Source organism: Solea senegalensis, linkage group LG5, assembly GCF_019176455.1.
Source record: "Solea senegalensis isolate Sse05_10M linkage group LG5, IFAPA_SoseM_1, whole genome shotgun sequence".
Classification (NCBI taxonomy): Eukaryota; Metazoa; Chordata; class Actinopteri; order Pleuronectiformes; family Soleidae; genus Solea; species Solea senegalensis.
The window spans coordinates 1366293-1490035 of record NC_058025.1 but is presented as its reverse complement, the minus strand read 5'-3'; the positions used below and the strand labels follow the sequence as shown (position 1 = coordinate 1490035).

General features: G+C 42.1%; 5 protein-coding genes across 6 annotated transcripts; 3 read left to right on the top strand and 2 right to left on the bottom strand.

Moving 5' to 3' along the window:
* Positions 1–2778: 2778 nt before the first annotated feature.
* Positions 2779–26021, bottom strand: slc15a4 (solute carrier family 15 member 4). Its single transcript, XM_044026671.1, has 9 exons — positions 25833–26021; positions 25018–25643; positions 21846–22138; positions 21110–21251; positions 20932–21012; positions 18640–18820; positions 15372–15530; positions 11909–12067; positions 2779–4363 (listed from the first exon to the last, which is right to left on the bottom strand). The coding sequence occupies exons 2-9, from the start codon at positions 25597–25599 to the stop codon at positions 4212–4214; spliced, it is 1749 nt and encodes a 582-aa protein (XP_043882606.1). The 5' UTR covers positions 25600–25643; positions 25833–26021; the 3' UTR covers positions 2779–4211.
* A 125-nt stretch (positions 26022–26146) lies between these two features.
* glt1d1 (glycosyltransferase 1 domain containing 1) lies at positions 26147–43921 on the top strand. Of its 2 annotated transcripts, none has more exons than XM_044026672.1 (12): positions 26147–26432; positions 28119–28270; positions 28981–29086; positions 30569–30620; positions 31403–31439; positions 32700–32756; positions 37651–37749; positions 38431–38480; positions 41037–41080; positions 41474–41594; positions 42071–42169; positions 43479–43921. In XM_044026672.1, exons 1-12 carry the CDS (start codon positions 26335–26337, stop codon positions 43623–43625), a joined length of 1062 nt encoding a protein of 353 aa, XP_043882607.1. In that variant the 5' UTR covers positions 26147–26334; the 3' UTR covers positions 43626–43921. The 2 variants fall into 2 exon arrangements, with proteins under 2 accessions (XP_043882607.1, XP_043882608.1); XM_044026673.1 differs by having other exon boundaries at positions 26365–26613.
* A 540-nt stretch (positions 43922–44461) lies between these two features.
* LOC122769817 (transmembrane protein 132D) lies at positions 44462–68891 on the bottom strand. Its single transcript, XM_044026670.1, has 9 exons — positions 68428–68891; positions 63621–64497; positions 55882–56019; positions 52846–53038; positions 50027–50170; positions 47430–47635; positions 46886–47150; positions 46050–46241; positions 44462–45960 (listed from the first exon to the last, which is right to left on the bottom strand). The coding sequence occupies exons 1-9, from the start codon at positions 68498–68500 to the stop codon at positions 44743–44745; spliced, it is 3306 nt and encodes a 1101-aa protein (XP_043882605.1). The 5' UTR covers positions 68501–68891; the 3' UTR covers positions 44462–44742.
* Positions 68892–95859: 26968 nt separating this feature from the next.
* fzd10 (frizzled class receptor 10) lies at positions 95860–99030 on the top strand. Its single transcript, XM_044025282.1, has one exon. The coding sequence runs from the start codon at positions 96564–96566 to the stop codon at positions 98376–98378; it is 1815 nt and encodes a 604-aa protein (XP_043881217.1). The 5' UTR covers positions 95860–96563; the 3' UTR covers positions 98379–99030.
* An 11610-nt stretch (positions 99031–110640) lies between these two features.
* Positions 110641–121898, top strand: piwil1 (piwi-like RNA-mediated gene silencing 1). The gene is made up of 21 exons (XM_044027068.1): positions 110641–111158; positions 111684–111776; positions 112827–112929; positions 113683–113811; positions 113918–114132; positions 114287–114408; positions 114585–114665; positions 115447–115644; positions 115794–115902; positions 116830–116959; positions 118140–118257; positions 118524–118638; positions 118752–118939; positions 119052–119124; positions 119283–119483; positions 119572–119675; positions 119794–119864; positions 119947–120100; positions 120245–120370; positions 120451–120598; positions 121444–121898. Exons 2-21 carry the CDS (start codon positions 111708–111710, stop codon positions 121558–121560), a joined length of 2571 nt encoding a protein of 856 aa, XP_043883003.1. The 5' UTR covers positions 110641–111158; positions 111684–111707; the 3' UTR covers positions 121561–121898.
* The last annotated feature ends 1845 nt before the right edge of the window (positions 121899–123743 follow it).

The following is a 123743-nucleotide window of genomic DNA, read 5'->3' as shown; positions in this document are numbered from 1 at the left end:
ATGAATCCCGTTGTTTTTTGTGATGGAATGGATTCTGCAACTCTGCATTATGAGACAAATATTTAGAAGATGACACTTTCCCAGAGAAGGATCGTAGCACCATATGGGTCAGGGGTTTCTATTGAGCCATGTAAGCCCCAGTCTCTCAGCTGAAGTCAGGCATGTAGTAAGTCGAGCCAGCCATATGTGCACAGGACAACAGGAGGTGCAGAGGACATGAAACAGGGTTGTCAACAAACAATTCTAAACAGGCACAGCAAGCCCCAAGGTTCTCTAGGCAGAAGGCATTTCCTTGCTTAATCATCACCTTCTGATTTTTTGCATCTTGCAGAAACATCAACGAAATCGTCCGGACACTAACTTGTTTTTTTAAACCTGTGTTCTGGGAGAAAAAATACATGTTATGGTAGTTTGGTTAGAAAGGTTTAGCTTGTGCAGCATAGATACCCCCTTACATGTGTCAGGTGTAATTGCTGTGCACTATGTGGTCTGTGTATGTTATTCTGAGGGGGGGGGCAATCTGACTCTAGCATCCATAATTTATACAAACTGTCATTCAGTAAATAGCTCGAGGTGGAGGTCGAGGATGGAACTGACGTCTCAAGGAAAACTGACAGATGCAATGTGAATTCCTGCACACACATAAGCAATTAAACTGTCTGTATATATTCAAACACTTGAAAAGTGGCTAGGTTGCACATGTATGATAGCTTAACAAACTATAAATACAGCCATGCAGCAACAAATAATTCCTCCTCCCAATATGAGGTCAAAAGTGATATTTTTGGGTGTTACTCCAGAAGTGAGAAAATTAGGATATTTTACAGACGGACTAGCAATTTTCATATTTTGCTGTTTGTTACCCACACATTAAAACATGATTAATTGGTCACTGGTCACAACAGTGACCCAGGGTGGAGAACAGAATGATTTCAGGCGCTGCTGCTTCTCATCACGTGTAAAATATGTCATTGTAACCGCGACATTAAGCATTTTCTATCAGTAACCACGTCATCTGCAGATGTTGTGTGAGCTAACTAGATCTTGATTAATAGAAGGCGATGTCGTATCAGTAACGGCAGCACGGTGGCTTAACCTGTGGGGCTCTATTCTAGCTGTCACCGAAAGCACTTGGGCTGAAGCATGACGTAGGAAGAAAATAGTAGGAAAATCTAGTCGGAAAATTCAATCAAACATAGATGAATTGCCTTCTGCAAGATCGCACAGAAACAACTCATTCTGCTGTGCCTTCTGTTTAAACAGGAGCAGAGTATTTGTATGGGTGCTAGACTTGTCCATGTCACGGATTATAAAGACCATAAGAAACAGATTTATAACAGTCAGTCAGTAGTCGGTAGTCTTAGCAAAACATCCACTTGCATTCTGAACAAGTGAATCCATGTCATCATCACTATAACCACAATGATGCTGATTGTGCTGCAATCTCTTCCCCGTACACTCCCCTCCCCTCCCCTCCCTTATACCCATGAGTGTTTTGGGGCATTACATCTGGCTGTGATCATGACGAAGCTCTTTGGACATGTGAGTGAGCCAATGACAACGGCATCTTTGTCCTGTTTGAATTCGATTAATAGCAGCAGTATATCACCACTTGGCACACTGGCGACGCCTCCTACAGCAGTCCTCGAACGTCATTAGAAATCACACTGTGCAACGTGGATCTAACAACCTTGGCCGAGACATCAAGTGTGACGCATGCAGATGGGACGGTGCTGACACCCACTGAATTGTAGGCTGTGTGATCAGCTACGTCATAAAGCTACATCACGTCAACAGCTGTGATGCAAGTTGGCACATTTATTAGCATTCGCCGCTCGTGAACAGCAGAGGATGAGTCATTGTGATCATCTGTGCAGAGACAAATCCAAAGAATCCCACATAGTATCACAAATACTTTATTAATGTCTGTGTCAAGCTGATTATGTATTGATGTGGCATTCCACTACACAGTTCTAGCGCGATTGGCTCGGCTCTGCACGGCCCAACTCTAGCTTATTTTGCTTTTCCATTAGCGATAGTATCTGGTACCTGGTGCTTTTTGTGTACCACTGATTGGCAGAGAGTCGTCACCGACGCAGGAATTAAAGCAAACAATGCCGAATGGCAGATCAGTTAAAAAGACTTAAAGAAAATGTGTTAATCTCCAACACATAGGAAATACATGTCTAAACTCTCAATATTTAGCTGTATTTTAGTTCAGTGACTGTGTCAGGCATGGAGGAAGTACTGATCTAACATTTTCAATTATCCCATTCTAATGATTCAGTTACACCGAAAATAACTACTTTGCTCATCACTAGTTTGTGTGTATGTAAGAATTTATGTATAAATATCTGGGCCTGAAATGAGCTTCCTCTACTAAAAAAGCGCCAATAGATTGTAGTGACACGCACACTGTGGGATGGTCATCCTGTATGTCAGAAAAATATCACACGTTCATAAATTTATATCATAAATTTACTTGCAAGACCGTGACAATGGACTTTTTTTTTTCAACCTTTCTCACACTATGATATAGGACCGCTGTTAAGGAGGAAAGAAAGAAATACTAACCTATGACATTTTTGTCACATTTTGGACGACATACTAAACTTTGACATTTTTATTCACATTTTGGACGATATACTAACCTATGACATTTTTTTTAATTTTTGGACGACACACTAACCTATGACATTTTTGTCAAAATTTCACGACATACTAACCTATGTAATTTTTAGTTGAGAAGTCAAATATTTGCACATTGTAAGGCAGTTCTCAATTTAATATACTTTATTAGCGACAAATGGAAACACAAAACATTGTTCCAGCATCATTTAACAGAATGTCATTTCAAAATAAACATAAAATTCATTTTAAGATGAGAAAGCAAATATAAAATATGCAATAAAACAAGAAATATTCAACTGTCTAATCAATTAAAGAACGTTAAAGGTATTTACTGTCAATAAGCATCTTCTTTTAATGTGCTGTGTTGCAAATGTAACATTATTGACACCACAGGCTAAACACCCAACTCCCAAAGCCAGTTTTCATTTTCCTGGAGAATATTGTCACTTGTATTTTACCCTGAAACCCTGAGAGAAAATTCAGTATCCTGTGCTCTACTTATTCTGACGTTTGCATTAACCCTAAAAGTACAAAGCTATTACAAATCCATCACAACATTTCTGTGGTAAAGCCACTGAAACACTGTGAAAAAGTTCCTGAAAGGAAAATACTGTGAAGGTTGTGATTTGTTTTTCTGTGGCAAAAACACTAAAAATAGCCACTGTGTCACTGTGAATGGGATTTTTTTTTCCTTTTTTCTCCACACATTTTGTGCCACAGAAACACGACCTCCACTCAAGATCGCCTGGTAACGTGGAGGTTATTTTCTAGCAATTAGTTTTGTTGTCATGCTGGGTTTTACTAAAGTATTTTGAACACCAAGAGTTCTCATTCCTCATGTGTGCTCTTTGAGGACAGATTTAAAGGATAGGTTTTTGTAAACCTGATGGATGTAACTGCAGTTTTAGAGTGAAACAAAAAACATAATTGTGATCAAGTAGAAACAGAATCTGTTTGGCCTCAACATTGACAGCAATCATCAGTGGAAATCTGCAACAACACTGAAACATTTTAGCCAGTGCATTAAACATTTCAAATGTGTTGTTACTATGTATGTTACTGCATACATTACACTGATATCCAGGTAGATATTAATGCACATTTTACTGTATTAAGAAACCACCAATGGTCACTTTTTGGAAGGAGTTGGTAAAATGGCTCAAATTCAATCCAACAATAAGATTTTGTTAGAAAACAGAACGTAAAAGTATCAATAAAAACAACTGTGCTTGCTCATGATGAGAAAATATATCACATTTTCCATGGAAACACTTTTCAAGTCAAGTGCAAAATGGTCAAAGGCAAAGCAGACTGAAGTCTATACGGTCAGTGGTACCTGTGCATTCACCCAGTGATGTCAAACCATTCAGAGGAAAAAAAAACATAAAAGCAAAAACAAAGATAAATAAAGAACACATAGATATCGGCGGGACAGAATCACATGTGGGGGTAAACCTCAGCTTTTGCAGGATGAGATTAGTACGTACCCATTAAACAGGGACTTTAGGCAATGAGTGGCATGACAGGAGAAGGCAAGTCTGGCGAGTGGGTGGGTGAGTGGGATACGGAGGTGCATGAGGTCAAGAGGAGATGTGTCTCTGCCTTTGGCTTCCTGCTCTGCCCCTCTGCTTGTCGTACTTGACAGAGACGATAAGGAAGACCAGCAAGGTTAAGCCCTGGATTCCCGCGAGGAGGAAGAAGTAGTAGTGCAGAGAGCAGTCGTTGATGTTACCTATAGAAGAGAGGAAACAAGGACATCATTATTTTATATAACACAATGTGGAGATTTTGGGATTAGGCAAAACCCTGCGGACAATATATTGATCATCGGTGTGAGTGTGGATGGTTGTTTGACTCTATGTGGCCCTGTGATGGACTGGAGACCTGTGAATTATGGTTTACCAAAACTCGGCAAGACTGGATCCAGTGACAAAAATGACAATTTTTTGGGAAATGTGGAGAATAAATAAATGAGTCATGTTATTCAGAGGCGGGCAGCGGCGCCACTTGTTACTTCTCGTGTCAATGAGACAATATCACGGAGCAGATTTCCATGGAAACACTCAGAGATTCAACTTGGAGAAAAGAAAATGAGCAAAAATGTTTGGCCCAGTGAGATTTTATCTGTGTTTGTAGAAATGTTTGTGTCCTCATGGGATGGAATACAAATTAAAAGAAGGAGAATGCATCACACAAACATGTTGCTTAAATGATGGGCATCACTGTGTCTCTTATCGTTGGCTGCACTACTCCTGAGATAAATGTTAAATTTGGTTACCCAGCACCTATGACGGGATGTTTGCACGTGTGATTTGATTGGCCGATGCTCGAGCTTGGACACTTGGAGACGTGAGCAAAGCAGAGGCGCACATCCACGATAATGCGGCGCGACGACACTTAAAGCTGCAGGAGTTTGAGTTGACGCCTCTGCCATGCTTGTGTGAATCCAGCGCGAGAACTAAGCAGATACTGCACAGCAAGTTTAGAGAGACTCAAATAATATAATTATTATCTCTATTTTTTTTTGGGTCAGAGAGATTAAGCACTATAATTGTATTAACATTTGTTGCACAGTTGACTTAAGTGGTTGTCATTCTCGCTCGGCTCAAAACTCAAGAGGGGAAAACAAATCCTGTTTTGGCCTTGCTGGGGTTTTACATGAAGGGCAAAGCTCACGACAATACAGTTGTGGAGTGGCGGTGACAATCGGATTGGCATTAGAGCAGCTTTTGTCCTCTTCATTATGTTAGACAGGCCTTTGTAGCCAGCATGAGATGAGGCCATTGACTCCATTTCCAGAGAAGGAGAACGTCTTTGGGAGGAGCTGGGGGCAATTTTACTTTTATTCTGCTACAGCGCCGTTACGAATGCGTCTTGGTTTATGGAACAGATGTCATGTAAGGCAATGAGATACCTATAGCTTATGTGTTATTGTCACACGAGTAAATGTGACGCCCCCAAGGCGATCTAGCGCCTTCTCATGAGCTTCTCCATATAGAACTGTCACTGTGAATAAATAGGCAGAGACAGAGAAGCACGCGTGATTTCAATTAGATATGCTTCAGTCATGTTCTGCCTGTTCCAATGCCACAGTGTGAGTGTACAGCTAATTCCTCGTCTGCTCCCTGGGTCAAGACGCTGCTCAAGTATTTGGATTTCTTTGTCGTCTGACATTTTTTATTTGCCTCAATCGTTTTTGAAATGTGTGACATTCACAGCTTAACGAATCAAAAATAATCACATCGTCGCAAAGGATGACACAGAGCACAGCGACTCGAGGACGACGCGCAATAAATCCGCAGCCAGTGGCAGATGGCGTGGTTTTTTTATGACTTCTTAAGTACGGGGAGAGTAGAAATAAATGGATGAAACAATAAAACACAAACAGTATTTTTTCCTGTCGCTGTCTGTGAGAATAATGAGCGCAGGTAATGTGACGTCTCAAGCCTGAAGAAGAGAACAGGAGATATGCGACAGAGTTATAATTGGCCTGTCCCATGTGTATAGCAGTGTGCGGGTAACTTCCATGGCAGCCTCGTGTCATTTGGAACTGATTTAATTACGGTTAACATCGCAGGTGACCACGTGTAATGTCGGCGCGCTGTGATGCGGCGCTTTACAAACTGAGAGAGCGGCGTTATCGACGATGCTGCAGGGATTTGACAAGCTGGAGGTGTAAAGCAGCTGTGCACAGCGGACAGCTGACCCGGCTCCGGATGTAAATATAAAAAGACTCATTCTGGGGTAATGAAAAACAATCAGACCATTGTTGTCTCTGCCTCTGCCACTACAAGGATGTTAGTTAAAAAAGAGACAATGACATAAAGTGAATAAATAAACCTAAAGTCTATGACGCCTTAAAAGCGATTTTAGACAGACTTATCCAACCAACACCAGAGGCCATAGAGAAAATCAGCGATTTTAGCTCACAGGGACACAGGAGCTGCTGGTCTGCTGCTGCCTCGTGTGGCCACTTTGTGTCACTGAGGTCCATCTGAACAAAGGTTTTCAAATGCCGAATTTTACAAAATAGGAAATTTGAGGATACTGATGGAGGCAGCAGTGGATCGACAACTCCTGTGTACTGTGATGTTAAAATCACTGATTTTCTCTATGGACTTTGGTGTGGGAGAGCGAGCGGTTTACAAACTTCAGTTTCCTGTTGGAAAAGTCTGTCTCACAGTGAAATAAAGACATCAACGACATGTCGTCGACTTAAACTGACATCAATTTTATTAGATGAGTCTTTAACTTTCCATGAGGCACCCTGGAAAATAAAGGTTTGCAAACCGTGTGCTCAATTAATCGCTAATTATTAATCAAGTGGTTGTTGTTGCTCTATTACTGCTCCTAATACTGTCTGCAAAATGCAAAATTCTACAAATGTCAACATGTGTGATTACATCGCCTTGGTCAGCTCCACTGTGTTGTTCATGCTTTCAACACAGTGTCATCTGCTACTAATCAAAGAGCAGGATTCACTCGTTTGAAACAAGTCATCCACAGTGCTTTGCATGATCACACCCCGTAATGTCTCCATGCGTGTCGTGCCTATAGATCATTTCTCCCCCTCCGTCTCTCAGCCGTGTGCACGCTTCTGTGGATAATTAGAAATCGAGGGGAATAAAGAAACAGCGCGATGATAGGGTGCATCAGACAGGAGAGATCCTTTGTCAATGCCGTGCGCGCTGGGCCATCACTGCAGCGAGAAAACCTTTGATCTAGGAAGAGAGAGCCGAGTGCAGACTGTGAAGTTCTGCCAGAGCGTTAAGTGAATGAGTGGCAAAGGAAAACCTGACAAACACTTGGACCCCCCCCCCCTCGCGGTTCTAATTTATTTCGTCGTCATCTTAATCTGGTCTCAGGTTTTCAATTGTGACAGATCAAAACCAAAGCAGCGTTTGAATAATTCATGGCGTGCGCGCACAACGACGTGCTTGACAGGAAAAGCAGCGTGCGTTCGTGGTAAGGGTGCTTGTGTTTCCAATCGATAATTCCCTCGAACAGATACTACGCCGAGACATTGTTGCTGCAGTCTTAATTAACAAAGCAGCGTCGCTTTTCGAAATGCAGGGCATACACCGAACACACATGTTTATATATGCTGGATTATAAAAACAGTATGTAAACAGTATTGTGTAGAATGCACAGAATCCTATTCAACACTATCCGAGTGCTGCACTCCATGTCAACGTGACAACGTTACAAATTCTGATTTTAAGGTTGTTTATTTGTTTTTTTTTACCCCTTTATAGCAAAAAAATGTTCCAGTGAAATTCTTTCTGACGTATGACTGGAACTCCACCTTTGTTCCAGATTTCCAGAAGATTTCCAGAAGTCACACTTAAGGAATGAAATGAAACATCTAATTATCGGAATTGGCCTTAAAAAAAAAAAGAAAAAAAAGTGCAAGGTTTCAGTTTCTGTGCGGGTTCTTACTCTAATTGCTTTAAACATTAAGTTTAAGGCTCTACCTCTTCCTTCTCCTCTCTGCCTCTGCCTCTGCCCCCCCAGGGATAACTTAGCTGTTAAGCATGTTCAAAAAAGTACGGAAGGGCTAATTACAGCAGCGAGGCGACTCGGCAAGGTCTGGCTGTAATAAATAAATAAATAAGACCATAAATATTTGACAAGAATTCTGAAATGAGAGACCAAATAGAGCAAACAAAAACGGCAAGTTGTGTAAAAAGGTTTTACATTAGATTCCTCATAGAAGAAGACCTTAAATATGTGAGTGATATAAAGACAGGCTGTGAGAATGTCAATATCAGTTTTAACACACCTTCTCTCCAACATCTGAATGCTTGAGTGCGTTCAGTGCCCTCTTCTGGCTCACAATGAAATCAAATGGAAACAATGCATGTTTGTTACAGCTACAGACTCATAGTCTTCATAAAAACACAATGATTGACGCTGTTTTGATTTTGTCACAACTCGCCGCGTTCATGCGCCCCCAGATGTTTCTGCCTGGCAAAAAAATTAATCCTTTTTTAAACAGTTCCCTTTCAGAGAGAATGAACCTGACATTTCATTGTGATGGAACACTTCACGAGCAGGATGTGTGAATGTCATCTTACTCACAACGTCTGGACACGTCCCAGACATCTGATATGAGACCAGTCAGGACTCAAACGCTGATCAAAGACAAAAGGCCATTTCCTGTCACGTGACTATAGCGGCTCACAATAACTTCTCCTTTCTCCGAGTGAATGGTCTCCCACACAAAAGGTGGAACAAATTAAAAGGAACGAGAGACACTTTCTGAAAACAAAAGCCTCCTCCTGTGGTAATGGTAGTGAAGAAAGCCCAGGTTGGTATTTGACAGAAAAGGATGAGATGGTGTTAGAGCAGCTTTATAGAAGATACCAAATAAAAAAAAAAGAGTGTGATGATGAATGACTTCACCAGATGTAACCACGGGGGGAAAAAAAGGATGTGCCGTGCAGAGACTTGAAAGATCGATAATTTCAACATCTCAGCTCACTTTGTGTTTGAAAACAAGTTTGAAAACAGATGCGGCTGAAACGCCACATATAACACGTTTCACTACAGTCTTTTTTACCAATAACCAAATCTGCTGATTATGTCTTCATTATTATTGTAAATAAAATTACATTTAACAAAGAAACATTTAAGATAGCAGACCTAGAGGACTCTCCCGTTTCTGTGGAGCCACAGAAACATCACTGCAGGTGAGTGGAGCGAGTACACATATGCAAATATTCTGGGTTCTGGAGTTTGTTATTCTCCGCTTAGTGTCGGACTGATGATAAAAACGACGACAGTTATACGTAGCACTTTTTGTGTCTGATACGTGATACCAATATCACAACCTTGACTTTCTATCTATACTGATGTCACTCTGGTAGACTTTTATCTCTTTTAAACAACGTAGACAATTTAAGACAACCAACCTGACACATTCAAAAACATAATCCTCACAATAACCTCATCACAGTGGTGGCACACATAGATTTTATTTTGTATTTTTCCTCAGACTGATCCAATGATTTTTGGCCAGTATAAGACCACTACTGGGTATTGTATCGACTCTTCCTTTCATGACTTATTCCCTTCTATATTAGCATTGTTTAAAGTGTCATTTAAATATAATTTCATGCTTTTTTGTCGAATTTTCAGGACTAAATGCACACCGGCATAAAGAATGTAATAAAAGTACACACAAACTAACATGACATACTAAAATGCACAAGTCTAAACCAAAAGAAAATAAACATTTGAGGATACGGAACGAGAATTATTATGTCAGCACACGAGTAAAGTCACATGATATCTCAACACATATGTCAAAAATGACATCCCCATGAATTGCTTTTTCTTTCTTTTTTTTGCCTTGAAGAATTCAAAACTTAAAAGTGACCAAGTTCCAGAGGAGCTGCTAAAACTCAAACACAGATCCTTCATGTGACACTTGAGTGATGCTAAATAACCTTATTTTATGCAGAGTGAGGGAAGACGGGGCTACAGTAAGACAGCAGAGTGCAGAACATCCGCCAGCGCGATGCCAGACCAGCAGTAACAACTCCATGCAATGCTGCAGGGACAGCTTTACTTAAGAGGAGCAGGGCTATGTAATCAGACCCCCAGCCTGTGATTAATGCTGCTCATCTGTCTTCAGGCCTGCACAGCACATTACAACTCTGCACAGCTCGCCCAGGATGCTGTTTACTGCACACCCTTTTGCCCGCAGTGATGGAAATAAGTTCAATCCCTTCCACCTAGACAGTCATGGGATGTGGAAGAACATCCAACAAATCTGAGAGAAACAGCCACAAAAACAAACTGCGTGATTCCTGACTATGCTTAATGCCCGAGCTGTGTGCCATGTGTCTTTTATCAGTGGCCAGAAGGATGTTATTTTTTTTTTCTTTCCCCACTTCCACAGCTCACCTTTTAAATGACTTGTTTTCAGAAAGAAGTCTTACAGGCAATTCAGCTCTAGCTTAACTGTCCCTCAAGTAAAGCAAGGCTGAGCAGAGGATGGATTTCTGAAGCTTGCCAAGCATCTTTCAGCGCTTACTTCACGGAAAGCAACCCCCCCCTTTACCTGTCTGCACACATTAATTAGCTATTAGGCATTCGTGGGTAAACAATTTACAGTGTTGGCTTATTTACTGAGTGCTCAGGGAAAAGTGCATCTGGGTTGGGAGCCTCTTCTTGCCAGGGAGCCCATCCATCTGCTGCCACCAACACACAATTCATTCTACGTCTTGGACAGATTTACACAAACCTTTGTGTTGTTAGTGCGACATGTGTATTTATTACGGGAAAACCTTTAAGCTATGAACGTTCTCAGGGGATGTCCCTGGAAAATAGATTTCTGTTTTCTGAATCAATACAAACAATTCTATTACAAGTCCATACGCACGGTCAGTGTGCTAGGTCAATAGTGCACTCCACAATACACATAGGGTAGCTAATAGCAGGCTTGATGGACTGTAATGCTAAATTCAGGAGGGAGTCAATGATGAGAGAGCATCGAGATTATCTAAATTTAAACCCAGATACTGTAATCCTAGTGAAGGACTACCCAACTGTTTCATTACTTTAAGGAACCACAATTAATAAAAACCCTTGTCCATTCAAAAATCGCTAATGTTTACATATCTTTAAATTAGTTACTGATAAAATAAGTAAAATTGACTTCAAGAGAGCAGTGAGGCTGAGCAAATAAGTTAAAGAGTGTTGAATCAGGAGCACACTATCGATAATTGTAGATTCACAAGTCACAGGTTTTGGGGAAAAAAACCCAAACATCATTATACAGAACAAACAAAAATGAGTGCTCTGGGTAGTAATATTGTATAATTTACTTTGGTCATGTAAAGTGAGAGCATGAGCAGAGCAACATGGGTGCAGTAGGTTATATGGTTGCAGGCCAACAACCATTGAATCAGAGACAAATCAATGATTTGTATGAATGTTTTGAAATTCTGAATTAAAGTTTCTGAAATAGCCTATTGCCCCTTTTCCACCTATGGTCCTGCCTCGCCTCGCCACAGCACGGCACGTTAGGCCTTAACGATTGCAATTTGTTTCGCGATAGAAGAGGGAACGGTCATTTTTACGTCATAATTCTTCATTTGAAAAACACATTTAAAATGATTACTGCGGGATATATGTGCAGAAACAAATCTGTGAAGCTGCAGCTTTAGGTCATCATAATTCTCTACGGGTTCATCGCTATGACCAAGTTTCACGTCTTATGGCAAGAACTGCAGCTCGTGTTGATTGTTTAAGTTGCAGTATGTCTTACCGAAGTCTCTGTGGGACGACATCCAGCCGATCTCCTTGAGTGAGACAAGAGCCAACAAGCCGTAGCCCACAAAGGAGCCAATCCCAGAGAAAAAGAAGAAGAGCCCCATGATGGCACTCTGCATGGACTTGGGGGCTGCAGAATAAGCAAACTCCAGACCTGGGATAAAAAGAGTACATGCACAGATACTTATGAGTTGTTGTGGCATGTGCTGGTTATTCAAAAAATACATGAAAAACTGTTTACAAGGCATCACTTGCAGCAAATGAAAGCAAAGGTCTAATATGCTACAGCCAGTGACAGTGTAATGTAGCTTGCACCGCCATGGGATTTAGCTTTAAGCTTTACCCAAACTGTCATGTCTTTGATCGTGGAGCAAATGAGGCATGTGTGCATGTAACGTGATGATTTTCGCTGACAGTGACTATATTTCTTCTCGGATATTATGTGTAAGACTAAAAGAAATCTTCTTCAGTAGCTGCATTGCGAGGTGGTGTGGTCTGTGGTGCCATGATTCACACGCAGTGAAAACAAGAGGCCACAGTATCACACTCATCAGGCAAAAGACCAGGAGAAGGACAGTGGAAGAGTGAATATATGTCTGCCTGAAATCCCACATTGATAATTTCATGGAACCTCAAACATGTGATGTTTCAAATGAGGCCCTTTGGCTACAACTGTCAGGAGAGATTAGGGAGCTGCAGTTAAATACATTCCACTTTTAAGTCTTCAGAAAGGGATATTGCACCAAATTATTGTGGTAAACAGTATGCCTGCTATTCACTATGATTAACTGGGGCGTGTGTGCAAAAACAAACTCATTCTAATTCTAAAAACAGAGCTCAAAATCAAGGCAAAAAACAGAAGAAGTCATTACTCAGTGGAAAAGTTGACCTTTCCAGAAGTTCACAAAGATACATGTGTTTGTATCCTGAGCTAACCTTTCAATGGCAACACATACTGGTCAATAGCTACGCATATCATCAGGGACGGCAAAGGTTGATGAGGGGGTTTGTGGATTCGGCTCGACGCAAAATGCACAGACTTAAAATGTAACATTATGTTAAATCCAGCTCCTGCTCGTCTGGGAGAGCAGTAAGTTTAGATGCAATCAGCGGCGTCTCCGTCTTTCATCACACACACAACAAACAGCTTGACCTTTCTCGACAAAAAGGTGCTATAACAGACAAAAACAAAACAAAACAAAGAATAAAGTATAATTATTATTATTCTTTCGTCTTATGGGTCATTACAAGATTGATTTTTATGTCTCAGAGAACAAATTTAGCCTGAAAATATTTTTTAAAAACTGCAATTTAGAATTGTGGGGAAGCATTTTTTTTTTGTTCCTTACGCAGAGGTAAAAGTGCAAAAAAAATATGCCATCGTCTTTTGAGATTGGGAATTGCGGCAAGGAAGTTTGATGGGACCTGTGGGGGTTAAACAAATTTATTCAAACAGAAGACTAAGGGGAAATATTCCTCTTTACTAGACGTACAGTATGTCACAATTCTGTCAGCCAATATTCCTTGAAGTAAACCCAGTGGGATAGTGTGCAGGGAGAGAAGAGAACAAGTTTATTTTAAGGATCCCTATAGCTTTGTTATGTCTGAATCTGACTTTCATAGGGACCCTGAAATTCCAGCATTATATAGAAGCTGAATGGAATTCTGTTTAAGGGCTTTTTTAAATTAAATTAAATTAAATTAAATTAAATTAAATTTTAAATGTTCATTCTTGCAAAAACAAAGCAGTAACTGAATTGACCAGATAATGCTCCCACAATGGAGAGGGAAAAAAAGTCTCAAGTATTAATGGTGCAATTTTCAATCTTATTACAGAAATAAAGTGAGGGCTACATGGAAGAGCCAACAACAACATGATCTGTAGTAATAGGAAAAGACTCCATCATGGCCTGAGGCTCTAACAAAGTCAGATCACTGCGATAATTGAGGCCTGAAGTTATGATCGTGACAGTCGGGGGAAAAAACATTTAGACAGATAGATGGACTACAATTAGACGTATAAACACAAGCGATGGCAGATTTCAGTATATTATAGGATAAATGGTAAACAGCAGATAAAAGCTACGCTTTTTTCATTTTGCTGTCAATTGATTTCTTTACGTTGTTGCATGAATGCATTACCTACTTTGCACAGTTTTTAATAAAATAGAGAGATCTTGTCCAATCAGATCTTTTTGGATGATTGTGCCAGGCTTTTGAGATATTTACCCCACTGGAGATTAATCTGTTTTTGTTCTAACTCTATACTGAGAGATGTGATAACCAGCAGAACTATTCTATACATTTGGTACCATGGAAACAATAGATGTATTTATATTAGGCCATTGTGGGCAATGCTGCATGAGTATTATAATAGATTTGCTTTAATGTGATGCTCCTTTGTGAAATTAGCCAAAAGCAGACATTGACAACAACAAGACCATGTACAGTATGGCAATTGAAATCCAATGAAGGATTTTTTGCTATAAACCCACCATAGAGCCAGGGATTGTCCCTGTGTCCTTAAAGTCTGCAGTCCAATTCTTCTAAAATTGGGACCTCAGGTGTGCCAGTCACATTAGGATGCTTACGACTCAGTTTCTGCCTCTTTGGTCCACATGCAAATCTAACTGTCATCCTTAAACTACTTGAATAGTGATGAAGCATATCTCTATTTTCCGTGCACTGAAGTGTATTATGTCCTCAAGAAGAGTGTGACAGCCGAGTAAGGATCTTAATTGGATAATTGAGCCTTGAACTTGAACAACACCACTAATGCAAATGCAATTAATAAATTACCTTTCATTACCTCTCTTCGAGGGGTATAGACTGAGATGCAATATTCCATATGCGGGGATATTTTTAAGGTGATAAATGTCCAGCACACGCTGGCTGAGTGAAAATGGGGGTGAAAAGTTTATGCTGTGATGTAAAATTTGTTGCAATTTCAGGTACACCCACAGGGATACATGGTACAGCATTAAGGAGATATATGTGTATTTATTCATCTTATTATCCACTCTATCTATTTGGACAACAAGCAGAGGAATAGGGCTAATGTGAGGCTACTCACAGGCAGGCAAAGGCAAAGCAAATGCACAGCTTCATCATCATTTCAGCTGTGAGGCTACTTTGTCCGCACCTTATTTATAAAAATGTCCATTTCCTGGACGATTTTTCTTGCAGTGGGATGTAAAAGAAAATCAATTTTTGATCAACATCTTGAGCTATTTACTCAATACAGCCCACAAACACATTAACCCAGAAACATAAGAAGATGCTGCAGTCTGGCAATGAATCGGACACATTGTTCAAAAAGGGGTTTATGCATTTTTTCTGTCCACACAGTGCATTCAGAGTGGTAGATCAGTGGATGGATGTGCATTGTATTTTGCTGCTAATCTAAGTCAGAGCATCTACGAGCTACAAATTCCACAGGAAATGTCAAACAACTGTACCTGCAATGCTGGCAAAGATTTCGCTGATTCCTATCAGCACATACTGAGGCACTTGCCACCATATGGGCAAATCTGCCGCGTAGTAGATAACGTTGCCGAGCACCTGGTCAATGGTACCGTTTGATTTGACGATCTCCAGGCGCTTGGTCTCCAAAATACCTGAAGGGACAAACGCAGAAAACAAAGCGTGCAAAAAGTTTGTTGAGTTTTAGAAAGAAAAACAAAATCGAGAGAAAGTGAAGTGATGCATGTAATTTGTCATGCTACAACAAACTCTGGATAATAAAGAAATGCAAACAGGGATTTGGGTAAATCTTGTATTTTCCAGTCAGGATAAAAAAAATGTTTGTTTAAGTATTTATAAGCATGTGAAGCCAACAAACAGCCAAACACAGTCAGAGTTAGAGGAAGCAGTGACAGTCCATTAAGGATTTTAAGGCTACACCACCACTGCATTAAGATCACATCTGCTCGCTTCCATATTATGACAGTTAGCAATGGAACAGTGCAGACAGTTCAATAATAAGAGCAAAGCAGTTGTCATAAACCCCTACTGCCTCCTAAGAGCTTCATTCGAAAGCTATTATCATATAACCAGCAGCTATTCCCAGATAAGTCCAAGAAACAGTCTCCTATCAAAACTGCACTTAATGCTGTACTTGAGAGGAGTTCTAGCCTTGTAATCCAACTAGTCTACAATACCAACCGTCCATCTCAAGCACCGAGGGCCACTGGGCTGCCGAGAGCAAGTCTCACACTACAAAACACATATTTCTGCTTTTATTTCCCACACTAAACATTACACATCAGACAAGCCAATGTAATTCATCAAACTACTGCTCCTGCTTTTATTAAAAGTAAAAAAAAAGATGCTTTTTACACATCTACAGGCCACTGAAAGAAGCACCATGAAGTCGATCGATTAAACATGCTGAACAAAAAAACACATTTCTTCAAATAGAAGACAGTGTGTCTTTGAAGACTGGGACACAAAAGAAAAGAGGATCAGACTTAGTCTACTCTCCCCTTGACAGAATATCTTCATCTGTCCCTTTGCACTGACAGGGAGGTCCAGTTGTCCTTGTGCCATGTGTGTCAGGCAGCGCATACGATGAAATCCGATGAAATATCACCACACGAGTTTTATCATCCTTGCACATTTCTTGCACGGGGTGATGAAAGTGATTTGAGCGCTGAAAAGCAGCGACATGACCAATGTCCTGGACACAGAGAGGCGACCTGACCATGCAACTTGATTAACTCGAGGTTCCGTGAGCGGAAGACGCCACACTTGTTCATTCTCCACCGTCAACTAGTGGACAGACGCAGATAAGCATTGGGAAGCCAGCAGAGAAAAATACAGTTCAAAACATATTAACAGCAGATGCCAGCAGTCAGTGTGTGTGTGTGTGTGTGTGTATGTGTGTGTGTGTGTGTCAGAATGAATATAAAGCAAGGCAATCCTGGGGATAAACAGCACACAGGCTCAGGAAATTATTTTTGGATGAATAATTGTGACAATAAGATGCAGACAGAATTTCATTAACACTGTATCTCAATAACTCACAAAGTGCATAACTGTACAGACTGGATCCAGCTGTCTGATTCGATTCTTAAAATCAAGGTCAGCGCCGTGTTGCACACTAGTTGTGTATTCACCTACTGATCTGTGACCAATGACCACACCGTGGCACCGTTGTAAACCCTTTCTCATCCCTTCCAGGGCTCAAAATTGCTTTTCGCAATATGCAGAATTTATTTAGCCTGAATTCAAATGCAAGGACTGCACTTTCTTTCAAGAGGCCAAATGGAAAAGTAAATACCTGAATGGCTTTTGAACATCTGCAATCAACAAGTTAGAGCACCTTGCTGTCTAAGATTGCTAATGTCCTCTGAAAAGAAAATATTACTTTCAGCAGAAAAGTAGACATCTCCAATTTGTTTAATAGCCCTACTACTACATCTCGCTGATTGAAAAGGATGTTTTTGATGGGCCGAGTCAGGCTTCACTAACTCAGTCTGGACTTCCTGAAAGCTCCTTCACCTCATGTCTCTTTCACCAAAACTATATTAAATATGAACATGTACTGCTTATTTAATGTAATATCTACAGTTTATATAGTGTTTTGTATGTATTATGCTGAGTTTTTTGCATTTATCTAGCTGTGCTAATTAAGACAAAAACACTGAGTATCTTTGTTATGCAGATTTATAGGGTCCAAATATTATTTTTTTAAATTAATTAAATTTATTACTGCTGTTACTCTATCAGTATATATTTACATACATGTTGATCATGTTTTATGCCCCAAATAAGATTTGTCTGGTTGGGTTTGTCAATCTTTCAACACCAAAATCACATCTTAAAACAATGAAAAGAACTGGCATGACCTCTGTTGGGTACACTAGGAATTGACTAAAAACAATGACGGAATAATACATCGCATCAAAGTGTTTCCTGTATCTATTACGTTGACCTTTTGTGCATTTGTTCATTCTTAATTTAATTTGTTCTAACAAACTTTTGATTCAGTGCATGTTCAATAGTCAACTGGCACGAGCCAACATCTAATAGGTCACTAATGACAGTACACGTTCATAATCTATGTGGCAGATGCATTGTATCTCTAAGAGAGGAGAAATGGCAGTAGTTGTTGGAAATAGAATATGATTGTTCCAGGGAGTGTTAAAGTTATTTGCTTTCTTCCTGCTTGCAGGCTCTATCAGAACATTTTTGGCCTGGGCGTATCGAACACAGCAGCGACTGGGTCTGGATATGACTTAATTCTCAAAATAATCCACAGGGTGAAGGAAATTAGGACGGAGCAGTGCTGCCACATGTGAGTGCAGTAATTCAGGACCGAAAAGTAAGATGCAACAGCTCCCCCTGTGTTCTACAGTGTGATGGAGAAAGGCAAAAACTGTGGGTGGGTGAGTGAGTGGTCTCTATATGCACGGTGAAAAGTGATGTTTTGAATCAGGAACAAATAACGCAGATGGAAAAGATCACTTCCTGAATCCCATAAAAACAGCAAAGTTAAAAAACAACATTCACCAAATTGCTGTTCATCAAAATGCTGCTGTTGGTGAGGTGTTTCTTCTAATTATTTAAAGTTTTAACTAAGATTATGTGGATCAGACACTGCAGTTTCATTGCTTAGTGCCTTTTAAGCATTGATTACATGTGGCATTTATCAAAGCAAACGCACACTAACTTTGTTGTGTCCTTGGTGTTTTTCTGGCTTATTTGTGTGATTTCTGTTCTCACCCGCTGCCACGGCCGACCACATGACAAAGAACATCCCCACTGCAATCCTCTTCAGAGACGAGGGCAGCAGGCCACGACGCTTCAAGATGGGGTCCACCACTTTGTCTTTCAGGGGGATCAGCAGAAGGATGAGCAAGGCATCAAACATGGTGAGCCAGGCAGTCGGGAAGCGGAACGTCATCTGGGGAGGAGGGATGAGGTAAAACTGAATAAAAAGGCAACAAAGCATGAAAAAGAAAACTGCAGCGGGTACCTATGCACTCCAACACAGTTCAGCTCCTGTGTCAGTGAGCGTGTGTGTGTTATCTACTACGTGTGCTTTGGCCTTGATATTACTTTGGCACCCCCATGTGGTCAAAACTTAAAATAATGAGAAGAAAAAAAACATTTATTCAATTCAAAGTCATAATGAATGTATTATTAATGAACAAATGTCAGATTTGTTGATATTATTACTGTTAAAATAGTCATTATCATTAAAATGTGTCAGCACAATTCTAGATGTATTACCATGAGAGTAATCTATGACAGGAATAATTACACTGAGCAAACAAGACTGGATGACATGTTAATCAGGGGAAAGAAAAAAAAATCCACAGCGAGAATAAAGAGTGTCTACATCTTCAGGCATTATCTCACAGAGAGAGCACGTAGAGAATGAAAACTGCCGGATATGTTTATTTGCAATTCAAATTTCAAGAGCCATCTCAGCTCCTTATGTGTCTCTGGTTTACCACTTCTGATACCATCGTTTATTCTCAAATTGAATTCCCATTTCGGTAAGTTACCGCTGGCGGTCTATGCGCAGCTCCTTAGAGAGTCTTATTCTCCCTTGTTTGCATATTATCTTATTCAAAATTATATAAAACGCGAGGTGACTTTTTTCCTTTGCCTAAGGAAAGCCTACAGTGAATAACAGACGGGCGCACAGGCGAGTCCCGTTCTGTGGTAGGGCAGGTGCATTTTCCACTTCCCAGAATATAGTCACATATGCACTGCATGTATGCATACCCAATCCACATCATTTTACCCAGGGTGGCGTCCAAAAAAGATAATAAACAAGTAAAGAAATAAGAAAATGATTGTAAACTTTGTGTTTTACATCTTCTGTGATGAGCTGACTTTGCTTATACTGTACATGCCACTAAAATGAAGTCAGGGATCATTAGTTACAACACATTCACTCACTCCATTCATAGATTTTATTATTGTCATAATTATAATTATTCTTATTAGTAGTAGTAGTAGTAGTAGTAGTAGTAGTAGTATGGAACGTGTCCTTGAACAGGATGTATTTTTTTAGCTCGGCCACTGAAAGTAGTCAGGTGAGATGAGGGAGCAAAACACAGAGGCATCTAATCTCACTTCCCTTTTAAGTGTTAAGGCCAGTAAAAGAAAGGTTTAGTTTTGTTTTTAGTCGATACAGGATATGTGGGAAGGAAAGAAAAGCTAATATTTTTCTTAAACTTAATGCCAGACTATTTAAACAATGTTACAAGTCTCAATGAATATTACGGTAAATTGTCATATACTGTATATGGGACAGTTATATAACACTAATACAGGTTGTGTGGTTTACCAGTGTGTTTCACTTCGTATTTCCATGAAGTCAGTACAACGTACCATCTCCTATGGCGTGTCTATTGTAAAAGCAGACCACATGAGCTGTTCATACACGTCCTAGTCTAATCACCCTAAAAATATATGATTTTTGATTTTAAGTAGCAGGGAGAATGAAGTGGAGGCGCTGCATCTGATAAATGCTACCGCAGCCAGGTTGCTAATCTGCAAGGTATTAGTTTGTGAAGTCAGTTCTGATTTAATCCCCGAGGCATTACCAACCTTTACAGCTGCCTCCAGCTGTTGTCTACCATTGTTTCAGTGACCCACTGACTAGTTTAAATCGACTTAATAATTCTATTTGTAGAGCCTAACCTGCCTACAGTTTAGAGCTCTACAAATAGAATTATGTGCGACTAACAAATCACAGATATCACTGTAGGAGCGAGAGCTGAGTTCATTCAATTTAGGGTTAGTTGATTAATGATTAATACAGGATTACTTGTTACAGTGTGATTTGTGACGGCTATGAGAGATTGGGAGCTATGTACTGGAAAATATTTAGCAGTCTGTGGGTGGATGTGTCCATCAGAAGCTGTTCTAGGTTTGGTGTAATAAGGTTTTTTTTCACGTCACATCACGTCTTACTGTTTGAATCAATAGACACACCAGATATTTTTAGGTAACCAAGAATCAGGTACACAGAGTTAGTGTCTCTCCACTTCCGCTTACCTGGTGGGAATCCACAGTTCTGTTCGAGGAAGCATCAGGAATCTTCAGGTGGAGGCTCTGCAGGACATATGTTGTCTGCATCTGCAACACAATAAGATTGAAGTCTCAGTATGAAACAGTTCTCCACTTTAAGAGTCCATCATAAACTTTGATTTAACTAAAAATAGGTTGATCTTACCTGGAAATAAACAGTCCAATATGGGATGAGGGCAAAGAAAACTGGGAGGATTTTCACCAGGGCTTTCACTTCCTCTACTTTCTCTTCAGGAAATTTTCCTCCATAGGTCACTTTGGCACTATCTAGTAGTGTTGGTTTGTTGCTTCACATGGATAAAAAAGATCAAAAAATATTCTTAAAATAATATTTACAACTAAAATGTTACTTTATAGTCTTGAATAAATGTAGAAGGTTTAAGAATAATTTGTAAACGGAAACTAAATCAGCCGTCTTTTCGAACATCTCACAGCTTCTAGGGACAGGAAACAAATGTTATTCTAAAGCCTATAATCCCCATCTCAGGAGAGACTGCCTTGGGCCAATTTAGAATATTTAAGGCCAGTTTTTTCTTAACAGATTATGATACCTTGGCACTCTAGGTACTTCAGAATAACTTTTCACTGCAGTTAATGAAGACGAATGCCTAGACCAGTGGAAAAACATCTACCAACAACACCTGACTTTATATCACTGGATTGGTCATATACCACTAAACGCTACCATAAAAACTAACATCGACACTGCTGAAAAGAGCTTTACCACTGAGACTGATGGAAGCTAATTATTGTGTGTTGTATTTAAGGCATTTTTGCTACTTTCACTGCATAATAATATGGTTTTATTCTATCCAAAATCTGTACTGTAAGTGTATAAGCTGTCTTATAGTGGCACACATATTTTGATATGCTGTTCTCACCGCAGCAAGTTTGGTTCCTTGGGTTTTGGGGAGCAGCAGGCAACGCTCAGGATCTTGAACATGTCTGTGAAGGCACTGCCATCAGCAGGTTTGGTGATGAAGACAGTGCGGCCCAAGAGAAACACCGCAAAAGAGACGCCAAGGCACACTGATGGAATGATGTAGCCAAGCTCGAAACTGAAATTTTGCTGGATGTAGGCCACGCCCCCCAGAGACACGATGGCTCCTAAGTTGATGCACCAGTAGAACCAGTTGAAAAATCTGCGCGTTGCCTCTGGTCCTCTGTCTTTCACCTGTGATTACATATGGAGCACAATGACAAAAAATATTCTTGTGGCATTCAAGGGTATTATTTTAAAGCTGTAAATGAATCTTTATAACGTGCAAGCCATTGTGAAATGAGTTCATACAATGCTGATTAAGCCTATCAGCTGCACACAACTTCCACTATATGTAATTGTGTGTCTGTGGCCATGTTCCAGTGCTCCACACAGAGTCATGCATTTCACATCCTGACTAATGGAGGGAAGGTGGAAGCATAACAGCTACACTAACACAGCAAGATGGCTGCTAACAGTTGGAATGTGGACCTAGAATCAGTAAGCTCTGCAGGCTCAACCTACTGTAGGAGTGGGGACAGTCTGATGTCACTGCCCACCTCTTTGGTTGAAAATGCCTAGAAACAGCCACAAAAAGTTACCTCCCAATCGTCAGAGTCTTGCCTCGTGCAAGCAGCCTCTGCCTCGCTGCAGTGGGAGAAGGCATGTCTTCTTCACAGCAGTATTTCTGCCACTCACTACAGAAACTCAGCCTGTTTTGACTTGCAGCTGCTTTTTTTTTTTTTAGCTTTAGAGTGTTACTATATGGAGAAACTATCATAAATAAACCTGCAGTGTTTTTGACTCGGCCCAAGAGAAACACGGTGCAGTGTTTTGACTAAAGAAATTACACACTGGAGCGTAAAAAGAAAACAATCTAGCCATCTCTGAGAAAAGATCCTAAACTCCAAACAGTGCTACATCTGTGTCATTAGCTTTGAATATCTATAAAAGAAGACTGTTATCAGCAATTCAATAGGAAATAGCAAATACATCACTATATATAGGCTAGCTTGAGAAAAAAAAACATGATAAGAGAAAAAGAAAGGCAACCTGCAGTGAAAAAGAGGAACCACGATCATAGGCTGAAACTGACAAAGATGTCAAGTGAAAGTAAATAAATGGATAAAATGACAGCAAATGATAATTAAAAGTGAAATATTTCTGCTGACTATGGCTATATGGCACTGGTTTTTAATTTTTTAGTAATAAATTATTAACTATATGTTACTAATCAATTTTCTGTTCATTCTCTATCTTCCCACTGTGGCTTTGAGTATTTTTTTTTACAGAATCTGCTTTGATAGCCTGTGCTGGTAGCTTACCAAAACAGAAATAAATTTAGTTATATGTCTATGCAAGGGCATAATATTATCATCATAATGGCGCCGAGCCATTCCACATTAAGTGATCCCTGTAGAGGAAAAGATGTTATCAGCGTGTGATGAAGTAGATATGTCTTTTATAGTATATGAGCACAAAAGACGCAGCAATAAAGCTACAATTAACTGTTGAGGAGATAATGCCACAACATTCACATACACAGAGCAATGGTGAGCATAATTTCCTATCTGAAGTTGTGCAGTGACAGTTACAATGTCACGTGATGCCCTGAGTTTCCAACAGCTGCACTGTTTTAAAATGATACACATGTATTGTATGTTTGCTTTTTCTGCTCCAGAATTTACTTCTGACACAAGATCAATTAGAGAAAGTGCCCCCTCAGGGCTTTTCTTGTTGTGTCAGTGTTGACCCTCCTTCAAAAACAGAATACACTGGCTCAATTTAACACTGATCATGGCCAGGGGGTGTAGCCCCAGCAAAACCATAACAATATTGTTATTATGATGTTTACCCTGCATATTACTATTGAAGATGCACATTGAACAGTGCAAGATTCGCCCAGCACGGTTGCAATTATTCCCCAAACATAATTAAAATAACAAAAGTAACGTTATATTTGAAAATGCCCAGTTTTCCACAAACAGAGCCAATCATCAGTGCGTTCAGGAAATACATTTGTGGGAACAATCAAATACTTCACCTTCAGCACCTGGGAAAAGTTTTATCAAATGAATTGCATGTTTCTGTAATTATTTTTACGCTCTCTGGCACTGAGCAAACATATTCTATACTGCTGTTTTATGTTGTGTGCTGCTGTGCAATGCTGTTTATTTCTGTGTTCCGCTGCTGTTTTACTCCAATATATAGATTTTTTCTTGATGTTGTAGTTGTACTGTATATATGTTGTGTTTTTGAATATGATCAAAAGAGGCACTGGGAGAAAACCTTATAATGAGCACAGTTGGCTCATGCACTAAGCGTATTCACTCTTCCAATCTGCTTTGAAAGGTTTTACATACTCCTGATACAACTGTTGTGAGAAACAATGATCCCATTGATGGGTGTTCTCATTACTCAACCTTCCAATTAGGTTCTTCTAATTAGGTTCTCTGGATATTCTGACATTATTTTGTCACCAAACTGTTGAATGTGTTGTTTCACTTATAGTTGTTGCATTGCTGCCTTTTTGTTTGCGAACGTATGAGTGACAGAGAACTGCTGGGTTGTCCCTGACCAAATGTTGATGTCCACAGTGTTTGGCCGTGATGATCCAGAGCACGCATGTCTAAGTAAGCATTCATAATGCATGCAACAGAAATCCAATCACATGTTTGTCACTCCTTATGTCACACTGACTGCATTCCCGATCTTACACAGGCCTCATCCAAAAAAAATGTTATTGAGAGCTCTTTATGCTTATGATAAACCCCAAGTATTTTGCTATTTCAGCATTATCTATTAATTCCACAAAGGAGGCTATGCTTTTGGCTATGTTTTGTCTGTGTCTTTGTTTGTCTGTCCGTCTGTATAGTGAACAGCACAAATTTAAAAGGTAAAGGGTGGATTATGGCCAACAAAATAAATGACTACATTTCCAGATTCTTGTTGAGTTGTGACATGGGGGGGAGGGGTGTGTATTTACACTGCGAGAAACTGAGCAGCCTTGGCAAAGGTTTGCACTCTCTAAATGAATACTTTGAGATATAAAAGTAATACTCTTCATACTCTACCTGATCTGCCCCAAATGGAGTGATGTTGGACTTCACAGAACCCACACCTAAAGCAATTAAGAAGAGTCCACTGTAGACCACAGGCCCACAGTATGCAGCACGTACGGGGCAGGTTATGTTGCTCGAAGGAGTACTGTTGGTGCTCAGACACTCAGCAGGTTGCACAGGAAATGCCAGCTCGTCCCCACATAGGTGTATCCTGGTGTCCTCATTTGAAATGAAAGGAAAAAACAACAAACCTGCAAAATATAGGATCAGACTTGCAGCAATTGTCCAGAACTTCCCAAGGTATGCGTCGGCCAACCAGCCTCCAAATGGTGAAATCAGGTAAGTGATTCCCATGAACACCAGAGGTGCCTGACTCGCCTGTGTGCCCTCCCAATAAAAAGGACTGCTATTGAGAAAAAGCACCAGGTTGGATGTGATGCCGTAGAAAGCAATCCTCTCCAATGACTCGGCCAGAAGAATGGCTGCACATGCTAGTCGTCTGCCCTGGAAAACTGATGGCGGTGGAGGTCTGTTCCCGGAAGATTCCAGGAGAGGGGTGCTCTCACTGATATCCCTGTTGTTGGCCATGGTCATCCAACTCAGGCTTGGGTCACTATCAGATTAGTAAGAGCTCGAACCTTAAAACAAAACACAACAGAAAGGGTTGAACAGAAAACGTTGTCAACAGTGTCTTCACACAGTAAACATACATCTGTGGCTCATTCTCAACAGCAATCTCCTCCTCACCCTATCAATTACACGCATTTTTGCGACGTTAACCTAGCCTTCGCCTAGCATAGCTTATTCAAAGTTTGGTTTTACGTTACCTTTAACTATTAAAACACGTCCCAGGGAGAGCGGTTGTCTCCATGAACACAGATGCTAGGTAGCGTTCAAGTATTTACTTTGTCCCGTCTTAAACAACTCTTAACCAAAGGAGAACTGGAAGTCATTATGAAAAAAAATAACAGTCACAGTACTACCGCGTGACACACAGTCAACAAACTGTCACGCTCGCGTTTCCCGGAAGAAGACGTATAAATGTAAGGTGCGCTACGTGCACTGCACTACGAGGCTGCAACCATCCCATCCATATAGTTTAGAAATTTGTTCCGTCCGCGCAGGACACATGAGGACACGATTGTGCCGTTTTTTTATTTCGAATTTTGTTGATAGAGTTTTGTGGAAGTATCCTGTTCTTTATTTTCGACTCTAAAATGGTGGTCTCGAATAAAATAAATAGTGCCCTTGCGGTACGCGTGTTACAGCCACGTGTTTTCAGGGGACGGGTGGACTGTAAACACTGTAGAGCGTGGTGTTTTGACACTAATGTTTTGCAATGATGTAGTTCGCTGCTGGCTTTGCGCTACGTGGTGTAACCATAGACATGGGTGTAGCCATTGCCCGGAATGGGTCCAGGAAGTGTGGTAAGCCGGTTTGGTCAATCGGGGCTCGGCTTGCAGCCTTCTTCTTTCTGGTTTCAGCTAAAGATGCGCATTTCTTAACCGGTTAGCTCGACAGCCCATTATTTGACGGAGATATGAAACTACTATTTCTGGCATGTCTCAGTCCAAACACTGGGAACAACACCACAGCTGAGAGAATCAGGTAATCCACAGTGGAGCTACCAGATCTGTAGCAACACCACTAAAATAGATGTAGTTAAGAATTAAGTGAGGTTATGTAAACTGCTCCAGTTGGCTGTAGCAAATGAGGTGAAGCGTGGCTGAATGGGATATAGGCAGCAAGGCGGGGGAGTAAGAAAGACCACCAAATATACGAAATTATTCATGTCGATTAAAAAATAATCGGTCGTAATGTTGATTAGAAAAAACAAACCGTTAACAGTCGCAATGGGGCTTTCTGTAAGAGGAACGCTTTTCCTGAAAGCTCTTTCCGGCCGGAAGAATGAGGAAGGTGCACCCTTCGAGCCGGTTTGTTTTGCTTTACCCGTGCAGGTTGGTTCCCAGTTTCATGTTGTGAGAGTTGCGGAGCCTCCGTCAGTGTGTAGTGTTCTCTGTTGTGCTTCACTGAGGGTTCTCGGCTATTTTTCATTTGTTGTCAAGTGACACAGGCAGCCACGAACAGAATGGCTGCTCCTCACACTGCACTGCCTTCCTCTGTACATCACATCTCTTAATTTTAGTTCACTCCTTTCCTCTACAGTAAAATAATCTGCTTTTTCCAGATTACCCAGAAACTTTGATACCCTCTAATTTTGCTGAGCATATATAACTCTTGTCCCCCCCAGTCTCAGTGGCAGTTTAATAAGCTATGTCACTGGCTCTGCTAGATGGACAAGCTGTTGATTAGTTTTTCTGCAGCTGATACTCCAGATCATGTTTCCTCCACTGATTCCCTGAGTCTCATTGAATTGGAAGGCTGAGATGACATATTTGGCTCTAGGTCTTCTCAGCCACCTGGTTATGACCCACTGCTTTAAAAAATCTCAATGTTGTTCAACATTTCTGCTCAGCCAGCTTTGCATAAGAATGCAAGAGTCATTGTTAGAGTATTCTCACGCCCTGTGTCCCTAATGGAGCGGACTGTAAAGTCAGATGAACAAGCTCAAATTAAATCTAAAAGAGGCTAATGCATGACCCATTTTATGAGGGTGTCAGAGATCAGAGCATGAGATGAGATTAAGGGAGGAAGTTAATTTAAACCCTCACCAGACAGTTTGAGATGTATGAAGGGAGGCAGTTCAGTGGACCGGTTAGTGTGAAGGGCAGTCATTTTTAAGGAAACGGATGATCACTCTTCACCTCTGTCCACTGAAGACCAGGTACAGTCTGTCAGTGGACAGCAAATCAAGTTGTCCTGAGCTGAAAGCCCCCCCCCCCACCACCACCGGAGCTCAACAGAACCAGGTAGACACACTAATGAAAGCTCTGCAACACACAAAACACAAGGCTAGAACCCAAACTACACAGGTAAAAAATGAGGTGTGCACCATAGCTTTGTGACCTGTGATCCTATACAAGTATATGACCAATTGTTGCACCTTCCATTTTACATTGTGTTGCCCATTACATTAATGTAGTTTGAGTGTTTGCAGCGTAGCTATTTGTTATTCACAGTCAAATGTTTGATTTTTTTTTTCCTGCATCTAGGTCCTACATTGAAGCTGCAGGACACACTTGTGAGCTCAGAGACGCAGCGGAGTTTCAGTCCCCTGCTGAGGTGGCAGATCTAGTGTCTCGGTATCCTCCATTTGATGGTGCACTGGCCATTCATCTGTTTAAAGCAGGCAGACTTCTCTTGGGTAAAACACAAATGCACTGTATGAATCAGGGTCGCTCCAGATATAGAAATTCTCCTTATGCATAGATCCAGAGCATCTTGACGTCTCATTAGTGGACTTAAGATATGGCACATTACATATTCAGTCATGCAAATCAAAGTGTGTGTGTGTGTGTGTGTGTGTAGTCAACAACTGCCTGAAATGAAATATTATTTGTCAGTTTTCACATTAACCTGAAGAAATTATAAATAAGTACTGTAATAAAAAAAATGTCAAGTCAAAATAAAGTATGCCCACATAACAGAAATAGTTCAACTAAAATGACACATTTGAGGAAGAAGATGTGTTAATGAAGTATCTTTTTTCATTTTGGTTACTAAAAAGTCTGTCTTTGTTAAATCTTTGGCTGACAGAACACACCTGAGATTACTTTTTAATGCCGTGATTCTTTAGCCTGTCCTTCTCCCCTCATCTCTTCTTGTGTGTCTCACTCACTGACGTCTGTCTAAATGCTTATTGAAATTCACTGATGCGGCTGAGTGTTGACATGTGAGTTGTAATTTATTGGAATTGCTCTTAATTTCTAGCGCCATAAAGGCTAGAGGAGCTGTACAAGTCAAAATACAAACTATGTCTGCGCCATTTGCTTTTATCAATATAACGCAATGCTTTGACCACTACCTGTTTTACCAATGTTACAACTTCTGTTTCTCATGTGACCTTCACACCAGACGTCCATGTGCCCTTTGGCGTCATCTTTGGAGGAACAGACATAAACGAAGATGTGAAAGTCAAACAGAAGTGTGTGGTTATGGACCAGGTGCTGCTGAAAGCCAGGTGATGCTGCTGCTTAGTTACAAACAGCTCCAGTATGATGATGTTGTTTAATTCTACACCTCATGACTGTATATGAATGGGGATATTGACAGTTTAATAGGCTGTTAGACCTTGTATTTTACTGAAGACAAACAGCATTACAAATAACGTTAATTATGGATATGTCTGTGCACTGGTTGGCTTGACTTTTTGTTGTTTTTGTAAGACAATCCTCATTTTGTTGGTTACTGCTGTCCTCATCCTGCTGTGACAAGGTAACAAACACTAATCAACCCCAAAATTAAAACTAATAACTGGCTCTGTGGTGTATTTGTAAATATCTGAGACCTGCTTTGAAAGACAATTTTAAACCATAATGATACACAGACCTGTTACTGGTTTTAATGCTGTGACTCATGGGTGTATATTTCCCTTTATCATCTTGAACATGTGTCCTAAAGTTGGCAGTGCGGTTCTCCTATTTTATATAAACACTTAATCAGATGTAATATTATTGATGTCCTAAAGTGCTTACAAGATGTTTATGTGTTGTTATTTGTACTGGTTTTATCTACATCATGTTAGACATCCTTTGATTTGGTTCATCGTGTGATTTAGTCGACTCTTACGTGCATATTTTTTCAGTTTACACCTCAAAATTATGTTTAATAGGCGTGAAATGCATACAGTATGTGGCCTATTTACTGTAAACACTGGGGTAGCATTTACTAGTATGTGAATACATACTTATACATATATAATCTCTAAGAATGACTTGACAATTGAAGTTATTATGACATCTTTTCTTCCCTACTTGATCTGTTGCGACGCCTCTGAATCACAATAGCTCGGATATCTGCCTGCATAAAAAAGACTGGATCCTTGATGCTGAACACATGCAAGCTAACCCCAGCTGTGCAGGCTGTGTGTTCTCTCCTCCCCTAGTTAAACGCCGTTGCGTTAGTATGCAGATGGACTCGTCGTCCCGGGCCCGGACGTCACATGCCCGCGTCTCTGTTATCATCGTGATGAAATGTGGCGGTAAAGCATCAATCTAGTGAATCTAAAGGGGATGATTGTCTTCTGGGAGAATGAGGGATATCAAGACTTCAAACATTCTGAATCCATGCACCTCCCGCTGTTCGTGTCGCCTCTCACAAACCTTAATCATTAGATTCAGTCACTACTCTGAGCCCATTGGCCCATTTATGAATGCACACTTACACAGAGTGCAGTGCAAATTAACATTTCCCCACTGTTCTTTGCTCCACTTTACCTTTGTTTTACTCTCTGTGTTTTGTATTCATCCTTAAGTCCTTTGTCTTCAATCCACATGCAGATTGCATATTCAGTTTTGAGAATTGTGCGTGTATTTGATGATTTTTTTTCCCCCTACGATTGTTGACAAAACTGTCACCTGTCACCTCCTGCCAGTGATGATAATTCCTACTTTTCGAAAGTACCCTTTTCCGTGACTGAAAATAGTGTTTTTGTGTTCGTCAGGTTCGCTGTGGCATTTACCAACACTCTGAAAGAAGAGGCAGAGTTATACTTGGTAGGATTCTTCTCTTTTGTATTGCAATACACCAACTTATATTGTTTATGCGCTGTGCTTGTATGTGAAAAGGTGTGTCCCGTGTTTCAAATGGGTTTGACGTCCTGCAGTGCTGCACCCCCTCCTACTAATTAACTGACTGTCTCAAATAACATTTTAATAGATGTAAAACTTTGAACTATTTACTACAAGTATGAAAAAAACGTGAGAGTGAGAGCAAAAGTTTTATTTGCGTTTTTTATGGCACATTAACAAACAGCAGGGGGCCGACAGCGTCAATAAATACAACAGAAGGATTGTTACTATACAAACACAATATCTAGCCTTGTTTTTAATAGACGGGCATTAAAACAATATTACTGTGCCTTATTTTCTGATTAGATTCCAGCCGTAGGCGCTAGATTGAGGCAAGTGGCACACTTTATCTCTGCCATTTAGTGCTGACAGCAGGCAGACAAGACTGGCACTGAGAGGCATCGCTATGCTTTTTTATTGTGACAGAAAATACACATGGGGATGGATCTAGTCTGATAACAGCCAGTAAATTTCCTCTCCGTCCGCCAGCGATTTGTTTTGCATCATCGTCTTCGTAACCGCTGTTCCTGACTCTTTCAGAGTTTGGTTTTTAAAATGTTTGCAGCACAAGGAGAAAGACACAGCAAGATATAATCAAGTGTAATTTATACAGAAGTGCTGCCAGTAATTACTGATTGATTTAAAACACTTACTTCTATTCTAGTCTGAAATTACCAATGTGTGTGTGTTTTTTTTTCCCTTTGAAGCTGTCCCAGAGCAGTAAAATCTATGTCCAACCCCAAGGTAAGCCCTGCAGGATGAATATCCTCACCTGATATTGTGCATCCCTGACTCACTATTGAAGTGTTACATTAATCAGCTTTGACATGTTTTTTGCTCTGTGATCACACGGTCTACAGCGCTGAGTTGCATTTGCACTTGTCGCTGGCTGTTGCTCCATGCAGAATGATCCAAATCACTCTTCCATGTTTGTTTTCCCACCACTAGCCTTGGCTGGGGAAAAAAGTTGTCCCTTCATACATTAGAGGAGAGACCTGAGCTCAGGTCTCTCAGGACACTGAATGCTTGTTTTTTTTTTTATATATGCCTGTCACTCGATAATGACCACACAAAATTATATGTACTTCCAGTGGTGTGCACAGACTTTTTGAAGGGCAGGGGCGAAAAGGGGCGCACATGCCATGCAGAAGGCAGTTTTTACATGTTTTAACCAGCCATGGGGGCAGTTTAGTGTGTTTTGCCAACCAAGAAGGCACTTTAGCACATGTTTTGTCTCCAAAGAAGGCACTTTAATATGCGTTTTGCCACCCAAGAGGGCAGTTTAACATGTTTTAACCAGCCATGGGGGCAGTTTAGTGTGTTTTGCCAACCAAGAGGGCACTTAAGCAGCTTTTTGCCACCCAAGAGGGCACTTTAGCACGTGTTTTCACTTTAGCATGTGTTTTGCCAACCAAGAAGAGCACTTTTGCCTCCCAAGAGGCAGTTTTACATGTTTTGTCTCCAAAGAAGCGCGGATTTTTCATGTTTTAACCAGTCATGGGGGCAGTTTAGTGTGTTTTGCCAACCAAGAAGGCACTTTAGCACATGTTTTGTCTCCAAATAAGGCACTTTAGCATGCGTTTTGCCACCCAAGAGGGCAGTTTAACATGTTTTAACCAGCCATGGGGGCAGTTTAGTGTGTTTTGCCAACCAAGAGGGCACTTAAGCACGCTTTTTGCCACCCAAGAGGGCACTTTAGCACATGTTTTGTCTCCAAAGAAGGCACTTTAGCACATGTTTTGCCACCAAGAGGGCACTTTGCACATTTTTACCAAGAGGGCAGTTGTATTTTACTAACCTGGAGGGCACTTTAGCACGTGTTTTGCCAACCAAGAAGGAACTTTAGCACGCTTTTTGGCTCCCAAGAGGGCACTTAGCACACCCCGTGCACACCACTGTGTACATCTATATTGTATGTACCTAATATCCAAAAAATATATCTTTGATGTATAAGTTTAATAGCTTATTGAGCACTTTTTATATTTGTCTGCATTTGTTCTAAAGGTATCCAGACAAAAGTGGCTGAAAAATTCTGCTGGACTGAATTCTTGAAGAGCTCAGGTACTGCTACTCTTTAATGGTTGTCCTTTCAGTGGTTGTCTAGACAACGTGTGACTTGATATTTACCAGACCTTACCATGGCAGTTTTCAGGTTAATTTATTTAGTAGAAAAATGTGTCCTGAGGATGCAGAGTAAACGAAACTGATTCTTTCAATCCTTTTTTTTTTTGTTGGCTTACCGTCCCTTGAATAGCAAGACTGATTGTTATTATTGTCTTTTTTATGATATGTGGGACATATTCTACTTTAGCTTGGAAAAAGCATGTTTGGTGCAAGGAACATTTATAAACTTGACACAGCTTATTATTAAGACTATGTCTCAAACACAAAACCTAACCCAGGGACATGTGCTGGACTGTATGCTTGTGCAATAAAATGCAGACGTTTGCACAGTGAAAATAAATATCCTTGTAAAATCGGGTTTCTGGTTTAGATGAGACTCCATTGGTACCTGTTTGCTACACTGCACCTGTTTGCAATATTAGCATAAAAGCCTTCAACCATATTCTAGGCTGCACACTTCCTATCGGGTCCTTATCTTCTCTCCATCTTCTCCACCCCAGAAAAGTACCAAACAGTGCATACATTTAATCTTCAGCGGTGGCTGCATCAGTGTGTTGATGAGGGAGTTTTCATCATTTTTCCCTTCCCCCCTGCAGTTTTCAACTTTGCGTATAGCTCAGTAAATAATATGCAAAGTTCCTCTGAGCCAACGCTTCACAACAACCTGGACTTCAAAATGTAAATGTCCAGCTGAGGTTTATTAGTAGACACGCAGCGCAGTGTTGGCTTCAGAGAGGAAAAGGTGATTAATAGCCCTCCAGCCCGGGACCATTTGTCACAACCAGTGTGAGAAATACTAATTGCCCACACTCACATTTTCCACTTTTTACATGTGAAATAGGAATGACTTGTATTGTGTTTTTGATCCGACTGAATCAGAGAGCTCCAGACATTGTTCCACCTTCTGCATGCATCCTGTTTAAAGTGATCCTTTGCTGTAAATGTGAATTAGATGCATTGTTAAGAAAAACCTCCACTCATTTTACCACTGCAGAGGTTTAGAGGGCACATTTGTTGGCTGTTGGATGTGTTTGGACTGTGTACTTGCTGTATAAAGGACAAGTTAATGTCGCCTCAAGCCAGAGAACTATAACTTGATGATGCTGGCTCTCTGCTTTCTAAAAGATCAGACTTTTTCTTTTTTTTTACCCCCACAACTTTGCTTTTTCACCCTCGGCAGTCAATCTCAGTATCATTATATTAAAGTTGTCCTCAAGCAAAACATCATAGTCTGACAGAAGTGACTACCACAGCAACCTGTATTCTCCCCCCCACCACCACCACCTCTCATCCTACTTTTATCTTCACACACGCTCCCAGCACAGCAGGGGGCACTGTCCCATGTGTGTGCTCCCTCCTCCTTTTTATCTTGTGTGACATTAATTAATCACTAAATAATTAAATGTATGGTAGAGTATGAGTTAGACACACAAGGCAATAGATCATCCAACAGCAAACATTGCAGAAGCAGAGCAACCCCCCACCTGATTGAAGATACATGCCTTATACTGTGTTTGTGTCATTATCCTTTGGGTGTCATCATGCTCTGGCATCCAGAGGCTGTCGGTCCATGAAAGGCAGTAAGTGTTTGTTGTGTGTGACTCCTGCTGACCGACCTGCTGCCCTGTGAGGAGCTGTTCATGAAATACACGATATAAAGTTCAGCAATGCTTTGAATTGCTGGAATATTGGGTTGGAAATAGCGGGCGTGGGGGTTTAAATTGAATAAATGACACAAAAAACGAGTTAAAATCACTTATTAATGAGCAAATGTTGGGAAAAGGTGAAAAATAAAATACCACTTACCAGCTCATAGTCATACTTGAACACTACCATGTGCGCCTTAGTCATTATATCACCACAATGAGGTTTTAGACTTTAGAATTTTCAAAAACAAAACTTTTTGTTGTTGTTGTTGTTGTTATTCAGCCTGTTTGAGTTTTGTGAACAGAAACAATGTAACAATATTTGCATGCTGCATCTCTCATCTGAAAACAGGCTCTGTCAAGCAATACTATCAGACCTGACCGAGGGAGCGTTTGTGTGTATACAGCGGCGGTAGAATTAACTTCTGAAACCTTTCGTGGGCGTTTCTGTGTGTTTTCAGTCCCGCCTGTTTCTTGCCATCTCCTTTTTACTAGAGCAATGTTGCTGTTGCCTCCATCTGTTGTGACGTGAATCAGAATGTGACATGAGAGCTAATCGCCGCTATACTACGAAAGAGAGTCGATCAGCATCGTGTGAACCCATTTGACAATTGTTTGAATGTGTCAGGCATTTGTTTATGTTTAAAAGTGAACGCACTACAGCTTTAAATCTGTCAATCACTTTATTGGAACATGTTCAAAAACATATAAAATTCTTCCTCTACAGGTTAAAGTGTCACATATTTAGTGTGACGTACCCTCACACTCGAAGCACGATCCTGACTCTCTTAAACCGGGAGTGGAACCATAATTAATGTTATGGGTAAAACATGTGTTTGTCCTGATTTTGGTGCATTTTGAATTAAACATGTTAAAAATGTAACACAATGAAAAGTACATATGCACTTTTTGGAGGTGGAGATAATGAAACCGTATCGTGCACAAACTACCCTCTATCGAGTCTCGCTTGTGTAATTGAGTTAGTGAGCGTGCTAGTTTCTTAGTTGAGGTCTTTGTCTCATGTTGTTGTGACTGTTTTGTCAACAACCTGCAGCCACACAACAGATTAAAAGGAGTCGTTGCAGTAGATACATGTCCCCCCCCATCCACGCACACATGCAATGCTGATTAAAGCATTTGTGGATTTTCTTTGAATGTACTTCTCAACTCAAAGGCAAATGAACAAAGATGTGTTAACGCACTCACACAATAGCACCGAGAGATAGAGAGAGAAAAGACACCACTGTTGATTTGTACAATTAATTCTTCTCCCATGAGAGAAGATGAATTGCGAATCGGATCCAAAGCCTTTGCTTCTTTGAATTTCTTGTTTATTTTGACAGGTCTGCGCTCTTGTATGTTTCCTGTCATGCCGCATTTTGTTCCGCGGTATTAACGGGTGTTTACCTCAGCTGGTGCGATTTCCCGTCCTGCAAATCAGTGCGAGGAAGTTTGATGCGTCGCAGTCAGCTCCTGGATCAGTGTCAGAGCCCAGACTCCATGTTGTCATTTTAAGATTCACTTAAATAGCACGGATAGAGCTGCTTCAGCCCTCTGATCTGGACTTATCAAGCCGCAGGGGCAAGCATGTGTTAGTGTTCATAATTTTATAGTTTAAAATACAATGATATTATTGTCACAATGGTTTGATTCTTCTTTATTTTGAAACCTAATCTTACCCGGATATACTGTCTTTTGTAATTTATCCCTTTAGCTCAATGACAAGCATATATGTCAGAGATCACAAATGTTTTACTCTTTAATGTTAAGATATCTTATACTTGTTGCATTAAATAAACGTCTCTGTGTGACATTTACACCAAAGTCACTTAAAATCACATCAAAGAGTTGTAAAAAATATGTTAATTTATGCTGTAAATGGTATTTTTAGTCACATTTTGTCCACTTGTAAATCATTTTGGAATATGTGTGTTATCTTAACTGTTTGCGATGGCAGTCCCCAGATCTTAACAAGTCTGTGATGGATTGCCATGAAATTGTTTTGCAGAAATTCAGCTCCAAGCACCACTGTGCCCGAGTATAAGCTCACAGTGCTGATTGCATGACTATTAATCTCCACGTTGGTGCAGGTTTACATTGCGGTTACCCGTGTTGAGGGTAAAAATGCTCCGCTCCATTAGGCAGTTACAAACACAACTCAGTCCACTGCTCTTTCACACTGATCATCCATACATTCAAAACAAATGATCTGATATAATATTGAGGCTGTGCTTATCCATACTTGTATACGTTCAACTGTTGGGTAGCGAGTGGGCAAAGTACAACACAATATTCCATCATGATATCAAAATAAAGATATATGTGATGATATTTCACATATTTCAAAGTAAAAGTCTTTGTACTGATATGGAATGATGCATACGTCGCAATAAAAACGTGAGTGAGGATGCAAATGAAGTGAAATGATGCTCAGTGTCTGTAGAGCGTTCCCTCAATTAACTGCAAACGCAGACCAACTATCTCAGTTCCCGCTGCTGCATCGTCACATTAAGAGCTTTTAACTATTCAAACACGGTGTGGACTCTCCTACATGTATGTTTATAAAGTATGGTACAGCGTTTGTTTTCCTGTACGTATGTTGTCATTGGGATTTTTAAAAAAGTGTATTTCTATAAATAAATTAAATGACTTAAGTCGGAGATTGACACTCACAGTGTGTGCTAGTGCAGGGTATTTTTGTTAAGTAAGGTGCGGTACCAGTGGGCAGAGACCTCGGTTGTGTCGCAGCCAGCGTCAGACTAATCTGCAGATTGATTCTGAAAGTTGGACGGTCTGCGAAAAGAGACGTCGAGTGTCCCTGCCTCTCAAATCATGTGAAGTTCTCCCAAAATGTTTGACGTTGTAAGCATGATGCTGCGCCATCTCATTTTAATCTGGGGCCACTGGGCGAGCCGATGCTCTGGCTCTGTAGTTATGATGCTGTATTACACATTATTACTGATTAGGAGGCAACCTTCCAATGTTTTCTGCAGTCTATTGCCCTCTTGAGTGTTACAACTCTGATCAGAGAATTGTGGGCGCACATTACTCACCGCTGTCTTGTTTTCCCCGTGACCTTGGGTGATGTATTGCTTTCATTATATGCTGATGTACTTGGAATGTTCATTATGCAGTGTTTTGATATTGTGGCACTGTCTTTCTGTGTCTGGCTGGCTTCTCTCCAGGTGTAAGTAGTGAGCATGTCGACGAGCTGCGCGTCTTCTTGTTGGTCTGTGGCCTCAGAAGAGTCAAGGATCCCCTTTATTTGGTGAAGGTATTTTCAGGTATGCCATCTACTTTACATACCGTGTAAAGTACCGTCTACATGTACATGTATATGTATATATATATATACACACACATGTGTATATATGTATGTGTGTATATATATATATATATGTATATATACATATATACACACACATATTTGTATATATGTATGTGTGTGTATATATATATATATGTATATGTATATATGGTTTTGGTTTGGATAGATTTTTTCTCTCAATAAATGAAATCATTATTTATTATAAAACTGCATTTATGTATTTACTCAGGTTATCTGTCTAAGGCAAAAACAGAACACATCTGTAAGGGTGCAAGCAGAGCAGCCCAAAAAAAGGAAGTGGTGTTTCTGCAGTGGCTCCTCATGGTAGAGGCGGGGGCGATGTCTTTATGACTTAGGAATGAAGTTAGATCTCTGTGGTTGAGTTTCAGCGAATTGAAAATGCATGTGAAAGACCAATGAGATTCTTCTGAGGGCTCATATTGGTGCTACAGACATTCTATCTCATTTCTATATGGTGTTTCTTCTTATAATGGCCACTGTAACATGACAGACTTGTACTTTACTGCACACCAATGTCAGATGGTTATGGTTAAAAAGTATAACATGGTCGGATGTGCAAGTGTAAGCTGTAGACTGCTTTGTAAAGAAAAAATCCTTTTCTTTTTGTGTTTTTTAGAGTTGCATTATGAGAATCCACAGAATGTGCTGGTCATTATTGGACCAAAGGTACGTACACACACAGTCTTTCCCTTGCCACGCATCTCTCTTTGTGTAATGACTCGGTGAACCCGCTGAAATTACCTAGAAACCTCCCGTGAGAATGCAGACGGCCTCTAATTGGATGTAGCGCAGACACTGGCTTTAGCTGTTTAGCTGGAATTAACAGCCGTTGCTGGAAGGAAATGGAAATCTTCTGCAAACAGGGCACGGGGCAGCAGCAGAAGTAGAGTTTTGTCTTACTGACTGACTTGCTGACTGACTTGCTGATTAGCACACATTTGACCAGTGACCTGTATAGAGCTACCTCGTTTGTCACACATGGATGGGCGTACATCTGTGCTTGTGTGAAGCAAACCGTCACGTGTGTGTCACATACAAGCTACTTCAGTCAAATAAAACCAAGTGAAATCTGCTTTAATTTCTGATATCCATGACTCAACCTTAAAGGAATACTTCACCGATTAGCATTTAGCTTTGTATTACTAGAATAGGGGTAGTATTTTTGAAAAAGTGTGCTTCCCAACCTCAGTTTCCCCTGAGTCGAGAAATATCTTAATTCTTTTCTTTGTTACGTGCTCACTAGTGACACTCGGTCCTGTTAGCGTAACTGTTAGCAAAGATGGCGGACACTGTTTACATTCTGGGAACGAGGTCCCATCTTTGCTAACAGTTACGCTAACAGGATTGTGCTTCCCAACCTCAGTTTTCCCTGAGTCGAGAAATATCTTAATTCTTTTCTTTGTTACGTGCTCACTAGTGACACTCAGTCCTGTTAGCGTAACTGTTAGCAAAGATGGCGGACACTGTTTACATTCTGGGAACGAGGTCCCATCTTTGCTAAAAGTTACGCTAACAGGATTGTGCTTCCCAACCTCAGTTTGCCCTGAGTCGAGAAATATCTTCCTTATTTTTTTTTGTTATGTGCCCACCAGTGACACTTGGTCCTGCTAGCGTACAGGACCAAGGGAAACTGAGGTTGGGAAGCACAATCTTGTTAGCGTAACTGTTAGCAAAGATGGCGGACACTGTTTACATTCTGGGAACGAGGTCCCGTCCCTCTAAAAAGTGCAGAATTAGCTTTGCAGATTCAGGGATCGGATCGAGTGTCACTGGTGGGCACGTAACAAAGAAAAGTCAGGGGGGAACTGAGGTTGGGAAGCACAATTTCTCAAAAATACTAGCCCTATTCCAGTAATACAAAGTGAAGTAATCCTCTAACATTTGCTGCAGCTGTAACTGAATGCTCTTGTACGCTGTTCTGCAGAAGAAAGTCATTCCGTCCAACAGCAGCCACGTCCCCGCTCTTATTACCTCCCGTTCTTTTTCCCCTCGATTTCATTACCAATGCCCCGTTCGCTGATTTCTCTCTGTATTCGTCTTCTCTTGCCCTCGACTTTGATGTGACATCAATGTACAGTACTTTAGTGTAACTTCAAACAGCGGCGTCAGACAAAAGGTATGTTCTGCTTTAATTTTGTTCAAAAACAACTCAATTAGTCGTGGCCGGGGGCTTGTACGCTGTCTTACTGCCGCCGCCGTACTTTGTTGTCGTTTGAATGAAATGGTTCAGTGGGAGCAGAGACGTGCGCTTCATCTTGACGCCCCTGAATCACGGTGCGAGCGTGTTTGTTTGTTTTTTGCTGGGAAAATAAAAAAAGCAATTTAATAATAAACATGTATTATTTCTATGTTTCGATAAAATGTAAAAATACAAACGGATGTTGGAAGATTGGAAGACGCATTGGGCTTTGTTGAGGTTGTTATGTTATAAGAAACAGTCTAGTGGGACTGTATCTGCCATTAGGCAGAAAAATCCGGTCAGGTTTCGAGCGGTACTCTCACTACTGTCTAACTGGGCTTTATCAAGAACCGCTAGTGTATTTTCTATACACATAACATAACCAGAACCTTTAAGAGCTTATTGTGGAAGTGTGGTGATGGATCTGTAGCAGGTACATTTGCATGACACAACAAAATCAAAACAGGATTTGGAAGTGCCATTATGGAAAGATATGACAGACTTATTGTGACAAACCAAACCACTGGTGTAAGTTCCACCTTCCTCTTATGATTAAAAGTTCTACCTATCAGTTTGCTGTTGACTCATCCAGGGACAGTGCAGAAACTGTGCTTAAATCATGTCTGTCTGTTCATGCAGCTTTTATCATGATCTATCCCACGTCTGTTAAATCTCAGATTACACCTCGAGTTGAGATTCTTTGATTTAACTCAGATTCAATTTAGAAATTCCATGAGCTATAAAATGACAGAGGAAAAAAACAACAACATAAGAAGCCTGCTTGGCGGCGTCTTTGACCTAAATTGCTATGCTTTGACTTTTCCGTGGGCAGGCTAATGCCAAACGCAAATCCCACACTGCAATTAATCAGATTGGCCACCCACCACACGCTGACCCCAATCTCTGAAAATACAGGATTTCCAAAGAATATAAATTATTAATTTTGCATTATTGTTTTATTTTATCCTTAGAAAAAAAGAGAGCATTCAGCTAAGGGGTATCTCTTGTTTTGTTTGTTTGTTTTAAAACTTCACCTCTTTCAGATGGATCCTGCATTTACTGTTGAAGTGGAAGCTGTAGTTAAAAGGTAAAGCCTTTGTTTTTGTTCTCTTTAATTGTCTTAATCTCTACCATGTTGCATAAAAACAAAAGTAAGGTCCAATTACTGAGGTCCTGCTCTTTGTAGTTATCCTGTGAGGTAGAAGGAACATAAGGTGAGCAGAATACAAATCTGAGAAGAGCATCAAGATCCTTTTTCTCTCTAGTCCCGGCCGATCTTTCTGTTTTTTCACTTAAACTAAGACCTTGCAGCGAGGATGTGCCCCCTCCACTCAGGACGCTACCTGGACACTGTGTCCCTGCTCCACAGGCACATGTGGTCATGTTTTCTGACCTGAGCTTGTCACTTCTGCTCGCCATTATTCATGCCTCTGTGAAGCCCTGAGTCATGCCCAACTGAGCCCTGTCACTGCCTCTGCAGCACAGCAGGGGTCTTCTTGGCCCGGGAGAGGAGCCAACAGGAGCTCCATGCTGCCATGAAAAGGTGCTTCGCGATTGTCAACAGCTCTGCGTCAGAGGGCATGTCAGCGACCATCTTAGAGGTGAATATATGCAGTAATCCAACCGCTTGTTGCTCCTTCGTTGTTGTACACGATACTATTCCGTGCACTTCATATGTGAATATTTGCAGGAGCCCTTATCTCAGTTTTCTGCTTAGCTACAATGTTATCTGACCGACGACTTCAGGAACAATTACCCAAATTAATTACTCGACTCGAAGCTTCTCAGAAACCCGCAAAATCCACTTAATCTCGTCTAAACACTGACGATTAAGACGATTCACAGTAGGCTTAAAGTCTGATTAGGATGTTAACGTGTTTGTCTCGGCAACCTGCTGAAGTGGATACAGATTGTTAATTCTTAAAGGGAACTCAAGCCCTGGGGAGCATAATAGTCAGGCTGTATGATTTCCAAGCTGCTTAAATGCTTCTCTTTTTTGGATACAGATTTAAGGCGTATGTCACTTTTCTCTGGCTTAATAACTCTCAGTCTGCTTCAACGTGGTCTGCTCCAATAGGCCATGGATCTTGAGGTGCCTGTCCTGGCCAGGGATATTCCGGGGAATTCAGCGGTGGTGCAGCACGAGTTCAATGGCCTGCTGTTCTCTTCACCTCAGGTATGGAGGGACAGTCGCTGACCAGGTCGCCATATGGTATAAGCCCTGTTAAGCTGTGTTAATGGACTGCACAGAGAATGTAGTGCATATACACTGTGGGCAAAGTCTACTTTGTTTTTCCTCTGCCTTTATTTCGATTTCGATTTTGCTGCAACATTTTAAGAAAGGAAACTTATATTGTTGTGTTATTCCATAAGTAGATAAAATATCACAGCTGTTTGGTTTGTAGATTACAATCAGGGAAGCAGGGAGTAAGAGACGGGGGCCCCTATGGGATGTCTTCATTCGGATATGTAATGAGGTTTCATGCAAAGAGAGGATAACACTGGGATCAGGCCAGCTGACATCTGAGAGCTTGAGCGTGGTGTTGTCATCTCACCGTGATGTTGCTGTAACAGTGGAGATAAATCCTCTTCTCTGGGGGTGTGTGTGTGTGTGTGGGGCGCGAGACGTCACATGCACTCAGCTGATCTGCCAGGAAGAAGCTTTCACAGATGGTTACAGCAACTTGGGCTGGATAAACCATGACCTCAGCCAGGACTGTTGGGCAACTGGCACTAGTCTTTCAGCCCAAAAAATTCATTTCTTTTTTGCATGTTTTAAGTGGATGTCTTATTTGTGATGGCTAGTATTTCCAACGTTTGAGTTGTGGTTGTAATTGCATGAGGATACATATAAACATACAAGAGGAATGGCCTTAAAAAGAAATCAGAGTAAAGAAATGAGAAACAGGATTAAGATTTTCATAAATTGATTAATCTTTCGATTATTTTCTCGATTAATCGTAAAATATCAGAAAACCTTAAAAGAAATGTTGAAATGATGATGTTCTCAAATGTCTTGTTTTGTCCACAAACCAAAATTTTGTTGTTAACCAGAGCAAAGAAATGAAGAAAATACTCACGGAAATCTTGTTTTAATCATGAAAAAAAGCTTCAAACTGATTAATTGATTATCAAAATAGTAATCGATTGATTTTTTTCAGCAAATTCTGCATGCAGTAGTTGTTTTTATTATATATTCTTTTTTATATTTTTTTTCCTTCAGAAGCAAATGAAAGGTAGCAGCTATGAGATAGACTATAATGTCAACTGGACGGTCGTATCTGAATCTGGACGAAGAAAAAGGTTCTTCTTTTGGCCACTGAAGTATTTACTCATCAGTGTTCTGGCTTTCAATGGAGTTTTGTTGCCTTGAATTATCTTTTATGATTTAAAAAAATCCCAACACGTTTAGGCAACTTCAGTGAAAAGCTTCAAACGGCATCTGGCAGTATAACACGACTCATTTTTGCTCTGATTCTGGGCAGGAATTTGTCCGTCAGTCTCAGAGGCTTTGGTCAGACCTTGAGCTGAGGGAGAAAGTGGTCCGCAATGGAAAACGTTACGTGGAAGAACATCACAGCGTGAAGCGGGAGAGAGAAACCTATCAGCGACTGGTGGACATTCTGCTCTGAGGTGACCACATTCAGCTTCTCTCTACTCTCTCAGGAACTTTAGTGAAAGGGAAACATGCACGCAGTTTAAATGTATAACCACAATTCAGGCTAACAAAAGTAATCCTATTTTTCTACACTGTGCTGCAACAAAAACACTTTGAGCCAAAGACCCAGAATAGTAATGGTTGTTTGTATTGTTAATATATTTTATTTACTCCATTTGAAATTGATAATGCACTGTTATTTATGGTGTAGTATAAATGTCGGACATTTTTTCCCGATTTCTTTTTAATAAAAGTGTCTTAACAACTCCACGGGTTGTTTTTAACTGGTTGGTGATGTGAAAATACATCCTTGTTATTAAATTATTATCCCGTTTAAACAAAAATGACATTTGTGATCCTGTAGTACTTTTGAATCTTGATCTTTTCTTGGCTAATTTACTCCAATGTTGCCTGTTCCTCCAGTCTCTGCTATGACATTCATCATTTATAATGTTCAATGTTTCAATTTGCTCCTATAATTTGACTATAGGTTGATTTTTGATCGCTTTCATGGGCTGGTTGGAAAAAAAGTGAACGTTTACCGACATATTTTGCACTCTTTTTGTCACAATGTTGAAGCGTTATGAACTGCACATCATAAACAGAGGTCAAATGCCTCAATCAACCGAAAGACGACGTTTAAAATCCTTGTTTTAATGAAAAAATGTCAAAGGAAAATTATCAACTCAAATTTACATAGAAAATGGTTATTGTAAAATAGAAAACACCAATTTCAGCGAGCATTATGTTTTAATTAAAGCCACATTTTTGGTGAAATCTATAACTGTTGACTGAGTTTTTGTATTGTAATTTGTTAATCCGTTTATTGTGTCGGTAATTCAGGATATCCACATGCAGTCTTAAAAATTTGGTGGCTTTTAACATTGTGTAAATGATGTGTAGCGTCAGAATTATTACCCCACACATCCACTCTCCAGTATTAACAATAATATACAGTACATGTACATGTAAAAGGCCTTGACGGGTAATGAAATGTAGACGAGGACATATTCCAAGATCACAAGTTCTTCACAGTTGCTGGAAATGACAAAGGCATTGAGGTGATCAAAGCCACATTTTCTGTACATGTATTATAACTGGTCCCCAGGTTGTGTGACGGGCACTTGGGGATCCTCCTCAAAGCTGTCTTCTTTCCCGACCCAGTGGATTCCATGGCCGTTCTCCCTGGGCAGGGAGTGCGGCGAATGCTGGCGTTCCAGTGTGGAGAAGGTGGTGAACTGTACTCTCTTCCTCTTGCTGGTGGGCGAGTGGAGGGACTCGCTGTGCATAGGTTTGCTCCTGTGGGAGCCCACACAACCGATCGGAGAGTCTGTGACCGAGGCCAAGCAACTTGGCCTCCTGGGCAAAGTGGTGATCCTATCGGGCCCTATGTCTATCACGGTGGTCGTAGTGTGGGTGTCCTGCTGCACGGGGCTGCCTGGCACGCTCATCACCAGCTCGGCATCCGTGCCAAGCCATACCCAGTCGTGTCTGTGACCTGTGGGCTCGTGGCCGTGAGTGGGAGGCTTCTTATGACTGAACTTGACAACATGAGATATACAGTTTACCAGAAACACCAGGATTGCCAGGCAAAAGACACCCAAGAGAGCATACATGCCAATCTCCAGGTCTGTGAGAGGCCTGTTGGCTAACATTTCTTCACCGCCAATTTCGACCTCTGTTGTTTCCTGCCCGGGTTCCTGCACCTTGGTGGGGAAGTTGTAGTTCACCAGATTCCCAGGTGCCTTTACAGTGCTTGTGAAGCTAACGCTGCTCATGTCTTCCACTATCATGTTGTCTGAACCATATACTTTGCTGTTGTCCCGGCTCAGTATGCTGACGTTGACTACGGTGGCGGGACTGCCGGGGTTTCCTGAACTGCTGGTCCTGCCCACTCCTCCAAGGCTGCCACTGGTTATGAACGTCCGCTCAATAGATTTGATGGTAGTTGTGATCTTTTGCATGGTTTTCTCTTTTCCTGAGGCAGCATTGTCCTTTCTGCTAACAGAGCTACCGTCAAAGCCCGGCCGCCCACTATTCACCTGAAATTTGATCTTGAGGGTGCCGTTGCCCACAGCCACGGTGCTTTTGCGTTTGGATTTCTGGCAAACTTCACAAATGGACATCTCTAGTCTCACCAGAACGCCCTCCCCCTCGCCCTCTGCCACCACCACCGGAGGTGGACCCTGCACCGACACCACCCCCTGGTCTAGAGATGTCACCGTCACTCTGTAAGAAGCAGGATCATACGTATCTAGAGGCGTCTGGCTGCCGTCACTGAACTGTACCCAGGCACTGACCAAAGCTTCCTGTGAGAGCAGAAATGTGCAGAAATTGTAGCAGTGCTTTGACTCTGATCTAAATGACCTTTCAATCGTAAATGGATGAAGACCGTTACCTGCTTGGGGCTCTGTAGAACCTCTTGTGTGGTCGTGGTAGCCAAGATGGCCCTGCCGCTTGCAGGACTGAGCTGTAGCGTCATGGAGAGGCCTGTAACCAGCTGGACCCCTAACTCCGTGATGGTCACTTTGTCATCCACGACTTTGATGGTTGTCTTGGCCAAAATGGCATCAGACAGTGGAGAAAACACCTGGGAATGCAACACACAGTATGTCATTAAGTCGTAGCTGTCACATACGGTGTAGTGTACAAATTTGGTTGAACGGGGTTAAGGTCAGGAGTCGTCGAAACATGTCTTTATAGTCCGTGCTTTGTGCACTGGGCCAATCACGGCCTCCGTGAGATTGTGTACAGTTTCATAATGTGTTATTTATGGCCAAGGGACAAAGTGAGACAGAAAATTGTCCCCATTGGCTCAGCTGCTAAGGAGTTTCACAACCAAGCCGCGACAGACAGATTCATGCATTCATTTCCTAATATGTTATCACATAATCTGACTCCAGATGTGAAAGAAAGGCAGAACTAAATGAAATTATTATAAAACAGTGCATTTCTATGTAACTTTAACTGTTGAAAAAAAGGTCTGACGGGACCATTGGCCCCCTGGGAATCTTCACATTATCAAATTTGGTCCTCCTTAAAAAAAAAAAGGAGTAAAAAAAACTAGTACCACCCCTGGTACTAGTGTATACCTTCATTTTGGCTTGTAAAATGTGGTAATATAAAATTAGTCTCGTCAGTTCACTGGCCAGGGCTTGAGTAGCTTCCTTATCATGACGTTAGTCACAATCTGCTGGGGCCAAGGTTAATCCAATCACTAATTCAGTTCATTACCTGGATGGTGGTGGTCCCAAGGTCCCGTCCTGACAGCACTCTCCCTGCCTGCAGCCTTGCCACTCGAGGGTCCTCCACCTTCATGAAGTATCGAACCAACCTTGTAACATCCACCTGCCAATCAGAGCCCAGGAAATAGGCCTTAGGGTCCCGGGGGTCCGTCTGCTCAGCCACAAAGTGAGTGAGCACTCGGACCAGCGCGTGCTGATACTGCAGCATGCAGCCCTTCCCTTTCCTGTCGTCTTCCTCGCTGTTCCAACCAGCTCTGGGACATAAGCACAAAAACAATCATGCGGGTCACACCTGTCACACAGCAAATTATTTGCTTTGCTGAACTCCAATCTCTCAGTCCTGTCTCTTTGCTTGATTGGATCACATTTTTTTTTACAATAGATTGTGTAATGGAATCAAAACCTAAACCCTTGGTGAATTAGGATTTATGTGGGCTAAAGGACATATTTAGAAATGCCATCCACTAGGAAAAAAAAACAGTTTCGATGTAAAACAAGTGTTCATTTGCGCGTGTGTGCATGTTCAGTGTCACCTTTTAGAGGTTAGTATGGGTATCCTCCAGCTTTTGATCTGGCTCAATTCTGTGTCTGACACTTCAATGAGTAGGGGCAGTTGGGGCATCCACACACTCAATTCCAGCTGAGCACTCAGGTAGCTGTAGTTGAAGTTCACCGCCATCTTTACTTTGCCCTTTGTCTCTTTGCCATTCACGAAAACGTAGTCGCACCTGTCTGACACCTGTGCAGAGAGAGGATGCAATTTCAATTTCATATCAACAGTTTTTGTGTACATTTGTGCAAACGATCTATACCAAAGTCAGACTGTCAATGAAAAAGATGTTCGTCATCCAACCAATAACAGCGAATAACCAGATATTCTCATAAAAGTCACAGTTATAACAAATATGTCGCCATCCTCGCAACAACAAATGGCCTTGGGGCGATTTTGTGCCGCATGTGTTACCATAGCAATGGCAGCAGGCCGTAATAAACCGCTGGGATGATCACCCAGTCTGAAGCTTTAGGAAGAAACAGTATTGCAATTTTATGTAAATCCAAATAGCATGTGGTGCAGTGCTGCGTATCAGTCCTTCACAGCCACGTGCGCACACTGCACTGTAATTTCAAGGGTGACCTTGGCAAGTTTTGGGCAACTCCTGGAGGAATGTGACACGCGAGTCATGAGATTGTCATTGGTCCTTAAACAGAGTGAATAATTGACGCGGCATTCAACTACCTGTGGAAGTGCACAGGTAACAGAGGGGGAAAATGTTGCGGTTGACAGAATAGAAATAGAAAATAGACACTCGGGTTGTGTTTAAATACTATTCTGAAGCATCGGTTAAAAGGGAATAATATTTTAATGTATCATCCGCCGTTCACGCTGGTCAGCTAAGACGGTCCTTCATTATTTAGTTATCCAATTCCAATTTGTTGAAACCTGGAAATGAGTTTCATCTCTGGGAGAGAAACTTGAAATTATAAAGATGCCGAAATTGATGCTTCACTGACGCAGCTGCTGCAAATAAATGAGTGAGCAGAATTAGTATCATATAGGTACTATCCCAGAGAGCAGTTTCTCTTGTGACCCAGATCCTGACACTCGCATCTGGCCCACATACCACATGGTATGATGGCACTTGGGCACTCCGCTCCTGTTTTGCCACATCTGGGCCACAAGCTGCCCCGTCAGCGATTGTGCCACATCTTTACCAAAAGGTGGCCCACATTTGTCTAAAGATATTTGGGCCGTATTTATTATTCACGACATGGCCCCAATTTATGGTGACCTCCAGATTATTGCCAAGTACTCTGCATATTTGCCCAACACAAAAATAAATAAATAAAAGGCCTACAGTTGTTAAAGGATATTTGGGCCACATTTCACATGTGAGCCCACATGCGCTCTGTCTGGGCCAGATGAAATCCGGCAGTGCCGCATCATTGCCAGGAGTGGTAGGATTACAGAGGGGCAAATTAAGGTCAGGCAGACGAATAGGTCTCCATCGTGATGACACGATGACAAAATATATGGTAACACTTTATTTTAAAGTGCACATATTCACCGTAGCATGTAGCATACTAGCCCTTTATTAGTAATTATTAAGCACGTATTAACACCTTATTCTACCTCTATTACAACATGAATTAAGACCGGCTATTAAAACACCAAACAACAATGCATTACTTTACACTCAATAAATGATAATTAGGAGTTAACTGCAGGAAAAATCTTAATCCTGGTTAATGGTGAATATGTGTACCTTGATATAAAGTGTTACCAGATATATAATATTTCTTTCCACTGTTGATTGACCTCAGAAATTGCTCCTCATTATCTTGTTATTAAGGTGATTATATGTGTGTGTGTGTTGGAATCCACTGCATTTCTTCATTCCCTGTTTACACCTTGCGCCACTTGAGCCTCTTGTGTAATACAGTCACAGCCACAGACCTCAGAGGCCTCACTTTCAATTTCATCGGCAAACAGCGGCAGCGTTTTGGCCGTCGGCCGCGCTCAGGTTCACGGGATAAAAAGGACAAGTCGCAGGATGGGAGCACAGTGGCAGACCGGAGGGTCATTTGTGGTCAGCAGTTTAAAATAGTAGCTGTTCATCGTCTAGAAAATGGATGTTGTCGGAGCCTTACTAATATTTCTTTTTTTTTTTTACTGTTTGGAAAAGAGATTGGGGTCAGAGGTGACTTTGTTGCAGCGTATCGGCCGTCGTGTGACACACGAGGCTCACCCTGTCCCTATGGAGCTCTTTTTTAACATCCACTCCAAACTGCTGTCCACCTATTAAGCATCAGAGAGGACAGTATTTCTCATTCTTCTGCTCTTTGCCGCTAAAACCACTTGTGTTCCCAGGTAGCCATATACTCCAACATTGATCATTTTTCTTTTCTTTTTAACAACATAATACGGCATAGAATAAAAATGTGTGAAATCTTCTGCAGTAATTTCACCTCTTACCTTGCCACTGTCCTTTTTATGAAAAGACTTCAGCTATTTCAGCTTCATAATAACAACTGCGCTGGAAGTATTTGGAATTGAAGAGATAAAGAATCAGAGAGAGCTATTCACCGTGCAGTATCCACTGCTATGTATGGGGGGGGCAAGGAATCTCACCTTGAGAACATCTTCATCAGTGGAGCTGCAGTCTGTGTAGTCTGATACATCCGTGACTACACCGCCCTCCTCCACAGCGACTATCCTCACAGGCATCGCCACCTTCTTTCCAGTCAGGACAGCGGTGTTCAGAATCTCTGTGTCCTATAATATAGTATATATATATATATATATCCAGTGATTTTTATACATTTATACACTTTTTAAGTGGTAGAACTGTACCGGACAACTACAGGGATTTGAAATCATACCAAGTATATATAGATATATAGGAATGTATGGGAGAAGAGGGCAAAGTGCAGCTCAGTTACTCCACAGTCCTGCACCCTCCAAAGGCTTCACCTGCAGTACTGTGGAATGTCAACAGGGTGAAGACAAGGTCACCACATGAAAGTGACAGCTGATTTGGTGTCTTGTGCACTGGCGTTTCCCCTCAGAGGGAACTCGTATCAGTTCAAACACGGCCAAATAACAGGAGACAAAGACCCCGGATTATTTTCTGCACATACACAGCACTGCCTGTTTTGTATTGCTCGATGAATTATTAAATGGGGCAGCTGTGGCAGGTGAAGCCGCCAGGGCAAAGCAGAGGGGGATGTTCACTTATTACAGGACTGTCTGCTTGATGCTTAGCTTCCGGGTCCACACGGATGTCAACTTTCCTTCAGCAAGACACTGAAGTACAATTGTTCCTGATGGCGAGACCAGCACTTTGTAAGTGGCTTCTGTTCTTATGCATGTATTTACATCCATTTACCACAGAGCGGGTATTGTACACTAAGCTGTACAAACACAGTTGAAGTAGAAGCAGAAATGATTTGTGTGCACGTGTGTGCAGATTGACCAGTAGTCTGGTCAATCTCTGTGAGGGATCAGTTAAATCAAATTTAAAGAGACACTTGGCCGCTCAGACCAGGGAAACGAAGCAGATGGAGACGTGTCCCTCGACTGTCCCTCAGTGCGGTGAGGGTTTCACAATTTTAAAGAAGAAAAAGTTATGAGTTCATGGAGTGAGGACAAGGCCGACGAGTCAGCGCTAATGTTCCCTCGAATTGAATCTCCCAGGTTTGGTCCTCAGCCTGAGGTCAGCTTCTAATCCACAAGGAGGTGGACCCACATCAGATTCACAAGTCAGGGTACTGTAGTGTATCCTCATAACCTTAAACTCTCAGTATGAAGCGACTGTCCAAACATACAAGCTAAAGTACAATCATTTTGTATAAATTACAAAATTCATTGTGATCTTTGTTGGGGAATTATGTCATTCGGTACATTTGCATGACTTTAGAGGAAGAAAAAAATAATAATTGTGTTAGTCCGAGTAAATATGGAATTTTAAAATACATGTAAACATGTTAGTCCCACTGAAATTGTACTAATCAAATTTCTCAACGTCAGGCGGACACACCCACAGAGCGCGATTGGGAGTGAAACTACTATATGTATGTATGCATGCAGATGGACTGAAGCTGGCCTGACGAGTCTGTGCATGCTCCCATCTCCTGGACATAAAAGAAGACGCTGGTACACGGAAGAAGAAGAAGACGACAGCAAGAAAAGCACGGTGAAATACACACACGCATGCTTGTGGACTAACGAAGAGACAGATTTTATGCTGTCAGCTAAAATAATGAAATATTTACAATGGCGCTCGACTAACTGCCAGCCACAGATGTTCTTTGTAACATAATAGGTCAAACAGAAACGCTGAATACTATCAAACTAAATGGAAGCATATTGCCACCTAATTTAACAAATCAGTTCCCTGTTCCCATGACTTGAAGGAATACTTTAGCATTTAGCTTTGTATTACTAGATTAGGGGTAGTATTTTTGAAAAATTGTGCTTGCAACCTCAGTTTCCCCTAAATCGAGAAATATCTTCATTCTTTTTATTGTTACGTGCCCACCAGTGACACTCGGTCCGAGGCTTGAAACTGCAACGCTAATTCCGCACTTTTTAGACCCCCTCGTAGGGGGACGGGACCTCGTTCCCAGAATGTAAACAGTGTCCGCCATCTTTGCTAACAATTATGCTATCAGGATTGTGCTTCCCAACCTCAGTTTCCCCTGATTTGTGAAATATCTTTCTCCTTTTTTTTGTGTTTGTACCCACTAGTGACACTTGGTCCTGTTAGCGTAACTGTTAGCAAAGATGGTGGACACTGTTTACATTACATTCCCCAAATGTAAACAGTGTCCACCATCTTTGCTAACAGTTACGCTAACAGGACCAAGTGTCACTGGTGGGCACGTTACAAAGAAAAGAATGAAAATATTTCTCAACTCGGGGGAAACTGAGGTTGGGAAGCACCATTTTTCAAAAATACTACCCCTATTCTAGTAATACAAAACTACATGCAAACCAGTGAAGTATTCCTTTAACTGTGCATGTAAATTGTAATTCAGAGTGATGTAAACTTGGATGGTTCCGTATTTAGCGGTGGGGATTATAGTGTGAATTAATTATCGAGGTAGCATGAGAACGAGGCCTGTGGCACCAAAATAGAACCACGTGAAGCAGCTGTTTGCAGGAGATGACCACATATCGCACGCTAGAACAGAGCAGAACAACACAGGAGGGAGACATCAGCTTGCTGACAGTCGGCAACACAAGGTCGCACTCTGCTCAAAATAGAACCCATTTGCTAAACAATCCAAAGCATATCTAGCCGTCTGCATATGCAAACCAGACAGGAGCGGATCAAAGCAAAGTGCATTTTATGATATTTCCATGCACCGATGCTCAAAGGATGCAACCTAAGCATTATTGGAACATAAAATGACTCGATGTGACATGGAAACAGTGAGTTAGCTCACCGTTACAAGAGGTGCCAGGCCAACAAAGTCTCTCTGAGTGGTGTAGATCCTCATGGCTCCTTCGGCCTTGGTTACATTATTGGATGCGGAAGGGAACTCGAGTTTCCATACGATCACCTGGCTGTCGAGGGGAATGCTTAACTCTTCAACCTCAAAATCCATCTGGAGCACCTCCAGTAGACTGCCGTCAAGCCTGGGACGGAAGCAACAAGCGGCGTTAATAATAAACACATACAAACATGTATGCATATACTGTCTATATAAAGTATACATTGAATACAAATGATGATGTATAACATATGGTGATGTTAATGCAGCGTTGCACCATCACTGCCTATCTCTGTGCCACCAGTATGTTTGCGACACTATTACTTTAGAGCTCACATTAAGCAGCAGAAAGACAAAAATCCATCACAGAGCCTGATACTTAATATAATTACTTCACCAGTGGAGCCTCATCCCTCTCTTTCAGGTCCTGTTGAGATAATTATGTCTGAATAGAGGCACACTGTATCCCTGACTTCAGACTCTGCGTATCTTGGAGAGCAGTCTTTTTAAGATTCCAACGAGGACACACTTTGCATTATAGGATGTAAGACATTTCAATTTGATAAATGCCATAAAGTGCTACGACTGAGACCGAGGGTTTTTCTAGCTCAAAACTCACTCAGTGTGATGTTGTGAACTGGGTCCCTTAGGTAATGAGTGTAGAGATTTTTTGGAGAGTTGCGACAACACCCAATCCCTCTTTTTATGTTGTGGAGGAACTTGCATCTCTAGGCACTTTCACTAACCAAATAAGTAAACAAACACAAAAGGCTGATTTAAATGTCTCTCCGTTGACCCCGTGCAGAAGTTGCAGTTAAGTTTAAGAAGAATAAAAGTTTTTTTTCTGAGGAAAGTTGCACCCTGCATGAGCAAAAACAAGTATACGCCTCTGTAACTTATAATGGCCTCTCAACAATGCCAGGTAGAACAGAGTGCCCTAACCATAGATTCAATATTCTCTCATGGCCCAGGCTAGTATCCTTGGTTTTATTTCCTGGCATTGTTTTGAACAATAGAGGAGAAATGCAGGTATACGGAACACGGTGAGAATGCACAATCAGTTCCCACATGGACATTATCAGATCTACTTTGTGTACATGTTATAAATATTTGTCAGTGTATATATATATATATATATATATATATATATATATGTATATATATATATATATACACTCAGTAAGGTCTGAACACGGCATGGAAATGAGCACTGTAATGCTGCTAATGTACTGCATTAAAGCATCAACAGCAGGAGATATTGCAAATCATCTTTTGCTAATCCTAAATTCTAAATAAAGCATAAATAATAGACCTCAGATTAAGAAATAATAACGATGGCATTGGGGTCAAGTGATAAAACAAGATTTGCTTGACTCACATAATCGTACCTTCAATACACACTATAACACGAATATAATATAGGTTGTTTAAGCCCTCAGTCATTCCTGTGACACTTCCAGGGAATGTCACTTCACCGGCGTCTTGTTCACGGCCGACTGTCTGTCTGTGAGTGACAGTGCTTTAATATTAATGTCCAGAACATGGATAAAAAAAAGCTTGACTCTATGGCAACAACTCAGACTGTCAGTGCTCGCTAAAAACCAAGCAGGCAACAAGTCAGAGAGAGGGATTCTGCAGGGATTCTGACATTTGAGTGAGGATGGAAATGATGATAAACAACGTCACAGTCCACAGATGACCACAGATGAGGTGAGTGTTGTTTCTACTGTGTCTGTGTTAGCGAAGTGTATTCCCATTGCAGTGAGTATATCAAAGCAAAGTTTTATTTTTATTATTTTATTTATTCATTTTTGCAAAAAAGGAGTATCTTACCATGACGTTGGTAAAAGTTAAAGTCACCTTTTAGAATATTACTGAAGTAAAAGTTTTAAAGTATCTGACATTAATTGCACTTGAAAAAAAAGTAATTTTATGATATAAAATGTACTATATTAGAAGTAAAAGTATTTAAACAAAGTGAGTAAATACTATTTTGACTATGACATTTATTAACAATAAAAGCATAATAGGTACAGGCGAACAACATTAAAATTAACCTTCTGTCATGAATGGTGACAAATTCTCTCTCTCTCTCTCTCTTTCAAGCTCCCGGTTTGCTTTATATTTTTCAAAGTTTTGCAGTTTGTGGTGTTTGTGGAGCTTCAAGACAAACTGTGTTTTAATTAAACTCAGAGACGAAATCTGCGGTTTACCTGCGCGAGCGCGCTAGCTCACCGGTTAGCTGCTCAGCTAACAGCTGAGAGCTAAAACCCGAAACCCGGCGTTCGGAGTGCACAACAGAAACCCGGAGACAGGAGACCAGAGCCTCGGCGTCTGACACGGTAAATAGCGAGCCCCTGGTGTGTTTTAAATCCACTTGGAGCCGTAATCTGCGGCTAACAGCTGATGCCGCTAAAAACTAGCGACAACAAACAGGCATTACGTCACCAATTCAACTTTTATTTTGTAGTAATGACGATGGTTAAGGGAAATGTAGTGGAGTAAAAGTTGTCAGAAATATAAATGATTAAGTAAAGTATGGATATGTGAAAATTCTACTTAAGTATAGTAACGGAGTATTTGTACTTTGTTACATTACAACACTGCCCATTTCACAAGGTTAGTGTTAAATGGCAATACTTTTAGAAGCCCAAAGATGTAAATGTAAGTGGATAAATAAACCTGCAGTTGTTCCCTGCATGGTAGGAATGCATGGAGCCTAACAAAGAGGATAAAGTAGAAATAAACAAAAGCAAGGCTCTCTTTAGAAGAGGTTAGTTTATGGAAGCACCTGCAGCCAATCTGTGTTTAAGTCCTTATGAGACACAGATACACAGAGGCTTGTGTCTTCCATGCCACAGATACTGATTTTTGTTACCTAACTTATTTATTTCTGCATTCATTACAGCAGAAGTTGAAATCTTTGCACAATCAATGCCCAAGTAAAAACAAAGATGGAACACAGTGACATATGAGAGACACACTTGCCTTTTTCCAGGTATGGGAGCTTTTCTCTGACAAATAACAGAGATGGTTCCATCTGCGCCCGTATCCAGAGTGATGTCCCACAGTACAGAGTTACTGGGCGTCGCGGTTTGAAAGGTCACCCCTCTCTTAACGGTGGCTCTGTGAAAAGTAAAAAAAAAAAAAAGGACGTAATGAATGTAAAAATGTCTCAAAATGGAAGAATTCCTTTTTTTTCAAGGTTCATAATGTCTATATGATATGAATTAATTTATTAAAAGAACAATATAAAGACAGGTCATCAATAAAACGAATATCCTGCTCAGAAAGAGCAGGATAGTACACCAGAAAATGTCACCAGTCATTGATTTACGGCCACACATATACCCACACTCACCTAATCCCCCTCAACACCTCGGCATTTGAACAGCCGAACATTCTTTCTGTTCACTGTGATTCCTGCTCATTATTTTAACTTTACTAATTGATCATTAGTTTCCTCGCTATCTACTTTGTAAATAGTAAACATGGTGCATATGGACGAAGACCTTCCCACTGGGCTTTCCCGGCGTACGCAGCTTGCTGTAGGTCAAGTGTTAATGAGATGTTGTGGTAGAAGAATTAAAAATCAACTCAGGCCACCAAAGGTACCGGTTTGTAGAAATGCCAACAGGTTTGAATCTTCTCACACAGTAGCCCTCGTTATCCATATGTCGTGTGTATTGTCTCGTCTCTTATATACTCAACGCTCAGGAAAGACTCTCGTGTAAATCTTAGGTTTTCATCTGCATGCAAAGCCCTGCGCTTTATCTCTAAATCTTTGTGATAAAAAACAAAAGTGCCTTACGAGTCTCTGAGGAGGTGTAATCTACGATAGGAGCAACAGCAATCTGACAATATACAATTGTTCCCCGAGTTGAAGTTTGGGTGAGAGAAGAAAAACACACACAAAACCTCGGATGAGTGTAAACCCTCATGTGTGACAACATGAAAACATCCAATATATAATCTCAAAGAAAAGTCTCATGTGGTCACAGATGTTGGCACAGATGTGTTGGATGTAAAAGTCACGAACCCAGCGCCTTAACTGCATGACTTATTCCCCCCTCTTTTTACAAAAGCGATGGATTTGTCTGTGACGCCTTTAAGTCAAAGACCACATTTGAAAAGTACAATGGAGTATTAGGGCCACATTGTGAAAAAAAGTCTTAATTTACGAGAATGAAGTTGTAAATTTACGAGAATACAGTTGTAAATTTACGAGAATAAAGTTTTAACATTCTAACCTGTTGTTTTAGGAGAGGAGAGTTGTTGTGAGGGCTGTGGAGCATTTCGTGGAATTGTACTTCAGAATAGGTTTCACAAACAAGGAGATACTTCATCTTTTGGCACCCATTGTCATAAGTATCAAGAGTTTAAAAAGTATAGGCAAGAAACTGCATCTTTTCCACAGAAAGAACCAGTAACAATCCGACTGATAATTAAGATGTTGGATTCAGAAGGAGTATCGTGTACACCTGCAGAGGCCCCAACGCCTTATGGCATATGGATTCATATGATAAACTCGAGAAACCACAAAACCCCTCTGAATGAATCGATGCTGATCCACCGATAACCCCGCAGTCGACCACTGCCAGCTATTTTCCCCTCCACAAAAGCAGCAAATTCCTCCAAGTCCGCAACTCTCCTCTTCTAAAACACCAGGTTAGAATATTCCGACTTTAATCTCGTAAATGTACGACTTTATTCTCGAGGTCTGGGAATTTCTTTTTTCCTCAATGTGGCTCTAATACTCGCAGAAAGGTGATGACTGAGCTTTTTAAAGACAGTGGTTTTAATCCACCATGACCCGTCCTGGCAGACTGTTGGTGTCCATTCCACCACAGATGCAGGTTTATGGGATTAACTCAGGTTAAGCCAGGAAGAGAGGTACAATGTGATGATGTCATGTGGTGACATTTGGCAAAAATGGAATATATTACTCATAACTCATTGTTTTAAAATAGAAATTGTTATCACAGCTTTAGAATAAGACTTTTTTTGTTTTTTGTTTTGCTTTATAGAGGATGCCATTGTGTGCTGCCATCATGTTTCTACAACAGCAAACCAGCCAGAGGATGCATTAAAGTTCCGGTGAGTAACAGCCACTGTAGCTCCCTAACACACATGGGAACGGGAGACTTACTACAACCTACAGTCTCATCATTAGATGTCCCTAATTTTTATACAACGGGGCGTATTTAATGGGCATATTGTTGACCATAAGGTAGTGTTGTTATGGGCACTCACTGACATTTAAGGGACATGAGAGTCGTACAAATTCTCACTTCTAGCCCTGGAAAAGGAGCCAACGCACTGCAGAAGCTGCGTGTAACTTCCGAGTGTTATGAGTCAAAGGTTTCCCAGAAGGGAGAGGAGCCAACAACAACAACACATGGGGACAAACATTCATTCTGGGCTAAATTAGCAACTTTCAGACTGGGATGAAAGGTGAGCTGAGACCTAAGAAGAGAGAAAAGAAAAGATGCTGCACCCTTGTTAGGCCATTAATGGAAATACAATGGAGGCAATATGTCAAGGAACACGTACTTGTGCCTTGACATTTGCTTTGAAAATCTACATCTAGAAACCACATGACACAGTGTAATAGAGATGCGTTAGAAAGCCCAAATACTGATCTATCAAAGATAACTGTATATGTTTTAAATACACATTGACAACTTAGATTTAACCTTTATTTAAAAAGTCAATAATCATCATGTTCTATGATGCAGAGGACGAACAAAGACACCGGAAATAAACAAATGAAACAAGAGAGGGACGTTTTAGATATGATATGATTTTCATACGTCAGTCCATCCAATGCATTTCCCATTTTTGTGAAATTCATTCCCTCACTCTCTCTCACACACACACGTGAACCCTCGCTCTTGGCCATTGTCACTCACTTTCCATTCTTTATTTGTGCAATGGCGTTTCCTTTAAAGTCTTTAGGAGATCGCAGAGCTATGGCTAATAATGGAAAGTATATAACTATCCATCACAGAGAAGGACGTTTTAGATGTGATGATGTGATTTTCAGTTCATCCAATATTGCATTTCTAATTTTTGTGATAAATGGCAGACGTCTAGGTTCAGTAAATCCAGCATAATCGGTGAGGTAAGCGGGATGACATGCTCCAAACATTAATGAGCCAAACCTGGAGGACCGTACTGATGATGGCTTCTGCTCCCTGCTGTGATGAATCCCCTCTGTGTATTGAGCAGAGTGGAGAAAGGTTTAGCTAATAAAAATTGACACTAACAAGAAGACTTTTTTTTTTCCATTCTATCGTGCCCCTGGTGTAAAAAAAAAATCCCCTGTGACTGAAGAAGCTTTTTTTCCTTGTGAGCAGTTGGGAGCAAGAACTGGTGTCCATGGCCTTGGTTAGCAGGCCCTGAGGAGGCGGCAGGCAGGGGGGAGGCACCAGGCCAGAGAAGATGGATGGCAGTGGAGACTGAAACTGACAGTGTGTGAGAACAGCAGCTCTCAGGTGCTGCACCTGCCATCCATCTCACTTCTGACCACGCAAGGCATAAGTGGCACTGTTGTTTCACCTTTTACATACTCTTCATTCTCTCTCACACACGCACACGCGTAGGTTAAAAAGCCACCACGTATGCCAACAGACAAAGAGTAGGCACACACACACAAGAGAACCCTCGCTCTTGGACTTTGTCACTTTCCATTCTTTGTTTGTGGAACGGTCTTCTGGCGATTGCAGAGCAAAGGAAAGTAAAACGAGGAGACAAATGAAGAAATAAAACAATTAAACACAGGCTGAGTCTGATCTAAGAGAGTTTGAAGATCACCAAAACTCTACATGGAGTTTGTAATTACTTCCCTAATATACGTAGGTTGTGCTCCCATGGTTGGCTTTGTGGATGAAGCACTGGGGGGCTGCGGTGCCACAAGTGAACTCAGGTGCAATGGGAAACAGATGCAGCTGTTAATTATGCAGTCAAATGTCCAGCGTTTAGCCAGCCTGATGGCCAGCCATCGGCAATGCGCTTATCCTACTTATGGAGCTGTTTGGAGAGTCTGAGCGATGCTCATGCAGCACCGGTGCCAAATGGCAGCCACCACAGCACTAACGGTGGATGTAAACGTCCTGTTTGTCATGCAGATGAATGATCAGGCTCCCTGGCTAAAGCGCTCCCTGACATGCTGTCCTGTTGATACGGAGGTTCGGGTTTATTTATTGCAGCGATGCAGCCTCTAAATAAGACTCACTGAACAAGACAAACTGCCACTGGGCCAAGAAATGAAAAGGAGAAAAGCGAGAAACGGTGAGATCTTAGCTGCTTGTTGCCGGTGAAATGCTAAAGGGGTAATGTAACTGCTCTTCACGTGCGTTGTGTGATGACAGTAATTCAATATGACCTTTAAATGACAGCCCCATTCTGCTGGAGCGGACAGGTGTGGCATGTTTTTTTCCTCAGTCGACCTCAAATTTGTAGGTCCCTTGACTCCAGGTTTAGACATCAATAACGGGTTTATCATGCTGATGAGAGCATTACGCAAAGCTTAATCGGACATTCAGACAGTGATGAAGCACACGGGCAGCTGTTGAAGCGGGGAATGCATCGCGTTTGTTAATGTGCTAATTAACTGACTGTGTGCATTAGACAGCAGTGAATGTACTCTGTTTTTATAGGACGCAAACAATAAAAGGGCATTTCCATTCACCCACCACTCGACAAATACAACTGCCCACTGCATTCGGTTAAGTAAAGCTAAAGTTTGCCAACCGAGAGACAGCGACTATGAGGGGGAAAGTCGAGGAACAATGAGGACAGGAGAGGAAATTAAATAAAAAAAGATGAAAAAGAGGGGAAGAAAGAGGAGACGTGAATCAGAAACATGCTTGACTGAGTAAATGAATCAAAGTAGCAATGATTAAAAGCGACAGAATGAAGAGGGGTCATCAGGCTTTCTTTTCCAGATTCATTACCCCCGCTAAACTCAAAAGACAGAAATAAAATGAATAAAATGAAACCAGCTAATAAATTCAAATATATGATCCAACCCTTGAAAAACACCCGGATGCAATTTAATGATTCTCAAATGGAATGTTGGAGAGAAAAAAAAAACACAACTCCAGCCCCACGTCTCTTTTTACACCTGAAAGGAATTAAACATCTAAATGTAAATTCTGACAAAATACTTGTCAGGAAGAAGACAAGAGCGTCCATGCACAACTGTCCACTCGATATGTTCCCATTCCTGCAGTGGAGACTGTCTAAATGAATGAATGAATGCGGGATCACCTGTTCACCTCCGCTGAAGCATGAAAAATAAATATCTGAAGCATGAACCATAAAGTCCACTATGGTTCATGCTTCAGATATTTATTCCTCATAAAGTATTGATTGTCCATCTTCATTCTGTGTTTTTCAATCTACGAGGACAGAAGGTGACTGTTGTTCAGGAACACGTGGATCAGCTGCCTTCGAGGACTTTCAATTCTATTCAGTTTCACTTTATTTCTACGGTACAGTACATGGACCACATCAAACTCCCTTTTAACAGAACATCTGCCTCGACCGGTTGGGGTGAAAGGAAAAATGGGGGACAGAGGAGAGGTGGGGGAGATAAAGTGAAAGAGGGAGGTGAGGTAGAGATAGAAGAGGGAGACCAGGAGCAGATATACAACAAGTTATATGAATGTTAATATTAATAGTAGCCTGGAAACTGGATCTGGATCCTGCAGCCTGCAAGATGAGGATACAGCATAGCAAAGTTAAGCTCTCACGGCGGCAGTCCCACAGTTAAACCCAATAAGCGATTTGTTTTATGTCAAGAAGACAGGTGCAGGCAACAGTAGCATGTGCTAGTAAAGTGAGGCAGTTGCAAACAGGTTGGCGTACGACTGGTAACACAAAGACGTGGCCATGAAAAGTTACAATAGTGAATTCTACTGCTAAAAAAGAACCCCAGGAGAAACACTCGATCTGATGAAGGACACAGCATACACATAATGTTCCACCATTACTGTTCATGAAGACAAAACAGAGGCAGAATAATAACGCCACAAAGAGCAACAAAAAAATCAAATCACCAAACGTTATGCACTGTAGCGGTGGAAGTGGTTACTTTACTATATTTTTAATTTCTCTTCTTTTTTTTTAAGCTATTCATCTGGTTCATCTATTCTAAATAAAATGAGGTGTCGCAGAAATGGCATGTTCATAATAAACAAAGTCATTTGCTCACAATTTATATCGTGGACTCGTCCCCAAATAAGAAGTCTGGTAAACACTGACGTATACCATTTATTGTTTGAGGGACAAATCTGTTAGAAAAACAAATTTGAAGCCTCAATTATTCACTGGCTGGCAGTAACGCAGATAGCATCAGGAATAGAAAAAATGAAATAAGTCAGCCTTAAGTCAAGCTTGTGTACATCTGTACTTGTCCGCTCTGTCAGCCAACAAAGACACATCCAGCGACATGCTTCTTTTTGATCTCCCTCTGGATGATGATGATGGCAGGATAGTAAAGCTGTAGAGGATCATGGAAAGCCATCTGTGAAACTGTGAGCGGGAGCCTGAGACATTTATTTCTTATGCAGTTTTTTAAAGTGCCAATCTCTCATGTTGCATCTGTTCACCTTGAATAGAGAAGTGACAAACTCGCATCTCAAGTGAAAACCCTTGAGAATGGAAGTCATTTATCTTCCCCTCAGTATTTCTAGGCATACGGGAGATAACAGCACGCGTTGTTGAGGTATTCGTTTTTAAGAAATCAAATTGTATAGGAACATATTTGTTTTAAAAAACAAACCTTCATATGAGATGTGTTGCTACTGTCACAGAGGCTTCCAAAATAAATATTACTCGTCGGTAACTGTCCCAGACATTTTGACTTTTTAAATGAGTTAGGTAAATATGATACAGTTATTGAGTGAAATGTAGATTTAAAACATTCTGCATTGTCTAATGTTGTTGCAAGGTGACAGACTTCCTGTCTGGGGCACATACTGTAAATCTTTGGCCATAAACTCTCATTATAAAGTGTCGTTCATGTGTCATTTGCATCTTTCAGCGCAAGAGAACAAAAGGAGGCTGAAGAAAGAAAACTTGGACCAGAACGAACGAGCTTGGACCAGACCAGAGGGATATCAATCATCTGCAGCTTAAATGTGAGTTTTTGCAGTCTTAAATTGTCATAGAGACAGGGACCCACGTATGAGTTGCAGGAGATATCACGGGTCGCCAAACAACCTTGCTGAATTTTTCGAGCCTTTTACTCAAAGTGTATTGAATAATATGCATAAAAAATCATGTTTTATGCACAAGAACAAGGAGCGCTGCAGCGCGTCTCTGTGTATTTAACAAAAGTGTACATGCATGGTGAACCCACCTATGTCGGCACGTCATGTGCCAATTTAAGTGTCGACATAGCGATGCGTTTGTTTTAACACCAGCAAACCCACGAGCGCTCTGACGAGCACAAGTGTGTTTGGTGCTTACAGAAGGTGGGCACTGGGTGTGAAAAACGGCACCGGTTGGAAACTAACAATGACAATTGCACTGTGGTGTGTGCTGCTTTGTGCAAGATAGAGCCCAGGGAGTGTTATTGAACATTTCCCTATATTTAATTCATACTGACTAATTAACTCTGACTGTACTGTGAAACTGCAGAGCCCACTTAAGTGATGACAGTGTTTCACTTCTGCTATGGCAATGCATCTTGACAAGGGAGTGGAGTGCAGTCTTACCTGAGCGTGAAGTTGGTCAGCTGAGCCGAAGTGGCCATGAGTATGTAGAACGTGGCGATGTCGGTCATCTTCAGCGGTTTGGAGGAAGTCCGTATGACAATAGCGTTGCCAAGTTTGAGTCGAGAAAGGGTTGCCATCCCTTTAGGCACCTGCAGAAGACGCACGCTGCCAATCTTCTGCATGGATGTGACAGGAACATACTCTGCCTGCTGCTCTGAGCTACTCCAGCGGTTTCCATCCAAGGATGTACATTTCCCCTTAACTTTAGGCTGAGCCTGATAGTAGAGCTCCACAGGGTTTCCGGCCGATGGGTCCTGCCTCTCCCTGCTGGTGCCCTCTGACCCTGCGGCAAACCAGCTGGGCGCGGGAGCCACCTCAGCGATACAGGTTCCCCTTTCACCTCCCATGGCACAGGAGGCCCTGACCTCCTGGGTCTGCCAGAAACCGTACACTGTCACACACGGTAGCTCATCCGCAGCTCCTTCCCCCCTGCCCCAGTCCCTCCCTGCAACATAGAAAAGCACCCGCACTTTAGGCTTGGAGGAGAAAACCCGCGGTGTGAGCACAAAGGTGTGGATTTTCCAGTTAAACGTGAAGACCTCCGAAGCGTTGAAGAGCTGCACAGACTGGACCAGACCTAGAGGCACGAGCTGCTCTGTGGACATCGTGCCATAACTGGCGTTGACAGCTGGCTGGCGGCTGGCTCTTAAGATAACAAAGGGTTGCGTGTGACTTCGCATACTGGAGTTCCTCATGAAGTCCTGTCCAGCCTCTTTGAGGAAAAAGTAGTCAGCATCTCGCACGTCGTAGCTGACCGGCAAGAAAACGGGGAATGGCGCTGGGCTCTTCCTCTCGATCAGCTCTTTACTGCTCAGACCTGTAAGGTAAAAGAAGACGATTACGTCGCGCTGCTTAAAAATCACCACAAAGTTGGAACATTTGAGAAGAGTATATTCTTTCAGGAACTCAGACTTGGGGTCTAAGTCATATCAGGTGAAACTTAGGAGTGCTTTGATTTTGGAGGCCTGTGTATGGACGAGTACAACTTTAACTCATATGTAAATAACATTTCTCAATAAAACATTTGAGCCACCAATGCATACACATAATAATAAAAAAACACAACATTAAGAGACAAAATAAACTGTAACTAAAGCCTTAAACTACTTTTAATATGAACATGATCATCTAGTAATATTATTTGTTGACCCCGGTGCAAATCTTTACAGTTAAAGTATTGAAATTATACAATGTTGTGATAAAGATCAGCCTCTCTGGTCAACACCAGCTACTGCATGCAAATTTTGCCACCGGCAAAAAGTGCCACTTAGTCCAAACTCTCATCACCCTCGTGTCTAATTAGTGCGAAGCTCGCTGCCTCATTTCTTAAAACGCCAGAGGTGTTGCTTTGCGCGCCTTTCTCTCTCCGATTCTTGGAGCGTTGGTGTGTGAGATCGTTCTCACCGAGCACCTGCTGCAACTGGTTTCTAATTCACTACCAGGCCACGCCCCCTACACTGATCCCACTCTCCCCGCCTCCTCCTCTATCTCTCTCAGCCCACTTCTCAATATGAGGCATTGGGCAGAGTTCGCTTCAGAGGAGGGGGTTTAGTTACCCTTTAAAGAACATGCTGTATTTGAGAGCCCCCCCCACACACACACACAACACACACATTGTCAGCCATGTTGTTCTCCTCTACTGTCCCAGTTTCATCTCTCAAAACGATAGATAGATAGATAAATAGAATAAAATAGGAAATAGGATGTTAAAGCACATGGATCTGCTGCAACAGGGGGGCCGTCTTTAATAAGTGATTGCACTTAAACGTAATCACGTTGCATTGCTTGTACAATATTATCAAGGATTAAAGGCTCGCTGTTAAATACTGATCACAAGTGCATGGAATGACCTTTTACATGAGCGGGTAAAAACAAACCAATGCCATAAATAATCTCTGATCTGATTTAAAAGCTTGTTTTGCCCAGACGAAATAAGCGGAGGCAGTGGTCATTTGGCTGTCATGTGTTCTAATTAGCCATCCATTTTTGATATAATAATTGTGTGCAGTGTTTATATGGTGGCTAATAGCCCTGCTTTTTGAACGGAGAGCATCGCCATATATCTCCAGTCTCTCGTGCTCTTCATGGCTGCTGGACTTTGACAAGTCCATCATTTATCTTGGTTTTGGCCTCCTTCTCATGTTCACTTAACCACCTGTGCAAAGAGCCAGAGCCATTACGCTCCGACAGTTTACGCCGCAGCGTCTCTACTGTAAGTGTCACGACTGTAACCCCAACGGCCCGCGGAGGAAGCATCAATCTTCCCGTTTCATCCAGTCACCTGCAGAAAAGACTATCAGTTGTTTCTCTGAGAGGACGACACACCACACGAGGCTGGAGCTGGAGCTGGGGGCCGAGCTTATGCCGGTCCGTAGTGACAGATGTGCCATTTAATATAAGAGCAACAGTTCAGCAGCAGCTCTGGCCGGAGTGAATATAAACTGTCTCAGTGACTCCATGAGGGAGAAAAAAAGTACACGCTCTCCCTCCTACACAGTAGTTGGGTTTGATGGGTCGTCTGTGCTCCTCTTATTTCACATAATAAGAGGAGACATTACAAACAGAGCTTACATTATACAGCCTGCTGTATTTGTCCATGTGGTACCAGATGATTTTGTTCATGATTCATTGCAGTGTAAGGAGTGTGTGCCATTTGTCTTTGCAGGTATAAACTCCACTCTCATCATGTTGAGAGACTTCCCTTACTTCCCTTAGAACACCAGCTGTTCCAGCCTCTTGTACCAGTCGTTTTAAAGAGCCTGGGCTTCTCGTCCTCCGTGGCTCAGCCTGAAAGCATCATTGTTGTCGTGCATATGTCTTAACTGCCTTTAAAAGCCACTTATTTAACGACTGCTCTCCTGCAGACTGATATGTTCGCCGTCTTGCTTTGTTGCCTTATTTCTGTGTCTCTGCAGTATGTGGGGTAAGTGCATTCTCGGAGGCAAGAGAACACTAATCCATTTGATGCTTTGCTCACCCCTCTCTGGATGAAAATGCGCCTTATTTGTATCAGATCAGATTGTACAGTTGTTTAATGCATTTGAATGATACTGGTAACTTTTCCAACTAAGCTTTCCTCTGTGTAACTTACTACAGGTTTATTTAAGACCTAAGTCTCACATCTTCATTTCAAAATAAGGATCTCCATCACCTATTTTAATAAAAAAAATTAGGTTTCTCTAGCAAGACTATTAAGGCTCCTGTCAGCTAACCTTTACAGCGTGTGTTTGTCTTTTCCCTTATCCGTAATCGATCATTGTATTATTCTATTAAAATGCACAAAGCCCGAGCAACCACTGTGAATTCTAATGTGCAGTAATGACTTCGACCATATGTGCAAAACAGATGCAGTGACTCAACCTCCAACATCATCTCAGACGACAACAATGGCTGCTTGCGTTTTAATCTGTAATTGAACAATTACAGGACGTGCCGGTGTCTCGGAGTGTTTCTCTGATGCCGTCTTTTGAATTTGTGTTAAATGTTTACACTGATATAATGCAAAATGTCTGTGTTGTCAGTGGATGTTTGCAAAGGAGGGAGGAAAACCTTGTTTTGAGGAAAAGAATTTATAAGTGTTGTGATAGAGATCTTGGAGAAACTCTGATTTAAAAAGTTCTGGAAGACGTATCTGTTAGAAATTCAAAGTATCATGGTCCCCAGTTATCTTAGAAAAGGACACAAATATCTTAGTCTAATTTCTGTATCCATAACTATTCTCAACTTGTCCAATTTTGCATTTAACCAAAAATTTGCATTCAAAACTCTGAAAGGGTTTTGTGTTCTGTGCTCATGAATCTGAATTAGGTATTGCCAGTTATGTCCTCCTTCTGCACAAAGTAGCTGACTACACTTATCAGTAAAATCTCACTCTCTATGCTCGAGGTGGTGTTTTAAACAAACATAGGAGAGATGATGTAGTGCAGATCATATAGCATGTAATGTGCTGTGGGGCTGTGCAGTGAGAGGATGGAGGATAAGGAGGGAGAGGGGAGGGAGAGATTTGAGGGAGGCTTAAGCTTGTGCAGTGATTGCTAGGGATTGCTGGGTCCAATGAGACTCTTAAAGCTGCTTTTAAAAAATCTGTTTCATTACAATTTCCCAATTTTTGTCATCTTATCATCGTAAATCAGCTCGCATGCATTTCCCTGGAAATAGCCATCTATGATGCCGATATCGGATTTACAGGAAATGCCAGTGTGATGTGCTTTTTTGTCCCCCCTCTTTTCCTATTATGAAAGTTGGATATGTAGATTGTGCGCCTCTTGTCTCACTGCATGTGAAAATTGGGGTCCCCTGGCTTTCGTGAGGGCACGGGATACATTCACAGAGAGAAATAAAAGTACTGAGCAACAATAGAGAGGCTCGAGTTGTAATGAGCACCCATCAAGTCTTTTACTGCTCACCAATTTCATCCTAAACGCTTAATAGCCCACTCACCACACACACTTTGCAGCAAGTAGTCACACTGGAAGACTGTATCACAGTGGAGTAACATCAACTTGGGGACATGCATATATTATTTACATGGAAGGCTGTTTTACTGTTGGCATGGCATTAATATGCTCCCCTCAGGAATATATGTACAACATAGACTGCGCATTGGTATTCAACTGTTGTCATAAAACAATGCAGACACAATGGTGCGTGCTAAAACACTGATTTGACACGAACTGCTTGTAAACGTCCCTCTTGTGTATTTTAGATTATGAAAAAACAAACGACCGATTACTCGTGGGTCGCATACCTTGTGTGAGAGCGGCTGAGATGGTTGCAAAGACTATTGGTAAGATCCCCCAGCTCTGGCAGTAAACGCTCATTTTGGCACCCGGCGCGCGGCTCGCTGTTCCAGGCAACTTCCCAGGTTTGCTCCGTCAGGTTTGCTCCAGTTTCAGCGGCGCGTGTTAGCGGCTCGTCTCATCCACCTCTGTGAACTCGCACACTTCGCATAATCACTCCCGTGAGAGTAAGCGGCTCGTGTTCAAAGTGGCACACAACCCTCGGCTGTGCGTAAAAGTTGTGCGCAACTGTGTCTCCTGAAGTGTCCGCGCCGAAGGTGTGGAGATTCCCGGTCTGAAGCTGCGATGCGAAGACCGTCCGTGTCCGTGGGTATTACCTTTCCATGAAAATAATCCCTGCAACTCCAGACCCAGTCTCCCACGTCGGCCGCCGCGTCGGGGACTCTGCGGTGCTAAACGGCTGTTAGCAGCGTCACTGATCACTGTTGTGTGCGCGCAATCCTCGCGGCACTTAGCTCGTCATCTGTCCATCCGCTCAGGAAGCCACGTCCACGCAGCTGGTATAGGATTAACGCTGAACTCTTGGATGTATAATGTCACACAGGAAAGTTCAAAAGCGACACGGATTTAATCCGTCATTCCTCGGCTCCCTTAATCAGTTAATGTAGGGGGTCAGTTCGTGTTCACTGTGTCAACTTCATGTCGATTTAAACCGAACTCTGATCACGTTTAAGCTCAATATTCCCACATGTTCTCATCAGACATGAAATCACGTCTCCACGACCCAGAGTTTCAACATAGTAGAAATAAACTGGCGCAAAAAAAAACCACAATAAAGTCATTTCCACTTTTTCTTGTTTTGTGAATTCAAGAAAGTAAACAAATAATGGAAATCGTGATATTTAGGACGTGATTGCATCCCTGTTTTTTTTTTATAATGACTGTAGAGATTTCAAAAATGTTGTTATATCAAAAATATCCTCCACCTTATGCCTAGTTTTATGTTGATTGAAATGGTCCCTGACTGGTTGAGAGCATCAGGTGGATTATCAGTGCCCTCTGATGGATAAGTGTGTGAATCATGTGCAGTAACACTCACTGTCTTCTCTTGCACGTTCTTGGAACAAGGAGCAGAAACAGACCACGGGTATCAATTAAACCCCCATCTGTGGTACTTATTTGCAGATGTGTAGCAGTAAACGTAGCCTAATAGGGATTTTCTTTTTTTCTCCCCCTTTTTTAAGAGGATTGTGACCAGACCTTACAGTAACTGAAGACAGCAGGAAGTTGCCACAATCATGTGCTGTGAGCTTATTTGAGCTCCTCCCTGGCACTGCAGCACTGTGATAAGCAGCAGCAGCAGCAGCAGCAGCAGAATCTGTGTGTTGGGGTTGTTCCAGTGTGCTGTAGAACTGCCGTAGGATCATTTAGATCCTTTCCTTTTTACCTGCTGCTCCACACACACAGGAAAAGTTCAGTATGTATTGCAAAAAGGCAAATGGAGATGAAATAAGAATATTAAAAGTTTTAATGCTATAAAGAGGTACAGTGTGTAGAATTTTGCAACGTCTATAGATGAAGTGGAATGACATAGGGCGATTGGCGGGGTCATACCCTGGACAGTTTGCCAGTCCATCGCAGGGACACATATAGAGACAAACCATTCGCTCTCACACTTACAGAGTCTCCAATTGACCTAATCCCCTTATTCCCGTTTTTGGACCGGGGGAGGAAGTTGGAGAACCTGTGGAAAACCCACGCACACGGGGTGAACATGCAAATGGAGGCTGGAACCCGGGTCTTCTTGCTGCAAAGGCACGAGTGCTAACCACTACACCAAATACATTCCAAACTTAACACACTGGACCTTTATAATAGCAGAGTTTTAGAAACTGTCTTCTTCTGGGAGAAATCCCAATTGTGTGCATCAATTTGTGGCGCGTCCAGAACAGGCGCAGGGGAAACATATGGAGTCAAGAGTACGCGATGAACTCTAAAAAGACACGCACAACACAAGGCTGCCAAAGTTGGAAAGCTGACAGAGATGGATGTCACAGCAGAGATGTGCAAGAGTGGGGAGACTGGTCATAAAACGGTGATCGATGTGAGCGCTACAAGCAAGGGAATGTGCTTTCAATGTACATCGTCCTTCTGTTTGACAGATGGACTTATAGCTGTTCTCAATTCTCATGTTCACTGCTAAATTAAGAAAGGCGGGGCACTAAAAATGTCTTTAAAGAAGAGAATTTGCATAGTTAATACTACTACGGGCCAGTAGCCATCAGAACCATGCGCTTCAGACTTTCTTCAGATGTAAACGCTTAACAGATCCATCGTAAAGAAGAGAATAGGACAGATAGATAGATAGATAGATAATAAATAATTGATGAGTGAAAGGAAAAACCAGGACTAGAACAGGACCATGCAAGTGCAAACAATCTACAATTTACTTATAAATGAGTGACTTGACTGACTCGCAATGCTGCGCCAGTGTTGCTTTGTGGAGCAGGTCTGATCTTGTTAATGAATCAGAAATCTATTTCCAGCCAAACAGTCTGGAAGGTTGTGTTCGCAGCAGCTTCTACTTTGTTGACGGGCTTCAAATTATTTGTGTTGCTGTTCCTCAGCACATGAATCAACACATCTGGGGAGCAGCCTCATTGTCTTGATCCACTGAAGGTGTTTAATTACTGTAACTCGCACAACCCATGGTATCATGTTGCCTTTCAACACGTACTAATTATAAGACTTTGCACATTTGTTGAAGGGGTAAAAATAAAACTCCACGCTTTATCATGTGTCTAATGGAGTTGGCACAAATCAAGTGACGATGGGAATAATTTCTGCCCAAAAACCTTTTTTTTTTTTTTTTAGCTACATAAAATAAATGTTGTACTTTTACTTTTATTTTGTCCCACGAGTCATCGTTTAATAAATGCAGATTTGTTACTGGGTAGACAATTATAGAACTAAGATTAGATCAGGGGTGTCAAACATACGGCCCGGGGACCAGAACCGGCCCGCCAGAGGGTCCAATCCGGCCCACAGGATGAATTTGTTAAAATTTCACACTAATCTAAACGTAATGTCAAATGTCTAAATGTTAGTGCCTTTATAGATCCAGTGTGCTGTGTAAATAGTAAATTTAGTCATGATATTGTTGAAATTGCACTTATATTTCTCAAGAAATTTCATGTTTTGTAAAATTATCCTTCATTAAATGTAAAACAAAGGAGAAAAAACAAAGGAGTTCTTGTTGTTCATAAGTTATTATTCTATTATGTTGCTATTTTTACTGGTCCGGCCCCCTTCAGATCAAATTGTGCTGTATGTGGCCCCTGAACAAAAATGAGTTCGACACCCCTGGATTAGATGAACATGCCGGGACCACATGCGTTTTGCCGCTCAGTGGCGCCGATCAAACGCGAATAACATCATAACAAAATCAGGCAAATCAAACTACACCGAGTGAAGCTTGAGTCTTGTCAAAGCCATGTCAGTCACTGCATGCAATTACAGTGAGAGATGCTTCCACCTGCAGTGGCTTCTGTCTCCATGTTCTCCTCCAATGAACCATCAAAGCTCGTGCATTGTTCAAACTGCAATGAACAGCAAGCCCCTCTACTTAAAGTACCGAAGAACACCATTATATTCTACTCTGGATAAAACACTGATCGGCGCATCTTTGATGTACTAGAGGCTTCTTCCTATTAAATGACAGAGAAAATGGCTTCTGTCACTAATAGGCAGGAGGCAACTGGAGGCCTTTTCATATCGTACATAGTACCCGCAAATGCCCTGCAAGCTGCTGCTGCTGCTGCTGCTGTGCAAACATTAATATTAAATCTGTAAAACTTGCATGGTACAAAGCAAAGACCTGAGAAAACAAGAGAAAACAATTCCCCGACGCCCTAGAGACCTACAGGTCGGCGCCGCATGGAACAAGCATGTGTCAGTTTTAAGTCAATCTGATTATTGAATGACTTTGTGAGCAACTTTACAGTTTAAAAGTTTGCAATGCAATTTGGAAACATTTCATGCAGGAATAGACACAGAAACAGTGATGAAAGGTTGAGTGCAAATACTGATGCCTACAACTTAGCGTCACAGTTTGTTGTTTTTTTTTTTTGCAGAGAAAATTCTGTCTGCAGTTTCCTAATCCAGCCCAAACTGGGACGTGAGAGACAGCTCTCCCTGTTTTGGATGAGTACCTCCAGGCAGCTAAAGAGAAGTTTGTTCAGCCTAATCTGTGATGTGTGACTTTTTCCCCTCCGCTTCCCGACTCATGTAATCTGCTGTTTGTGTCGCTTTAAGTCCGGAGTATGGGGTCAAAGCGGGAGACTGCATGATGACGGGAGCTGTCATCTCTGTCCCATCGTTGGGTTCCGCCTGCAGCTAATCCCTGGAGTAATCCCAGCACCACATCAGGGAAATCAGACACACTAAAGCAGAGAGAGAGCAGGGCTTCACAACCTCCTGCACAGCCAATTTATACTGGAGACACACACACACACACACACAGTGTCAACACAGCGTCAACAATCACTTTACATGAAAATGCTCTCCATTTTATGCTTGATTGAGAACTGACACGTCACAACAAGTAAAAATGCAACTGAGGACAGTTTGCATTTAAAGTGGAATGGGACTCTCTGGGACTATGATTGAGATTTCTGGCATGAACTAAAACGCAAAAAGAAACCACACATGAATGCGATGTATTTACTTTTGGGATCATTTCTGTTCAGCCGCGGTATTGCCACTAATTTAAGGGTCATAAATCATTGCACTGACACTAGAACCAAGGCAGATCCTGGCTTTATCACAGAGCTTTTCACCATACAGTGCAACCATATTTCTCTCTTTTTTACCTCATTAGGAGGCTTTTGATGTCTTTGTGCATTAAGACTGTCTTTCCGGAGGCTGTCAGCTCCACAGCTATCAAGACATTTGTTCCCATTAATGATATGAAACAATAATAGCATCTTGTCAGCTGATTTGTGATTTTTTTGTGGTTTGTTTGTTTTCTAAAATAAGATGCATTTCAGACAAATGTTACACAGTCGGTTTGTCTGCGTACGCACAGAATCCACAATAATCTGCCCATTCGTGTCAGTTCAAGTGAAGCAAGTGAAGCGAAGAGTGACCTCGTCATTTTTAATATTCATTTGTCAGTAGAGAGAAAACAGTTGACTAGTCGACATGGACCCAACATGATGAGAAGTAAATCTGTGATCGTGTGTGATGAACTTTAAAAACTTAAAAAAAAAAGTTACATCAGTAAAACTAATATGGTATTTAGTAACCATGTATTATACCATTCATTATCATGACATTATTTCTTCTTCTGGAGGCTCACGAGAGTGCTCGCAGTTAGGAGTTGACCCTGTAAAGTGCTTCAAATTGCATTAATATCAGCATAACGTATAATGTCAGCAGGCCACAAACCGTCTCCTTGCCCGTGGTTGTAAAAATCTAAGAATCACCCCCGACGTTCTCTTTTTTTGTTTGTTTGCACAAACTGTGTAAAGGTTAAGTGGCCAAATGGATAAAGGATGTCTGTTTTCGTGGCAGCATCAGTGGCTCCATATAGTGGATTAAATCTGTACTACAATGCAGTTTGGGTGACAGCACTTGAGGTCAGACAAGGAGACGAGACGGATTCCTTTTCTCTGTCGCTGGCAAGCTCAGAGGCCTTGACCCAAATTTAATATGTTTGCTCAAAGAGACACGTACATACTCAGCATGAGGAGGATGTTGGCTGCAAAACCTAAACCGTGAAAGAAAACCAAGAATAGATGATAAAGTGATGTCTAGCCTTGGCTGTAATCGGACAAGTAAACCAAAGGGCAAAGATGGCAGGTTATTTAAGTACAATGTAGGCAGCAGCAAATATATTAATCCACTTTCAGAGTGGTCCGTAAATGCTACCCGTGAGGTACCCGTGAGGCTGATGAGGTTGATGGAGGGGTCAGTTTGAGTGAATTGTGACACCCCATCGGTTGCACATTAGGGTCACAAGGTAGACCTCGCCGGAATCAGATTGTCAAGGATGAGAGGAGCCACGGGCGACGTTCAATAAAACATGAGAGCAATCTTCTCACCAGGAGTAAAAGTGGTCGGTGTTTCAGCGTCAGGCGGCCCAAACAGATTTCCCCTGTGAGCCAAATTCACTGCAGCTGCTCGTTCACCACAGCTGGTCGTCCAAGCTGTCAACAGATCGACGGCAATGCCGGAAACAGGGCAGAGATTGGTCAAGCCATCGCACAGTGTCTGACCTCTGATGGAGCTTATCTTACCGCAGAAAACGTATATAGAGCTAAAATGATAGTGTGTGTCTGCTCCAGCTACTCTTTCTGCCTCATTAGTCGCTGATATTGGATAGGTTATCTCAGCTTGCGACACATTCTGAGGTTGCAGACGGCTCACCTTATCCCGAGAATGCTGCGGTGGAAAGGTTACTTTTTTTTTTTTGTGAGAATATCACACCCGAAATTTCCTTTTCTGAATTCTGTGATTACAAAGTTCAAACCCCTTTTATTTGTGTCTCCCGTGCGCCGGTGAAGGGTGTGTCGGTGATGGCTACATCCTGAGTCTCTTCCATCTGTGAAGACCGCCTGCTACGGAGCATGAAATGAGGAGGCAGATGATAAGTTTCTTCCTCACGCTCCAGGGAACACAGTCAGCCATGATGGAGGGAACCAAAATAGGCTGGAATCTCAGAGTTAGATAAGTATGTTTTCACCGACACCTTGACAGCCCATGATCTCTGTTTGGACATGGACACTTGGTTCCTTCAGTCCTGGAATCAGGACGTTTTTCAAGCTTGATTGTGTGGATGCAGTGTGTCTCTACACATATTTGTGCTTCCTGTTTTAATTTTAGTTCAAACTGCAAAATGGCTCGCAGCACTGACTGTAAACATTAAAAATCCAAGTCGTCCCCATCAGTGCATTTAAAGGAGCTGTGCAGAACCAGAGGGGCTCCACATCTTAATCCCAATTTCCCCCTTTACTGATAGAGTGCCAAGCTCTGGGAATTACCTGATGAACTGCGATCAAGTCCAAAGGATTAGCAGAATTTTTCTTTTTTCCAAAAGTCAGACTTTTTCTTATTATTTTTTTATTTTCTCCATCTCCGCCGGGTGATTTAGGAAAAGGCCAATGAGTGGATGTCAGAGCACAACTTTAATTTATGTATTTTTCTTTTCCGTGCAGGTTCACAGCAGCATGACATGAAGGCTGAGCAGTTAGTCAGCCATGATATTAGATTTTTTTCTCCCCTTATTGCGGACGATGGTGTGCACTTGAGGAGTTTTAGGACAGACAGCGTGTCAATCTAACGCCAGGTGAATGGACATATGGCTTTGTATGTAATCGTGTTATGTCATGGAAAATGGTCAGGTAAAAAGAGAGGGAACGTTTGGTCAGTCAGACGGAGGTGCAGCAGTGCTGCCATCTAGTGTTTTAATCCTTTACCTCACTAAATATCCATGTTCTGTCCATTTGAGCTTAAAAGCCATGCAATTTACAGTTAAGTTTAAAAAAAAAACTTTTTAAAATCTCAAATATTACTCTTGGGGTGTTGAAAAACAAAAATGTAACACATGTAGATATATTGAATTCCTGTATTTAAGATATATGTACATATGATATGCAAAATGTCTCACTGTAGGTGACATTTATTGAACTATCACTTGATTTAGTGACTTATATAATATGTCATGTTTTATTGCTATGTAAATGTTACATATATTACTTGTTTTTTTTTATTCCATTAAGCGGAAAAACATAACCTTTTCAATTTTGGGTGAATCCGTCATTTAAATGAATCTATTACTCGTGAGTGCTGTTCGCGACACGTGCTATTCTTCGGAATCCATGTTTACATTTTAGATCCAAGCACCTCTACAGCTATATATACATATATATATATCATATATATATATATGTATATATATATATATATATATATATGATATATATATATATATATATATATATATATATATATATATATATATACATATACATAATTGTTACCTATATATATAAGTTATCCAAAGGTTGTGCGGAACCTGCGTGACCATTCGCCACTAAACAGGAAGTGCCCTATATGACTTCGGCATGCATTGAGTTCCTCCGAATTTCCCGAAACTTGGTGGGCAGATGTTGTAGACCAAGGTGAACAAAAAAGTCGACCATAACCATTGCCTCAACTCAACAGGAAGTCGGCCATTTGGAATTTTGGCGTCCATTTTGGCGATTTGCACTCTCCGTAAATGAGCTACACACAGGTTTTGCGGATTTAAAAGTGAGGTGAGGGAACGGCTGCACGCGAGGGCCCTATCATGACTGTGTGCAGTGAAATTACAGTGAAACACAGCAGCACATTTGAACAACAACAACCAACAGCGTGTCTTTTACAGTTTTCGGTGGCAGACGTGACTAAGCATGGACAGAATTCAAAGGTAAAGTCCTACTCTTATTAAACCTTCTTTAGCAAATGAGTTGTCATTTTCAGATGATACAGACAATCATGACGCCGTATGTTTGGTTACTGCTCGGCTCTCCTCCTCCTCAGACAGCTGCTGTGCTGTGGCTCTGCCCGGTGATTGACTGACTGAGCGCGCAGGATGAGCTCCATCAGAACAGAGCCACTTATCACTCCAGGAGCAATAGATGACCCGAGACCGCAGAGGTGCAGTCTGGACCGCACGCGGTGTCATCTTTCAGCCGGGCCAGGAGAGACATAGAGAAGTGAGATTTAGAGGCAGCTTTCTTCACATTATCTCTCCCTCACTCCAGCGCTCATGTTGTGATGCTTCCTGGAGTCAAGAGCCACTGGAACACACATGCTACACCAATGTGTGCATACGGTATTTGTTGTAATGTGAATCATTGGATTTATCAGTAAAAATGTCAACAAAATTGTGTGAAATATCTTTATTTATTAGCTGCTCCACTTATTTTTTATAAGTGAAGCAGCTAACAATTTTTGGTACCTTTGGTTGCAGGAACTTTCCTTGGTCACAGAGTTACTTTGTCACACCATTCATACTTTATAGAACATTATTTTCTCTAAGTTTAAAGTTTATTATTATTTTGGTTACATTAACATGACAGCATTGTGGCGCATATGATACTAATGTCTTATTTTAAATACGTTAGTACTTTGTCATACTTGCAGTCTAGGATTTTAAAAGTTTTATTTTCAATAAACCAAATCAAAAAAATATAGAAAATATATACAAAATGAAAATAAAGTCAAGTTTTTATATACAGTGCTTCACCCAATGTAAGGTTGAGGCCACAGTGCCCTAAATTAACAGCGTTGGTAATTAAGAAAATAAAGCAGATTATTATTTCTTGTCAAATTATCGTATTAACTTGCGTTCCTGAACAGAAAAAAAATAGTTTTAGTGGTTAAATGATTATAATTATAATTGATTAATTTCTGATTTGTGCTTTTTATTATTATAATTATTATTATTATTTTGTCTTGTATACTTTCTATGTTATTTGTTCTTAACTATGAGGTTAGGTTTGATGAACCTTGGGCATTAGAGCATTAGAGCTGCACTCTATCCTGCATGTGCATCAAAATCAATGTACACTACTGACCGAACCGAAGCCCGGCATACATGGAACAACAAGCTCTTAAAATAATTGTCTTCATGTGCGGCTCAGTGAGCTGCTCAGTCTCCTGTTTGTGTGGGAGCGAGCTCTGCAGACACAGACACGTCTTTCCATCCGGGGAGAGCAGAGGTAGCGATGGTGATTTCAGTGGAGCTGACAGGCGCCCACCTCTGATTCAGTGTGATTTATTCCCACACAGAGCCTGGACATGGTCAGTGCGTCCACAGGTCAATTTGGCTTAGGTAGATGAGAAGCCGTCTAACTGAAAGAGCGGGGGCCAGCCATGTTCTATTCCCCCCTCTATCAGAGCCCCTGCTATGGTCAATTAATCCTCTGCGCACCAAGCAGAGACTCTGGCAGGGATTTCTGTGTATTATCCCTCTGTGTGTGTGTGTGCGCGTGTGTGTGATCTTATAGCATTGTTGGGACCAGGCTGTTTAAAATGAGTGGACGTCCTTAAAAGGAATGAGGAAAACAGTGTGTTCAGTGTGTTATTGCTCTGTAATGTTTATTAAATCGCATTCATTGACACGTACTGCACAATCTTTTCAATGCAAACCCTGGTAAATATCCCACATTTGCCCAAAATGTTAGCTTCACTTTGGTTTTCCATCCATCCATTTTCTACCACTTTATGCTCCACAGGAGGGTCGCGGGGGGGGAGCTGCGCCAATCCCAGCTGACATAGGACCATTGGAGATAAAGAAGGTGGAGGATTTGAAGTATTTAGGGTCAACAGTCCAGAGCAGTGGAGATTGTGGAAAAGAGGTGAAGAAACGTGTTCAAGCTGGTTGGAATGGGTGGCGAATAGTGTCAGGGGTAATGTGTGATAAAAGAGTATCAGCCAGAATGAAAGGAAAGATGGTGAGACCAGCGATGCTGTATGGTCTAGAGACCTAGAGTGGCACTGAGGAAAAGACAGGAAGCAGAGCTGGAGGTAGCAGAGATGAAGATGCTGAGGTTCTCTTTGGGAGTGACGAAGATGGATAGGATCAGGAATGAGTCAATCAGAGGAACAGCACATGTTAGATGTTTTGGAGATAAGGTCAGAGAGGCCAGAATGAGATGGTCTGGTCATGTACAGAGGAGGGATAGTGAGTATATTGGTAGAAGGATGCTGGGGTTGGAACTGCCAGGCAGGAGGTCTAGAGGAAGACCAAAGAGAAGGTTTAGGGATGTAGTGAAAGAGGACATGAAGTTAGTTGGTGTGACCCCTGAAGGGAGCAGCTGAAAGAAAAAGAAGAAGAAGAAGAGCTCATATCGTCCAACCCAACTGTTGCTTTTCCCAAAAAGGTTGCCCTTTGTTTAACTTGACTGGCCCCCGACTGACCAGACGAGACACCCAGTGGCTCACAGGTCATTTGAGTTTGAGAGTGTCCAATTTACCTAATCCCAATATCTCTCTCTCTGTGTCCTCATCGTGCAGGCTGCAGGATCCAGATCCAGCTCAAAGCTAATGTTATCATTATTATTATTGCATTAGATGGGATTTAACAAACTTTTGGCCTCTCACATCTTCCAGGCTCAAGGTGGTCAAAGAGCTGCCCGACCCAGCCCACCTCATAATCCTTAAAACGGGCATCTCTCTTCCCCTTCTCTTACTTTTATGGTCCACATCCTGTGTTGTCCCTCTCCTTTCCCACCGGAGATGAGTGACACATCAGAGAGACATCCCTCAGCTAATCCTATCCTCTATGCTCTGTGAAAGTAAGCTGCAAGCCTCGAGCCCGTATGCACACTTTATTTGTTGTCATTTGAAATCATACTTTATGTCAGATGACGGGAGTCCCCCTTTTAACAGTCAGCGACGTGTCTCTCAGAAACAGAAGAACATCAAAGAGAGACAAGAATTCCTCCAGGTCTAATAGTTGGTTATTGTTGGATTTGCTCCAGGAGATACTGATGATGAATGCACTGGCAGCGTGCCTTTGTTTTGGGTTGCATATTTTTTTAAAGCTTCCCACACTGCTGTCATTACACAACACAGGGGATGACATAAGCATGACATATCACAGTTCCCGATGAATTCATTTACTTTTTGCTAAGACTTATTTGTCCAGCAGGTGGTGCCAGCGAGCTGGTGATCCTCCAGCCACAGACTGTGAATGAACAGGCCTGTGTTCCCAGTGCTTTAGCTGACCTCCCATTCCCCTCTGCTGCACACACCTTGTCAGCAGGTCGGCCGTTATCTCTCCCTGGCTGAAAGTGAGCCATTGAGTGCACACTTGACCTTGTCATTATCTTGTACCTGGCTTTATTTCCACTCTCCTTTGTTTCTTTTGTTTGTTCCTTGACTTTCCCTCTCTCTACACTGTTTGCACAAAGATAAGAGCAGAGTTTATTTACTGCCCCAACAACATTTACTGCAACACACCCTCTCTTCTATCCTGCCCCGTGCTTTGTTATAGAAAAGGAAGCCTTGTATTTAGGCCCCGACCATAACCTTCCATGTTGGTTTGAGTTCTAATATTCGGCAACCGCTAAGTCCTCTTTCTTTCATGCGCCAAATACAGCAAACACGAGACACAAGATCATACTTTATTAGTAAGTACAAAGCGTTTTTAAGTCATGGGTGGCTGCTCTTCCTGTTAAACACATCACATACAAAGACAGAGTGCACACTTCAAAGGAGGTCTGGAAGAGGAGGAACAATTAACGTATTGATGCATTCTTAGCTTTCACTCGTGTAATATTTTCACGAGGCACTCGTTTGATATCCGGGGCAGCTTTTTATTTTTGTCTTGTGCAGTGGATACAGGGTTTGGTTGGGATGCAGTCGAGTTTCAAAGTCACTTTTGGAATAACAATAAGCATATGCTACCCATAAACCAAGCCCTAATATATCTGTCCATCAAAAGGCTCACTGACAGCATAAGGGGAGATAGCGCTCGCCTTTGATTCTAATGCTAAGAGCATAATTTATGGACAATGCTTGAATGGCTTTTTAAGTAAGAATAGATTAAAGGAGGTTGCGTGCGCGAGGAGTCGAGAAAGTGCCTGTTTTTCAAACCTCTTGGGACTGCGAGAGAGTTGACGAACAAGGGTGGGTGCAAAGAGTGATTAGCTCCATCGATATATCGTGCTAACAAAATAGTGTGCCAATCGCAGTCACCCCTTGAGTTTTCTTCTCTTTTTTTTTTTTTTGTAAATATGAAAGACCTTGTCCTGTCAGTGACTTCAAACGTGGCAGCAGCAGGCCTCATACCGGGCCATGGCGTCTCCCTGAGCACTTCCCCTCCATACATCAAACCCCGGCTGACAAAAGAAGCGCTAGGTGGCATAATGAGGCACATCGCTTCTTTCAACTGCGCGTGAAGTGCGACATTCTCTGTCATCTTGTGTCATGTGTCGACGCCGCCGCCTGTGTGTGACGACCGGACAGTCCCGACAGACACCATCCCCCGCACACACACATCGGCCCCTCACTCCTTGGACACTCGCCACTGAAAGAAGCATCAAAGTCCAGCAAGTCCCTCAGAGTCAACAGTCGTGGATGTGTGAGAGACACTTTCAGTGCAGAATCCTTGATATTTAATTGTCTCATCTATGTCCAGAGGAAATCAACGACAGACTAAAACTAAACTGATTTTCTGACTTGGGAGTCACAGATGCAGAAGATGCAAAAGATACTAGAAGATACGGCCTGCTTTGTGATTCTCAGGTCGCGTTAGAGGCAAAGCGGACTGTTTTTTTCATGGACTATAGGTCAAACTAAGCTCGCCAGGATCCCATGTAATACCCCCATCCACTGCCCGGCAGATAAGATCCCTTGGAGGGATCGAAACTATGCAGCCTTGTACTGTGCCGCTCGTAAAAACCGTAGCGCTGGAGCCAATCCAGTAAGCTATGAGATGCTTCATAATAGTGTAAATGTGAATCTTCCAAAGGCACAGAAAGAAAAAAAAGAATCCAGCATGTCTCAACACAGCCGGAAAAAAAAGTCTGGTTTCTGCTCCCTGGAAGCTTCCACAAAAGCTTTATTCATATTCACACGCCATTCATCCCAATTCATGGCATAATATAATTGGACAGGTGGATTGATAATCTAATATGGCTTAGTTTTTTTCATCCTGTTCCTCTCACTTTTCAAATAGTTTCCTCGGAGCCCGAGGGTGTGAGCCATCCTGTTTTCTATGGCCACTAAAATACCTCAGAGCATGCAGTGCCTCGCTCGCTGCCAGAGAGGGAGGCGAGTATTGTTTTCATGACAGAGATCAATGGGTGGGTGAATGTGCTTTAATTCTGCAGGAGCTCCTCTCCCAGGCTAATAAATGCAAGCCTCCCTGCTGACTGGGCTGTCGTGCTGAGCCCAGCGGGGGTCAGCCTTTTTGTGTTCCTGTGCCCAAATTATGGAACCATCAATACGCTCCCTGGAACCAGTCAATAGAAGCCCGCTTTGTGGCCGAGGGGAGACCGACTTCAAGGCGGATCCAAAAAGAGAGGAAAAAAAAATCCTAATCTCCGACACATTTTTACGGAATCGGATCAGAATCGGAACGCACAGACGTAGCATACATTCAAACACTGTGCAGATATCGTGTGTGTGTGTGTGTGTGTGTCAGCAGCACACAGTCACACCCAGACAAACCTGTTCGAGCACTTTGTCGATAATTATTTTTTACACGCTGCAAATTGTTTACAGAGTCAGAACCAATGAGAGTCAGAAAGTGGATGTCACATTCATGCAATTTGTAATAAATCGAATCGCTAAATAATCTATAACTGTGTAAGTTCAGCCGACGAAATCTCCGCGCTTTGCCTTTAAGATCTCCAAAAACAACATGTTTCGACAACGCGTTGCATTTCTCTTGCCCGAACCAGGTTTTTGTGAAAACTTTCCTTTGACAATACGCAGGCAGGGAAAACTGTTGCCATGCACGAGTGCGTTTCCTCACTGCCGTACTGCTGCTTGTAGCATCAAGTGAATTATTAAGTATTCAGTATCAAAAAGCGTGTAAAACTCCATCCTCCTCAGCAATGTCAAAGTGTTTTCTTTCCCTCCTTCCTTTTCTCTCCTCTCTTTTTTTTTTTATTTTTGTTGGTTTCTCAAACATCAAGTTTGTCTCTGGATTTTCAAACGGGTTAAAAAAAATAAGAGTTTCCCCAGCTTGCAGGCGTATTCAAAGGCCGCGTTCTTCAGATGTGCCACCTTGCAGCGTGGTGGTGGCTGTGCAGGAACAGGATCATTCAGATATGCTAATGGATCAGCGGGGTTGCTCCAAGCGTGGCTTACCCTGCTTTAAAGACAGCTGCCTTCTCCCTTTCTTTTCATGCCCTACTCACAGCCTGTCTCTCCCTCTCCCACTCTAAATTGATAGCAGGTTGAAATTTAATAACCATTATATTTCGACTAATTAGACAGATAGAGCAATTAGGCGGGTGCATGTAAGTCCGGTTTGTGAAATGTATGAGACAAAGAGAGTTCAGAGGATGAGTTTTGAGCAGCCAGTGAACACAGCTGAGGTTAGAGTCAGCACAGTGTAATGATATCATGCTCAATGCAGAGAAGTGCAAATAATAGAGCCAGTGCACACTGGCCCTCCCCTTGGCAAAGTGGCCCTTCTGTGTCAGTGCTTGTGTGTGAGTCGCTGGCTCTGCCGCCGAAGCCCCAGTCCCACACTCTCCTGGGCTATCTATTCTCTCCAGCCAGAGTCATGCTGCGCAGGAATCCTGGGTGATTGGGTTTCTTTCAGGGGCCTTATAGTCAGTCATAAATCGGAGGGGATCCTGCCCGGCCCCTCGCTCTCGCCCCTAACCCTGGCTCCAGCTGGCAGTGGACGATTGTTGGAGAGCCGAGGTCATTGCAGGGTCGCTCTCTATGGCGCTTCTTAACTCCCCTTGCCTATTTTTTTTCCACCCCTCCTCTGCCCTGCACTGTTCCCCCCACCCTTTTCTCTCTGTCCCCTAACTGGGGTTGCTAGGGCTTGGTATTTGCTTTTTAAGACCATGTTGTAATTACAGAGGAGCTCTGCTCCCCTTGCTGCCTCTGGTTCCCTCTCTGGTTCCCTGATTCTGGTTCCCTGGCAATCTTATCCTTCACCACAAGCTTGTGTGTGTCCTCTTCTCTGGACACACACACACACACACACACAACCGATTCAGTCAAATTTCATAACTGGTATAAATGTTTTTTTATACTTTATTAATCCCCTTAGGGAAATTATTCTCTGCATTTTCACCCATCCTAGAATTAGGAGCAATACTTTCCCCGCACATCGTGCACATGTGCAAACTGAAGTGTTGGGTATTAAGACCCGCTCACCAGACAACAGAAGATGGCGAAGCGAGATACTACAGGACCCTGAACACAAATCCACTCAGAGTGGACAGTCATAAATGGAAATCAACAAAATCAGGTGCGTTACTGTACGGCTGTTTGGCGCTGATAGCTGCTAACATACAAAATCCCTGCACCCCTGCATTGGACTATTAAATTCAAATATTATTTTTCTTTATCATTTTTGCACGAGCATTTATTCCCTTTATATTAAATATTATAAACATCTGCAATGTGGTTAAAACTTCGATCTGTTGTAGGGGATCCACGCTGCAGAGAGCATGAGACAGCAGTGCACAGGTCTTTTCTATGGTCGTTCACCCCTCTGCCAACATCTGGGACCATAAACCAAGATCAGAACGTGACAGTGAAACAAACAGTCACTGGGTAATAAAAAAAAGGAGGCGGAGTGGTGTTAAAGCATAGGTTGGCCTTGTTGTTGAGTGAACAGTGAGTTATGTAGTGTCTGTTTCTTTTTATGTCTTGGTTTGTTTTGACGTGTTATTCAATGAAAGGTAATAATAATCATTCTGGTAGAGAAACACCAACATTTACTGCTGCTGCTGCTGCTTTAACTGTCCTGGGTCCATGGGTCAAAAGCCTGCACCGCGTGGCTAATCATAAATACGCTGTGTCGTGTTGGTATAGCCCAATAAAGCACGCGCTGGAACAAAATTATTATATCCACATCACAAATCCTTTAAAGTGAGCAAAATATTTGACGGTGTGCAGAGGCTTGTCGTTCCCCCGGCACACATCAAAGCCATCTGAACCAAAATATCACAAAAATGCGTACAGTGTGCATTGTTCCCTGTGAAATGGGATACAGAGCCATTGTTCTATTTCAGTTTGCTTCAATCTCCTCCGCTGCATCCTGAGTCATCGCTTCGCTGTTTTGATTTCTGGCGAACAGTATCAGCGCCAGGGACGCCGCTTCCTCCCGCAAGACAGATGGGAACAAACCCAGTACGATCACTTCAAATAAACAGGATGCCATTAATTGTGTGCCCCGACAATTGATGTGCGTCCCCTTGGTATTCAATGAGAACTCGATTCATCGTTTTAGTGGTGTGAGTCGTTGCCAGTGAGGAAGAGATGAGTTGTCTGGCAAGGAATAAATCACTGGTTGAAGCCCAAATTACTCTGCAGAGACCCGGCTAATTCATAACTATGCAGAGTTAATCCATTTATATTATAGCGCTGTGAGAACTGCATGTCGAACCCAAGAAAAACAAACAACGTTGAGAAAACTCTCTTTCGATATTGTGTTTTTTAATACAGTAAATAACAAAATCCAGACTTGAAACTCAAACTAACCTTGTATCATGCGTGGTTTAGAGGTGGATATTAAAAGTTGTGTGTCCATTTAAACGTGAGGCACTTATTAAAGGTTAAGTAGAGGTAGAATGCACACCACTAGTAAATGATTACTAATACTTACTAATATATTAACTAATGTGTTAAGTAATGCATACATAATGATAGCTAATTACAATATTAAACTTTTATTAATGCTCAATAATGTATTAACTAACTTTGAGTAGTAAACATTAATTAACTGCTAATGAATGCATGAACTACTATGTTAACTAATGCTAAGCAATACATTAAACAGTTAATTAATGCTTGCTAATTAAGGGACCCTTATTGTAAAGTGTTAACCCAAATATGTTTAAAAGTTGCTATTGAGCGTTTTGGTGCATGAGGGTAAACGGTGTAAATAATGACCCCGAAAGATGTAACACGGTGGGACAAAACATGACATGTTGCTCAATGATTCGCCCTTTGAAGACGCGTGTCCTGTGCGGCAATTACGCTGTTTCCATATTCCATTTCCTTTCCAATTTGTGCAGACAACGTGGAAATGAATATTGATGTATGAATGGAACCACACGCAGAGCTCATGTTCTCCTGTGCATAGCAGTGGGATACATTATAATCACTTGTGGCACTTTTGTCTCACTGTAGCATCAACGTGTTCTCGACTTGTGTCACTTGTCACGTTTGGAATGCCACGAAAACCATTTGCCGACAGCGACGTTCGCACATTTTACTCTGCACAGAAACTTCAAGTGTAACAAAGTGGAGAAACCAGTCAAAAAAAAAAAAAGGCTGAATGTGATACTGAATGTATGAATGAAGCCCACCAGGAAGTGATACCTAACAGTTCACTACGTGCAGCCACGGGGTGGAGGTTTGTGCGAGGCCGGTATCACATGCACGTATCACATGTCAAAATATCAACAGCCATAAACAAACACCTGCACAAAGCAGACATACCTCTTTGGCTTTGTTTTTGTTTCCTCGCCTCTGTTGAGCTGAGGAGTTCCTCCAGGTGTTGCCAGGTCTGTTTGCTTTGACACCGTCACAGCGGCAGGTTAACAGCTCCACTACGGCTCAACCAGCCGGATGAAAGGGTTTCACCTAAAGGTGCTAATGGAAATGTCCTGAGCCCGACACACCAAGGCACTCATGTTGAAACCATGTGAGGCTGAAACCTGGCGAGGCGGCACTTGTTTGTCCAAACACAGTGTGAGTGTGCTGTGGTGGTGACAACCATGTCCCATTCTTTCGGGTGATAGTTAGCTGTGTCCCGGTCCTGGTGTTGTCTTTCACCGCTGACCTGTTTGAACTACAGTGGGCCGTCTGTTGTCGCCCCTGTTTAGACAGCAGTATATGTTGACTCTGAACTTCTGCACACTGTCAACAGTATACTTGACACTCTAGAGGCAGGAACCTTGAAACTGTTTGCCCTCCACTTGTTCTGCCTCCCAGGCAAATGCAGACGTAAACTTTTCTCCACATTTGCGCCGGAGATGAAAATGGCACAACCCGCGAAAGAGACCACAGCTTTCGTACAACATTGTCTATTCTAGTTGTTTTCAGACTAGTTATCTAAGAAATGACGTCACTCTCGTCGTAATTGTATGGTAAATATGGGATGGTTTTCATTAGCCTAACTTTGGATAGAGACTGGGAAAGGGATAGTTACTGCATATATTATAGATACAATATGTCATGTCATTATAAAATATGGTTATTATTACTATATGTATTACTTTAAGTGTCTTATTTTCACCTTTAGTCAAGAAACATAAATGTCTTCTTCCATTGGTTCCAGTGATTGATGATTGATTTGTACGAAGCAACAGAGAAAGAAAAATAGCTCCAAGCTTTAGGCAACGAACGCTTTTGATAACGAGCTTGGACCAAGCCTGGCTCTCCCAAACTCAATCTGCACCGGTCGATTGCACATCTAACATCCTAACAACAGCCGCCTGTGCTTGATGTCGGCTTGATGAGTTGTGTCTCTTATCACAGTTGCTAAAAGAGCCACCACCAATTAAACTGTAAATCCTTCTTCTGAAACCTTGACAAGAAGCAGCGATGGCCTTGTCTGCCACACCTACTAAATAAGTAATGTGGACATTAATAATGGCATAATTGTCAATACTAGGTAAAACAGGTGTTCCACCAAGAAACACACATACAGAGATTAAATGAAAAAAAAAATTAATTATTGTATAAGCCCGACATTTAAAAGACATGCAAACCCAGATGTTTACATGTCTTTATCCTCTTTATCCCAGAAATAATAGAAGAAGAAGCCAGAACACAGAAGCACAACATGGCAATTCAGTCCAGTACATGTGTTGGAGATGTTTGACTTGATATGTTTAAACGAATACCTCACCGATTAGCATTTAGCTTTGGATTACTAGAATAGGGCTAGTATTTTTGAGAAACTGTGCTTCCCAACCTTTTTTTTGTTACGTGCCCACCAGTGACACTTGGTCTGCAGCGCCTTGCACTTCTTAGACCCACTCGGGGACCTCAGTCCCGGGAATGTAAACAGTGTCCGCCATCTTTGCTAACAGTGACCTCTGCTAATGTGTAGCGCCTTGAGAGAATGTATAGTAAATGTAATTAAACCGAATTGAATCGCATTGGGACGAGCTCCACTAAACTGAAACGTACTGATTATGTGGGACGCCAGATTCCAACAGCTATCACTCTTAAATGTAAGACGGAGGGTAAAACGCACATTTTATATGTTACGGTGAAAGGAAAGCTTTAATAATAGTTACACTGCCTTTGCTCTTATCGTCCATCAGACGTCTTTTAGCCTTGACGTGTCCAAAATGGACCACAAGTACGATCACGCAGCAACGCCTGTCGCCGAGAATGGGAATGACAGGTTATGTCAGCGCTGTTTTGATATCTGAGCCTGAGGAATGCCTACGGATACACTGATCCTTTGTCTGAGAAGGAAGCCTCATGGATGAGGTAAGACTGCTTACAGCTATGAAACAATATCTGAAACAGATTAAAAGACATTTTCCTCGGCGTGTTTCATGTTCCTCTCAGCTCCTCCAGGTGAGAGCAGGGCGGATGTGCTGCAAATGATGCAGAAAACAAAGTTGATAATATCTTATCTATTAACTGCGAGACATTTCAGATTTCTGAGCATCCACATTGTTCAAACTCACTGGCCTGTGGTGTCAAAACACTAATTGTTTTCAGCCTGTCCACATACCTGTTCAGGTTTCACTCGGTAGGCTCGTCAGCCCCTCCCATGACTTCAAATGCGGCGACGCCGAATCCTTCACCTGCGCCTTCGTTCACTCCCTCACACCTTGTTGACAACCTGCAGTGCAGGTCGATAAATTACCCGTAATTACGTGGAGATCTGTGCTCGCCGTGACAAAGAAAGGAATTTCGCTGGCTGTGTGTGCTATTCCTGGAACATCGCGCTCTCCGGCTCTCTAATTAAAGCTGACATCTTTTAAGTTTGCAGTTATCGCCCGGAACTTCATCTGCGCCTCATTCTTTCGAACATTAAAGCATTAAACATTTCAAAAAAAAAAAAAAAAATAGCCAGTGTGAAACGTGTGTTTAAAAAAAAAAACACTCTTCAGTCTTGTGGCAAATCTAAATCAGCTTCAGAGTGATAGGCTCCACATGTGTTTCCTTTTTAGAAAAGAGACCCACGCTCCAGATGAGAAGACAATGACAAATCTTGGCTCTACACGGCTTCTTTTGTCCAAAGATTCATAGCAAATAAGAGCGCAAAACAATGCCGTTCCCACACTCACTCCTCCTGCCACTTGCATGCTTGTCATTAGACGTTCTCATTATCCCTTCTAGGGTCACGGGGCAAAGTGAAAACACACTTTGCAGGGGAATGAAAAGTTCCCCCCGACGGCTTAGATCTCACGCTCTGTGAAATCTGTTTATTCCTGATCATTATTAGTGTTTTTCCCGTCTGTATCAATAGTCACTTTCCTTTCTCCCCGCAGCAGCTCCGGAATCTCCACCGCTGGTGCTGAGCACAGCACAGCCAGCGTCAGTACCACAGAGTGCAAGCAAAGGAGGAAATCAATAGAGAAAATATCGCTGCAGGCTCACACATTTTTATCTTGCTTTGAACGAGTCAGCTTTAATTTTGCTTTGATCTCAATTTGCTGCTTTTGGGATGGCTCCGCTGCGCATGGACGAGGGAGGAAAAGCTTTCTTACAAAAGACCCTTTCAACTGAGGCCTTTATTTTTTATTTTCTTTTGCCTATATGTGTCAGTGTCCATTACTGATTTACAAGGAATGAAGACACACAGGATCAAAACAAGTTCTACTACGGGACGCCCTCGGACCCAAGTCGCGCAGACGGTTCGCCAAGTGCACTCGATCTATTCTAGTCAGGGAGGGTTCACAGCCGAGCAGAGCAAATGTTGGACAGTGTTAGCGAGGGGCCACAATAAAGAGATCCTGAGTGCTGCTGTCAGAGACGGCCTAGTGTTGCTGTAGGAGTAACAGGTTGACATCAGGCACAGCTGGCGCTGTTCTCACTGCACTCTCCTTCCCCTCGCGTCATTAGAGCTGACACACCAAAAAGGCTTGTAGCCTCACCTCAGGACTGCGCCTTCCCCTCATCTTTTTTCCCCCAAACCGGTGGAGGAGAGTTGTTTGGGAATTTGTTTCTCTTTTATGAAGCAGAGACAAAAGGCTGGAATAAATGACCGGGCAGAGAAAAGACCAGCGCCTTGCTGGGGAGAAAGGGAAGGGTCTAATCTAATTTGGGTTAGAGGAGGATGTGTGCGGCGTGGGCGCACGTGCACGCGAGTGTGCGTCCGTGCGTGCGTGTGTGTGTGTGTGGCTGTGGCGCACAGTGTGAGGGGACTGTGGGAATGGGACAGGAGGACTGCACAATTGAATGGAGCCTCCAGAGCCAGAAGCAGTGGGGAGTCTCCTCAGACGCGCTGATACCACACCGGCCACTCAAAGAGGGATTAGGCCAGAGAAGCCCTTCCTGATTAGCAATTCACACTCAAGTGCCCCCACAAGGACCTCGGGTAATAATATCACCATCAGCGTCCCTCACGGACCCAGGCAATCAAATGCTTACTCCCTTTTTGACTTTTACTTCCCCCTCCTTCATCCATAGTATTCAATAATCACACTTGTGTTTTGTTTTTTTTAAAGAACTTTGTAGAAGCTATGAGCCCCCACCCCCAACCCCCACACACACACACATACACACACTAATGTGATTTTCAAACACCAAAAATAATTTTTGGAAGGCGACTGTAACTGTTATGGTTTCATGGCCGTCTCAGGCTGCTGAACTCAGCCCTCCCCTCCTCCTCCTCCCTCCTCCTCCTCCTCCTCCTCCTCCTCTCCGTTTTAAACGACCGCCACATGAAAGTGAATGATGTAAGCACACCCCGCTAAACTAATATTGCTGTTTCAAAGCAGCTCCTACCCAGATGTTTCCCGGGCTTCGTAACAAACAAAATGCATTACAACACTGTTTATCGCAGATTGGCCTCGCGGCGCCGCCCGTCCATTTAATTATGCTAATCTAGTCTGTAAACACTTACAAAAGGTCACCCGCGATCCTTCTCATCAACCACAGTTTGTAATGAATGAGGTCAAAGGGCGAAGCTTCATCTGATGGCAGTGAAACAAAGCAGATTTCACTGGAGCGATGTGAGGAAGGAGTGAACGGAATTAGTCCTCATTAATAAGTCACTTTATTGAACTACTTAAACCACACGAGGGAAGAATACTGCAGGCTTTGATGATGACAGGGACCTTCAATAATTCATTGTATGAGTCGTTTGCGTTTCCTCAAAATGCCTGACCCTTTATTGGAGCTGGTGCTCTTCTAAAGCGCCGGCATTTAAAGACAAGACAGAAACCAAATCGTCCTTGTGAGACATCGCTGAACCGAGTCATCACAGTTTTACGTCCTTTCGTCCATACGTTGCATCTGTGCCTTTTGCTTTTTTGTGTGTGTGTGTGTGTGTGTTTTTGGCGATGAGAGGGAAATTGTTGATAAATAGGATCACCCTGAGCTAAATGCCCAACTCATGCAATCAGGGGGGAGAACAGGATCCGTGGACAATGGACAGGGCATGCAGACAAATAGCCTCACCTCCAACTGAGTGTGTTGTTTCTTCTCATTGTGCGGCGTGAAAGAGAAGAGGAGGGCCTCGGATAAGAAGATTATAGGCCGACCCCACCCGTACGTTTAATCAACATGCCCTTTCATCGCCGGCAACAATGCTAAACATGTCTAAAAATGTCGCCCCATCTCTCCTAAAGCATACCTCACATGTTGGAACAGCGAGCCGCTCAGCAAACCACAGCAATTAAGTGAAATATTACTATCATTCTTCCTGATATTAGATCATATTTCCCATCATGTAAGCGAGAGCATCAATTTCAGAAACGTCACCATGATAGTGCTGCTTTTTTTCTTTTATTTCAAGCACTGCAAACAAAAAAATATGCGTTGGCCTCAGTTCATTTTTGCTGATCAGAATTCCCTTAAGAGCCCAAGGAGCTTTGTTTCTTCACCCTTCACTTCTTTCATCCGTGGTTAAATATGTAAATAAAATGTCTAAAGTCATTCTTCAAAGGGGAACAAAAGAAAAAAAAAAAGGGGGCTGGGGGAAAAGACAGCCATAAAATTCTTCCAATTCTCCATAACATTAGCCAGAGGGGGCCAGCTTCCAGCCAGAGCCTAGCAGCAGGGGAGCGAGCTCGCTCCATAGAATCACACATCTCAAATCCCACACACAAAAAATAAAATATCTTTTCAGCTTCAGCCATCAAAGCCCCCAACCCCCAACCTCCAACCCACTTTATTAGTTACAGAATTATCTCACAGTTGCTGATTTTTCAGAGATGGAGCCGCCGTGCCGCTTTTTTTTTTTTTCTTCCCATTTTTGTCGCACTGTTGTGGTTGCAGAGATGAGATAAAGTGTTTGTGTGTGCATATTTTGCACATATGTGAGTAGGAATGAGCTATGGTGGGGGTAGTGTACGTGGGGGGGGGGTAAAAAAGACGGAAAAAGAACAACATGAAAGAAACAGTAGTGGCTGCCGAGGCTATGGATGCTAAAGAGCGAACGGGGCCCGATTCCTCTGCTTTTCTTCTCCTTTTTTCAAAGAGATATCATCATGACCGGCAAAACAATCATGAAAGAGAGGCGGGCAGGAGAGAAGACAGGCGAACACAACAAAGCCGACAAATTACCACAAACTAGTGTGCAAACTGCGTCTTCTTGTGAGACTGTGTAACAACGCTATCTTGTCAGTCTCATTACACCAAAGGCAGCAGTAATAAGGGCGGCTGTTTGCTTTAAAATGTGCCAGACAGGGTTCCCATCAAAGATGGAGAACCGAAGTGGCCCGGCTTCGGTCGATGCACTGATATTACTCTGATATTACATTATCCTTTTTAATGTCTGTATTGTCGTGTCATGCACACACTGGCGACATAATAAAAGTGTAAGTCGTGAGGGAGGGACGGTGATGGCTTGTCAGCTGTTGTCTGTGCCCTTTGTGAGCGGGGGTCAGACTATAGAACGTCCACGCTGCTATTGAACCTTTGACAAAGAGAAAATGGTTTGCAGGCCGTTGTGAATTTCCCACTGAAATTATACAGTGTATGTTTCGTTTTTTTCTGCTCTTTAGAGGTCGTGTTCTGAGCAGACCTCTTCAAACGCTAACAGCTGGATGAACGGAACCCAAGCTGCATAGGACGAGTGTATTGTGTTTGTAAGTGTATTCATCCCCTGTATTTATGCCGCTGCTCCACACATATTGAGCTCCAACAGCTGAACAGCCCCCACTAAGATATGCTGTGCTTAAACCATTTATGCACACTGGTGCCAGGTTTCTCATCTTCCCCAGACACATTTTAGAAATACCTCTAAAAGCACTTTAGTCACTCTTGTAAAAAGAAACGTGAAAGCATGTGCATGTTTACTTGATGAAGACCATGACTTGGGCCCCGAGTATAAATCTCACTGGCGCGACTGTTTTACACGGTAACGTGAGCGAGGTCTGGAGCATCTCGCTCACATAAACACACACATAAAAATAGCTATTCTTCTTGTAGATTAACACGCTATATTTCTCCATGAACAGGCTGGTGATGTAAAAACCGAGATGGAGTCCTCACTTGCTGTGTAAGCGATGCATCATCGGCGTGCACTGATGCAATTTATTAAAGCGCTCTATGCGCTGACGTGTTGAATTCAGTCTATTGAATGAAAGTGCTGTGTTTCACTTTAACGGGCTGGTAAAAGCTTATCCATCCATCCACTTTTCTAAACCGGATCACAGAGAGGCCTGAGCATGTTCCTGTTCCAGAGACAGAGATAAATACGAACGACAATTGGAAGAAGAGAAGAGGAGAGAGAGAAGAGACACAGAAATCAAGCCGAACAGTGCCGAACTGTAGATCAGTTAAAAAGACTTAACAATCCTATAAAACGTGGGTTAATCTCCAAAAATTACCAGGGAAATGTCTAAAATCTCAATATTGAACAGTGGAGTCTGGCGTATTTAGCGACAGCACTGCATCACAAACCCTGTGACGGAGTCTGTGCATGGAGGAAGAACTGAACAAATAGTTTGAATGAACTGAAAACAACTGCTTTACAAGTCACTAGTCACTCGTTTGTGTGACGAAGACGCCGCAGTTTCATGCAGCCGTGACTCCGCCCACATACTTTTTTTTGCAGGGGAGATGCGAATGAAACTGTGCCATGCCGTGCCGTGCTGTGCTGTGCCGAAGCGAGGTGATGCGGGACCATAGTGCAAGAGCGGACGGTTGCTTGTCTCTAATGTGGCGCTCTCTATGATAGACTGTCCCACCTTTTGCCCTATGTCAGCTGGGATTGGCACCAGCGCCCCCTGCAACCCTCATGTGGAGGATAAAGCAGTAGAAGATGAATGAATGAATGCAAATATGCACATCATGTGATAGATCTTTTGACACAGAGCAATTTCCTGCAGCACAGGCCCATATTTGCAAAAGAGTCAAGAGTCGATAGAGTCTGTTCGGAGGTTGTAAGGTTGGTTTTAAGTCATCGTTGGCATCGAGAACTGAGAACATTATTAAAAAATGCTCATGTGCAAACTGTCAGTGAGCAGATGTCACCGTGAGTGATGTAACACTTTCATAACAAAAAAAGCATTTTACCCTTCCTTGCATGTTTGCGGGGTTTTTTTATCCCTCGCTGAGAAAGACAGGAAATGACTGCAAGGTGTCGTTGAATTTGACCCAGAGAAAAGTGGCCAGAACACACAGATTCCCACACTACTAAATTATAAACAGATTCTAAATTGGGAAACGCTTTTATCAACATCCTTCACATCCTACACATGTTCCCCAGGAGTGGTTTGTTCTGGTTTTAGAAGAATGTCATGGGAAGTTGCATCGAGGCAACAGACAAATTCACTGCACTTTTCTGTTTCAGTATAGTTTAGCCTTTTTGTTTTTGACTTTTTTTGACTTATTATGTATATATATATATATATATATATATATATATATATATATATATATTATGGGGAATGTATTGTATTCAACAATGGGGTAAAGAACATGTGCATGTTTTTTACTCACAGTGGGTTAACAAACAACCCTAAAACACAAGTAATAGACGTAATCCTGTAGTGATCAAAGAGATTTGGGAACTTTTTAACTCCAGTGCTTCTTTGACATTCTGTCAACAAAACATTGGTCGTTGCATTCAAAAGTGCAGCGTTATGAGGGCAAGACCATAAAAGCTGCAAAATCTGAATTCACCTTACACTTGAAAGCCTTAAACGCACCGAATTATAATACAGTGAAAATGTCCATCCTCTGTTATTAGGCTTTAACAATATAGTTCTAATATCTCTGCACATTATTAGTTACGAATCATTGTCATACGTGCACAAAATATAATATAAAGTTATTTATACAGTATGGTATAGGCCAGATTTTTTTTTCTTTTAAAATGAAGGTTTCATTGGACTAAGCTGCAAGAGTGCACGTTTTAAAAAGTTTACATTCTTATTATTAATTGATTCATACACTTTTAAAAGGTGTGGTCATTCATTAACACTTGACTTGACAGCTGCAGTGTGTGTGTGTGTGTGTGTGTGCGCGCGTGTATTGTGCAACATTTTTGGGATTCTCTCTGTAAAAAAAAGTGAAAGTCTGCGTCTGGACACAAACACAAGAAGAAAAGTTCGCTGTGAGCCTCTGGAGCCGCTTGTAATGAACACGCTGTTCCGCACGATTTGGAAATAATGCGCGTGTCAGTGTCGTCTTTCTTATGTAAAGTAGCTGTCTTTGAAGGCGGATCTCTTGGCAGGTTAGACCGGGAGGGACTGAGACTCAGACCAGCAGCAGCAGCGCAGACGAGCGCAGCCACTGAAGCCATCAGCTGCCTGTGCGCACGCAGAGCACACAATCCTCCGTGTTTTGGGACACATTAAGGGAAAATCTCTTGGGATATTTACTCAGTTTGTTTTGCCTCCTGTCGAGGAAACATCCGCGCGTTCTGGACTAAACCATTTTTGAGTTCAGGACTGAAATCCTAGCGGCTGCGCTGGGAAGAGAGTGGGAAAGATACGCGAGGACGCAGAGAGTGTGAGGGAACTACTCTGAACACACTTCACTTCTGTTTTCATCCCTGCAAACCCATAACGCACGGTGATCCATGAACTGAGAGCGCATGAAACCATGGACCCGGACGCACGCTGCTTCCAGCGGGGGAGACATCTGTGGACAACCGCGGGAAATATGTCTTTATTACACTCAAAATGAGAACGCGATCGCCCTACAGATAGTTGTGTAAGTTTGACTCGCATCGATCGCGCACGGACTCGCCTGGAATCATCACTTTTGTTCTTCTTTTTTTTTTTGGTTGGATGAGAGAAACATGTTTGTTGTAGTCGTGGACATTCTGCCTGCTGTGTCGTTTCACCGAGAGCGGAGAGGAACGTGTCCGCGTGTGAACATGAGCCTCATCTGTGTGCTGCTGCTGGTCCTGTGCAGCAGCAGGTGCGCAACTATCAGCTCCATAGACCCGGACTGGTCAGGGGAGGGGAGGTGTCAGCACATCAACATCCCCCAGTGTAAAGACATAGGCTACAACATGACTCGCATGCCAAATCTCATGGGCCACGACGACCAGAAAGAGGCGGCGATCAAGCTGCAGGAGTTTGCCACGCTGATACAGTACGGCTGCCACAGTCACCTGAAATTTTTCCTGTGCTCGCTGTACGCGCCCATGTGCACAGAGCAAGTGTCCAACCCCATTCCGGCGTGTCGGGTAATGTGCGAGCAGGTGAAGTTGAAATGCGCGCCCATCTTGAAGCAGTTCCACTTCCTCTGGCCCGACTCTCTGGACTGTTCCCGGCTGCCGACCAAAAATGACCCCAACAACCTCTGCATGGAGGCGCCCACCAACGGCTCAGACGAGCCCCCCAAAGTCTCCCACACCCAGCCGCCGGACTTCCGGCCGCAGCGACCTCTGAGTGGCCACGAGCTGCCGCTTAAGGACAGCAGCAGCAAGCAGACGTGCAGCAACCCCGGCAAGTTCCACTTTGTGGAGAAGAGTGAGTCCTGTGCCCCTAAATGCTACCCTAAAGTGGATGTATACTGGAGCCAGGGGGACAAGCAGTTCTCTCTGGTGTGGATGGCCATCTGGTCCATTCTCTGCTTTGTCTCCAGCGCCTTCACTGTGCTCACTTTCCTCATAGACCCACAGCGGTTCAAATACCCAGAGAGACCCATCATTTTCCTCTCGATGTCCTACTGTGTTTATTCCTTGGGCTACCTCATACGGCTCTTTGTCGGCGCCGACAGGATCGCCTGTGACAGAGACAACGGGGTCCAGTATGTCATCCAGGAGGGTCTGGAGAGCACCGGGTGCACTATTGTGTTCCTCATCCTGTACTATTTTGGCATGGCCAGCTCCCTCTGGTGGGTCATCTTGACCCTCACATGGTTCCTGGCTGCGGGGAAGAAGTGGGGTCACGAAGCCATCGAGGCCAACAGCAGCTACTTCCACCTGGCAGCGTGGGCCATCCCCGCTGTAAAGACCATCATGATCCTGGTGATGCGGAAGGTGGCGGGCGACGAGCTGACAGGCGTCTGCTACGTGGGCAGCATGGATGTCAAGGCTCTCACCGGCTTTGTGCTAATTCCCCTTTCCTGCTATCTCATTATTGGCACTTCTTTCCTGTTGTCGGGCTTCGTCGCCCTCTTCCACATTCGCAAGATAATGAAGACCGAGGGCGAGAATACAGACAAGCTGGAGAAGCTGATGGTCCGCATCGGCGTCTTCTCCGTGCTCTACACCGTCCCGGCCACCTGTGTCATTGCTTGCTATTTCTACGAGCGGCTCAACATGGACTACTGGCGCATCCTGGCGATGAAGCACACGTGCGCGGACGGCGGCGGGCCGGAGGCGGCCGAGTGCGTCATGAAGGCTTCCGTTCCTGCCGTGGAGATCTTCATGGTGAAGATCTTCATGCTGCTGGTGGTGGGCATCACGAGCGGCATGTGGATCTGGACGTCAAAGACGCTGCAGTCATGGCAGAACGTGTTCAGCCGGAAGCTGAAGAAGAGGACGCGGAGGAAGGCCGCCAGCGTGTTCACCAGCAGCCGGCCTTACATCAAACCACACCCATCTCTCAAAGGGCCCAACACCAAGTACGAGCCCACGCGGCCTCCGCCGACTTGTGTATGAGCTGGCTCGCTTTGCAAAAACCCAAAAAAAAAAAAATACTTGTAAAGCTCTTATCTGAACGAGACTTTGTGTTCAAAGTGGCATCAAAAGAATCAAGGTTCAAGTTTTATTTATGCAAAAATGATGCGACGTGTGTGTGTGTGTGTTTTTGAGCTGCCTTTGTTTGAGAAACAGAAATCTGCTTCTCCTGGATTCACTTATTCTATTGAGGAACTTGGTAGAGCGAGGAAGAGAAAAACAAATGTACTGTTCCCAAGACAAAAAAGAGTGGACTGAACCATTTTGGATGTGCCATGGGGCAACTTGAATAATGTGCAATAGATGTTTTCCTTACAGGCAAAAAAAAAGAAAAAGACAAACTGCAGAGAATGCAAGGAGGCAAATGGTCAAGGACGCGGGTGTTTTTATTTGAAATCAAAGCAGCGTCACGTAACGTTTGAACTGAAGTGAGAGCAGCTCGTCCGCTTACACCCTGAACTCACTAAGCACTCGTTCGTGAAAAGTTTATTTGTACACACAGTTTTTTTTTTTTTCCTTTGCTGTTTTAAAGCACAAGAGAACATTTGTATATATTTCTAAAAAACGAAACAAAAAAAACAACAACTGAGATTTTATAGAAAAATGAATAAAACGTTCTAGTTTTACATGTTTACGGCTGTGTGCTGCTACTTTCTTGTCGTTCTCTTTCACCGTCGTCATTGGTGCAAATATTGTGAATTTGATGGTATGTTCAACTGTAACATCAGCGGAATTGATTGAAAAATAACACACCAGAGTTTTTATGAGTCGTTCAGATAATTAATCCCAAAAAAAAAACACTTACAGATGTTTAATTTTAAGGCTCATCCGTGTATGCCGGTATGTGAACAGGAAGCGTACGCCATCATATAATCCTAATCTATTCTCTCTAGGTTATTTTAAATCGTTCTAAAGAAACAGTGAGACGTTTAAGTCCCGTTTCGGCAAAGATACAAAAAAGTCAAGTGTCAAGAGTTACTGAAATTATAATGCAGTGTTTCATTTTGAACAAAAAATGTGTTTTTATAACCTCCTGCTTTTAGAAGCAAAAATAATATAAAATGAATATAATATACAACTTCATTTTAGCCGCACCTCCTCCTCTCTGCCACCTCTCTCTCCTAACGCTCTTCCTCTCTGCTTGTTTCACTGTATCACACGATAATCCAGCTCTCATTCGGGCCAGGATTAGACCGCTTGAAGGGTTTGACTCTAAATACAGAATATCCGTCATTGCTTGTTTGTTTTTTCACGAGCAGGACATGGTGACATTTGTAAAGACACATCTGGCCCGGATTTTGAAGGAGCAACTGAGCAAACTGAAGTCATTGTGTGGTATCCTGAGAGTTTCTGCCGTTAAATGATCCTCAGCCTGTCAACAACACGCTGAGCATCGCAAGTCTGGTCTTGAATCCGGACTTTGACAGTGTTGGTGTTAGAGCAGCAGAAAAATGTCAACGCAAAGTCTCGCGTATAGAAATGTTAGAAGTGAATTAGTCAAGCGTGAGGTTATATTTCTGGAAGTGTGACAAAAGATTCAGGGCTTGTTTTTTTTTCCACCTTCAAATCTTTCTGGGAGTTTAAAGGCGACGGCAGACGCGTTCGTCTCTGGTCCAATAAAGTTTCAGAAGTGTAGAAATACTTTATCCTCGAGGGTGTTCAAGTCCCAGCGTCAGCCCAACCTGTTCTAACAGTCAAAAGCACATGACTCACAAACCTCTATGTGGCTGAATCAAAGTCAGCCAGTGTCTATTGATACTTTTGACTCGCGGAAAAAAAATAAAAAAGGTGTGAGCGCCTTCTGAGAGCTTCAACGGAGGCCACCTGGATAACAGCCCCTGAGGTGTAAGAGAAGGCTGTAAATATAAATGACAGTTACCACCCCCCTCCAGGCCTTCTTCAGCCAAGCAGACTTCACTTCTCTTCTTCTCGTCTCTTCAAAGGGAAAATCCTGCTCAGAGCGAGGGCAAAGGCTTTTTTTTTCTTCTCCCTTTTTTTCTTTAAAAATCACACTCAACTGTGTGCATTTCGCGACTTTAAAAGTACAGATCTTGTTGCATTACCTTGCAGGCGATAAAGTCAGGCGACCGATCGCCGAATCTCAGACGCCGCACACTATATATAATTACACTACCCCAGTTGAACAGTAAAACAATGCTTCTTTGTTTTTTAATCTTCATTTTGTTTCGGGAGCAGTCGTAAAGTTCTCTGACGCGGTGACATAAATCAAGTTGCCGCGATGACTGGCGGCTATGGCAGCTCCTCTTTGATCAGGCATCGCGAAGACGCCCCGCGTCCTCATCCTCAGCTGCTCCTGCAGCACCTGTTTACGAGTTCAGGCCTGTCTTGTTTGGAACGCACTGCTTTAGCCTCTCAGTGTCATCGGCTCATACGTGACATACACAACATACACACAAAGGAATTCAGCCCCGTGCTGTGAGTGGCGGGCTGCAGTTTCTCCCGCCTCCTCCTCCTCCTCCTCCTCCTCCTCCTAATATGCCAAAAACACACAGAATCCTGCCATTTGCTTCTCCTGTCACCGGCAGCTGTGCTCAATGTAAATCCCGTTTCGGAGGAGTCTGCGAATAAGCTGTTGCATCATGACAAATGAAGCTGCTTTGTTTGCTCCGCTGAGGAGAAGTGTCTGTTAGCGGGGTGGGGGTGACTGAGGGGGGAAATCACAGATAGCTGCGAGTTCTGGAGACCAAAGTGATATCAGGGAGTGCATATGAATTCAGAGTACTGAGAGTTAGGGTCGAGTAAAGCGTGGGTGGGCTTGATCGACGCGAACGCAGAGTAGCGTGCGCTCAATCTGCAGCTCGCGCACATACAAGCACGACAGTCGTCTGTGGAGGCAGCTGTTTTCCGGCCCCTGCTGAAGGTGAGAGGTAACAAGAAGCTCTGTCCCAGTGAACATCCTCGCCGGCCCTCTGCTCATCATCAAACACGTAGCTTTGGGTCGAAAGAGGCCTGAATGTGTTTGTTTGCATGTGTAGAAGTGAGCGACAGGCAGATTAGTGCTAACTGACACAGACCTGTGCAAACACAGACACTCCCCCCCTTCACACAGGCAGCGCATGCAGGGACACACTTCCACGCAGGACTAGTCAGGCTTAATACATCAGTAAGTCCGGATCGGTAAGTGGCGACCGCCGCCGCTCTCCACACATTGTGTTCCTTTGTGTGCCGTCTCCTCCCCCGAAGCCTGACCTCCTCCTTCTTTTCTCTGGCTCGGTTGGCTTGGTGCATGTGAGCGCGTTCGCTGGCGGGAATGCCAATAACTGGAGGCAGAGTCTTCAAAGCTGTTTGCTGGGAATTCATTTAAAATAAATAAATAAATAAATAAATAAATAAATAAAAGAAACTCCCCCCAGAGTCACAATCACGACTCAAGCCACTGTTGCACAAGAGCGTTAGCCGTGACGCCGGCGCCACTGAAACGCTCTGGGTGTTCAGCTCTTCAATGTGAAACACGTATTACAGAGCTGCAGTGATGCCCTCGCACGGCTACACAAACAACCCCGTGACGCTCACGCCTTTGAAATTCAAACGCAACCATTTTCTTGAGACAGTTCATGAGTTACATCACAAAGACGTACTTTTTTGGGGCTGTTGTGAAGGCAGTGACGGGTGGGATGGTGGAGTGGAGAGAGCGCGCACAACCACAACAGGAACCTGTCTCCACGTGTATATATGTGTGTGTTAGTGAGAGTGCAGCAAGCCATAGAGGGATAAGACAGACGAAGAGGGACGCTGATGGATCCGGCAGGGCTCGCGAACACACACCGGCCTGAGAGAAAACGCCTGCGCTTCAAAGACACTTCCTGCAAAAACCCAACAAAGAGAGACGGCACAGAGGGGGGAAGAGCATGAGGCGGAACTGTCACACAAACTTGAGGAAAACATCCCGGCACTTCTGGCAGAAATATAGTGTCGGCACACATTTGTACAAAACCAAGTGCAACGGACAGAGACGAGGTCTTGTTTTTAGCATTTAGCATCATTAGCTTCCCAATGAGGCTTGGCTCCGCCCACCAATAAGTCATTCCTAACTAATTGGTGGTAAACAATAGTATTTTTGCTGTATCAGACATCTCTAATCTCAACCATATTTTATATTTCTATACAACGCACACACTTTAGAGAAGAGAAGCTGAACGATTGCTCTTATGTGGAAGATTTGAGGAATTAAACAAAAATCTTGCGTTTTAAATTTAAATTCTTGAAATTCTTGCGTTTGAAACACAAGGAAAAACACTTACACTATTTGTATCTGTAATGGTGGACACAGTCTTTCTTTCTTTCGTTCTTTCGTTCTTCCCGGGGGCATCGCGCTAACATGAATGGGCACACAGAACACAGAACATGTGTGTGGGGGCCACAGCAATCCAAGGCAACCATCCATTTCTGCTCCCATCTCACTTCATGCAGTGACAGGACTGGAAGCAATTTGGTAATAAAAAAAAAAAAGTACCAAGGAACAGCAGAGGAGATGATAAAGGACTTTATTGTTAGGTTTCCGAGACTGTATCTGATTCCAGTGCATGTGTTGCTTTGACTAATCAAGCCCGAGCATGGCAAAAGAATCTTGGTTTCCTGGACACTGGTGGCGGGCCAGATCGTCTGCTCCTGATATTAGTAATGGGAGTGATACCAGCAGCGAAAGGGGTCAGGGGCCTGCTTATCTGGCCTGAGTGGGAAACAGGACTTAAAAAGCACTTAAATGACCAATGTAAGGTCCAGTTGTAATGTTGCTGCCTCCGCTGGCTGCATTTGTTCACGTACGCTGCCGACTGGGCTGCCAATTATTTCTCACGGCGTCTGAGGTGCAATCTGTGACTTGTCAACACTTGAATGAAAATGCAACTGTACTTTTTTCTAACCCGAAAACAAACGTCTACCTCATTCTGCTGGTCTTTTAGGAGCAGATGTGGTGTCAGTCAGGATGTATTCATGCAACTGTGTGTGAAGGGGCTTCCACTAAAGCATGTCAACTGTACATTAGTTACCACACAGATGCTCAAAGCACAGTGCATCCTCAGCAACAGTGAGTGACTCAACTAAAATGTAGGCTGTTTGATCGCCGCCTCAGGTCACGGACTCAAAACAAAAGTAAAGACAAGCATCTGTTCTTCAAAGGAATAAAAAAAAAGAAAAAAAAGAATCAGAGCTGCAGACAACAAAATGCTTGTTTAAGCGTGAAAAACACATGACTCCATTTAGATGGGGATTGAACTGCCGGGGTGGAATGTTAGTCAGCTCAGAGGAACCTCATGGTTTGAAATGTCTATACAATAACTGTACGTAAATTCTGCACCTTTTCCGATCTACAGTAAAAAAAAAATCATTCAGTTGCTGCAAAAAAAACAGCTTTGAAGTGGAAGCGGGAGCACATATGTGCCGATTAAGTGTTGTTTAACCCTGTGGAATCAGTCTTCCTGGTGTTGAATGGTAGTGAGAGGCTGGAAGCAGGTCAGGAGAGAGGTCAGCGGGGACAGCCAGAGCGTCTTAGCGTCGGCAGACACTTTTGAGGACCACTGCGAGGGGGCACCCAATCAGTTCATTGATATTCAAGGATTTGACCCACTGACAACAGGAATGTCACCGGGGTTAAGACAGCTGTGCCTCTCCGTATTGTGCGGGGCCAAAAAGCCAGGGGGAACCCCCGGCCCCCACGCACCCCATGTGCATGGTTGCCATGGTGAGCAAATCAGTCCGGCAGCACTATGTCACCCTCATGCAGGCACATTCTCTCTTTCTTCCTCTCTTTCTTCTCTTTCTCTGACTTTCTATCGCACAGTTCCGCTGAGGAGCCTGCCAGAGAGTTCTCTGTGCGCCGGCAACGCCTGCCGTGTCTTGGACATCCTCATACATATACTGTGTTTCTGGACGTGTCGGGTCAGGGTCACCCTCCGACCACTCAGCCAACGTCAGCTGGAACCGCTCTCGGCTCACCAACCTACCGAACCCTTGTCCGGTGTCGTTGGTGTTAACGTTTAAATAGCAGTTAAATGAGTTCAAACAGCAACCTGACCGAGGTAGCGCTTGTGTGTGTCCACCAGCAGGGCACTCACGGGCGGGTGGGGTCAGGAAGAATTTATCCTCTCCAACTGCATTTTTTTTTTTTTTTTCTAAAAAGAGCAAAATTTTGTGGGTGTGTCTTTGTTTTTAGTCGTCTCACTTTACTAGCTCAGTGTTGCTGTTTGCTCCATCTGTACTGAGATAAGATAAGATAAGATAAGATAAGATAAGATAAGATAAGATAAGATAAGGTAAGGTAAGATAAGACAAGATAAGGTAAGATAAGATAAGATAAGATAAGATAAGAACATCCTTTATTTGTCCCACAGTGGGGAAATTTACATCATTACAGCAGCAAAGACCGTAAAGATAATAAATAATAAGCATAAATTACCAAAAAAAAGGGCAATATATAAAGCTATTAACGTTAAGATAACCCTAAACCCTAAACCCTAACCCTAAAATAAATATTTTTAGGGTTAGGCTAATGTCGCCTGTCGTGTGATGTGGAGCTGATAGTATTGCTTGACGTTAAGGTTACCATATAATAATCGTTCGTGTTCCCAAACGCCAACAGAAATAAAAATCAACCAAAGTTACAAAATGCAGGTTTAAGCACTGGAGTAGAACTATCAACTATCCCATTCTGTGGTTTATGTATCTAAGACTGATTTTTATTATTTTTTCTAGCAGTTAGAGCACCTGGTTGGGCACTGAACCTCCCAGAACCAGGCTGATAGTGAGTCACTAAAGCAGGGGTCACCAACTATACTTGATGCGCTGACACCGGATTATTATGGGTCTGTGGAACGCATGCTGAGAACTTTGAGTCGTCACAGGCGTATTTGGAAAAAGCAGCGAGTCATTATTTCTTCTATCATAAATGAAATATTAGGAAATGTATCAGTCTCTCTCTCTCTCAGCACCCTTTAAGTTTTGTATATGTATTTATCTTAGCCTATTAGTTATGTTCCAAAGCCCCACACGGCTCAGATTATGACTGTTCCATTAAATTAGCAAGATAGAGCTGAGGTGATGTCATGTGCATTTTTTTAGTATGCGTCTACACCACTGTACAACATCAAATCATTTGTTTCACTCACAGAACATCGTAAATCTTCCGTCTTCTAATGGAAAACACCTGGCTGACATGGGGTTGTTTTGTCGTCACACAAATATGTACCTGGACCCGAAGTCGAGGAGATAAGGCCGAGGGGGGAACATTTGCGGCTGTATTTAGCCGTACAGTAAAAGCTGGGGACATGTCTGTGCTTTACCCTCGCTGAAAGCTCACGGCTACTGTGGTTGGCACGGTAATTACAGAGGCGAGGTATAAATCACGGAGCAAAAGGTGGAGGGAAGAGGGAGCGAGACAGAGAAAGTCAAGAGAGAGAGAGAGAGACTACAGCCTCGGGGCAAGAGGAGGCCCTGACACTCAGAAACACACTGTTGCTCTAATGCTCTCTCAACCAAGTCCCTTCATTCTCTCACACACATTCACTGGTGCTACATCCTCACTTTTGCGTTTTTGTACAAACCAAATGCAATAAGCACTCTTTTTTTAGAATTTCTACAAAACACCAGATTTCAATTCAAAAAGATTCAAAAAAATTCAATTCAAAAAGCTTTATTGATTCGACATCACACACAACATAAACAGTATGATAAAAAACAATGAATCCACATGAATAATATGGACAGTAAAATTATCATTCCACATTTGTGTTTCCTGATTTACACCGGATTCCCTTCCTGGAGGTTGATAGTCAAACACGTTTATTGTCAAAGCTGCTTTCTATTCCAGCTTTGCATTCCATTTTTCATACTTTTTAACGGGGTAACAGTAACAAAGCACATTGACTGACAAAAATATTGATTCACGATCAAGTAAAAATGATCAAATATGGAAGTTTCCATCTCAGAGCCGTGTAGAAAGCGTGGTTATTTTAATTCACAGTGATCAGAGTGGGGGTTTTTTTTTGTGACTTTTGTGTCGCTGCACTTCCTCCTTCTTGTCTAAGAGCATGTGAGTCACCGTGTCGTCGGAAGGTGTCGATAAAACTCGTCAGACGCTCTTTTATCGCAAGTCAACACAGAGCAAATGAAGGAAAGCCGCTTCCATTCAAGAAGCGCTCGCACGCACGCACGACGTCGCCTTCATGACCTTTCATTCGTGTATTTATTTGGAGTTTCAAAGGTAGTCGATGCATGAGCTACACATTGTATTCACACAGGCAGTATTACTGCTCATATCCCATAAAAGCAGCCTCAATCAGTCAAATACAATGTTCAGAGGAGGTCTTTGATCTTTTTGTCTTGCTTTCATTGTGATATCCACGACAGAGGACTTAAGATCTTTGGAAAGAGACGAGGGGGAGAATATGAGCGTTGAAGAGGCTTATGGGTCATAGTTGAAGAACTAATGTGCTGGTTGTGTTCGGGTTAAGGCTTGATCTTTCTAAATATGGTGCACACAGTGCAACGTTGACCAAATCTATCGCCTCTGATCTTATACTGCGGAATCTCTTCATCCCCTCAGCTGAGAAACAGAGGGAATCTGCAGGGATGAGATACAGTACCAATGTCATCACATTATTTAAATCGTTACCAAAAAGCTTTTAACATGTTCCAAGCTCTCTTTTTTTTTTTTTGGGATAAAATGTAAACAAAGGGAAAATATCAACCCCATTAATCTCTCATTAGGATAAAAAAAAGTATCATTTGTTACCGTCACTGCGAGTGCAACATCAAAGACTTCCTAAAGAGAGAGTCAGTTAAATGGATTTGGCCGAGAACCAGCTTGTGGTTGGGTTTTAATTTCCGACTAAGTCATAATAGCAGTGAGGAGGGAATGGAAACCTTCTCTGTGGTGGGTTTATGCGGCATCACATTCACACTCACATCCACAATGCACCGGTACCAATGCACGAGTCCGTGTGAAATGCACACAAGACAGGAGGACGCAGTCGTGCTGTGTAGTTTGGGTGGGGCTATCCAGAAGGAACGTGCCATAGTGATCTTCCCGTTTAGCTTCTTTCTTTTTCTTTTTTCGCTGTGGTCCAAGTATGTTCTAAACTGTCAGTGGGAAAAACAGTATATTGAGGCTACGATGCAGCTGCAGTGTCTCAAAAGGACATGAATCAGTCCCGCCCTGCCTCCCTGACCTGCATCTCCTCGCTGACGAACATCACGGTCAAAACAACACAGTGACACAATCATTTCAGTGCACGCAGCGACGCCTTTCGACTGGATATTCCGAGCTCCCGCGTTCCATGAGTTAGTCGTGGCTCATGCTGAATTAAACATGGGAAGGAGGCTTCCTTTTTTTATCTGCAGCCCAAAAAAAGAACGTTCTCCAATCTGACCAGTGCAGCAGATACTCGCCCACTTCAAAAATCCTGCCTTTGATAATGAAAGCGCAGGAGCTTCAAATGAGTTTGTCCTCATTTTGTAATGGAGTTCAGTCACAAACACGAGTTGATGTTTGTAGCAGGAAAAAAAAAGACTCTTTCCTGTAGAGCAGACGCTTTGGTTTCGCTCTCATATCTGTATTTAGTCTGTGTCTGCACAGGTAGATTTAATCCACCGACAGCAGGGTGACAGCTTTCCTTCAAGCCATCTCTGATAAGTGCTGTAATAATTACAGTGGACGTGTACAGACAAGCGCGTGCCGCCTCCCACTGTTCCTCTATAGTTCGGATGATATTCACGATGCTTTGTTCTGCTCGGAGATGTGTTCCGGTTGTGGGGGAACTCGTCCTTTTTCTAGTTGTGATATCTCTGGACAAACAGGGATGAAAGCCCGGGGTCATGTGACTAATGAGACACGGAGGCAGTGGGAATGGTGGTTTTAATTACTGCCCAGGACTGGTCTAAAGGGGGCGGCTGCTGAAGAGCATGCTGAGTGTCCTAGGTTGGGAGTTCAGACCAACGCCAGTCATGCTGTGCCTGACTCCCTTTGATGCTCACTCCCCTCTGCTTTATTCCCCACATTGTGCTTATTAGAGTCTTTGCCGCTGATGCTTCACTGCACCTTTGTTCAAACTGGTTCCCTGGACAAAGAGAGGAATAACCACTGAGGTTTCAACTTCAAAACACACAGAAAAGTTCCAGTGATGCAGAAGGCGACTTAATCTTCTGTGGAAATTGAAGCCGCGGCGCTCGCATCACATGAGGGGATGGACCGTGAGTGTGTGGAGGAGACTGCGTGGTATTTCTTTATCGTTAAAGAATCCAACGGAAGAAGTCGTAAAATAAAGAAGTGTTAAACGTTAAACTCCGCGGCAGAGTCAGCAGCGGGCAGCCTCCTCGTCTTCTCCCAGCAGGAGGGTGTTGCTACGTGCCTGCTCTCTGTTCTTCTGCAGCCCAGCTGTGGACCAACCCTTGTTGACTTTTCGGAGATCACATGGCATCTTCACTGAGGCTGGCTCAGAGGGGGCTCTGACTCTGCAGGACTCTGCTATGGTCAGCACAGGCCTCCCACCACTCATCCTCATCCTCCTCCTCCTCCTCCTCCTCCTTCTTCTTCTTCTGCTGCCGCTCGCCTTTGGACTGCTGTTTGAACACACCGAGCATATTCACTAACACAACAACTAAAAACACGAGCTAAAAACACTTTCTTGCCGCTGCCTCCGCTCATAAAACTGATAGAATTCAGTGGACAAAATCCAGGCCTTTTTTATCACAAATAATCTTTAACAGGTCAAGGCCACCGGCAAGACTTGTTTTTTTCTTCTTAATAAATCAAAAAAACAGGAAATAGTATTTGCCAAACGCTGTAAAAACAAAATGAAGCTTGAATGGAACACGTCCTTGACACTCTTCCTGCGGACAGAGAGCGTGGATAAGGGGTTGAAAAAATGGTTCAGGCATAGTGTGTGGATTATGTAGCAGTCTCTGTTTAGGGTTACTTTGACCCACGGGCTCCTGACTCTTGATACTTTTGGAAACTTGGAGAAACAGTGTTTCCGATTTGATTGAAATGACATCAACACTAACATACTACATGTCTGGATTTACTGCTAATTCATGCCATAGACCTATTTTTAAGCAGAGCAGATTAGGTTCTGATGATCTCATTTTCGAGAACCCACTCACTGATATCACTGCGCGGTAGATCGTCGTTATTCAGACTCCGCTCCGGCTCTGATATTGCAATCAAGGGGACAAGCGTCGCAGGGTTTGATCGCCTTTTTATCCCGTCTTGTTTTTCCTGTTTCAAACAGAAGGTGAGGTTAAGTGACAGGATCATCGGTGGTGATGATGACAGCACTCTTTGGCTGTGATGATAACAATGGAGCACTGAAGTGTGCTGCCTATTTTTGTCAAAGTTCAGCCAGTTGGATACAGTGACTGTGCTGCATGGTTCTTTTTTTATCAGCTTTGGGCCGTTGTATCTTGTGAAGCATGATTAGTGTCAGCGTGGAATCCATGTGGCTGGTGGCTGCAGGGCGAGCTTGAAGCCTGAAGTGCATTCATCAACGTCCCTGGCAGTGTGTACCTTTCTCATCCTCTCACTGTTCAGCTTGCAGCTTCATCTTTTTCTTTCCTTTATAACAAAATAGTGTGTTGTTTTTAAATGTCTTTTCCTCTTTTTGACACATCAACTGAATATATGTACAGTATGTACACAGAGATGGTATTAATAACGCTTTAAACACACAAACATGCCCTCTGTCACTAGGCTCTTAAGTGTGACTTTCTCCTGTATAATCCCATAATGAGGCCTGATGACACTGATAGCTGCCTTTCTCTTCATCTCTCCACTGCTTCCTTGCAGCAGGTAAACAGTGACTGAAGCAGGTCCTCCCAGACTGGTCCCTCAGGTCTGAATCTATAATTGCTCTTAGATCTTAGACATGAAAGACTCGCGTACATCTTCCTAAAAATGCCCTCTGAGGTGCTAAGTTCTGTTTCAAATGAATGTGGGGAAGAGAGGGAAAAAGTTTGAGAAGAAATAATAGCTCACAGTGAGGTACTGTACCATGATGACGGGATAATAACAATGTCAAAATATTCTCAATTCATTTTTCATCATGGCCTTACATAAACACTTCCGACACATGGTCTTTAATTAAGCACTCATGTCATTTGGTCACACCCTCAAGATTTCTTCAGTATTTATTCACTAAAATGTTTATTTGGCCTTGACTTTGTTTAACTGCTGTTTAAACCTGATAGATCTGCGGTGCTTACTGTGTATTTATGAAAGAATATTAAATAACAAATGCCCTTGAAAAACAAATGCAAAAAAAATGACTATACAGTCTTCAAATAGATTCTTCAGATTCACTGGGAACCAGCTCCATGTGTGGATTTGAGCTCTGAGTTTCTGTGGCAGCGAAAAGGGAAGTAAAGTGTGAGTACTGCTGCCATCTAGCGGCCGCAGCTGAGACTGTAGTGATTTTACAGAAGCAGACACAGCACCACTAGGTCAAACGGATCACTACGCTTACCAAAGTAGTCCTCTGGCATTTCTGATTTCTGAACTGTCCATAACGCGTTAATCGGAAGCGTCCAGTTGGAACTATCGCACTTGTTGTACACAATAAGTGAATAGTGAAACTGATAGAGTGTTTCATTTAAAAACGTTGGTTAGAAAGTGTAGAGGCGCATTAATTTTTTCGGTGAAGTGGCCTCGACGCGACGTTCGCAGTTGTGGGTTCTTTCACCACCTGCACACCTGGAGGAAGGTTGTTGTCGGAAAGTGACAAGAGAAAGAAACAAAACGCTTTTTCAAAGGTGAGTAGTTCTGTTAAAATTGACATTTAAAATCATATAACATATAACATATTCTTCATCAAGTTCATATAAAATTGAAACATAATTTATCAGCCAACCAGCGAGGTTCTAGCTCTGCTAATTGATGCTAATTGACGCAATAGCAATCCGACAAGTCAATATTACAGTATTTTAGCCTAAGGCTACTTCAGTGGGCGTCGTGTTTTAACCTAATGTGCCACACAAACGAATAATTTACTCAGTGTTGTCAGTCAAAGGCGAAAAAAATGTTAATTTGGTCGTAGCATTTGCTAGCATGCTAGCCTTTACTGGTTGTGCTGCGTCACTTAATTAGCAGGCGCCATTTTGTCTGCAAAAGGAAAACCATCAATTCCATTACAACTCAGGAGTATTTATACATCTTGTGATTATAATCAACATATTCAATTGTAATTGTTTAGTAGAAATGATGACCTGGCTTTTTTTATTATTATTATTACATTATTTTATTTGCTCATAACTGTACGTTACTGTTGGTTTTTGTAGGTATTATTTGAAAACTATCCCAAGATGACTGGTCGCGCCCGAGCACGATCCAGGGGCAGGGCACGTGGTCAAGAGATCGCAGTACCAGGAGCGGTAAGACCAGTTTGAATTTAAATCAGTGCTGATAGATTTACTAATACAGAATGTGTATTTAGAGTCAGAATTTTAACTGTTAAGTAAGTATATTATGCCACAAAATGTAAGTTTCCTCTACCTGCCATTAGTGTCATTGTGTTTTTAATTAGTGAAGGCGTATTTTTCACAACATAACCCTCATCTCACATGGCAATCCATTCCAGTAAAATAAATTGATGGGACAATTTGATAGACACTGGGGATAGGTAAATTGGACACTCTAAATTGACCATAGGAGTGAGTGTGAGAGTGAATGGTTGTTTGTCTTTATCTGTGTGGCCCTGCGATGGACTGGCGAACTGTCCAGGGTGTACCCCGCCTATTGCCCGATGTAGCTGAGATTGGCACGGCACCCCCCGCGACCCTCTGGTTGAGGATAAAGCGGTAGATGATGACTGACTGACTGACTGACTAATGTATAGCCTATATGTAGAGGATAGAGATGGGGAGATTTGTGTCCGACCGATGTCACAAACTCAAATATCTACCGACGGTGATATTAGTCTGATAATCATTTTAGACCATTTATGAGCTATGAAGTTGTGCCAAATCATTCCAAATACATACAAACAAATAGACAAAGACAAACAATAAATATATATTCTTTTTACAGTCTGTGCATACTGCACAGTGGTATGCGATACATAGGATTTTTGGATGGTATTCGGATTTGCCTTATTTATCTGTCCTATATCCGATCAAGAGATTTTGACCAGTATCAAACGATACCGATTCCCATCCCTAGTAGTGGACTGCTAAATAAAGACTCAAATCAAGTGAATAACAGTTATGTGTTGTAGAGGTAGCCTTTATCAGAATATTATTTTTTATTGCTGTTATTCATGTCAAAAAGAAGCTTATAATTGAAATACGTGACATAATTTACTCAATTATACAAACTCTAAAAGGCAAAGATCCTGTGAATGAGACAGAACTGATTTATGGCCCTTTCAACACGACAGGCTGCTTCTGTATTTGCATTTTATTTTTTTCTTATTGTCCCTGTAGAGCCGGGCTCGAGAGGCTGAACCAACACCTGCACCTTCTGCTGAAGGAGAGCTAGTTGGTCGAGGGAGGCAGAAAGGTACTCCGGGGCCATTCTCTGGAGAAGGTACAGTCAAACGAGTGTGAAAAGCCTTTGAGGAAATGCAAATAAACACTAAGGGCAAATTACTATGAAAGGCAGTGAACCATAGAACTAAGAAGATATATTTGTTTACTTGTTGGAATACTGGTATTCATTTTTTGTGTACTGCAAGGAAAAACTGATCATTGCGCAGCAAAAGACTGTTCAAACAGTGACCCTTTTCTCTGCTGCACCACACATGCCGAAGGGCTTAGCCGAAGAGTAAAATACATGTTAGAGCCATATTAGTACCAATAATGTATGCGGTTACTCACTCACACACACACTCAATTTTACTGCTTGCTCGCTGGAGCACCAATTCATGCTCATGCATTAAAAATACCATTATATAGTTTTGGAAAATACCACATACCATAATAAATTATAGGTCATACTGTCCAGCACTAAGATACAGTAAAGTGGGAGAATCCTCCACCAAGGAAGTTTGGTTTCTCAATGTGTCAATACACTGACAATTGATTTAATAATAATAATAATAATAAAAAAAAGAAATCGTAATCTGGATTCTTGGCCAGATTACCACCAAAATGTAACCTTTTCATCCAGATGTTATCTAAATACATCTTTTACTTGCTGAGGTAATGTACACACTGGAATAATGTTTTACTAAACCTGTGCCATGTTATGTTACACAATACATACAGTGTAATACGTTTATTGTTTTTGCACCATGATGTCTGAATAAGGGCTTTTACCGTCTCTATTTCTGTTCATTAGCTGTTGTGCAGATATCGGCTGGGTTTCAGCAGGTGAAACTTGGAGAAAGAGGTGGACGCCGTCGTGACTTTCAAGATGTAGGGGTGAACACCAGGCAGGCTATGGAGCATGTGAAGGACTCAAAGTCTGGTCTGTCATCACTTGCTATTAATATTCAGAAGTACCTTCAGAAAATAGACATTTTGTCACCTGGGAGTTAGTCAGTCGCTCATTAGACTTGTGTGTACATCCTCAGGAACAAGTGGAAGACCCATTCAGCTGTCAGCCAACTTCTTTCGGATTATGTCCCGCCCCCAGTGGGTTCTGTATCAGTACCATGTGGACTTCAATCCACCAATGGAGTCTCGTCGTTTGAGATCTGCACTCCTCTTCCAGCATGAGGAAACACTTGGCTCAGCACGGAGCTTTGATGGAGCTCTGCTCTTTCTGCCTCACAGATTGCACAGCAAGGTATACTAAAACTTAAAGCAAAGGTTTACCACACATTGCTCACTGTAAAGTGACTGTACTCTGGAAAAAAGCACGATATGTCATGCATTATTATGTTAATGGTAATGATAACGATAAAGTGATGAAAGTTTTGTGCCTTGTGCTCAAATATCAGGAGACTGTGCTTCACAGCGAAACAAGGAACGAGGAAAAGGTTAAGATAACGGTCACGCTGACAAATGAACTTCCACCGACATCACCAGTATGTCTTCAGTTATACAACATCATCTTCAGAAGGCAGGTTTCCCCTTTCAGAATAAATACTTTACACAGTAAAGTGTGTAGTATAAATTATAACTTGTGGTGGTTGCATGTTGATACAGAATTGTATTACGTAAGGTATGCATACATTTTGTCAGTGTCTTTGTCAAAACATCAAATGTTGCATTAAGGTTGTGAATTCATTTCTGCAGGATCTTGAGGATACTCAACATGCAGCAGATTGGACGCAACTACTACAACCCCAAAGATTCACTCAACATCCCACAGCACAGGTTATTTTGTTCAGAACCAGCTGGAACAACTGTTCCCAATTTAAACTTGAAGTACTTTTAAAGTAATTAAAAAATATATCATGTGTGATCTTTTTTTTTTTTTTTTTTGAAAATTAGGTTTTAAATCATGTAAAATTCAGCTTCATTCTCTGCTCTGAGATTGTGGGTGTGGCCACTGCAGCTTTTGCAAAGACGCACTTTTCTTGTCTGCCTGCTCAACGTTTACCAGAGTAGCCATCATTGTTTTTTAGACACACATTAAGCATTTTGAAAAGACAACATTTTTTTTACACATTCTCATTCCCCATTTTCTAACATACAATGTGTGAAGATATGGGATATTTGAATCACAATTTAATTGGACACAATTAAATATTTCCTTACGTATCTGTTATACAGGTACTGTATACATTGTCATGGTGATTAATTGTCTTTTATAATTCATCATATGTTTTAAGATTATTTAAATCACTTCTTACAACCCACCTGCAGTACCTTCATGGCTCACGGGGGGCAGCATAATGAATAATTGAACAAGGATTTTATTTTTTTAAAATTATACACAGCAGAAAAGTGAATCATCACTTATAATGGGCACTTAAGCTTGGGCTTTAATATACTCTGAGGAAACTCATTCAGACTTTGTCTTGAAAGATTATTTGTGCTTTTTAAAATGTGTGTTAAACTGTGTTTCCTCTTGATAGAAAATAAGATTTGAATATGGCCACTTACTATTTTAAGTGCTTATGGGCAGTATTACAGGTTTTGTTTTCTCTTTCAGGCTGACCATCTGGCCCGGATATTCCACCACCATTCTGGCATATGAGTCATCGATCATGATGTGCACTGACGTGAGTCACAAAGTACTCCGCAGTGAGACGGTCCTTGACTTCATGATCAACTTGAGGCAGCAGTGTGGAAGTCAACGCTTCCCAGAGGCCTGCACCAAGGAGCTTGTTGGACTCATAGTCCTCACAAAGTAGGATCCACATTTCACACAAATATTTGTATCAGTGTGGAATTATTCATCTTTTAAAATACAGAGTTAATCATCCCATCCTAACTGTTTGAATGCACCTCAATGTAACCCTAGTCACACAACTGTGGGATGCACTTTTTTCCCCCCAGATACAACAACAAAACCTACAGGATTGATGATATTGCATGGGATCACACTCCCAACAACACATTCAAGAGGGGAGACACAGACATCTCCTTCATGAAATACTACAAGACTGTAGGTGTCATTTACTCTACACAAGCATAACTGAAAAAATAATAAATCCTCAACATGAGCATTGTTGACATGCACAATGTACTTGTAAAGTTAAAAGGACTTTAATTGAGATTTAGGAAACAGAAATTATGTCTGTAAACACACATTTTAAGTGTCAAAATTACCCTCCTGTCAAGCAGACATGGCACCTACACAGAGGGAGTCATGTGTATTCAGTGAAAAAAGGCTGTAAGAATGTACAATCTAGAGTGTTATGTCTTTTTCTTTTCCAGTACAACCTATAGGGAATCTGATGGAAACTTGTATCAACACACCAGCAAAAAGTACTCAAAAACTTTTAAAATAAGATGAAAAATATTGGAGATGCGTCACAGTCTAAAGTGGAAATAACCGGGATTGCCACTGTGTCATCTGTGGTCACAAACCTGCTAAGAACACCGTCACCTTAGCCCTCAGTGATAATTGTTCAGCGGTTATTGTTTTACTTGTGTCATTAAATCCAGCGTTATGATAATCCAATTGATGAAATAAATGATGGTAAATGCTTAGGTTAAAAAGCATGGATCATTACAACCAATGATGGCTATGCTAATGCCTGTAAATATCAGAGGAGTGGTGTTGGAAATGGATTTATCTCAACCATAAAATAAAAATAAAATGAAGTAGACAAAGAAGAAATTAGCATGATCAGCCAGGTCTTCTCTGATGCTGATTGAAGCTAATTATAAACCTATACATCGTAGTGCCATTTGACACGAGAGCTAATTAAATACATTCTTACTAGTGTAAAAAACAGTTTAAATGGTATTGAACAGGTTTTTCACTAGTGGGAATTGGGAGTTGGTGTTGAATATACCCAAGTGTTGATTAATTGTAGTTTGAGTACTCCTGTTCCAGGTGACACTTTCAAATATTCATACTTCACAGCAATACAACCTGGACATCACTGATGGGAACCAGGTGCTGCTGGTCAGCCATGTGAAGAGGCTGGCGGGTCCTCCAGGAGCTGCTCCACCTGGTCCTGCCATGCTAATCCCAGAGCTGTGTTACCTTACAGGTTACTGCTTTCAGGTTTCCACACTAACATTTTGCATTGGTTGCACTGGTGGGCCTAACTTTTTCATTGAAGTGCACCCAAATTCTTTCAATGCACCGCCTTCAGCACCACAATTTCAAGGCCTGCCTTTTTTTCCTCATTTCCCTTAAAAATTAATACTAATGTTAAAGACTGTAAACAAGAATAGGGTGTTGGTAAATGTTCATCTTCAATTTAAGTACAAATATGTGTTTACACACACATTAAATGATTATGTTGCTTCACTGGTTAGATAACCAACAGATCGTGTTAATACTGTGCCTGGGTTTACCAGTAGAGAAGGGTAGCACTCCTGTATACCTACAGTATTTCTCCTCTTGAAGGGGTGGTGCAGCGAGCTGTATACAAACACAATGAACAATAATTTGCAAAGCAGACTTAATTTAATAATTACTATTGAATTAACTATTGAAAATAAGCATCTGTACTATTCTGTGGTATAGTTTGGTCTCCTGTAGTGAATATGTCAGTCACCTAACTAGAGCTGCAACTGACGATTATTTTCATAATCAATTAATCTGTCAATTATTTTCTCGATTAATCTTTTGGTCTATAAAATATCAGAAAACCTTTAAAATGTTGATCGGTGTTCGTCAAACCTGGAAATGAGGTTCTCAAATATCTTGTTTTGTCCACAAAACAAAATGATAAACTTCTAATGATTTCTTTGTTATCCAGAGCCAAGAAATTAAGAAAATATTCACATTTAAGAATCGATTATCAAAATAGTTGAAGATTAATTTAGTAATCGATTAATAATGGATTCCTTGTTTCAGCTCTACACCTAACCCTGCGTGGCACACACCTGCACTACATGTGTGCATGCATGTCTGTGTGAGAGAGGCAGAGCTGTGAACAGAATTATTCAATAGAAGATTCAGTTTGTGATGGTCAGTGTTGATTCGGTTGCCACACATTGATCAGTGTATAGGAAACTCTGGAAATGTTAGGTGAACCAGTGTGACCAAAGAAAATATCTTGTCACACTCACTCTGAAGTATGTGAATTAAATGATCACATGGCAATTATCATTGTAAAACAGTGGTATTAAATTTAAGCTAGTTTTACATTTTTGGAGGCACATTATTGTTGGATCAAATCCATGGTGAACTATAGTGACCATCTGTGATGTGTTTGACAGGGCTGACTGATAAGATGCGAGCTGACTTTGTGATCATGAAGGACTTGGCCTCCCACACCAGACTGGGCCCAGTGGACCGAGAGGGACGCCTCAACAGATTTGTCCATAATATACAGAAGTAGGTGATGATCATTGTGTCTGAATTTACTGGGATGTATTTGTTGAATATCTCACATGTTCAAAGTGATACGATGTCAAGTTTCATTCACTGTTCATCCTTAATGTCACATGTTAATATAAACTCAGTCATGTCGACATTTTCCTGCCAGGGAATTCAATTCAGCAGCTTTCAGTATTGAAATGGCGGGAAGAAAGATTCTGTCAAGGTCTTGAGGCATCGAAATTCAGAGCTTTGATTTTAAATCCTTACAATTATTTTTGTAGGGATGCTGATGCACAGTTGGAGCTGGATAAGTGGGGACTCAGCTTTGATAAGCAACTCCTAAATATGAATGGCAGAGTTCTCCCAGCGGAGAGGATTTTCCAGGGATCAAGATCGGTATACTATGCTTGTAGTTTTTAGTTTTAAATAGTTATAAATTTGTCTTTTTAATGTATTAATCAGAAGAGTTATGTTATCCTAATTGAGAGAGTGTTAATTTTGTCACCTAGTATGAGTACGACCCCATGTCAGCTGACTGGTCCAGACCGATGCGTGGGATGCCTATCATCTCCTCCCCTCCACTAAATGACTGGCTCATGTTCTACACCCGTCGGAATGGCAATGAAGGCCACTCTCTCTTGCAGACCCTCGGCAAAGTGTCAGGTCCACTTGGTATCCGCATGCAGAAACCTGTCATGTGAGTGCCAGATGGAGAATTTGCTTTATTTGTTAAGGCAGAGACAAGATAATGTTACAAAATAAGATAATTTTTTATTTTTTTTCATAACTTGAGCTGGTCTTTTGTTCAGGATTGAGTACCAGGATCATCAGGAGTCTCTCTTCCGAGCTCTGCAGCAGAATGTTGGACCACAAACACAGATGGTTAGTGACTGGATATATAAGTAACACGGGAGAGCAGAATTGTTGGTCACATTTGCCTTTCTATTTGGTACTGTGACACTCTTATCACACAGAACAAAGTGTGCATGTAAGCATAGATGTGTCATGTATGAGACCTTCAACTGTTAATCGTGTGTCAGGTGGTGGTGATCCTACCCAGCAACAGGAAGGACAAGTATGATGGTGTCAAGAAGTTCCTCTGCGTGGACTGTCCCACTCCCAGCCAGTGTGTGCTGGCTCGTACCCTCAGCAAACCTCAGGCACTCATGACTGTGGCTACCAAAATCGCCCTTCAAATAGCTTGTAAGATTGGAGGAGAACTGTGGAGCGTGGAAATCCCTGTAAGGGTTTTTTCTCTGTAAAGTAAAAAAGAAATTCTGCTGTATAGTAAAATGAGAATTAATTCATTTAATTCACCTTTTTGTGCAGCTCAAACAGCTGATGATTGTGGGCATTGACTGCTACCATGACATTGCTGCAGGGAAAAGGTCCATTGGGGCTCTGGTGGCCAGCCTCAACCAGAGCATGACCAGGTTGGTTTCTGCAGCAGAGCCAACTGAGTGTTGACAATTAACCCTATTTTAATTTACAATTTGACTTGGCTGTGTGGTTAATTTTGGTGGGTGACTTGGTCTTTAATTTGTTGTTAAGGTGGTTCTCAAAGTGTGTGCTGCAGCACAAAGGTCAGGAGATCATGGATGGACTGAAGATGGCCTTAAGTGGTAAATTGTTTCAAACATTTTCTCAAATAAACATTAGTTTACATCATAACAGAGAAGAAATAACATCACATCTGTTTTCTAGCTGCACTGAAAGACTATCTGAAGTTCAACAACTGCCTGCCGTCACGCATCATCGTGTACCGAGATGGAGTCGGTGATGGCCAGCTGTCCAGTGTGGTCAACTATGAGGTTTCACAGATCATGGACTCCATCAAGTCCATGGGACAGGACTACATGTGAGTTTACCATGTTCAATAATGTGACACCCAGAACAGCAGCCACAGAACTACCATGCAAGTGATTTTGATTGCGGTTAAGTGGGAAAGTTCTCACACTGAAGTCATTTGACCGATTGTTTTCTCTCCTCCTGCTCATTGTAGGCCCAAGCTGAGTGTGGTGGTGGTGAAGAAACGCATCAGCAGCCGATTCTTCGCCTTCATCAACGGCAAAGTGTCCAACCCTCCCCCAGGCACCATCATTGACACAGAGGTCACCCGTCCTGAGTGGTGTGTTTCTCTGCTGATATCTGCTATATCGTTTCACTCTGTGTATGTGTGTAGTGGTTAACTGTCACCACATTTGTCAGGTATGACTTCTACATCGTGAGTCAGTCTGTCCGCATTGGAACTGTGTCCCCAACCCACTACAATGTGGTGTATGATACCAGTGGACTGAAGCCTGATCACATGCAGCGGCTTACTTACAAGCTGTGCCACATGTACTACAACTGGCAGGTAGGCTGAAGCTGTATATGCATGTACATATTTGTGTATACATGTGGGTGGGTGTGTGTGTGTGTTTGTTTGTGTATGGGGGTGCAACGGTTCAACAAGCCCACGGTTTCGTTTGAATTGCGGTTTTGCATCCTGGGTTTCAGTACGTTTTTTTGCACACAAGGAGAAGAAAAAAACATTTCTACAGTATTGTATTTTGTTTTGTACTAAAATAACGTGTTCCGTTCAGACATGATGATGACTTTTTGTGAAAACTTGTGAAGTTTTCACAAAAAGTCATTGAGAGCAAAATACCCTGGCTTTACTTTAGCTAATTTAACAGCTTTTATTATTTATTGTTGTCTGAATTTCCGGTGCCTCTGAAAGACAAAAGGAAGTTGAACTGGTTTCTTTCCGACCAAGTCCAACTCTGCCCTCGTTCCTGCCACCTTCATGCCTGGCTGATGCTGGCGTAGATAAGCGTTCACTTACGCTGTGTTATGGTGAGAAGACTTAACTCGCGTTAAACGATGCTTTCAGGCGGTGTGTGTTTCATAGCTGCCACAGTAGTGGCTAATGGACCCACGCAGATTAAATATCGACTTAATCATTCAAAAATATTCTATTTGTTGGAATATGAAAATACACTTGTTCTTTGTGCCGTGGTTGAAATTGCCTGGAGCAATGGCTCAATGAACTGGAATTAGTCACAGGCTTGGAATCACTGTTTACACCTCCAAATTGAACTGTTCCTTATGTATTGAACGGTTTGGTTTTGCACCCCTAGTATATACATACTGTACATATGTGTGTATACGTGTTTGTATTGTGTGTGTGTATATATATGCTGTACTTCTGGGCTTTAGGGAATCATCCGAGTGCCTGCTCCCTGCCAGTACGCCCACAAGTTGGCTTTCCTTGTGGGTCAGAGCATCCACAGAGAACCCAACATGCATCTGGATGACCTCCTCTTCTACCTCTAATGACACAAAGATGACCTCTATAAAGTTCTTGAGTTATTGGTTACGAAGTTCAGTTTTGTATTTATCTTTTCAGTGTGAGTTAAAACAGCTGTGTGTGTGTATGTGTGACAGTAAGCAGCTAAAGGGTTACATTACAGGTTTGAGTCTAGTGTAAAGACAGTTGTAATGTGAAATGTGTTAAAAGTGAAATGGAACAAGAGGAACCTAAATTCCTTTTATTTAACGGTTTTGAAGAGTGAAGTAAAGAGTGTTTAACTTTTTTTTTTATTTATCTTTGTTCATGAGACTAAAAGGTCCTGTTTGTTTGAAACAGTTAAAATAAAAACTGTTGTCATCTCTTCCTGATAAAGTAAGCCAAGACACACATTACAAAATATCAAATTTATTTAGACTTTTTATATATATATATGTATCGTATATATAAAAGATTGCACATGCACACCCACACGATAATTTGTAACCATCAATATAGGCTGATAATTCTTATCATAAAGCTAGCACACAACTGCAGACTTTGAAACGATATGGTCTTAAAGACACCGTGAGGAAAGCTTGCACTGTTTGATTATAAAGTTAAATGTACAAAAAAGGCAGTTTGAAAATCAAGTAGAAACATTTAAAAACAATTTACAAATGGACAAAAGTACAAAAAGAGCAACAGTCACTCAAAAATGAATCAAAGCAATGTCTTGAACATGGTCCATACATAGGAAAGGATGTACATCAGGTTACTGTAGGTTAACATGGCTGTTTGGCCGGAAATTGTACAGAAAGTATCAGAATATTTTGCATACATTCTTTTTTCTCTTTTTTTTTTGGCAGTTTCAGTTCAACTCTTGTGTCTAGAAAAAATAGGTTAGATTCTGAAATACACGGGAAAGTGAAACAATGCGAGGAGAAGACGGTGGACGGGTTTCATTTTCACGCACTTACACGGACATGTGCACATCGTTTTTGGGCAGCTTTGAAAATACATTGGCTCTCAATGAATCATACATTCATCACTACTCTAAAGTGTAGATAAATAATATATATATATATATATATAGATATACAGTACTTGTATCCTGCACCAGCAGAACTCAGGACATGAACAGGCATCATTGACGGATTGGCTTTTTAGATCAAATAGATTAGTGGCGTTAGAGGGGCAGTTTAGAGGTAGCCTTGTGTCTCACCGTTGACTTCTGGAGGCGGAGTCAAACTTCTGAGCCCCAAAAGTGTTGCATGTTATAAATTAAATACAGTAAAATGGGACATAATTTGCTGACATATAACAGATCTTTAATATTTGTTTTAAATCACAGTGGCATCAGAAACGCAACTTTGCTGTAGTTGAGTTTTACTTTCAGGAAAGGAGTAAATGTTTTTCTTAATGGGGCTGACTTCTAAATGAGGATGGTCAAGTCAGAATGAGTACTAACAGCTGACCAAGGGAAAACCAACACAAAATGGAAGGTGAGGCATTGGAACCATGATGAGGTGGTGAAGAGAGCGCTGTCTTAAAACGCCGGTTCAAAGTCTTCCGTATGTGTTCAGATGCACTGCCCGCTGCAGCATCGTTCACCTTGTTCTCCGGAACCTCTTTTCTGGATTTCAACATTGCCTTCATTGCTTCACCTGTTCTAGAAATCATTTCTCAACTGTCTGGAAACGACACATGCTCTGCTGCTACTAACTACTGTGCAATTATAAGGCAAATACATGAAAGGTTGGATCTATTAAGTCTTTTCCACCCCTGCTCATTTGACTGCAGAGACCCTGTAGCAGGAACACAAGAAAAACAACACTGATTTTTCATCATGAGCAGGTGTGTGGGGAGTTGATTCTGCTGAGTTTAATCTGCCATCTATTCACGTCACATGTGCTCTTGCCATGTCGGCGTATACAAAGCATGCAAAACTCAAACCCGATTTATTTCACCGACTTGTTTTTGGAAAAACTCAGGTCAACGTCCATCCTGTCCCTCGGATTCATGACACACTCCAACCATGAGCCCTTGATGTTTGGCGGATGTTCTGCTCTCTGCAAACACAGACACTGGTCGGGCTTTAAAAGTGCCGTGATGTCTCGGGACCGTTCTATGAAATGAGTTTTTGAGTCTATGTTTTGGATAATGTTAACAAAAGACAAAAGTAAACAGCAGATGTACAAGAATATAGCATTTGAAACTATGATGGTCT

Coding starts and splice junctions, on each gene's coding strand:
- slc15a4 (XM_044026671.1), bottom strand. CDS start 25,599: ATGACCATGGCCAACAACAGGGATATCAGTGAGAGCACCCCTCTCCTG. Junction 12,068..15,371: donor AATCTTTGCCAGCATTGCAG/GTACAGTTGTTT, acceptor TTTTTATCCCAG/GTCTGGAGTTTGCTTATTCT. Junction 4,364..11,908: donor GTCGTCCCACAGAGACTTCG/GTAAGACATACT, acceptor TCTCTTCTATAG/GTAACATCAACGACTGCTCT.
- glt1d1 (XM_044026672.1), top strand. CDS start 26,335: ATGTTTTGCAATGATGTAGTTCGCTGCTGGCTTTGCGCTACGTGGTGT. Junction 32,757..37,650: donor TGAATTCTTGAAGAGCTCAG/GTACTGCTACTC, acceptor GCTTCTCTCCAG/GTGTAAGTAGTGAGCATGTC. Junction 41,081..41,473: donor GTGGAAGCTGTAGTTAAAAG/GTAAAGCCTTTG, acceptor CTGCCTCTGCAG/CACAGCAGGGGTCTTCTTGG.
- LOC122769817 (XM_044026670.1), bottom strand. CDS start 68,500: ATGAGCGTTTACTGCCAGAGCTGGGGGATCTTACCAATAGTCTTTGCA. Junction 53,039..55,881: donor GCTCCCATACCTGGAAAAAG/GCAAGTGTGTCT, acceptor CTTCCGTCCCAG/GCTTGACGGCAGTCTACTGG. Junction 46,242..46,885: donor TTGGGACCACCACCATCCAG/GTAATGAACTGA, acceptor TTGCATTCCCAG/GTGTTTTCTCCACTGTCTGA.
- fzd10 (XM_044025282.1), top strand. CDS start 96,564: ATGTTTGTTGTAGTCGTGGACATTCTGCCTGCTGTGTCGTTTCACCGA.
- piwil1 (XM_044027068.1), top strand. CDS start 111,708: ATGACTGGTCGCGCCCGAGCACGATCCAGGGGCAGGGCACGTGGTCAA. Junction 112,930..113,682: donor GGGGCCATTCTCTGGAGAAG/GTACAGTCAAAC, acceptor TCTGTTCATTAG/CTGTTGTGCAGATATCGGCT. Junction 118,940..119,051: donor CGCATGCAGAAACCTGTCAT/GTGAGTGCCAGA, acceptor TCTTTTGTTCAG/GATTGAGTACCAGGATCATC.